The 111842-nt window shown below is 29.9% G+C and overlaps 4 protein-coding genes and 1 long non-coding RNA gene across 7 annotated transcripts; 3 read left to right on the top strand and 2 right to left on the bottom strand.

The window, feature by feature from the left end:
* Nucleotides 1-26091: 26091 nt before the first annotated feature.
* Nucleotides 26092-87203, bottom strand: LOC122502223 (spermine synthase). Of its 2 annotated transcripts, none has more exons than XM_043612165.1 (8): nucleotides 87059-87203; nucleotides 78375-78668; nucleotides 77806-77917; nucleotides 70514-70636; nucleotides 68445-68599; nucleotides 27755-27844; nucleotides 27049-27240; nucleotides 26092-26737 (listed from the first exon to the last, which is right to left on the bottom strand). In XM_043612165.1, the coding sequence occupies exons 2-8, from the start codon at nucleotides 78654-78656 to the stop codon at nucleotides 26591-26593; spliced, it is 1101 nt and encodes a 366-aa protein (XP_043468100.1). In that variant the 5' UTR covers nucleotides 78657-78668; nucleotides 87059-87203; the 3' UTR covers nucleotides 26092-26590. The 2 variants fall into 2 exon arrangements, with proteins under 2 accessions (XP_043468100.1, XP_043468099.1); XM_043612164.1 differs by lacking the exon at nucleotides 77806-77917 and adding an exon at nucleotides 75211-75322 and having other exon boundaries at nucleotides 26094-26737.
* LOC122502224 lies at nucleotides 32237-37006 on the top strand. Its single transcript, XM_043612167.1, has one exon. It carries the CDS (start codon nucleotides 34457-34459, stop codon nucleotides 35510-35512), a length of 1056 nt encoding a protein of 351 aa, XP_043468102.1. The 5' UTR covers nucleotides 32237-34456; the 3' UTR covers nucleotides 35513-37006.
* On the top strand, nucleotides 39587-46169 carry LOC122502220. The gene is made up of 3 exons (XM_043612161.1): nucleotides 39587-40767; nucleotides 43346-43522; nucleotides 43603-46169. Exons 1-3 carry the CDS (start codon nucleotides 40644-40646, stop codon nucleotides 45570-45572), a joined length of 2271 nt encoding a protein of 756 aa, XP_043468096.1. The 5' UTR covers nucleotides 39587-40643; the 3' UTR covers nucleotides 45573-46169.
* Nucleotides 47960-56223, top strand: LOC122502221. Of its 2 annotated transcripts, XM_043612163.1 has the most exons (7): nucleotides 47960-48058; nucleotides 48729-48982; nucleotides 51370-51561; nucleotides 51644-51769; nucleotides 55175-55416; nucleotides 55494-55662; nucleotides 55990-56223. In XM_043612163.1, exons 2-7 carry the CDS (start codon nucleotides 48733-48735, stop codon nucleotides 56142-56144), a joined length of 1134 nt encoding a protein of 377 aa, XP_043468098.1. In that variant the 5' UTR covers nucleotides 47960-48058; nucleotides 48729-48732; the 3' UTR covers nucleotides 56145-56223. The 2 variants fall into 2 exon arrangements, with proteins under 2 accessions (XP_043468098.1, XP_043468097.1); XM_043612162.1 differs by lacking the exon at nucleotides 47960-48058 and having other exon boundaries at nucleotides 48650-48982.
* A 15485-nt stretch (nucleotides 87204-102688) lies between the features above and the next one.
* LOC122502225 lies at nucleotides 102689-105176 on the bottom strand. Its single transcript, XR_006301622.1, has 3 exons — nucleotides 104816-105176; nucleotides 103834-104475; nucleotides 102689-103737 (listed from the first exon to the last, which is right to left on the bottom strand). It is a non-coding gene; the product is annotated as an uncharacterized LOC122502225 (long non-coding RNA).
* Between the last annotated feature and the right edge of the window lie 6666 nt (nucleotides 105177-111842).

Consider the following 111842-nt stretch of genomic DNA (forward strand, 5'->3'; position numbering starts at 1 on the left):
ATTTCAAAACGTCGAATGCTCATTACATCGAATTTTCAAAACTTGGAATGCTCATTTCATCGAATTTTCAAATCTTCGAATGTTCATTTGATCGAATTTTCAAAACGTCGAATGCTCAGTTCATCGAATTTTTAAAACATCGAATGCTCATTTCATCGAATTTTCAAAACTTCGAATGTTGATTTGATCGAATTTTCAAAACTTCGAATGCTTATTACATCGAATTTTCAAAACATCGAATGCTCATTTCATCGAATTTTCAAAACGTCGAATGCTCATTAGATCGAATTTTCAAAACTTCGAATGCTTATTTCATCGAATTTTCAAAACGTCGAATGCTCATTTCATCGAATTTCCAGAACTTCGAATGCTCATTTCATCGAATTTCCAAAACTTCGAATGCTCATTTCATCGAATTTTCAAAACGTCGAATGCTCATTTCATCGAATTTCCAGAACTTGGAATGCTCATTTCATCGAATTTTGTAAAACATCGAATGTTAATTAGATCGAATTTTTAAAAAGTCGAATGTTCATGTCATCGAATTTTCAAAACTTCGAATGCTCATTTCATCGAATTTCCAAAACTTCGAATGCTCATTTCATCGAATTTTCAAAACGTCGAATGCTCATTTCATCGAATTTCCAGAACTTGGAATGCTCATTTCATCGAATTTTTAAAACATCGAATGCTCATTTCATCGAATTTTCAAAACTTCGAATGTTAATTTGATCGAATTTTCAAAACTTCGAATGCTTATTACATCGAATTTTCAAAACTTCGAATGCTCATTTCATCGAATTTCCAAAACTTCGAATGCTCATTACATCGAATTTTCAAAACTTCGAATTCTCATTAGATCGAATTTTCAAAACTTCGAATTCTCATTTTATCGATTTTTCAAAACATCGAATGCTCATTACATCGAATTTTTAAAACTTCGAATGCTCATTAGATCGAATTTTCAAAACTTCGAATGTTAATTTGATCGAATTTTTAAAACGTCGAAAGCTCATTTCATCGAATTTTCAAATCTTCGAATGTTCGTTTGATCGAAATTTCAAATCTTCGAATGTTCATTTGATCGAATTTTCAAAACGTCGAATGCTCATTAGATCGAATTTCCAAAACTTCGAATGCTCATTTCATCGAATTTCCAAAACTTCGAATGCTCATTTCATCGAATTTTCAAATCTTCTAATGCTCATTTCATCGAATTTTCAAATCTTCGAATGTTTATTTGATCGAATTTTTAAATCTTCGAATGTTTATTTGATCGAATTTTCAAAACGTCTAATGCTCATTAGATCGAATTTTCAAAACTTCGAATGCTCATTACATCGAATTTTCAAAACTTCGAATGTTAATTTGATAGAATTTTTAAAACTTCGAATGTTAATTTGATCGAATTTTTAAAACTTCTAATGTTCATTTTATCGAAGAGAATTTAACATCTGAGTTTACTATCTATGTAATATGTTCTTCCTAGGGAATTTTGAAAGTGCGCGAGATTTGAAATCGTTATGGTAAGTGACAATTTTTTTTATTGAGTAAAATTTTTTTGTTTGTTTACTAATTACTTGTCAGTAAATGTTTATTTTTTTGTTATATAAGTATCACTATTATTATGATTATTTTAATTTATATTATAGTTTTTATTATAAGGTAATTAAATTAAATTGTGGTTATCTACACGGAAAAAAAAAGTACGTGAATCCTTCCTTGAAAGTGCTTGACTTTTGGATAGGACACAAAATACAAGGCTGTATCATATACTTTTTATTAGAAAATATAGAAAAGTCCTAGAGTTATTCTAGTACTAGTGTGGGCAACAGTGTTTTTTAAATTTTAACGAAAAGTCATTTGTTCAGTTTTATAAAGTACGTGAAAGATTAGTTGACTGCGCTTGAAAATTCTGTAGAGCATGCGCAGTGTGCGTTGCGCATTTCTACCCAAGGTAAATGCCAGCTGATCGTCTGTTTCCATTTGTGTTAATTTCAGATGTGAATATACTATTATTTTATGAAAAACAAATAGTGTTAATATATATTTGTCTTCAAGAATTGACTTTCAAACAAATATTTTTTATTTTGTGTTTCTCACAAAACAGAATGTTATGTAAGTCTCAGTTTTCAGTGAAATAGCATGTCTCAGAAGTCGTGAAAAATTTCACCATGTGGTATATAAGAACAATTCGATACGTACTTTTAAGTGTTAAGTGTGTGTTTATATTTAAGTTATACGCGAATATATGTGTGTGTGTTATAGGTTAGTTCATAAGTGTTGACGAACGTCGAAAAGTGATACAATAATTGTTCTTTGTTTGTGTGATTAATTATCCAAATATGTGAATGAATGAGTGAATTTCAGAAAAACTGTGTGAACAAGTGGAAATTATTTTTTTTATTTTACAATTTTTTTGAAAGTCAATGAAATTCTCAAGCAAGGTACTAGAAATTTTCATTGACTGCTTTTGAAACTCTCATGCAAAAGTACAAGACTGTTTTCAGTATTTTGTGTCGTATCCAAAAGTCAAGTACCGAGTCAATGAAAATTTCACGTACTTTTTTTTTCCGTGTATTACAATCAAAGATGGCTCTAGTAATATGAATATGTGTTTTACAAATTTTTATAAATATTAATCTATTTATAGTATAATTATTAATATTGTTATTCTTATTTTTGTGTAATTGTGAATTTATTATGTATATTTAATGTAATATTGATTTATTTAGAAGTCAGTAAGATGATCGTTAAAAAAAAGTAGTGAATATTTCTTATTTGTCTAAATATTTCGCTTCTAAATGAAGAGTTTAAGTTTCTTTTATCTATTTATAATGAATGATTGAATGAATTAATTAATTAATTAATTAATTAATTAATTAATTAATTAATGTGCATAAATTAAAATTATTTTCAAATTAAATAAAATATTGTGTATTGTTATTATTTTGTTATTTCTTTATATAGTGAATATTAAATTGCATTACTCTCTACTTTAAATAAGAAATAGATTCTATATGTATAAGTAATACTTAAATTTTTATTGTAAATAAATAACAGGATTCCTACAGAAATCCGAAATTAAAATTCCATACCTTTTCCATGATTTATAGGTCAAACTTTTACGACATTCCAGTGCAATTTTAAATATAATTTCATGGGACGCATGATTATTCCTCAAATGTAATTTTTCCGAACTGCACTTTTGCGAATAGTCATTTTTGCGATAAGCCATTTTTACGAATTGTCAATTTTCCGAAAAGTCATTTTAGCGAATCGCCATTTTTACGAATTGTCAATTTTCCGAAAAGTCATTTTAGCGAATCGCCATTTTTACGAATTGTCAATTTTTCGAAAAGTCATTTTTGCGAATTGTCACTTTTCCGAAAAGTCATTTTTACGAATAGTCATTTTTGCGAAAAGCTATTTTTGCGAAAAGTCATTTTTACGAATTTTTATTTTTGCGAATGGCCATTTTTACGAATTGTCACTTTTGCTAATAGCCATTTTTGCGAGAAGTAATTTTTACGAATTGTCGTTTTTGCGAAAAGATATTTTTGCGAATTGTCATTTTTGCGAAATTACATTTTTGAGAAATGTCATTTATGCGAATTGTCACTTTTTCGAATCGCCAATTTTACGAATAATTGTCACTTTTCCGAAAAGTCATTTTTGCGAAAAATACAATAGTGTATCTATATATACTTGCAAGTTTACTATTGTATTTTTCGCAAAAATGACAATTCGCAAAAATGACTTTTCGGAAAAGTGACAATTCGCAAAAATGACTTTTCGAAAAATTGACAATTCGTAAAAATGGCGATTCGCTAAAATGACTTTTCGGAAAATTGACAATTCGTAAAAATGGCTTATCGCAAAAATGACTATTCGCAAAAGTGCAGTTCGGAAAAATTACATTTGAAGAATAATCATGCGTCCCATGAAATTATATTTAAAATTGCACTGGAATGTCGTAAAAGTTTGACCTATAAATCATGGAAAAGGTATGGAATTTTAATTTCGGATTTCTGTAGGAATCCTGTTATTTATTTACAATAAAATTTAAGTATTACTTATACATATAGAATCTATTTCTTATTTAAAGTAGAGAGTAATGCAATTTAATATTCACTATATAAAGAAATAACAAAATAATAACAATACACAATATTTTATTTAATTTGAAAATAATTTTAATTTATGCACATTAATTAATTAATTAATTAATTCATTCATTCAATCATTCATTATAAATAGATAAAAGAAACTTGAACTCTTCATTTAGAAGCGAAATATTTAGACAAATAAGAAATATTCACTACTTTTTTTTAACGATCATCTTACTGACTTCTAAATAAATCAATATTACATTAAATATACATAATAAATTCACAATTACACAAAAATAAGAATAACAATATTAATAATTATACTATAAATAGATTAATATTTATAAAAATTTGTAAAACACATATTCATATTACTAGAGCCATCTATGATTGTAATAGATAACCACAATTTAATTTAATTACCTTATAATAAAAACTATAATATAAATTAAAATAATCATAATAATAGTGATACTTATATAACAAAAAAATAAACATTTACTGACAAGTAATTAGTAAACAAACAAAAAAATTTTACTCAATAAAAAAAATTGTCACTTACCATAACGATTTCAAATCTCGCGCACTTTCAAAATTCCCTAGGAAGAACATATTACATAGGGTGTTTTCGACGTTGACACTCTGAGCGCTCTGAAAGTACGAAACGTGGTTGGTTGGGCTAGGGGAATTCTGAATGTTGATTGGCTGAACTTCAAAATTCATAGTTTTATGCTCTGGTTTCCACACTCTGTATCGCTCGGTATCAAAGGTCCGAGCGATACAGAGTGTGGAAACCAGAGCATAAAACTATGAATTTTGAAGTTCAGCCAATCAACATTCAGAATTCCCCTAGCCCAACCAACCACGTTTCGTACTTTCAGAGCGCTCAGAGTGTCAACGTCGAAAACACCCATAGATAGTAAACTCAGATGCAAGAAGACTATATACAGGAGAACCAACTCGCCTGCTTGTTCATAGAGAGCAGTGGTCCCGTTTTTAACGGACGACTGGGCGTACTACCCCGAGGCGCACTAGTCTTCTGCACATCGCAACACATGCATAACTGTATAAACTCTATCTGTGTATCTTTAAATAATGTGTGTTTGTTTTGTTTACAATTTTCTTGGTTATGTGCAAGTTCTGTGACAGTTGATTTTGAAAACACTAAATGAAATGCCATAAAAGAGTTTGTATCTTCTGAAATATTTTTGCTTGATTTCATCTTTATTAGTTTTTATAATTTATAAATCTCTTTTAAAATCTTTGAAATATCGTAGAGCGTTAAATCCGAAAACTTAGTTCAGTTGGAAAAATTCCTCTTTGGAGGTTATGGTTAACCTCAAATACAATGCTATAACAGAAATAAATATAATTGCAGCAATAATAAATATATAATAAATTATATATTACAATAGGATAGATAATAATTTATAATATAACATACCCTTTTTTTATTGTAAGATAAAAAATGGTTATGAAAATCCCATTACAACTTTTATTATTTAAATTAAGGGGATTTGAACCTTGATGACGTCACAGTTTGTGCAAAGCATTAGTTTTAAATCTGTGACGTCATCATGGTTCAAATGCCCTTAACACTCTTCATCAATACGAATCATAATTAAAAACACTAGTGTTAAATACACTTCTCACTTTTATTAGAAATTTCTGTATTAAAAATATTAAGTTCACTTAATATTAACACTTATTATTCAATATGAGGGGATAATAAAAACTTGCAGCTGTTACAGCTGTCAGATGGAATATGTATAAAATATACACAGTTATGCATGTGTTGAGGTGTGCAGAAGACTAGTGCGCCTCGGGGTAGTACACCCAATCGTCCGTTAAAATCGGGACCATCGGAAATACTCGAGTTGTTCCTCCTGTATATAGTCTTCTTGCTCAGATGTTAAATTCTCTTCGATAAAATGAACATTCGAAGTTTTAAAAATTCGATAAAATTAACATTCGAAGTTTTAAAAATTCTATCAAATTAACATTCGAAGTTTTGAAAATTCGATCTAATGAGCATTAGACGTTTTGAGAATTCGATCAAATAAACATTCGAAGATTTAAAAATTCGATCAAATAAACATTTGAAGATTTGAAAATTCGATGAAATGAGCATTCGAAGTTTTGGAAATTCGATGAAATGAGCATTCGAAGTTTTGGAAATTCGATGAAATGAGCATTCGAAGTTTTGGAAATTCGATCTAATGAGCATTCGACGTTTTGAAAATACGATCAAATGAACATTCGAAGATTTGAAAATTCGATCAAATGAACATTCGAAGATTTGAAAATTCGATCAAATGAACATTCGAAGATTTGAAAATTCGATGAAATGAGCTTTCGACGTTTTAAAAATTCGATGTAATGTGCATTCGAAGTTTTGAAAATTTGATCTAATGGGCATTCGACGTTTTGAAAATTCGATCAAATTAACATTCGAAGTTTTGAAAATTCGATCTAATGAGCATTCGAAGTTTTGAAAATTCGATGTAATGAGCATTCGATGTTTTGAAAAATCGATAAAATGAGCATTCGAAGTTTTGAAAATTCGATCTAATGAGAATTCGAAGTTTTGAAAATTCGATGTAATGAGCATTCGAAGTTTTGGAAATTCGATGAAATGAGCATTCGACGTTTTGAAAATTCGATGAAATGAGCATTCGAAGTTTTGGAAATTCGATGAAATGAGCATTCGAAGTTCTGGAAATTCGATGAAATGAGCATTCGATGTTTTCAAAATTCGATGTAATAAGCATTCGAAGTTTTGAAAATTCGATCAAATCAACATTCGAAGTTTTGAAAATTCGATGAAATGAGCATTCGATGTTTTAAAAATTCGATGTAATAAGCATTCGAAGTTTTGAAAATTCGATCAAATCAACATTCGAAGTTTTGAAAATTCGATGAAATGAGCATTCGATGTTTTAAAAATTCGATAAACTGAGCATTCGACGTTTTGAAAATTCGATCAAATGAACATTCGAAGATTTGAAAATTCGATGAAATGAGCATTCCAAGTTTTGAAAATTCGATGTAATGAGCATTCGACGTTTTGAAAAATCGATCAAATTATCATTCGATGTTTTAAAAATTCGATGTATTGAGCATTCGAAGTTTTTAAAATTCGATGTAATAAGCATTCGATGTTTTAAAAATTCGATGAAATGAGCATTCGAAGTTTTGGAAATTCGATGAATTGAGCATTCGAAGTTTTGGAAATTCGACGAAATGAGCATTCGACGTTTTGAAAATTCGATGAAATAAGCATTCGAAGTTTTGAAAATTCGATCTAATGAGCATTCGATGTTTTAAAAATTCGATGAACTGAGCATTCGACGTTTTGAAAATTCGATCAAATTAACATTCGACGTTTTAAAAATTCGATCAAATTAACATTCGATGATTTAAAAATTTGATGAAATGAACATTCGACGTTTTGAAAATTCGATGAAATAAGCATTCGAAGTTTTAAAAATTCGATCTAATGAGCATTCGACGTTTTGAAAATTCGATGTAATAAGCATTCGGAGTTTTGAAAATTCGATGTAATAAGCATTCGAAGTTTTGAAAATTCGATCAAATCAACATTCGAAGTTTTGAAAATTCGATGAAATGAGCATTCGATGTTTTAAAAATTCGATGAACTGAGCATTCGACGTTTTGAAAATTCGATCAAATTAACATTCGATGATTTAAAAATTCGATGTAATGAGCATTCGAAGTTTAGAAAATTCGATCAATTTAACATTCGACGTTTTGAAAATTCGATGTAATAAGCATTTAGAGTTTTGAAAATTCGATAAAATGAGCATTCGATGTTTTGAAAATTCGATGAAATGAGCATTCGAAGTTTTGAAAATTCGATCAATTTAACATTCGAAGTTTTAAAAATTTGATCTAATGAACATTCGAAGTTTTGAAAATTCGATGAAATGCGCATTCGACGTTTTGAAAATTCGATCTAATGAACATTCGAAGTTTTGAAAATTCGATGAAATGAGCATTCGACGTTTTGAAAATTCGATCAAATGAACATTCGAAGATTTGAAAATTCGATCAAATGAACATTCGAAGTTTTGAAAATTCGATGAAATGAGCATTCGAAGTTTTGAAAATTCGATCAAATTAACATTCGACGTTTTGAAAATTCGATGTAATAAGCATACAGAGTTTTGAAAATTCGATAAAATGAGCATTCGATGTTTTGAAAATTCGATGAAATGAGCATTCGAAGTTTTGAAAATTCGATGTGTTGAGCAATCGACGTTTTGAACATTCGATATATTGAGCATTCGATGTTTTGAAAATTCGATGTATTGTGCATTCGATGTTTTGAAATTCGATGTAATGGATATTCGATCGATTTGATTTTTGGGAGATTTCATACGACCGGATAAAACCACATGCTCAGAGCGAAACTGGACGTCATGTGACTCGAGACGGACATCAACAAGTACATTTTCGGCCATATTGGGAGAATTGGCTGCGCACCCTGCGCACATGCGCATCGGTGAGACCGCGAATATTAAAAAATTATAAAGTCAAATATTTTTCTGCCTTTATTATCAACTTTAGATAAATAAATGAAAATAACGTTCTACATTAAAGTTTTATTTTTTTAAGTAAAAATTTTTTGTAGTAATTTATTATTATTTAAACTAAATTATAAATTACAATCTATAATAAATATTATATATATGAGTCATTCCATTATATTTCGACTAAGGGGCCGTCCATAAACCACGTGGACAATTTTTCACCAGTTTTTGACCCCCCCGCCCCCCGTTGTGGACAGTCGTGAACATTTGTCAAACCCCCTCCCCCCTATACAATTGTCCACGTGGATATTGCAAATTAAAAAAATAAGTTTTTTTTACTCCTGTATGTTAAAAAATAAAAAAGATTATTTTTGAACATATTTTAAAGCAAGAATGTCAGTAAAGTAAGGGAAATGTCAGGAAAAAATTTTGTCGGGGAAATTAAGAAAATTGTGACTTTTTTCGACTCATTTAAAATAATTGCGACAAAATACCACAATTTTTAGTAAAAAAAAAGTACAAGTTATTTTGATTTTTATAATGTGAAAAATAACTATAAATTATAGCTGGACCGGGAAACCGGGATTTGACAATGAATTTTGAACTTGACCGGGATTTTGGATTTTTTTTTAAAAACACACATTATTTTGTGAGAAAAAATAAAAATATTTATTTTAAGACTTAGGTATTAACTATATTTCATTAAAAAAGATTGAACGATCTTCTATAAAATCTATTTATATTTTGTCAGAGAATTTTATAAAAAGTACTATAAAAATATTCAATTTCTAGAATTTATAAGAAAATTATGAATTTTGCTGTCCAACGTAACAGATTTAGAAAAAGAAAATATTAAATTTAATTTTAAATTCTTTCTATTTCTAACAATAATTAAACAAAATATAATTTTAATTAAACTTGTCAAAAAAATTTCAATGAGAAAAAATTTCACATCGTATAGAATAGTGAAAAATAAATCAATTTAAAAATTTGTTTGCAATAATATTATAACAAAACAAATAAGAATTATTAAAAATTTGAACTAATTAGAACAAAAGTGATACGAAATTTATAAAAATTAATTTTAGAATAATAAATAATGTATATAAAAATAAATAAAATTTCTTTCTTTAGAAAATACATTTTTAAAAAATCGTATTTTGCATTAATATCAATTAGTTTTTTTTGCAATTATTGATAAGCAAACTTTTCTGTATTTTAGAATGTTAAATTAATAATTATTATAGATTGAATTTTAAAAAATTTCAAATTTAAGTTTTAGAAAAGTTGAATTTTAAAAGATTTTAATTAAAAATTCTGAATAAGTCAGTTTTTAAAAATATTTTTATTCACATTTTTTTCAAATTAGTTATGTTTTTAAATATGTACCTAATATTTAATTGAAAAATTTTTAAATTATTCAAAATTTCATGAAATTGTCTTGTAAACAAGTGGATTTTAGAAATATTTTAGTTATTTCTAGAATATAATTGAATTGAAATTTTGAAAATAATTGTTAATAAGTTACAGTAGCAATTCTTAAAAATTATTCAAATTTAAAGGATTTAAAATTTGAATTTTTTTAAAATTTGAATACCTACTATATGGAAAAATAATGGATAATAATTAAATATTTATTTCAAAAAATCTATTTAAGTTCAAAATTATTTTTAGAGTAAACTAAAATATTTTTAGGTTTTAGGAAAAATTCAAAGTTTTGTCTAAAAATCAGGAAATTCTTTCAATCTGTCGTCCAACTGTACGGAAGAGTCCCTCTTCTGCAAGGTTTGACGACGAAGTGAAATTGTAAACAGTTGTTTAATTTAATTTTTAATTAAATAATCATTTAAGATGCACTTTCCATCCCATTTTTCTCGAGTAAGGAAAATCATAACTTTATTGAGAATTATAACCATAACTGTGTATTAATTGTATAATATAAATTAATATATATCTCTATATATTAATATATAATAAACTATAATTAATAGTTATATATAATTCTTAATATAAGGAATTTATATTGATTACTATTTTTATTATTATAAGTTAGAATCAGAATCAGCAAGCACTACAATTTCTCCATTTTCCTTTCACTTTTCCGTGCCCAGCGCACAGCCCATTTTCTTTCATCCACGCTCCCCTTTCTCTCTTACTCTTCTCTCTCCGTCTTACCCATACGTCCGTCTCACTCGCACCTTGACACGCACAGGCCCATTTCCCTCGCTCATTCGTCGTTTCGCCGGCGGACGTCCGGCCCATTTTCTTTCACCCTCCACTCTCTCCATTTCCTTCCGTGCCTTTCACTCTCTCTACTCTCGAATACCTCCGTGCTGGTTCTGTTTTCCTAATACTTCTCACGCTTAGAATTTAAGAAAATTGTTTAAATAAATGAGTATTACATAATTTTAAGATCGCGGATCGATACCGAACGTATGTACATATACGTTGGTATCATATGAGTATATGTTTATAGACGTATATATGTACCCATATATATACCTATATACGTATATATATATGCATACTTGTAGGCATATACTCGCATAACAGCCAACCCTATATGATTCTTACGTGAAGAATCGACGCCGAGAATTAATATTAAGGTATGATTGAAACTTGTATGCAAATTTATGTGTGTTTTATATAAATAATTTGAATACTATAAAATTATGTTAACTTTAACTCTTTCGTTCGGTATGCAAATTGTATGTACGAGTGAGAGAGAAAGAGCATGTTTGAACGTAGTCCGAAAGGATTAGTGTCAACTTTTGACGCTACGAGCGTTATTTTAAGAAATTCTATGTAAGATTGAGTTCTCTCGCATCCGACATGCTTCATTACCCCTATAAAAGGCGGGGGTGCGAGACCACCCAGTCAGTCGATCACTCACTTGCACTCGATGTTGATCCTCTCCTCTAACGAATAAAGTTCTTTGCAACTCAATTCACCAGAGTCTTTTTATCATTTTTGCCGAGCCTGAAGTGTTCCTCACCTCACTCGACGTTTTTGGGTCTTACTGTGTTCACAGTAAGTACTGTTTTACCCTTCTCCGGTATTACCGATACGGAAGAGTCCCTCTTCTGAAAATCGTAATCCGAGAAGACGCTGATAGGTGTCTCGCCTTGTCGTCCAACTGTACGGAAGAGTCCCTCTTCTGCAAGGTTTGACGACGAAGTGATACTCGTACGGTACGTACCCGTAGAGACGCGCTATACGGAAGAGCCACTCTTCCGAAAATAGTCGCCCCTGCGTGTGCACTCCAGAGCGAGTCGTCTCCCTGCGGTCCGCCGAATTAACGGAAGAGTCTCTCTTCCGCGATTCCGTACTACGGGAGACCACCTATCTAACCTCGTTTCGTCGTTCGTTACGGTACGGAAGAGCCTCTCTTCCGATCCGCCGAGTGCATTTTTAGCCCCAAATAAAAACAACAAACTATTAGACCGCGCAGTCGCTAAGGGCGAAATTCGCTCGAGAAGTCTCTGCGTTGCGCGTAAATTACGGAAGAGTCCCTCTTCTGCGCTTACGCAACAACGTATGACCGGCCCTCGAGACGTGCCCGATCGCCGGTAATATACAGAAGAGTCCCTCTTCTGCGTTGTTACCCGGTCACTAACTACTTTTTCCATAACTATTTTTTCTTTCTACCCAAGTCGAATCGGTTTTTCCTCGTTTCGCACCCTTTGACCGTGTCATCCACACCGTGACCGGTATCAAATTGGCGCCCAACGTGGGGCCACAACTTTCTTTTGGATCCTGATGGATGTCAGGATGGACCCCTCTACAACAGAACGTTTCTCATGCCTCACCGAGCTAACCACGCACCTTTACAACATTCTGTACACTACGGTTGCATTCTCAACCTCGAGGCACCTCCGAATCCGTACCTTTCGCTTCGAGGGCCATTTGCCTGTCACGGTTGGCCCACGCCTGTAAACCTCTCTTTCTCCTCCACTTCCGGGAGTGGACATCAAAACCCGGTGGCGCTCAACAATTTTTCTGCACATTCAGCCATACACAATTCTCTACTCTCACCTAGCCCAAGCCAGGGCCACACCATCTCTTCAATCAGGGGCCATTTCTTTAAACCGAAATGGGCCATGTATTATATCGACATGCCACTCAATCTCCACTAAAAAAGGTGGCACTGTCTGTCACATATTCTTTTCTGCTTCACCCATGTTTCAATCACGAACTTTCAATCCTCAACTTTTCATTTCGCCAGAACTATCACAATGACGAACTCATTGTCTTCTCTCGCAAACGAGAAATTCGTGCTCCGTCCTGGCCTGTGCCAGGGCCACGCAGTTTCTCCTGCCAGGGGCCATTTCTTGAAACAGAAATGGGCCAAGAATTCTTTCGTCATGCATAAAAAAAAAAATCGTGCATGACAAACGCGTCAACTTACCGTACGTCTTTCATTACTAGGGAAGACGCTGACAGTAATCATCTCTCTATTCCGTTTCTCTTTTAAATTTAGTATATCACTTCTCTTCAAGCTTGGTTACGAACCTGGCATGTTCATCATCTCCTACTACTTTGCCCCGACAAGGGCCACTACAGACACGTTCGTCAAAATATTTCGGATGAAATATTTTCGTTAGTACGGTATGCGACTGAACAAGTTCATACTGACCCTTCCATCTAGTCCTCACAACAGACAAAATGTCGGACGACATTGAGTTTTGAAAAAAAAAGAGAGATTTCCTGCTTACGACGGCATTCACAAGAGCCACGTCCCAACGGGGACCCGCTTTTCCCACACACGCCTACAACAGCGGACCTTTTTTTTCTTTCTTCTAATCGATCCCAGCAGGGACGATTCACAAGGACCGTCATCGGAGACTGAAAAAGACCCCATGACCTACAAAACAACGATGTCTAACCCAGAATCAAAAATCACGTTCAAACATCTACCAAAATAATTTCCTCCCCTTTCTCGCCTGTGGACAATAAAAAAAATTCTCTTATGTCTTGTCCTGAATAAGGAAACAATTAGAGAGGAAAAATTTTCCTATCAACATCACATTATTAATGAAGAAAGAAGACGGAAAGCATAAAGTCCATCAGAGTCAGTTAGTACGAGCACTTTTTAGCTCGGCCGGAAAGGAACTTAGGACATCCGGATGGAGTTCAACAACAAGTCGTCCTACCGACCGACGATCCTCTGCCACTCGAGCCCATTCTCGAAACAGAGGACGATCTCTCAAATCATCTCACACCCTCAGGTCCGGATGATTACAGATCAAACCACGTTGCTCAGACAGATCAACAACTGACTGATACCCCAGTAGCGGTATCCACAGTAGAACGTTACGCAGCTGAACAAGCTCCGCTCGGTTCTACACAACAACAAGATGGAGGTGTTCCGGAGGGAGTACCAATTTTGGAGCAGCATGAGGCTGAACAAGCCCCAGCTACAACAGCTGCAGCTGAACAAGCTACAGCGAACCACGAAGCAGACATCGAACCAACATCTGACGTCACACAACAGCGATATCCTTCTCGACGTCGTACCGATGCTTTATATCGGGATGCGCGTTGGTATGCGCCCCGAACTAAGAAAAATTAAATGATAACTACTACTCGATCAATGATAGGATGAAAAGATCCCCTTAAATGGGGCCAATTGTAAACAGTTGTTTAATTTAATTTTTAATTAAATAATCATTTAAGATGCACTTTCCATCCCATTTTTCTCGAGTAAGGAAAATCATAACTTTATTGAGAATTATAACCATAACTGTGTATTAATTGTATAATATAAATTAATATATATCTCTATATATTAATATATAATAAACTATAATTAATAGTTATATATAATTCTTAATATAAGGAATTTATATTGATTACTATTTTTATTATTATAAGTTAGAATCAGAATCAGCAAGCACTACAATTTCTCCATTTTCCTTTCACTTTTCCGTGCCCAGCGCACAGCCCATTTTCTTTCATCCACGCTCCCCTTTCTCTCTTACTCTTCTCTCTCCGTCTTACCCATACGTCCGTCTCACTCGCACCTTGACACGCACAGGCCCATTTCCCTCGCTCATTCGTCGTTTCGCCGGCGGACGTCCGGCCCATTTTCTTTCACCCTCCACTCTCTCCATTTCCTTCCGTGCCTTTCACTCTCTCTACTCTCGAATACCTCCGTGCTGGTTCTGTTTTCCTAATACTTCTCACGCTTAGAATTTAAGAAAATTGTTTAAATAAATGAGTATTACATAATTTTAAGATCGCGGATCGATACCGAACGTATGTACATATACGTTGGTATCATATGAGTATATGTTTATAGACGTATATATGTACCCATATATATACCTATATACGTATATATATATGCATACTTGTAGGCATATACTCGCATAACAGCCAACCCTATATGATTCTTACGTGAAGAATCGACGCCGAGAATTAATATTAAGGTATGATTGAAACTTGTATGCAAATTTATGTGTGTTTTATATAAATAATTTGAATACTATAAAATTATGTTAACTTTAACTCTTTCGTTCGGTATGCAAATTGTATGTACGAGTGAGAGAGAAAGAGCATGTTTGAACGTAGTCCGAAAGGATTAGTGTCAACTTTTGACGCTACGAGCGTTATTTTAAGAAATTCTATGTAAGATTGAGTTCTCTCGCATCCGACATGCTTCATTACCCCTATAAAAGGCGGGGGTGCGAGACCACCCAGTCAGTCGATCACTCACTTGCACTCGATGTTGATCCTCTCCTCTAACGAATAAAGTTCTTTGCAACTCAATTCACCAGAGTCTTTTTATCATTTTTGCCGAGCCTGAAGTGTTCCTCACCTCACTCGACGTTTTTGGGTCTTACTGTGTTCACAGTAAGTACTGTTTTACCCTTCTCCGGTATTACCGATACGGAAGAGTCCCTCTTCTGAAAATCGTAATCCGAGAAGACGCTGATAGGTGTCTCGCCTTGTCGTCCAACTGTACGGAAGAGTCCCTCTTCTGCAAGGTTTGACGACGAAGTGATACTCGTACGGTACGTACCCGTAGAGACGCGCTATACGGAAGAGCCACTCTTCCGAAAATAGTCGCCCCTGCGTGTGCACTCCAGAGCGAGTCGTCTCCCTGCGGTCCGCCGAATTAACGGAAGAGTCTCTCTTCCGCGATTCCGTACTACGGGAGACCACCTATCTAACCTCGTTTCGTCGTTCGTTACGGTACGGAAGAGCCTCTCTTCCGATCCGCCGAGTGCATTTTTAGCCCCAAATAAAAACAACAAACTATTAGACCGCGCAGTCGCTAAGGGCGAAATTCGCTCGAGAAGTCTCTGCGTTGCGCGTAAATTACGGAAGAGTCCCTCTTCTGCGCTTACGCAACAACGTATGACCGGCCCTCGAGACGTGCCCGATCGCCGGTAATATACAGAAGAGTCCCTCTTCTGCGTTGTTACCCGGTCACTAACTACTTTTTCCATAACTATTTTTTCTTTCTACCCAAGTCGAATCGGTTTTTCCTCGTTTCGCACCCTTTGACCGTGTCATCCACACCGTGACCGGTATCAAATCTTTCATGGAATAATTTATTTTCAGAGTTATTATTTATGACCGGGAAAATAATTTATGACCGGGAAATGACCGTGAATTTTTTTTTACAAAAAAATGGCCACCCTGTATAAACAAATCTTTTTGAATAGTTGAAATTTTGTAAAATTTAATTGAAAATAATTAATTTATTTTAAGTCTTTCGTTACAATTTTTGTAGAATAAAAAATCTTTAAAGGTAAATTTAAAAATGAAAATTAATGAAAATTAGCTTCTAATTTTTTAAAATTCAATATTCTCAATTACATATTTTCAAAAATTCAAATATATACAAAAAAATAACATTTTAAAATTATTTTTAACATTTTAGAGGAAACAATCATGTTAAAAATTTTTAATTAAAATTTATCAATCAAATTCAAAAATAATTTTAAAATATAACAGAATTTTAGAAGAACTTTCGGAAAATTATTTAAATTAATTGATTCAAAGACGAAGGTTTAGTTGCCCATTAAAAAAAAGTATTGGAAGAGAGCGAATAGTATTGGCGGTGAGTTTCTGCCAATATGTTTTCGCGTGAAAACCGTATTGGCAGAAACTCACCGACAATACTATTCGCTCTCTTCCAATACTTTTTTTTTACTGGGTGGGAATTGTAGAAAATAATTGAATTCAGGAAGGGTTATAATTGTCATTTTAAAAAATAATTAAAATTATAAATTTTACTCATTTTCCGTAAACATTCATATTTTCCTGTAAAAAGAATTTTGTCAGGGAAATTGATTAACTGAAACTTATGATCATTCTGATTAAGCTTAAGATATCTTTTTTGGAAATATCTTTGATTATATGTCCACGTTGACATTTGCTTTAACACCCCCCCTCCCCTTCGTGGACAAACGTGGACTTTTGATTCACCCCCCCGCCCCCCCAAATGTGTCCACGTGGTTTATGGACGGCCCCTAAAGTCTTTGCCGACTAATTTTAAAAAATTATAATATTTTGCAGGAATGATTTTAAAGATATTAGGATGATCGAACAAAAAGAATTTTTTAAATATTTTTTATATTTATTGTAAAATAAGCATCTAAAGTATATAAAGTCGTAAAAACTGTCTATTAGAAAATATTAAAGAAAACACATAATTTACTATGAAAACGTAAAAAAATTATTAGAATTTATTATTAATGAATTATTTTATTATTATAAATTGATAGAAACAATTATTATTAAAAAATATTAAATAAAAAATTATTTTAAAGTTCACCTGGCAAATAACCTATTTTTGCAAATTTCATTCGCTAAATGTGAGAAAGAGAAATCATTAAATTGAATAAAACCTTATGAAATATAAAGAAACTTTTAATAACTTTTAGTTTTTCTTATCACTTTCTTCCTTTTTTCTTCACAAATGTTAAAAAAAGAAGCAATTAAAACTGGCACTTTGCTTATTTTCACGATTTTAAAATGTAAATAACTTCTGCCCAGAAAAATGAAAAATTACGAAAATTGGGCAATAATAATATGCTTATTTTACAATAAATATAAAAAATATTTAAAAAATTCTTTTTGTTCGATGATCCTAATATCTTTAAAATCATTCCTGCAAAATTTTATAATTTTTTTAAATTAGTCGGCAACGACTTTAGTCGAAATATAATGGAATGGTTCATATGCATATTATATAAATTAATAAAATATAAATTTTATATTAAATTGTAAATTATTAAATAATTCAATTTTAAAAATTTCTACAAGTTAAAGTAATTTTCATAAATTCATAAATTTTATTGATTTAATGTAATATAAGATTATTTGAGGGGCTGATATAAAGTGGTTTAAAAAAACATTGGGAGAAAAAGTGGGATAAGTGACTTGGTAGCAAAAATGGTTTAAAACAATTAAAATATTTATCAATAAGTTTATTACACGAATGACTTGCAAAATATTAAAGTTTTTCTTTACTATTTTAAATATTTTTTGATCATTAATTATAAATAATTTATCCATAAATTACAAAATCATTTTAGCTCGTATTTGCGCCCAAGTCACTCATCCCACTTTTGCTCCTAATTACCACTTTTACTATCAACCCCTCATTTCAAAGTATTACGTTTATGCCCTCACGCATGCTACAAAATCAGCCCGGTGACACTCTCTCTTTAACATGGTAAATATGTCGTTATTCACCACTACGTGGCGCCACGTATGCAAGAGGCTTATGTTTATTTTCATTACTATAGTTCCTATATTACTTGACATTGACAATGTATTGAATTTTTATTTAATAATTAATAATTAAATAATTAGTTAGATAAACATATTTCATAAAGAATTTTCATAAATTCATTTATCGTCTTATATTTTTATTAAATTATTATAATATATTATAGTTATTTGTAGTAAATTAAATTTAAAAAAACGTGCGCTTACACGAGGAAGCAAAATTAAACAAAAATATTTATTTTGGGAAAATATTACATTTGTTTGAATGTTCAGAAATGTTGAACAATAAATATATTATTATTATTATTTATATAATAATAAATTTTCTGTACTCAAGTGAAATTAGGACTTTCTGATTCCAAATTGTTTGTCAGAGGTGAAATCGTCATGTCAAAAGTCAAAATTTGTCATATCAAAGTTTGTAAATGTGATTAGTGTTTTCATAAAATTAATTCCTCCAGAATTTGACAATTACAGATTTTTACAGGATTTATTTTAGTATTTAAATAATTTAATTTTTGTAGAACCTTTAGATAAGAATTGATTTCTAAAAGAATTCCATTTAAAACTTCAGAAAATATTTGAAGATTTAGAAGAATTGCATAATTTTAATGTTTAGAAATAATTAAATTTCAAAATGTTTTAAAATTCAAAGTATTTTGAAATTTTAATTCCTGACAGACAAGTTAATAACAATAATCATTTAAATTTTAAAAAATTAAAAAATAAGAAATTTTTTCCAATTTCTTTCAAATAAATATTATATTTCAAATAATTTTATTTTTTTATGTTTAAAAATTATTTTTAAATATATAAAAATTAATTTTATAAAGAATTTCAATAAAAATTTTTTAAAATAATTGAATATGAGAAGCGTTACAATAAGAATTTAAAGGAATTATTAAGTTTTTAAAGGTTGTTAAATTGAAAACATTTTAACATTTTAATTGCCGTAAAAATGTAATAATATTTAAATATTCATTTAAAAAAATTTTTAATATAGTATTTTTCTTTAAAACTTATTAATAAAGCATCTGAATAACTTTATTAAATATATTCTAAAGAAATTGTAGTTGTAATTGTAGTTCTAGAAACAATTAAATTTTAAAAGATTTTATATTGAAATTATTTGACATTTCAATTAAAATAAATAACAATAAGTTTTTAAATATTTGTTTAATATAAATTATTGAATTTTTAAATGATTGATTTTATTTTATTATACATTTACCAATTATTATTTTAAAACAAATAATATATTTTGTACATTTATACGTACATATAATTTAGCTAAGATTTGATAAATACATTATTAAAAATATTAAAAGTATTTAATAATGTTTTATTATTATTTTAGTCATTAATCTTAATGGAAAAAATATATATTTAATTAAAAAAATAATTTTTTCCTTTTTTTCCCATGTGTTTTTCAAAACCGTCAGCCTCTTGCATACGTGGCGCCATCTGGTGTCACATAACAGTTCTCTTGACACTATTTTCTACATCCCAGTAAACGAAAACTAATTGAAATGAATTAAAAAGAATTCACAAAGAGCTTTCGTGAATCCCGCTTTGTGACAAATACGAATTGGAGCCATGATGCAATTTTCCTGAATTCGTGAAACTGTATTGAACTTCCGAACCTTCTATCCGTACCAATTCACTGGACAAGTTTTGAGCCTTTAATTTTTTTTCAATTCGTTAGCACGAATTCAATGCATTCCTTGGCCATTTCTTTCGAATGCGAATTCGTTTGGACAGATTGGTACATATTGAATTAAATTCAATTGAATATACAAAGAGCTTGAGTGAATCCCGCTTTGTGACAAATACGAATTGGAGCCTACCAAAAATGTTAATTCGTTTTAATTCATTTTAATTAGTTTTTTTTTACTGGGATGCTAAGCCAGAAGAGTCACCGGGCTGTACAAAATAGCACGAGCGACAGCAAAATGTGTCTCATTGAGCAAGCACGGTGTGACTCGCACGTCATGTGCCTAAAGTGCAACAAAATCAGAACGAGTGACTGCTAAATGCGTCTCATTATGCACGCACCGCGTGACTCACATGTCCTGCGCCCGAAGTGCGACAAAGTGCGAAGCATGATTGTTATCTGGGGCTATTCGCTTGAAATTTGTTACTCGGGGGTTTTCGGGGTCGCTGATTACGATTCTAAAGTTAGATTTAAAAAATTCAAAATGGCGGACGACAATATTAAAACTTCATATATTGGCTTCAAATTTATTGTTACTCTGGGGTTTTCGGGCTTGCTGATTACGCATCTAAAGACAGATTTTAAAAATTTAAAATCCGACGATATTTTTTATGAGGCAGATCATGATTTTTATTCCTTTTTAAGGGGGTATGAGCAGTTGTAAAATCCTATTAAAATATGCCTATTTTTAGGTTCCATTTTCTTATCTCCAAATAACTATTTTTTTATCACACTTTTTTTCCTGATACAAAGGACTAAAATCTGAATATTCGATAAAGCCAAATATTTATTTTTGAATTTTCTGTGCGATTTAGAAAGAACAATTACCCGTTTTCTACGTTTCTTCTGTTAAATAATCAAATAACTTTAAAGAAATTTATTTATTTGTAAAATCTAACGATCAGATTACAGTTTATTAATGTACAAGTATTTTAAAAAAAGAACCATATCCGTTAAGTTGTTTTTGAGAAAATGGTACCTAAGTGTGGAAAAATGTGATTTTTTTCAAAATCGCACAGAAAATTCATAAATAAAAATTTTGCTCCATCGGACTATCTGATTTTAGTCCCTTGTATATAAAATCAGCAGAAAAAAACGTACGATAACGTCTTTGTGGCCAATACAATGAAGTTTTAATTTTATCGTCCGCTATATTAAATCCGCCATTTTGAATTTTTAAAATCTGATTTCAGATTCGTAATCAGCGACCCCAAAAACCGCCGACTAACAAATTATATCGAATACGATGCATATTTTTCATTTTGTCGTCCGCCATATTGGATCCGCCATTTTGAATTTTTAAAATCTGACTTCAGGTTCGTAATCAGCGAACCTAAAAACCCCCGAGTAAATTTTTTTTTTATTTAAATTTTCTTCTGAATATGGGTAAGAATTCCTGAAGTGGGCCCCTATTTTTCATTAGGTCGGTGGATTTTTCTCATTCTTATATGTTTCGATAGCCTATGATGGTATAATAAAAACCTGTAAATAGTTTTCCGAAATTCGAATATTTACCAAAGTTATTCAAGGTCAAAGTAATTTGTAGCGTTTTAGTAAATAGCTAATTACTCGCGATCGGATAAACCGATTTTAATAAAAATTGGAGGAGAGTTTACCTAAAGAATTGTACTTTAGATAAATGATCAAAATTTTAATTAAAAAATATAATTTGTTTAAATAAATTAACTTTTTAATTTTTGGGGTTAAAAAAAAATTAGTTCTCCATATTTTTTTTTGATTTTTTTTTAATAATCAAATAGAGAATACTTTTAAGATTTTATTTCAACAATAAAAAAGTGGGATTCTCTATCACTTTAGAAAATATAATATTTTTAGTTACAAAATTTTTTGAAAAGTTAAAAAAATTTGAAGCAAAACAAATGAACGAATTAAACTCGACAATTTTAACCAACCAAGTTTAATTCGTTCATTTGTTTTGCTTCAAATTTCTTTAACTTTTCAAAAAATTTTGTAACTAAAAATATTATATTTTCTAAAGTGATAGAGAATCCCACTTTTTTATTGTTGAAATAAAATCTTAAAAGTATTCTCTATTTGATTATTAAAAAAAAATCAAAAAAAAATATGGAGAACTAATTTTTTTTTAACCCCAAAAATTAAAAAGTTAATTTATTTAAACAAATTATATTTTTTAATTAAAATTTTGATCATTTATCTAAAGTACAATTCTTTAGGTAAACTCTCCTCCAATTTTTATTAAAATCGGTTTATCCGATCGCGAGTAATTAGCTATTTACTAAAACGCTACAAATTACTTTGACCTTGAATAACTTTGGTAAATATTCGAATTTCGGAAAACTATTTACAGGTTTTTATTATACCATCATAGGCTATCGAAACATATAAGAATGAGAAAAATCCACCGACCTAATGAAAAATAGGGGCCCACTTCAGGAATTCTTACCCATATGTTCCCTTACATGTAAAAAAATTTTAGTTAATAAAAATATATTATATCTTTAGAAAAAACACTTTGGAAAAAACCCTCGATTTGACCAGACTCCCTCCTTAAGGGGAGGTTCTCATTGCGGAGGCCAAAATAAACACAAACTTTGACAATTTTTTGCGAGGAACGGCTATGACTTAGCGATGTAGTTTCTTTCTAAATAAAGATACATCCTTGAACTTTCAAAACATATATTTCATTTTCAAAAAAATGCAAAATGGCGGTCAATATGGCGCATCTAGAAAACAATGTCTTTTTAAATAGGGAAAACGTTGGGCATTCTACACTGCGCAATTTTTAGTCTAGAACAAAAACTCAAAAATTTTTATAAAGATGACATCCTAAAGAATAGGTTATACCTATTAAATAGTTAAAAAGTTAACAAAATGGCGGATATATTTTTAAAAAACTGCGTTTTTGCATTATTTTTCCATATTTGACCTCTTGTAAAAATCTCTATTGTTAACAATTTTATCATATTATAGGTATAACCCCAGTAGATTTTAGTTACCTTTAATTAGCCGCAAACCCGAAGTTGATTGACGTTGAGTTGTTTAGACGCTACGATGCCCACCAGTTTGAAAAATCTTGTTTCGAGAAAAACGCGTCTAAAATTTGAGAAACATTTTTATGCAATAATTGTATTCTTTGCAATTCTTTGTTTAATTTGCGTATATGATAAATATCTATATGTATTTAGGGTCGATCTTTACGATTCGGAGGTCAGATTTGCAAAATTATTAAAAATCGATTCGATTTGCCTGACATTTGTTACTCAGTGCTCGGGACGCCGGTGAGTTCAAAATTCCATAAAAACGAAAATATTTTTCGGATCAAAAATTCGCTATACACACATATTCTACATATATATAGCTTTCAAAAAATACAATAAAAAAAATAAATTTTTTGACTCCCGCAATTGGAACCTTCCCTTAAAATAATATTCAGGTAAAATTAAAATGATTTCATATTTTATGAAAAAAATATTTCACTAGGTGGGAAACGAACCCCGAATGTTGGGCATAGGAAGCAAGAGTCTTACAAACAAATCAAACTTACTTGTAGTGCATTAAGATTTTTGATAAAATATAAAGAACTATAGAAAAACTTACAAAGCTTCAGTTCCGTCGAAATTTTAATACACTACAAGTGTGGCTTGTTGATAAGATTCTTGATTAATTTGCACAAGGTTCAGGGTTCAATTCCAACCTTGTGAAACTATTTTACTCAAATATAAAATCATTTTAATTTATCTGAATATTAATACCTTTAAGTTACAGTGTTATATTCATTTGTTTGGTCGGTAGAGCAATAAGTGCTTAAGGAAACTACTGCAAAGCTTTTAAAATTTCACAAAAAATTTGTTTCAGGCAAAGAAATCTGTTAGGTTTAAGAAAATGTTTATGTACAAGTTCCATAATGTAAAAATTTTTCACACGTGATATGTACCTACGGTCTCACGTACATTTTCACTATTTCAATTTCCGCACTTGGTCATGTACCAAGATCTAGTACAAGAATTCATTTTTAAATTTTCGTCTATTTATTTAAAAATACCATTAACAACAGTGAAAGGTTAAAAGCTATAGTAGTTTTAATGTTCGTTACAAAATTGGTGAATGATATTTATTTTTTTTATTTTTTTAATAATGAAACATATTTCAGCAAAAATAGGTATAATATATTTATATTAGAAGAAAAGTGTATTTTTCGATCCATGGCGATGGTGCAATGTAATTATTGTTTCGTCATTACAATAAAATTCTACATCTCTTGTGGTCGGATTCAAATTTGGAACAAAGTAATAAGTAGATTTCGCTTTTAACGAGAGCGGTTATAAGAATATTTGTATGAACAAATAAACAGTATTTTTGAATGATAATATTGATCTCTTTCAAATAGATAAACTCAAATCACTAATGACCACCCAGTGGAAAAAAAGTATTCAGCATAGCAAAATTGTTCTGGTGGTAACTTATGGTAAATACTTCTCCCGCGAGTAGATACCCGCGTAAATTAATGTACTCAAATTAAATCTCATCAGGGCAGTTACGAGATTAACAATGTACATACAATCAACTGCTTGTCAGATTTAATTTTTTTTAATTTTAACAAAACTTCATATTTTCTTCTTCAATATGTATTCTCAAATTTGCTTTGAAATCTATAACTCTTACTGTGATATCGAAATGTCCGCCTCTTATTACGTTGTAATATTAAGGTAATATTAAGATAATATTCCGCGCTGCTTAGAAAGTATTCACGGTAAGCAAAAATTATTCAGCGTAACGTCCCAATCCTGTTTTCATGACAAACCGTATTCATCGTAAGTTACTACCATTACAATATTGCTCTGCTGTTAATTTCTAGGGTCCTGTAGTGATGAGGCTTAACAGTTGTATATTTTGTACTGTAAAGTTCAATTTTAAGCGAAATTAAATATAATCCGTATAAATTAACTTCCATTCATCTCATTATAAGCGAAATCGACTGTATCACCAACTTTTTATATTTCTATTGAATGTAAATGTAAAATAATAATATATACCTACGTAGATGTAATAGAAGCGATAAAAGTTATACAATACAATAAAATTCAAAGAAAATAATAAATCTTTGGATGTCTCTCTGTTTGCTTATTGCGCAAAAATATTATACTGATGAGCTCTAAATGAAAGCTTATTCTTGAGAGCAAATAGTCGAAATCACACGGAACTTTTGCAAATCTCGCATACATGAAATGTGGTTTTCAGAAACAATTATAATTTCTCACTTTTTCACCATTTATAATTATAGCCTTTTGTGTTTACTTTTAATGAAACGAAGTCATTAACAACTTTGTATTCACAAATTGATGATATGAGTTATAATTCGACAATTATTATACTTTCTATATTTGATAAGTTTGTAATATCAAATGTTAAAATAAAGTATTTTAATGATACAAAAGTTAATTTGTTCACATTTAACAGATAAATAGCATTAAAAAAGTTCCATTTTTTGAGTAAATATATATTTGCTATTTACGCGCGTAAATAATTATAATAAGTAATTTTACTCTCAAAATTAATAAGTTTTCATTTAATTATATTTCATTTTAACGATATGGGGGAATTATATTAGTATCATATACTATATTTATTCTCAAGGGAATCTTACGAAATTCAAATCACTTGTTCACAACCTAATTCTCTCAATATTCATACAATGTAACTTAACATTATGAAAACATGACGGTTCTTTTGAGTTCATAATAACATAACTCAAAACTACAAGAAACAACATTACTAAAATAATGTAAATCGCAAGGCAAAATGCTTTCGCATTTAACAACTACAATTGAGCTCCCGCGGGCAATAACTCGATCTGCGCTCGGACGCACTCTCTAATACCAGTCGGGTGGCAGTGAGTGGCGCAGAGGCGCTCACTGCTCCCCGACTGGTACTAGCGCTTGCGTCCGAGCGCAGATCGAGTTATTGCCCGCGGGAGCTCAATTATACTACAAAATACTGTTACAAATGCTATTGATTTAAATACAATGCAAGCTTTTTAATCACAGATGAAAGGGAACTTTCTCAATTCCATTACAGTTAGTTTAGAGCGTTCGTTAGATATTTTTGGTAAAAATTAAAAAAATTACCATAAAAATGTCTATTCTAAAGTTAGATTAAATTTAAACAAATTATTTAAAATAACAGAACGTACAACACTTAATATTTCACTTTTTGATTGTCATAAATAAATATGAAATTATCTTATGACAAATTTATCGAAACCTAATATCTATTTATATTTACAAAGGCTTTTTATGCAACCGTAATAGTTCCAACTCGAGTAACATTGGACCAAGGTTTTAAAGGTTTCAAGAGTAACTAATAGACAGATCCATTCATTGAAATATACTAACGCTAAGTAGAAGTTCAGGTCATAAAGAACTAGAAACAATGTGAATGAATTTCGCTAGATACTTCGACATGCTAGTCGCACTTTTAATCCATCATTTCAACGAAACTTGATAGAACACCCAGTCTTCAAAGAAAGAAGGAATAAACGCGCTACTTTTTGTGTATTTAACTGGCACTGTTAGTTGACTTAATACTTCTTCGAACATTTTTAAAGATTCTGGACATGATGCGCCATTACCCTATAAAAAAGTTAAATTTTAAAAGTTAAGGTAATTATTAACATCACATTAATTCTCAACAACACAAATTAATATTTTCTAAAATTCAGAATTTCAAATTTTTAAGTTCAAAAACACATGTAATTCGAATGAACATTTAAGTTAACTAGATTTTTAAAGCATTTTAGAACTCAACGATTTCAATTTTTCGCCAAAAGAAAATAAATTAAAACAAACGTTTAGATTTTGAATGTGCAAATTAATGTAAATATTTTGAATTTCAGAGAATATTTAGATGAGCACTCTTTTCTCAATGAAATACAGTTACTAACATGGGTCATGTACTTTCCCGTTGGCTTCAGCACTTTAAATGACGAATTTAAAATCAATCTGATAAAATCCCAGGCATCACCATGTGGTGTTGAACTGATCGGTATGTCTGTTAAGTCACCGAAGACATAATCAAATTGGCGTCCTTCGTCTATCATGTGTGATAAAGTTTTCACGCAGTCACCAACAATAATCTAAATAAAAATTAAAAATTCTTAAAATAAAGGCTCACTTAACTACGTATATTATTTCATTTTTATTTTATTAATAAATAAAATTTAGTTCATAAATTTTAATTTCATTCAAATAAAGTTTTCTAAAATAAAAGCTATTTCAATGGAATTCAATCGGGTTCTCTACATTTTTCGTGTAATCTTCACATTAAAGTACTTGTTTGTATGAAATTTCAACCCTCTATGTAAAAATGAATAAGTCTAAAAGTGGAAAAGGGAAGAATTCATGAATGAAATAAAAATTCTTTTACAATCAATTTGCGAACGAAACCCTAAAATGTGCAAAATAAAATTTGAAAATAAAACTCACCCACAGTTAAAATTAGGAATATGCAAATCTACTATCTCCGTATTATATAATAAAGGTATTTTAAAAATTAAATGCAAATTCTATCAATTGATAATTATTAATCACATATATTAAATAGTAATCAAGTAATAACTTGGAGAAAATAATAAATTTAATTAAACTTACTTCATAATTATCAGTCTTTCTTTTATCCAAACAATCGCCACATATACTTCTCATGTATTGACTGCAGGCTTTCATGACGATGTCATCAATCTAAAAAGTAATATTCTAAAAAGTAATATAAATGTATACAAATATAAAGACAGATAAATATATACCAAAAATCATTTGAACTTAAATTATTTTTCTATAAGGCTGGAGTCCCATGGCAGCGTTTTGCGTTGCGTTGTGATAAGAGAAAATGCAGCAAACGTATATTTGCGTCTTTTTCTCTCCCATTACGACGCAACGCAAAACACTGTCATAGGACTCCAGCCTAATGTCTAAATTCTACCAAAGTGCCGTTTTTACAGCACTATTGCGAGAAAGAAGGGGACATCAAACTTTTATGCATACTTTACCCCACGTTTCTATGCTACTGAAGAACTATGACCAACTATTACTAACCTAACACAAATATTCGTTTGCTAGAGAATCAAAAGAGACACCACTCTAAACTGAAAAAGCAAAAACATGCAGGGCCTCTGTTTTCCGCATAATCAAGGTTCCAGTGTACTTAAAATTGAAAACTTTTGCGCCTAAAATTCGAAGTAATTCACGAACTTATGGACTGTAACGTATGTATCAGTCGTGTAAGTTGTGAATATACAGTGCAATACCAACCAAACTTAACCTGCAAGGAAGTTTGATTTTCTGGACATCTTTGTATAGAGAGGAGCGGGACGAGGCAGCCAACTTGTCACATTTCAGCTTGAAAGTCAGTAATTTAGACATTCATCTTTAGATAAAAGGTGTCTTCTTAAAACCTGGTTCCTTAGCTACAAAGTTGATTTGCAAACTTTCCTTATAGGATTCAATTTATAATTTTTACAGCAGTTTTCCCGTAAAGGCGCTCGCACAGCTCTACTGCCTGCCTGTCTGCAGGTCGTCATGGTAACACATAAGAGTAAGAGAGTCAGAAAATTCAAATTAAATGTTTTTTCTCCCTTACTCTCATTGCGCCTGCCTGCCCAGGCAAGCAATAGAGGCGAGAGTACGGAAGCGCCTACCCGCCACCTCGAGGCACTGAGGCATAAACTAGTGGTAAAGCAGTTTTAGCGAGGCATACACGCATATAGGCCTGTAGGCCTACTTGCCTTTGTGCTTTGTTCATGTTTTGTTAGTGGACTGACAATTTTGACAAAGTTAAAATTATAAATATTCAATACTTTTCAAACAAAAATTTTAAATAGTTTTAACCTATTCGACACATTATAAGTGATATATGTAAAAAAATAAATATATTTTGTGAAATTTATTTGATTTCCTTTGCGACAAGGTAAGTTACATTATGCATAATTTTAAGGTTATGGTTGTGTTTGTTACATGTGATGAATTTTATTAATAATAATAATAATAATAATATTTATCATTATTTACATTTTCTATGTGATTCAATGTTTATATAAAAAAATTTAATTTGTTTACTCGACAAATGGTACGCCCTCGACAATTGATGCATTTATCCTACTTTTAAGTTTCTCTATTTCCAAAATGTATTTTAAAAATTTGTTGGTCAAATTAAAATTTTTTTCCTATTAAAAGTTTCACTTCTCAACAGAACACAACTTCATGTTATTGTTATATTGGAAAATTTTAATAATAAATTCCACATTCTACATACACTTTTTTCAATGAAAATGTAATTTTTCATAGTACATTAAAATAATAATAATAATAATTTAATCAATAATAAATAAAATTCATCACATGTAACAAACACAACCATAACCTTAAAATTATGCATAATGTAACTTACCTTGTCGCAAAGGAAATCAAATAAATTTCACAAAATATATTTATTTTTTTACATATATCACTTATAATGTGTCGAATAGGTTAAAACTATTTAAAATTTTTGTTTGAAAAGTATTGAATATTTATAATTTTAACTTTGTCAAAATTGTCAGTCCACTAACAAAACATGAACAAAGCACAAAGGCAAGTAGGCCTACAGGCCTATATGCGTGTATGCCTCGCTAAAACTGCTTTACCACTAGTTTATGCCTCAGTGCCTCGAGGTGGCGGGTAGGCGCTTCCGTACGAGAGAGTACCTTTATGCAACAGTTTTGGTCATTTGAAAAAATGTGGAGTGAAATAGTCAACTGTTTGAAAACTCATTCGGCGGCACTTGAAACTTAAATTTACACATTAAATAAAAGCACTTTAATAATATTAATTAAGATTATTTTAACAGTAAAACACACATTAAACATATAACTCTCCAGTTCCACAACTGTAATATAACTGTAATTTTCGTCGGCTAAAATTGAAATTGACAGTAAGTTTTCGTGCTATCATTTGATGCTTGGTTTCAAATGACTGATTGTGAGCGTGAGAACTGAGCACGAAAACTGTCAATTCAGAGTTTTAGACAATAAAAATTCACTGATCAAACAACCACGTTTGTCATTTTTAGAGCACTGCCAGCGTGAACCGTGGAAAACATAACAATTGTTACAATGTTAATTTTTATAGAAATAAGGGCCAAAAGATTGCGATTTTAATGTTTGGTTTGTTTACATTTTCGTTTGTATACATTTCACAACTTGGACATGCTCTTAATTATTTGAAATAAAATCCAACAAAATGCCGAAGTTGTTGCAAAGTGTATTTTTCGTGAGTGAAAAGTATGGCTTGGTAAAAATAATTAACGATTTTGAGGAATTCGTGAGTTCTGTGATAATTTTGCCAATTCATGAGACTATAAATATAAACAGTTTTTTTTAAAGAACTGTAAGTGCCAAGTTAAAGATTTTACATTTTTATTAATTGGAAAACAAGAGATTTATTTATTTTTATATTAAATACAACTATTTAGCTTTAAGATACAGTAAGACATATTTGTATATATATTTATACATATTTATATGACTCTCGAATTTAATTTTTTTTAAATAAATAAATGAAAGATACACCCCGTGTATAGGGGAGACCGAGGTGAGTTGTAACACAGGTAAGTTGTAAAAAAGCCGATTTCTCAAAAGCTATGACCTTTTAAAAATTTTGAAAAGCGTGAATTTATTACATTTTTGATTCACTATTTGATGCAAATTTACTTGACCACCTGAGAAAAGTTTTTGAGATGTATTTAATATGTGCTCAAAAAATTGCTAAAAGTAAGTTTTCGGCCGAAATTTTGATACTTTATTATTCGACACATATTAAATTTTTGTTATTCTAATATTTACTTTAATAACTGCTGGATATCCTAGTTTCATGAAATGGTTTTGTTTTTTTGTGTCAGTCTCGAAATTTAAAATAAATAGTAGGGGAGGTGGGGGCGAAGCGACGCAGTCAACATTTCTCGAGTACAATAACGTTTAATTTTTTAAAAAATATATTATTAATTGCACCTTTTTAACCTTCATAATTGGTGGCAAAACAAATTTTATTTTATTAACTTATAAGCGTTTGACAATAAATAATGTGTTTTTGACCTCTGGGCATTTAGTTTTTCGAGATAACAGATATCAAATTTTTTGCCACTTATTCTTGCTACTTGGAATTAAAAGTATGTGCTTTGGAAAGTTTAATACCAGTATTTTTAAGAACTATAAACAATTTTTGGACTTTACGTTTAGAAATGAAGATATAATATTTTGAAATAAAAAATGTACCTTGGGGCGAAGCGACGCATTCTTGAGGGGGCTAAGTGACAGCGGTACCAAGACGCATCAAGAGCCGACGAATGGCGGTTTTTTAAAAAAGTTATGAAGAATTAACGACATACTCTGAATAAAGCTAAAAAACATTTTTCTCATGTTTAAAAAATATTTTATATTTTTATTATTTAATTTGATTTGAAAATTATAATTTAAAAATTATTAAACTTTTATTTAATTAACAAATATTTAAATAAACAATAAATTTACAATAATCTTCTTTGTTTATTTACTTTTAGATAAGATAATTCGTTTAAAATGCAGGTAATTTTGAGTGCGTCGCTTCGCCCCACTATTTTCGTGGTTAGAAAATTGTCTATAACTTTTTTCAGGTTTAGCCTATCAACAAACTATACATTAACAAAAGTTGCGTTACGTCTTGACACATCGTATGGTACAACGCACAATTCGATATTTAATCGGAATTAGAAAATATTTTAAAATGAAGAAAAGTGCGTCGCTTCGCCCCCACCTCCCCTATATTAAGCAACAAGGGTATAAAGGCAGCCATTTGTTTACGGTGATTTTTGTGACACGAGTGTCACAAAAATCACCGTAAACAAATGGCTGCCTTTATACCCTTGTTGCTTACGATATTTTTTATTCCTAATGCACAAAAGCGGCGATTTCAGAAAGCAGACGACAGGGAGTAAAAGTCATTCACTTGTTCGACTTGTATGAAAATGGCGGCCTTTTTTCCCATGGGCAAAAATAACGCATGGGACCAGCTGTTTTTTTTTTTGCCCATGGGGAAAAAAGGTCGCCATTTTCATACGGTCGAACAAATGAGTGACTCTACTCCCTATCGTCAGCTATCTGAAAGCGCCATGTTTGTGCATGTGGGATAAAAAATTAATTTTTTCCATTAAAATCAGAAAATTTGCAACTGTTACAACTAACGTCGACATGTGTTACAACTCACCTTGGTACTGGGTGAGTTGTAACACAGGGAACTGTTTTGGATTTTGCAATTTTTCCGTAAAACCTTACAACTGTTTACATTTTTTATTTTTTATTCACATACTACACAAAACTACCTATCCAAAAATACAAAGCTCGTAAAAATAGGACAATTTTTGGCTGAGTCAACCTGGATAATGTAAAAATCGTTTCAACTCACCTCGGTCTCCCCTACTTGGGATTAACCGTAGGGAGGTTAATGAAAAGCGAGGAACCGAATTTGTCATACAGCTTCTCTTTTTCAGGTAAAAAGGTATCAAATGTTTCAGGGATGGATATCAAATCTGAAGAAATAAAATTACAGTTCATAAAGTGATCATAAGGTAAAAAGTATAAAGATAAATTTATAAAATCGTATTTGGTGGGTAAATCAAGATTATTGGCAAAAATTGATTTCGAGCAAAATTCATATTAGCCAGTGAGTGGAGCCAGTCGCCTGAGGAGAAGTTTCATTCCTAACCAAATTTCTACTTTTATCTATATCTATTAAAATATATAAAATTATGATTGCATATTTTTAGTATTTGTTACAATATACTCTTCTTTTATATGTATATTAAAATTGTTTTTGTTGTTTTATATTTTTATTTTCATGATATTGTTTTTCAAAGCCGGACGTAAGAATGTCGGGGATTTTCGACGCAAAGTGAGGAAACTTCTCACCATGTAACTGACCGCGAATACTTGATTTGATTTGTTATTAATTTTTTATTTTAATAAGTCACAGAAAATAGAAGGTAATTTTACTTAGAGTGGTCTGTTTTTAAATTTTATTAAACATTTAAAATATAATTTATAAAATTTGCTATTGTTTAAAACAATTTTAGACTATTTTATGATGGTGCAATTATTGTATTTTATTTGAAACAGAACTCCTGTTATTGTTGATATTTTAAGAAAATATTATTGTGGCCAGCATACTGTAACATTATTATGATTATTTAGTAAATCTTAACCATGTTATAATCATTTGTAACGAAGTGCTTCGTTATTTACTCTGCTTAATTTGCAATGTGTAGGAAAAGCATTTTCAGAGTTTAGAAAGTCGTTTCCGAGAAGTCGTGACGCGCTTTTCGACGAGTGTCATAATTTAGAAAAGTTTTATTTAGAAAGTTTTTATTAATAAATAGTTGTTCTTCGTTAATTGTATGTTTTAATGTGTTTTGCGTTCATTGAGGACCGGAGGAGAGTGCCAGAGAGTAGTTAGTGATGCATTTGAGCGAGATATACGAGAAATGAGAAGGAATGAGGAAATATCCCATTGTTTTGTTTTAAATCTTATCTCATCTCATACAATCGAGATTCTCAAAAGATTATTAGCACCAGAAATGTGTGAAGTTGATGATTACTGATGAATAAAATTAATATATTTAAATATTCAATCCGAAACATTTGCATCGAATACTCGCAACTACAGCTTTCTCGAAAAACACAAAATCTCATCGGGGAATTCTTCCAAGACGATGCCGTTATGCAAAACGGTCAACGATTCGATGTTCCGTAGTACTTACAAAAAATTTTCAAATGCAACCAGTTAAAACGATTTTAGCAGGATTTGGTAGTACTGAGGTAAATTCACCGGTGGAATAGTATTGTGTGTGTGATGTCGTTTTAAATGTAGTGTAACTTGTAAACGATGGGGAACCGAGATTCCCAGAAAATATGACGAGTGATAAGAAATGAGAGAAAACCGACAGTGCGCTGCCGGTCGTATAATCGTCAACAACCTTTTTGTATTTCTTCTAATTAAAACCTGAATTAATTAAATATATTGTTCGTTCGTTTTAAACTTCTGGTTTTTAGTGTTTTATTTTATTCCCTGACAAAATATAAAACTATACGCTTTGTTTCGCCCTTTATATATTACAGTTTTACTGTAACGTTTTTACTGAACGTATAGTAACGCTAGAGTGTGAAAACGTGGTTTACGATCAAGATGGCGCCAAATTTGCAGTAATTATCTGTAAGTGAACTAAAAGAGATTTTAAGGAAGTTGGGACTGACGATTACGGGCAACAAGGCAGAATTGATTGCGCGTATTATGGAAGTAGATCCTGACTGGTCTTTGCTCCAATTGACGAATGAGAAAAATACTCAGAAAACTGGTACTAGGAGCAAGGCCGACCATCAAACAGAAATAATTGATAACGAAGCTCTTATGCCAGAATTGGAAGCAGCGCGGGAACAAATTGAAGAATTGAGAAATATTAATCAAAGGCAAAAACAACTGGAACGAGATGAGCAGCTTAGATTGATAAGGAATGAAAGATTGGAGTTGGCTCGGCAGTTGGAATTGGCCAAAATGGAGTTTGCCAATCTTTCTGGAAGTAAAGAAAATTCAGTTGCGGACATATTGGATGTTGAAAGACGAGAACGTGACGCAGAAGCCAACGAGTTGGGGGAAATTCGTTCCCGAATTGAGACGATTCGAGGCAGCCAGAGGGGATCACCAGCACTGGTGGGAAACTCAGCTGTGATACCAAAAGTGGGGATAGCAGCTATTGGCGAGCTTCTGAGTACCTTCGAAGGAAACAGCGGCACATTCGACAGTTGGGAGAGGCAGGTGAAAATGCTGAAGTCGACGTACAACTTGGAAGACGATGCGACTAGAGTCCTAATTTGTTCAAGGCTGAAATCTAAAGCATTATCATGGTTCCATTCAAGACCTGAACACATTGAAATGTCTACAGATCAACTGTTGAGCGAAATTAGGAAAATGTTTCACCATCAGAATAACAGAATCCTATTAAAAAAAGAGTTCGAAGAGCGAATGTGGAAAAAGGGGGAGACTTTTAGCGAGTACATCCACGAGAAGACGATTTTAGCCAACAGGGTGTCGGTTCCAGACGACGAGAGAATCGAATACTACGTGGAAGGGATTCCTGATATGAATTTGCGTAATCAAGCACGCATACAGAGATTCAGGGATCTTGAAAATTTGCTCGCAGCATTTAAAAAAGTCACTATAAACTCGAAGCAAAGCAGTGAAGGCGACAAACCTCTTAAAACTAGTAAAGAGGAGACGAAGACTGGTGGGAAGGAGGTTCATGGGCGTTGCTATAATTGTAGTAAGTGGGGTCACATGGCATCAGACTGAACACAAGAGCTCAGGAAGAAGGGGTCATGTTTTTCGTGCGGATCAAGTGAACACATTATTAAAGATTGTCCCAAGCGGGGCAATAAGATTTAAGGAAGCAGCAAGGAAATAGCATCTATCGACGATGGAGATGAAGAAGACGACTTCATGATGACAGCGAGCTACGAGTTTGACATCAACGATGATGTATTTTGTATGGATCTTGTTACGAGGCTTGATAGTGGACGCCCAATAAGCTTTATAAAGGGAAAATTTGTAAATTCTTTTGTAAAGTTAAATAAAGATATAGAAAATTTTAGTTTCGCCGGGATAAATGATTCTAAATTGGGGATTTTAATTTTTTTTTATTTATTTATTTTTTTTAATGGGGATTTTAAATGCTAGAGCGAATCTTAGTGGGAAAGTTAGAGATTTAAAATTGTATGTAGTAGATGATAACACTATGACGGCATCAGTGGTAATGGGCCGAGATGCATTGAGAAAATTCGGTTTAAAATTAACAGAGAGTGATAATTGTATTGAGACTGTAACTAGAGAAATTTTAAGCATTGAAATTGATACTCAAGAAACTTCAAGTGTTGATCGTCTTATTATTGGCAAAGATATCTCAGAAAAAGATCGCGAGCGTGTAAAATCTATTTTCTTAGAATATTATGAAAAACCCGAAAGGCCGGAAAAGCCCAATGTCGACGCGGAACTTAAAATTATTCTTAGAGACGAAAAACCATTTCAATTTCGTCCAATTCGTTTGTCATATGAAGAGAAAATTAAATTGAGAAAAATTTTAGATACATTGTTAGCTCAAAAACGAATTCGTCCGAGTGATGCTGAATTTGCGTCTAGAATCGTGCTAGTTAAAAAGAAAAATGGAGAGATAAGGATGTGTACAGATTATCGCGCGTTAAATAAAAATATTATTAAAGACAACTATCCATTGCCTCTAATGGAGGATTTGCTCAATGTGCTTAGTGGTAAAATAATATTTAGTCGAATAAATTTGAAAGACGCGTTTTATCATATATCGATAGCGGAAGAATCTCGAAAGTACACATCGTTTGTCACTCCATTTGGACAATTTGAATATTTATGTATGCCTTTTGGTCTGAAGACAGCACCATCTCGATTCCAAAAATTTGTCAATACAGTTTTGAAAGATCTTATCGCGGCTGGCGACATTGTAGTGTATATGGATGACATTTTGATCGCGACAGTAGATATTGAACACCATTTTTCAGTATTGAAAAAGTTATTTAAATTGTTTGTTGGAAATAAAATGGAGATACGGTTGGATAAATGCGAGTTTCTTATAAAAGAAGTTGAATTTTTGGGGTACGTTATCTGTGAGGAGGGGATAAAACACACAAAAAGTGGAATCGCGGCAGTTTCTGAATTTCCAATACCCAAAGACGTTAAAGATGTCCGAAGCTTTCTGGGCATTGCGCAATACTTTCGTAAATATATCCCAGTAAAAAAAATTCGATACACGGACCCCGGAGTTCGTATACGAGCTCGGTAGCTCGTATGAGAAATATGAGAAAACTCTCATACGAGCCTTTTCCGTAATGAGAAGTGTATAGATGCTTGTATACGAGGTGACTTTTAAAGCATTTTTCTTAATATAACACTATTTAAAGTAAATGTAGATAATAGAAATGAATTTTCAAAGTAAAACAAAGCTAAATTTATAAGGGAAATGAAGTTTTAAGAAAAAAAAGATAATTTTATTCAAAAAATTTATTCACACTGAAAAAAGGTTAGAATTTGATAATTCCTTGTTACTCTAACTAACCGACATTAGATATTTCTCGTATACGGTAAGCAGATTTTGTATTAAATTTAATTATTTTATATAAGAACATTTATATAATAAATAAATAATAATATATTATTAATTAGTAATGAAAAAAACTTATTTATTCTACCGCCAATACAAAATCGTGCTTACCGCATCCGAGAAATATCTAATGTCGGTAAGTTAGAGTAACAAGGAATTATCAAATTCTATAACCTTTTTTCAGTGTGAATAAATTTTTTGAACAAAATTATTCTTTTTTTCTTAAAACTTCATTTCCTTTATAAATTTAGCTTTGTTTTACTTTGAAAATTCTTTTCTATTATCTACATTTACTTTAAAATAGTGTTATATTAAGAAAAATGCTTTAAAAGTCACCTCGTATACAAGCATCTATACACTTCTCATTACGGAAAAGGCTCGTATGAGAGTTTTCTCATATTTCTCATACGAGCTACCGAGCTCGTATACGAACTCCGCGGTCCGTGTATCGAATTTTTTTACTGGGATCGAGAGGTTTTTAATAATAGCGAAACCACTGAGCGATCTTTTGCAAAAGGGGGTTAAATTTGAGTTTGGGGAGGGGGAAATGTCGTCATTTGAATTATTAAAGAGGAAGCTAACCGAATCTCCAGTTCTCGCTCTTTATGATCATCGACATGAGACTGAATTGCATTGTGATGCAAGTGCGCATGGTTTCGGTGGGGTATTGATGCAGAAAAAGAAAGATAAAAAGTTTCACCCGGTATTTTATTTTTCAAAACGTACGACAGAAGTTGAAAGTCGTTATCATAGTTTTGAACTTGAAATGCTGGCAATCATTTATTCTTTAAGACGACTTCGGATTTATCTCGGGGGAATTCCTTTTAAAATCATAACCGATTGCAACTCACTTGCATTGGCATTGAAGAAGAAGGATATCAATCCGAGAATTTCTCGATGGGTCTTGGAATTACAAAACTATGAATATACCACCGAGCATCGCCCAGGAATTAGAATGTCTCATGTCGACGGTCTGAGTCGTTGTAATGAAATTTGTGTTATCGAAGACAATTCATTCGAAACAAATTTAATGTTAGCTCAAAATAGAGATGAAAAAATTGTTGACTTAAAGAATAAAATTTCGAAGCAAGAAAATAAAATGTTTGAAATGAGAAATGGCGTTCTTTATCGAAAAATTGCCAAAGGTGACACACTTTTATTTTATGTTCCATCCTCTATGGAAAAAAATGTGTTGTTTAAGTACCATGACGACCTTGGTCACCAAGGAATAAGTAAGATGTATGGAATATCCCGAGTAAAAATTTGACGCGGCCTATATGTAACCTATATAGTATTTGAGTAGGTTAAAAGTCGTCCTCCTATATGGGTCATGTAATATACATTGCAGGTAAATTCTACGTAGGTCTTTCTATGAAGGCCACTTAGTTGTAGCATTTATGTAGAATGCATGTAGACATTTGTACATCAAATTAATCAAGGATAGTTGAGATAGTGGCGACATATTTTTTAAGTACGCCTGTCTATGTCAGCATTCTCATTTAAAATCTACGTAAAATCTACAATGTAATCCTATATCAAATTGACATAGACCACCCAATGTAGAAGCAATGTAGATATTTGCTAGGCCTTTTTACGTAGGCCTGAAGTTATAAAATCTATATAGAATGTACTTCAAAATTCTTACTTCGAAATGACATAAGCAACCCAATGTAGATGGAATATAGATTTTTAATAGGCCTTTCTACGTAGGCCTGAAGTTATGAAATTTATGTAGCATTTACATCAAAATTCTTACTTCGAAATGACATAAGCCACCCAATGTAGATGGAATATAGATTTTTAATAGGCCTTTCTACGTAGGCCTGAAGTTATGAAATTTATGTAGCATTTACATCAAAATTCTTACTTCGAAATGACATAAGTTACCCAATGTAGATGCAATATAGATTTTTAATAGGCCTTTCTACGTAGGCCTGAAGTTATGAAATTTATGTAGCATTTACATCAAAATTCTTACTTCGAAATGACATAAGCCACCCAATGTAGATGCAATATAGATTTTTAATAGGCCTTTCTACGTAGGCCTGAAGTTATGAAATTTATGTAGCATTTACATCAAAATTCTTACTTCGAAATGACATAAGCCACCCAATGTAGATGCAATATAGATTTTTAATAGGCCTTTCTACGTAGGCCTGAAGTTATGAAATTTATGTAGCATTTACATCAAAATTTTTAAATCAAAATGACATAAGCCACCCAATGTAGATGGAATATAAATTTTTAATAGGCCTTTCTACGTAGGCCTAAAGTTATGAAATTTATGTAGCATTTACATCAAAATTTTTAAATCAAAATGACATAAGCCACCCAATGTAGATGGAATATAAATTTTTAATAGGCCTTTCTACGTAGGCCTGAAGTTATGAAATTTATGTAGCATTTACATCAAAATTTTTAAATCAAAATGACATAAGCCACCCAATGTAGATGGAATATAGATTTTTAATAGGCCTTTCTACGTAGGCCTGAAGTTATGAAATTTATGTAGCATTTACATCAAAATTTTTAAATCAAAATGACATAAGCCACCCAATGTAGATGGAATATAGATTTTTAATAGGCCTTTCTACGTAGGCCTGAAGTTATGAAATTTATGTAGCATTTACATCAAAATTCTTACTTCGAAATGACATAAGCCACCCAATGTAGATGGAATATAGATTTTTAATAGGCCTTTCTACGTAGGTCTGAAGTTATGAAATCTATACAAAAGTTATATTATCATTCTTACATTTAAATGACATAGGCTGCTCGATGTAGAAGCTATATTAATTTTTGATATGTCTTTCTACGTAGACCTTAAGAAGCGATTGTTTATAAGAAATATAGGTAAGTATCAACTTATTTTGGCATTTACTTGCTAATTTAATATTCAAAAATGGTTATTTTGCAATTTAAATGGAGCGCAAAAGCGGGTACGTAAGGTAATTAATTAATATATATTCAAATACATTATGCATATTAATATTTCCTTAAAAGTAAGATGTTTACAAGAAATGCTGTCGTTCCAAAAATCTTATTACACCCTGTATAAATTGTACCGAGGACCCTAGTTATGAGGGTTTGGTGGTTGAGGGGGTTGAGAGGGAAGAACGTTTGCATTCATAACTTCAGGTAAGAAAATCACCAATTCACCTGACGATGTACCTGATCTTAGTCAGTGCTATCTTAGTCAGTGATGCAGTCGTAGTTTGTCGGTTTTTATGAAAAGTATATCTCTGTACGAACGAATATTTTCTCTGTTATTATTCGTATCAGATTTTGAGTTTTAAAATGGAAGAACAACGTCGATTATTAACAAAACTGCGCGTTCAAAAACATCGACGACTGAAGAAAGAAATAGATAAGTGGCAATCTTTGGTAGATGAAAGGACAAGTGATGTTGTAAGAGAACCTAGTAAGTTTATATTATCATATTTGTTTTATGTTAAATAAACTAAAGATTCTAATTACTGCCCCCGAAAGCTTTTATCAATTAAAATTTTTATTTCGCTAGACTACCATATCACATTATAGTAGAATTTATATTTAAGCAAAGTTTATATGTAAGCTTTAAGTTATTAAAATCATAGAAAAGCAATAATTGGGTTAGAATTCGTGAAATTTTCACAGAAAATAAAAAGTATTTATTTTAAATCGAAATGATGAAAAAACATTTCTATTTGGCCTTAAGAATGTGTCCACCAAAAAACAGAAAAAAATATTTTTTATAAAAGTTATTGCAAAATTAATTTTTTTGCAACTTTTCAAACAAAATTTGATTTCTTCTAAATGAATCAACCGATTTAAATGAACCAAGCGGAAATATAAAGGGGACAAATACTTTCGTTCAGAATTAAAAATTTTTTAAAAACTTTTTTTTTTAATAATTTAATAAATTTTTTATAAAAAATTAATTTTTTAAAATGTTCTACGCCTTTTAAAAATTTTTTTAAAATATTAACATACACTTAAAACTGTAAGAAATCAAAATCCGTTGAGAAAATTTTGGAGCAACATTTATTTTAAAAGTTGTAATGAAAATTATATTGGCGCAGTGTAGTGCATCAACGCTGAAATTAGTTTTTGATCATTTTTATCAATTTTTATGGTTATATAATTAAATTAAAATGTTAATTTCACAGTGTTTTGTTCATTTCGGATTTAAAAATAATGTTTTTATTCAGAAAATCATCAAAATAGCATCTTTGTTCAATATAATTTCCATTATAACTTTTAATAATTTTTTAATAACTTAAGCTTGCTGCAATCTTGCCTCAAGCTTGAAATGTCCCACCTTGCACAAGGTTACACTGTAAGGTTGCTGTAAGCTTGCCTCAATGTTGCTCGGTAAGATTGCCGTAAAGTTGCAATTTTCAAAATTTTTATGTTTTATATATATGCCCGTATAAGCAATAAAAAATATAAAAAACTTAGAAATTTTTCGACTTTAAAATTAAGAGAAATTTTTTTTGTAATCTTACGGAAACCTTGCAGTAACCTTATGTTAATTTTGCAATAACCTTATGGCAATCTTACCGAGCAACATTGAGGCAAGCTTACAGCAACCTTACAGTGTAACCTTGTGCATGGTGGGACATTTCAAGCTTGAGGCAAGATTGCAGCAAGCTTGACGTGCAAGGTTGGCAATATTGCGCGGCAAGCTTGCCGCAAGGTTTTTGCAAGCTTACGTGCTGTCTGGGTATGTTAATATTTTTTTACAATTTTTAAAAGGCGTAGAACATTAAAAAAATTAATTGTTTATAAAAAATTTATTAAATAATTATTAAAAAATAAAGTTTTAAAAAAATTTGTAATTCTGAACGAAAGTATATTTTATCCCCTTTATATTCCCGCTTGGTTCATTTAGATCGGTTGATTCATTTAGGAGAAATCAAATTTTGTTTGAAAAGTTGCAAAAAAATAAATTTTGCAATAACTTTTATAAAAAATAATTTTTTTTCTGCTTTTTGGTGGACACATTCTTAAGGCCAAATAGAAATGTTTTTCAACATTTCCATTTTAAAAAAATACATATTATTTTCTGTGAATATTTCACGAATTCTGCGACCCAATTACAAAAAATTTTCTTTTAAGATACTTTTTTGACTTTATTTTATTTGTATAAGGGGTATACATTTTTAAGATAACTTTTAAGGTCGCTCGCCGCGGCTAATTATCGTGGCGTTTGTGGATTGATTACAATCGCCTGTCAAGAATATTTTACAAACTCCATAAGTATCAATCTGAATATATACTTTCTCTTTTTTCTGGCTACGCAGGCAGCCAGCAATTTTTTCAATACTTCTTCTACGGCTTCCTTAGAGGAAAAAGTTTATTTAAATAATTACTGTTATAGGAGTGATTCTCCAAACGAAGAATGATTTCGAGAAAAACCCTAAGAGCATCCGGATCCTACAGACGTCCTATGGATATCCGACAGTTAGGATATCCATAGAATCTCCTAGGGATATCCATAGATATTCTATGGACACACTAGGCATATCCTAATTTCCGGATATTTAGGAGATCCGACGGACGCCCTAGTCGTATCCGGAAATTAGGATATCCTTTGGATGTCCATAGGATATCAATGGATATCCCTAGGAGATCCTATCCCTCACAGCACCGGGATATTCAGGATATCCCAGAGACGTTCTGGGGATATTGATTTGATTTAGGAAGTTTGGATATCCATGGAATATCCTCTGGATATCCATGGACGTCCCTAGGATATCCCAGAGATATCCAAACTTCCGAAAACAAATCGATATCCCCAGGACGTCTCTGGGATATCCTGAATATCCCGGTGCTGTGAGGGGTGGATATCCGGATGCTCTTAGGGTAGTTTTAATGTTATCATTAATAGATAACTGCGAAAGTGTAGCTGTATAACAATCCAGATAAACGTAGCTTATTAAAAATGTTAAAATTCTTTATTTTTTATAAATTTAAATTTAATGTAATTAAAAAATTTTTAATATTAAATTTTACAGATAATGAACCTTCAAGCAGTGCAGTAAATAATGAAAATAACGATGAACGTTATAATCAACATTGTAATCATGCTACAGATTCCGAGGAGATAGAAAATGATAAAGAGATAAAATCGAAAAACGACGAAAATAAACATAAAAAATTAAAAATGCAAGACAATATAATTTTTGACCATGGTAAAATTTTTATTTTTACATTATTTGTTTAAATTTGTTAACCAATTTTGTAATGTTACTATTTATTTACTATTACATAGAAAAGGATTTAAGTGAAGTAGCTGTAGATGAAGAAAACAAAGGTGACGAGATAGAGGTTAGAAATTTAAAGGAAATAGCTCATCAAGATGAAGATCAAAAAGCTGAGGAGTTAGAAATAGATGAAGAATTTTCTGATTGTGAAGATGAAGAATCCTATTACAGTTACGACGAAAGAGACGAATATCAATCTAGCGACTTAGAAGACTTGCTGCAAAATTCGGAAGATGATGAGGAAGAGCAAATAAGAGAGTGGGCAATTAAGGGTAACATTTCTTGGGTTCTCATATCTCAATTGCTGCTTATTTTACGACGCCGATTAATGCCGGAACTTCCAAAGACTGCGTCAACATTTTTAAATGTAAAGTCAAAATTCAATATTAAATCTATGAAAAGTTCTTTGTATAACACTGCCGAATTTGTGTATTTTGGACTGGCAAAAGGTCTTGCTTCATGTTTTAATCCTTTGCTTCATCCAGATGGAACTATCTTTTTAGATATTAATATCGACGGAGCTCCTCTTTATAAATCAAGTTCAAAAGAATTTTGGCCTATACTGTGTCGAATTCATTACCCCGATGACAATGTTTATGCTCCTTTTCCAGTTGCAATTTATTTGGGTACCGGAAAACCTCAAGATTTAGATTTGTTTTTAGATGAGTTTATTGATGAATTAAATAATTATCAAAAAACTGGAATTGTACTAGGAGATAAATTGTACAAAATAAGGATTAAAAGTTTCATTTTGGACACTCCCGCGAGAGCCCTTGTAAAATGCGCAAAAGGCCATGCAGGTTATTTCTCTTGTGAGAGATGTCAGATAAAAGGCGAAAGGTTTGAAAAACGTACAATTTTTGTAGACACAAATGCAAAGGAAAGAACAGATAAAAGTTTTCGTGATCAAACACAGCCTGAACACCACAAAGGCATATCTCCGTTATTGAAATTGTCGGGTTTGAATATGGTTACAATGTTTGTTTTAGATTTTATGCACTTAGGCTTTTTAGGAATAATGAAAAAGTTGCTTTCTTTGTGGTTAAATAGCACAATTCGTAAGTTTAAATTTTCATCATCGCAAAAAGAAAAAGTCAATTTTATGTTACATGAGTTAAAAACTCAAGTGCCTTGTGAATTTCAACGTAAAACTGAGTCCTTAAACGAAATCTCATTATGGAAAGCTACCCAATTTAGTTTTTTTCTTTTGTATGCCGGTATAGTAATACTTAAAAAAATTTTAACACCTCAGTATTACAATCATTTTTTGCTCCTCTTTACTAGTTGCAGAATTTTGTGTTCTAAGGAATTAGCAAAAATATATTATGCCGATGCTAAATTATATTTGACAAGATTTGCTTCAATTATGGTAAAGTTGTATGGAAAATCTACAATGTCAATTAATTTGCATAACCTTATTCACATAGCAGATGACGTAAAAAACATGAATTGCCATTTAAGTTTAATTAACAGTTATGCGTTTGAAAATTTATTAGGTAAAATGAAAAGAACTTTGCGATCAGGGAACAAACCTCTACAACAGCTGTGTAATCGCATGCATGAAATATTTTTTAGAAGAAATAAAGTTACTCCGACTCCGAAGATATTATCAATAATAAAAGAAAATGAATCCCAGGTTTCAAAAATAAAGTATCAACAAGCCGTGCTTACTACAAAAAGTCCTGACAACATGGTACTTCTTGAAAATGGCAAATGCGTTGAAATAAAAAAAATTTATAGGGATAGTCAAAATATTGATGACATTAATATACAAGGTGTAGAATGGATTAAAGAAAAACCATTTTTTACATATCCAACAAGTTCTGAAACTTTCGGAATTTGGAAACTAAATGAAAAGCCAAGTAATAAAAAGGAGAATATTTCTATTTACAAAATTAAAAAAAAACTTGTGAAGTTAACTGTAAGATCAGCTCCAGATGAACCGAAAACCGTCGTTGTTATACCACTACTTCATTGAAAATGATTGAGGGGGGGATGCTGTAAGGAGATACAAACGATTTTTGTTGACCTTTTGCGAATAGCCGAATTTTTGTTGTGCGCGGGTAATTCTACAACTAATCATATGATTATAGCTTTATAGCTTATAGCTTTATTTAAGCTTATAGCTTTCACCCTCACAGCATTGGATATCTTGGGATATCCTATGTGGATATCTGTAGGATATCATGTGGATGTTTGAAAGAAATTCTAATATCCTACAGAGGTGAAATAGAGATGTCTATAAGATATCCTCTGGATGTCACAGGATATCTCTAAGATATCTTCAGAATATCCCTAAAATATGTAAATTATACTTTTCGGATATCCTGGAGATGTCTTCCAGATGTCCTACCTATGTCCTTTGGATATCTCTTGCATAACAACAGATTAATTATAAAATATTTTTTAATTATTTTAAGGATATCCACCAGATGTCCTTAAGATAACCTTTAAATACTTAATAAATATCTCATTTAAATATTTAATAATAACACGGAATCTGCAGGATATCCGTAGGATATCCACAAGAAGTTTATTAAATATTAGAATAATAATGTGAAATCCCAACAAAAACATCTTTGGCGCAAAAAGTTCCGCCAAGTAAAAGTTTTTGTAATTGTCGAAACAATTATTGAAATGAAACTTTACCAAGTAAATTTTATAACTAAAATTTTAATATTAATTGATTTTATTAATATTACTAATTACATTTTCGAATAGAGTCAATGTTTCGCGTTATAATTTGGATTATTTTTCAAGTATGAAATTGAATTTCATGATTAACATAAGCAAAAAATAAAATCTAATTATTCGCCTTAATAAAAATTTCTATTTTAGTCAATTTTAAAATCTTGACGTCAATATTTTTCTAACTTAATCGATGAAAGTATTGACGCCAAGATTTTAAAATTGACTAAAATAGAAATTTTTATTAAGACGAATAATTAGATTTTTTATTGCTTATGTTAATCATGAAATTCAATTTCATATTTGAAATAATTCAAATTAAAACGCGAAAAATTGACTCCATTCGGAAATGTAATCAGTAATATTAATAAAATCAATTAATATTAAAATTTTAATTATAAAATTTACTTGGTAAAGTTTCAATTCACTAATTGTTTCTACAATTACAAAAACTTTTACTTATGGCGGAACTTTTTGCATCAAAGATGTTTTTGTTGGGATTTCAAAACTTTTTGTGTCATCTTAACTATTTAATAAATTATTATTAAATTATAATATAATCTATTATATAGATAATAATATAATAATTATTTGAATTTTTCCCGTCAATTTTTTCAACAATAATTAAAAATTTGAAAAACATGAATTGTATTAAAGTTTTGTGAAATAAATTTTAAGATGTCTACCCAATTAATAATATTCCAGAGTAAACTACAAATTCATTTATTAGTTTGTGCTCTACATTTGTCTAAATTTAAAAAAATCCAACTTTTTTGAGAAAAATCAAAATATTTCCAAAAATACGAAATGAATTAAAATTTTCTGAAATGTAAACCGAGTTTTTAACACAATTAATAAAATTGTGGAATTTTTTACAAATCCGTTTAGGAGTTTAGGCTCTACGTTTGTCTAAATTTAAAAAAATCCAACTTTTTTAAGAAAAATCCAAAACATCCTATGGATATTTTTTTTGTTATTTATTTTATGGGCAGGCCCTCAATCATAAATTGCATTGATTAATAATAAAACAATAAATTAAATTGTAATATATAAATATTTTTAAAATATTTAGAACCAACAAAATTTATATTTATTTGAATAAATAAATATAAATAATGCTACAGACATTGATGAAAAATGTAATATTTATTTAACTTTAATTTTTCTAATTTCTTTTATAATGATCCATTTATTAATTATAAATTGTTTAAATAGAATTTTAAAAAATTTTTATTGTTTTAATGAAATATTAATTAAAATCATTTCATTCAACAGAAAAATGGTTTAAAAAATTTTCACTTTATTTTATGTGAATTCCTTAAAAAAATATAAATAATAACAAGTTTTACATATTTTATGATTAATTAATTATAGAGAAATATTTATGTAAATAAAAATGTTCGATTTAAATAAAAAACAAATCATGATTTATAATAGCATTGAATGTAATATTTTACGATATATTTGAAAAACTAGAGTATTCTGAAGTAGAAATACTTTTAACGCCTCCAGTACTATGTGGTCCCTTCGGTCCATTTTCTTTATCAATTAGTCAGTCTTGGATTTTCTTTCACCCAAATAACAGCTCAAGTGACTGCGCTTATAACCATCAATTCGTGTTAAATTTTTTGTTTCATTTAGTTATTATTATTATCATTATTATTAAATAATAGTTTTAAATTTCTTTCGGATATAATTAAATTTTTATTATTCTTATTGTTATTTTATTATTATTATTTTATTGTCTGTAAGTGTAAAGTGTACTGTTAGCAATTGGTAAGTAACATTTTTAAATTAAATTATATACAGATACATTAATTGCATACATAATTACTTTATTTTCTTCAAGATAAAAAATCACTTTTTTTACACTCTTTATTTTTTTTTCGTAATACGTATTGTTATTCTATTTAAAAATTAAAAATAGTATTTTCAAATAAAATTTTGAAGCTTTTTAAAAAACCTTATTGTTGCCTTTAAGCGAAAAGTTATGTTTTTACAAAATATACATCAAGAAAGAACGAATAAATTATTTTTATTAGACTACACTTACAGATTCCATACTATAATTCTATACTATAACTATGTACTAATACAATTTTTCATAATTCTCTTAATTTGCATAATTACATAATGAAAAATAATTAAATTACTTTGATTTAATAAAGTGGCAACGAAATCTCATTTTAAAAATTCTTTGACTTTTATCTGACTTTTCCCTGACCAATTTTTCTTTTTCCCAGACTTAAAAAATTTTAAATTATGCAAAAATTTCCATTTCTATGTTTTATTTCTTTTCCTTTATTATGTAACAAATTTATTAAATTTCCTTTTTTCGTGGAAGGAAAATGTCCAGTTTTTCTCTGACATTCGCCTACATTGATTTATTAATTAAGTAATTATTATATAATAATATATAATACAAAGTTTTGATTTGCATATTTAGCTAAATGGAGGAAAAAACAAAATTGTTTAGAGTAGTTGAGTTTATCAACTACTCTACGAAGGAAAAAAGAAGTGCCGACATCGTTTGCACAACCCACATTAGGTCGGATCCAGATCGGGGTTTGGTGGCGAAATTCATGGATGGACCATCATATAGTCAAGAAGATTCCAGGCTAATTCGTGACATAGTCAAAAATAAGATGACTGCACCAGAAAGTTGGCCTGAGTTCGAAATCAAAATTCTCGCGAAGACAGGTTTGTTTTACATATACTTCAGTGAAATAATAAAAATAAATTATAAATGTTACATTTTTGCGTAAATTTGTAAAACTCATAGCTATATTTTTTGCATAGAGAACATTTGAACATTTTGTATGCACATTTAATTAACATTTTATAAAAACAGGGTTGCCACAGATCAGGGAATTCAGGGAAAAGTCAGGGAAAGTAAAATTGGTCAGGGAAGTAGGGGAAAAGTCAGGGATTTTTATTTAAGTAACTGGAAAAAATTGCATTTTAGAGAAGTTACAAATGATTGCAGAAATTCAATTGAGGAGCTGAATTCTATAACTGGCTCTTCGCTCGAAATGCACGCGCTAATATCAGTCGGGTGGCAGTGACAGGCCCAGAGGCGCTCACTGCCACCCGACTGATATTAGCGCGTGCATTCCGAGCGAAGAGCCGGTTATAGAATCCAGCTCTTCAATTATTTTTAAAAGTAATAAAATTCTTCGCAGAAATTCAATTATGTTAAAAACTTTTAAAAGATTCAATTATCTTTAAAAATAATAAAATTCTTCTTCAAATTTAAATTATTTTCAAAAATTTTAATAAAATTCTTTGCACAATTTCAATTATTTTCAAAAAATTTTTCTCAATTCAATAATTTCCAATATCTACAGTTTTAATAAAATTTTTCAAAAGAATTCAATTATTTAAAAAAAAATTTTGATAAAATTGTAAACAAACTTTGCAATAATTCAATTATTTTCATAAATTAAATAATAACATTTTTTACAAAAATTCAATTATTTTCAGAAATAATAAAATTCATTATAGAATTTCAATTATTTTTAATACAATTTTAATGGAATTTCTCGAAAAATTTAATTATTCTTGAAAATTTTATTAAAATTTCTCGAGAAAATTCAAATTTGTTGATAAAATTCTTTATGATAATTTAGTTTCGAAAGACATTCATTTATTCAATAAATTATTTATTTTTGTATTTAAAAAATAATTGAATTCTTGTAGAATTTTCCAATAAAAATTGATTTTAAAATGAATATTAGTTAAAATTTTAGATAATAATTAAATATTAAAATCATTATAGCATGAATTTTTAAAAATACATAATTGAATGCTTTCGAAGAATTTTAACAAAATTTTTGAAAATAGTTACATTTTTCGAAGAATTTACTTAAAATTGTATGAATAATGAAAGTAATTGAATTCTTGCAATGGAGTTTTTCAAATTTTTTGTTAAATAATTAAAATAATGTAAAGAATTTTATTATTTATGAAAATAATTGAATTCTTGCAACGAATTTCATTATAATTTTTGTAAATAATTTCATTTTTCTTTTTTTGAAAAATTTTATGGAAATTAAAATTTTTATAAAACATGAAGATATCAATCACACCGAGTCGAAGACTCGGAGTAATATTGATATCTTCATGTTTTATAATAATAATCTTATAAGTTGTTAAATTTTAAAAACGTTTGAATTTGAATGTTTTGAAGAATTTTAATTTCTATGGAAAAATAATAATTAAATACTTATTTAAAAATTTAGTTAATGATGTTTGCGAATAATTTTACAATTTAAGAAATTCGTAAGTAAGTGTAGTAGAATGTTTTTTTGAGTATGTAATAATTATAAGAGTGAATCAAAATAATATTTTTTATGGTCAGGGAAAAAGTGAAAATTTTGTCTGGAAATCAGGGAAAAGTCAGGGAAAAATAAAATTAAATATTTGTGGCAACCCAGAAAATTTAAAAAGCTTTTCTGGTACATTTTAAATGTAAAAATTTTTGGTGGAATTGAATTTATTTGAAGTGAAGTAAATTGAATGTAATGTTAAATTTAATTTAATAATAATTCAATTTTAAATTAACTTAAAATAAGAACCTTTATTTGAAGAGAAATTAAATTTAAGAATAAAATTTTTCATTTATTTTCTATTGCTTTTATATCGGTTCGCTCACTACGTGACTCACGCCGGTTCAAATTTCTAAACAAAAATGCTTGTACGCCTAAAATATATCTGAAAGGAAAAGGTTCTTTTCCTTATATGTATGTTTTGTTGCCAAGTCAATGATGATCTTATTTCAAACCACTTCGTCTTCGGTTTTTATTGCAAGATTTATATCTTCACAGAAAAAAATTTTTACTGTGGGGAACAGCTAATTTCGAAAATAAATAACATAAAGAATCTATTCAACTAATTCAGTGAATGATTTCCAATGCAGAGTCAAACTGTTTCTCTGATCTAGAGAAAATGAATTTCACTGGTCAGCCATATTGGAAATATTTGACAGTTTAATTTTTTTAATTTTAAAAATTTTTAATTTTTTTTTTTAAATTTTTTTAAACTACATTTTTAAAATATTATGATTATAATTTATGTCTTCTTTTTAGAAACTTATAAAGAAGCTCTAAAGGAGCTTAATAATTTAGACAAAAAGGAATTTGTATGCACGACTGACTCAGAAGAAATGCTTGTGGAAAATACAATCCAAGCAACAAACGATGAACCAAATCATGATAATGATATTAACGATTTATTTCAAGTACCAGGATTAAATTTGGATGACATTAATAAGTCCTCGGGTATATATTTTTATCATAAATAATTTAAATTTTTTACTAATGTACTTAAATAATAAGAAATATTATGAATTTTTTTTCTTAGACACAAATGCACACATTAATGCATCTGGATCAGCTACTATTGATAATAGTAGGAATCATAAGCGAAAGCAAATAGCAGCCGACGATTTATCCTTTCACGAAGCAAAAAAAAAGTATAAGGCTGCTGGTAAGTTTTTCGTTTTTTATTATCAAGTAAATATGTATTTAATATTTATATAGGGTCATAATTTCTCAAACGGATCACCAAAAACTAAAAAATTTTCTTTTTGAACCAAAATAGTTTTTTTTACTCTTTATGGTTAAGAAGAATCCCTAAAAATATTAAGCAAAAAAAAAAATTTTTGTAAAAGTTATTAACAATTGAATTTTTTAGTACTGCTAAGTTAACAAATTTTTTTCTCTAGTTTTAGCTAACGGATTTTAAAATTAAAATATGAGTTTTTTTCATCTTGAATAGCACTATTTGAATATATTTTTTGTTTTTAAATGTTTTTATTTTTTATAATTTTTAATATAATTTGTTTATAAAATGTTAATAAACAAATATATTCTTCACGTCTTAACAAAAAAATTAAAATTGTATTCTATTCCTTAAATGTCTCCGAGTGTAAAACCGTTTCGAAAAAAAATGAGCCTCAATTAGAAAAAAGTTATTAATTAAAAACTGCAGTTGTGTAGAGCTTTTATGACGTTAAACTCGCCCCGCGCACATTGGCATTTTTTACAACTTACTGTTCAAACTTGTCTGGAACCTACAAATTTCATCAGACTTTTAGAGGATTGGTCTTAAATTAAAGGAGATAAAATTTCTAAGAGATCCCTCTAAACCAATTTTTGAATTTTAAATTGTTTATATTTTTTTGTTACTCAAAGTTAACAATTTACATTATATTGAGAAAAAATCATGATAATTTTTTTATTTTTCCATTGTAGATGATTGAAATCAAGTGAAATTAGTCCAGCATGACTACCAGACAAATAATAATGTATAATACAATTTATTTAAATTGTTGCAATCAATGTTAATTAACAAATAGATGAATATGGTTCTTTTTTATAGAAAAATTTTTTTTGCAGACAAATTTATGTTTATTTAAGTAATTTATGTTGATTTTAGTAAATATTGATTTTAAATTTGAAAATTATTATTGTTATTAACAATTATTATGAACAATAATCAAGTTTCTTTGACATTTGTAAACATTTTAGGCATTTTTTAAACATAAAATGTTTATATAATATGTACATACTTTCAAAAACTTTAAAAATTCATTAGCACAAACAATTACATTTGTTATAAACAAATTATTTACTTTTTAAACAAATGAATGGCTTACTTCTGCAAAAAAAAATTAATTTTCTTATTTTAACGAGTTTAAAGTCATGTAAAGCTCTACTTGATTATTGATAACTAGATTATTGTTCATATGATTGTTAATAATAATGGTAATTATTAAATTCAAAATAATTTTTTACCAAAATCGACATAGATTACTTAAGGGTGTTCGATCAAGAAAGGTATTTAAAAATGGCGGTCAGAAATTATACTTTTTTCGATTCGAATGTTTATCGCAATTGACACATTGATAGTAATTAGAAAAGAATCAGCTGGAATTTTGAACATTTTTGCTTTAATTTGAGTCTAAGATATTAGATTTTTTAACATATGCAACAGTAGGAAGTAAACTATGAATTTCTATGTACCCGGTGGGTGCTACCCTCTGAAGATATTTTTTAATAGCACTAATTTGATTATATTTCGCTTGTGTGGTTCTAGTTTACTTCCTATCATTCTATTTATGTATAAATGTTCAATTTATTGAAAGAAAATGAAATTACAACCATTCACGATTCCGGCTGATTTTTTAAAAATTGCGACAAATGTCTCAATTGTGATAATAATCCATTTCAGATGAAGCATAAGTTCTGACAGGCATTTTTAAAGGTTTTTCTTGTTCGAACACCCTTAAATAAACATAAATTTGTTCTGCAAAAAAAAAATTTTTTTATAAAAAAGAACCAAAATTATCTATTTGTTAATTAACATTGTTTGCAACAATTTTAAAAAACTGTATTATGCATTATTATTTGTTTGCTCGTCATGCTAGACTAAAATAAAATTGATTTCAATCATCTGCAATGAAAAAATAAAAAAATAAGCATAATTTTTTCTCAAAATATTGTAAATTGTTAACTTTGAGTAACAAAAAAATATAAACAATTTAAAATTCAAAAATTTATTAAAAGGGATCTCTTAGAAATTTTATCCCCTTTAATTTAAGACCAATTCCATGAAAATCCAATAAAATTTGTAGGTTCTAGACAATTTTGAACAGTAAATTGTAAAAAATGCCAATGTGCGCGGGGCGAGTTTAACGTCTTATAAAGCTCTACACAGCTGCAGTTTTTAATTAAAACTTTTTTTCTAATTGAGGCTCATTTTTTTCGAAACGGTTTTACATTCGGAGACATTTAAGGAATATAACAGGATTTTAATTTTTTTGTTAGGACGTGAAGAACATATTTGTTTATTAACATTTTATAAACAAATTATACAAAAAATTATAAAAAATAAAAACATTTGAAAACAAAAAAAAACAAAAACTAAAAAATTCAATTGTTAATAACTTTTACAAAAAAAACTTTTTTGGCTTAATATTTTTAGGGATACTTCTTAACCATATTAAGAGTCAACAAAAAAATTTTAGTTCAAAAAAAAATTTTTTAGTTTTAGGTGAACCGTTTGAGAAATTCTGACTCTATATCTTCCATCATAGCATTGGATATCTTGGGATATCCCATGTGGATATCATAGGATATCCTGTGGATGTTTGAAAGAAATTATCACAATATCCTATAGAGGGGAAATAGAGATGTCCATAAGATAACCTCTGGATGTCACAGGATATCTCTAAGATATCTTTACACTGAGAAAAATAATTATTTGATTCAAACAAATTTTGTTTAAATCAAACTTAAATTATCTTTGCTATTAGTAAAACATATTTCAGTTTAATTCAAACATATTTTCTGGTTTAATTTAAGAGTAGATTATATATTAAAATCAAACATAAATTGTGATTGATTTTAAATTATCTGTAGTCAACTTTTAAGATTGATTCAAACCTAAAATTTTTAAACATAATTTTTGTTTAAACCGTAACAGAAAATATGTTTGAATTTAATATAAATATTCAAACAAATAATACTTTTGAATCAATGCAGTAATATTTTCTACATATTGAGATTAAACTTACAAACAAATTTGAATTAAACAATATCGTCTAACATTATTTTTGTGTTTCATTTAAGTATAATGTTTTCCCAGTGTAGGATATCCCTATAATATGTAAATTATACTTTTCGGATATCCTGGAGATGTCTTTAAGATATCCCACCAATGTCCTTTGGATATCTCTTGGATAACCACAGATTAATCATAAAATATTTTTTAATTATTTTAAGGATGTCCACTAGATGTCCTTAAGATAACCTTTAATCCATAAGATATCCTATGGATATTTTTTTGTTATAAGGGTTATGTCATTTTATATATATTTATTTCTTATAGTTAACCTTGAGGAGAAAGTTGACATGCTGTTTGAACGTTTGCTTGAATTGAGGGAGGATTTACATTATTTGAAAAATGATATCAAAGATATCAAAAAAAATAATGTTCAAACTGCTCTTTGCCAAGAAACAATGGCGGAAAATTTAGCCGAATTTGGTGTAAATCTCCCATTGACAAAAATGAAGCATTTCGACAAATTAGAGTCCCTTCTACCTGATAATGTACAGTTGCAACACTCTCTAGTAAGCACTCAAATAAAAAATAATATAAACATAATCACAGCAATTCATATTAATTATCCTTTCACACATTGTTTCAGAAATCGGCCCTGCTATTCAGCGTACATTTAACAGGAGATTTGAAAAAAATGGTCCGGCAAATTCTATCAGCTTTGCTTAGTCGCAGGGTGGCGATGAAATTCACCGCTATGAAACCAAAGCCGAATAAAAGAGTACTTCAGGGAACGAATTGCTACAAGATCATTGAAGGTAATTTTTTCTTAGAACTATATAATTTATCAAAAAATTTAATTACAAATTTAGCATAATATATACTTGAAACTTAAAGCAAATAATATTTATTTGAATTAAATAAACTATATATAAACCCATAATTTCTATTTATAAAAGAGAATTTATATTTCCATGTAATGTGAAATGTTAGAAATTGAAATATATTTAATTCGGAAATTTATTCCAAATTTTGTGGTTTTAATTTAAATATTAATGTCAACATAGAAATCTTACTTATTTAACTCGTATTTAAAATGTTATTGGAATACATATATTATTTTATTCACTTTTTTATATTTTCAGGCCTCATTCCTTTCAAATCAACGGCAGGAAAAGAAAAGTATTCAAAGCCAGAAATATTGAATGCGGTGGGATACGTACTGACCCGTTCCTACGATTGGGGCAACGGCAGGAACGAGAGGAGAAAAAAAAAGGAAAATGCTGCCCCTGAGGAATGACAACATTATTCTTTTTTTTTGTTTGCGTATTTTTATTAATCATTTTTATTCTTATTAAGTAATTAAATTTTTTTATTACTATTAGTATTAGTATTAGTAATATTAGTATTATTAAAAAAACATTTTCAGGAAATTTAATTTAAATTTTAAATTTAATTTTGAATTTATTAGTATAAACAATATTATTAGTAAAAAAGTTTTAAATAAAACATTTTTTATAAGTAAATCGATTATTATTATTTTTGCACACCTTGAGATTATATAAATCCTATATAGATCTTATATTGCTTGGCCTATGTAGAATTTACTTACCAACCTTATATAGATCTTGCATTACTGCATCTACATAGAATGAACATAAATATAATTTATAGATCCTACATTATGCGGCCTATGTAGAATTATTTACAAACCCTATATAGATTTTATATCATTTGACCTACATAAGGAGGAAACAAAAATTCTTTATAAATCCTACTTTATTGAGCCTATGTAGAGATTATGTACAAACCGTATGTAGATCCGATAACATTTGGCCTACATAGAATGTATTTAAAATTACTATATATATGCTACAATATTAGGTCTAGGTAGATATTATATACAAACCCAAAATCAATCCTATATAATTTGGCCGATGTATATATTATATAAAAAATCTACTTACATTTTACATAAAGCGTCTGACATAGTGATTATATATGTCTTCTACATGGGTCCTACATATCTTGGCATGCATAGAATAGATATAGCCCAGTGTTACATTTGTATGTACATTGTACAACGGTTGGCCTACGTAAAACGTAAAGCATAACTCCTATATAAGTCCTATCACCTTCGTTTTACGTAAAATGTATGTAGCCGACCGTTACATTTGTATGTAGAATATACATAGGTTGGCCTATGTACAACTTACAGTACAACTTCTGCATAGGTCCTACAACGTTGATTTTACGTACAGTTTACATAGCCGAGCGTTACATTCGTATGTCTTCAGTATGTCAGTTTTGAGTCAAAGGCCTATGTCGCCAGATAGGCCACTTCAGGTACAATCTATGTACAGGCGACTTTAAATTTTATTCGGGATTGCATACAAGTTATTGGTTTCCGGATATGCAAAAGAAAATCGCAGAACATGTACATAATTGTTATAAATGTATAGCATTTGCGCCGTCGTCTGGAAAAGTGGAAGGATTGATTTCTGCAATTCCTAAAGGCAATAGGCCATTTGAATGCATACATATCGATCACATTGATTTCTTTGATTCACGAGAGAAATCGAAGAAGCACATATTGGTCGTTATAGATGCATTTACGAAATTTGTGAAATTATATTCTACAAAGTCCACGACGACGTCGGAAGCGATCAATTGTTTAAACAAATATTTTGATAATTTTAGTAAACCTAAAGTTTTAGTGTCAAATCGAGGTACGGCGTTTACCTCTCAAGAATTTTAGGATTTTTTGAAAGAAAATGATATTGTATTTAAAAGAGTAGCCACCGCGTCTCCGCAAGCAAACGGACAAGTCGAAATTGTAAATAAATCTCTTGCTCCAATGCTTAGTAAATTGTCTGATTTTTCGGCAGGGTTACAATGGCCAAAAGTAATTACAGAGGTAGAATACGCACTTAATAATATTGTGCATAGCTCGACGAATGAGTCACCAAGCATATGGTTATTTGGTGTAGCTCAAAGAGGTAAGATCAGTGATTACGTAAAGGAATTTGTCGACTCTGTTGTGAATGAGAGATAAAGAAATTTGATTGAGATTAGGAATAAAGCTGACGAGTGCTTGCAGAAAGCGCAAGAAAATTATGTAAATAATGCAAATAAAAAGCGTAAAGCTGCTACTGAATACAAGGTGGGTGATTATATTATGGTGCGGAATTTTAACTCGACGAAGGGAGTATCCCTGAAACTTGTACCGCGTTTTAAAGGTCCGTATGTCGTCACTAAGGTTTTAAGAAATCAGAGGTACATAGTGGCCGATATCGAAGGTTTCCAGTTAACACAGAGAAAATATGAGGGTGTATGGGAACCGCGGAACATGCGTATGTGGTCACCAATAACGTAAAGAAAAAAAAATATATAAGTTGCTATTGTCGGTAAAGTACTTCTCTTATTGACGTCAGAGGGAAGGAAAATTTGTATTAAAAAAAAATTATTTTTTTTGACATCTCCGAGGTCGGAGATATATCAGGAAAGGCCGAACTGGAATAGTATTGTGTGTGTGTGATGTCGATTAATATGTAGTGTAACTTGTAAACGATGGGGAACCGAGATTCCCAGAAAATATGACGAGTGATAAGAAATGAGAGAAAACCGACAGTGCGTTGCCGGTCGTATAATCGTCAACAACCTTTTTGTATTTCTTCTAATTAAAACCTGAATTAATTAAATATATTATTCGTTCGTTTTAAACTGCTGGTTTTTAGTGTTTTATTTTATTCCCTGACAAAATATAAAACTATCCGCTTTGTTTCGCCCTTTATATATTACACCGGTAATTATTAAAGAAAGGGATTGTTTTGACTATTTATTACCAAGAGAAATTGCTTTTTAAGATGTGCCGGACACTGCATAGAATTATGATATAATTTCCACATAGGTAGAGTACTGTAAAACAGGCTAATTTCGCTCAAGAGATACCTATCTTTTAAAATTCGATTACCATACTTTTTAGACAGAAATATATAAGATTTACAATTATTTTCGTTAATACAAATGTCAAACTTTAGTTTAAAATTTATTTATAGCAGATTCATTTGTAACTTTCAATAAAAATTATATTTAAAATGATGTACACGGACTTCAAACACAACAAGTTTCAGAAAAGCTAAAAGTTTTAAACTTTAAGAATCAGATGCACAATACTTGAAGTTTGGTATTATTTTTACAAATTAAAACGAAATTTAAAAAGTTTAGCAGTTGACATTTCTCATGAATCAGGAACCGACCTTTAACCCCTTAACTGCCGGCTGAAAAATACTAAATATGCCCAGAATGCCAAAAATAAAAAAAAACATTTAATTTGTCTGAAACTTGTTACTCGGGGGTTTTCGGGATCGCAGATTACGAACCTTATGTCGGTTTTTCAAAATTCAAAATGGCGTATCCAAAATGGCGGACGACTTTTTTAAAAATCGATCCAATTTACCTGAAATTTGTTACCCTCAGGTTTTCGGGGTCGCTGATTACGAATCTAATGTCGGTTTTTCAACATTCAAAATGGCGCATACAATATGGCAGACGAGTTTTTTAAAAATTGATCTAATGTACCTAAAATTTGTTACTCAGGGGTTTTCGAGGTCTCTGACTACGAAACCGATGCCAGATTTAAAAAAATTTTATAATTTAAAATGGTGGATCTAAAATGGCGGACGACTTTTTTAAAAATTGATCCAATTTACCTGAAATTTGTTCGAGGTCGTTTTCGAGGTCGCTGACTACGAATCTGATGTTGGTTTTTCAAAATTAAAATAGCGGATCCAATATGGCGGACGGATTTTTTAAAAATTTATTAAATGTAACTGAAATTTGTTACTCGGGGGGTTTTCATTGTTGCTGAATACGAATCTGATATCAGTTTTTCGAAATAAAATGTTGAAAAACCCAAATCAGATTCGTAATAAGCGACCCCAAAAACCCCTAAGTAACAAATTTAGGCGAATTGCGTCGATTTTTAAAAAAGTCGACTGCCATATTAGATCCGTCATTTTGAATTTTGAATAATCGGCATCAGATTCGTAATCAGCAACCCCAAAAACCCCTGAGTAACAGATTTTAGGTAAATTAAATCGATTTTTAAAAAAGTTGTCCGCCATATTGGATCCTACATTTTGAATTTTAAAAAACTGTCATCAGATTTGTAATCAGCAACCCCGAAAACCCCCGAGTAACAAATTTCAGGTAAATTGGATCGATTTTTAAAAAAGTCGTCCGCCATATTGGATCCGCCATTTTGAATTTTGAAAAACCGACATTAGATTTGTAATCAGTAACCCCGAAAACCCCCGAGTAACAAATTTTAGGTAAATTGGATCGATTTTTAAAAAGTCGTCCGCCATATTAGATCCGCCATTTTGAATTTTGAAAAACCGACATTAGATTCGTAATCAGCGACCCCAAAAACCCCCGAGTAACAAATTTTAAGCGATTTTAGACATTTTAAAAATAAAAATGCATTGTATTGTCCATGGAAAAGATCTTGAAAAATTTGCTAAAAGTGTTGTTTTTAACAATTTTTAACTTTTTAATTATTTATTTAATTTAAAAACAGGAATGTGCGTCGCATTCAGCATAGCTTTGACTTTTTAGAAACCTTTTTGTTTTTAATTTTCAGTCATTTTTGACATTTTTACTTTAATTTTTATCATGGCAAAGATTGTCAGTTTTCCGGCAGTCAGCAAAGTCCGAAATGGCAAAGATCTTTGCCATCGGCAGTCAAGGGGTTAAAATGGTGTATCGAAAAATATTGAAAATTTAAAAATAAACAAAAATTACCATGGACGTAAGAATTATTGGCATATAGATGCGGGGAGAGTCAGCCAACGTAGCGTTTTCCCTTCCGATCTGCCAACATACCCCCCTCGCCCATATTTTTACTTTTGAGGCCTGTCCCTATATTTCTTATGTTAATGAAAATTACAGATGATTATTTAATAAAAAAACATAAATCCTGAAGCATTGACCCAACGAAACTGAAATACTCATAACAGACACAATTTCTTCATAGCAGGGACATGTTCTTAAGTATCGAAACTCTAAATTTTTAGAAAATTTATGGTATCAAATGCTGATTAACTTTATAATTAAAAAAAATTATTTGAAATTTTTCCGGATAATCGATAATTCAGATAATAGGGGTTCGAATAATGAGGTCCCTACTGTATTTATTTATAATTTTTTTAAAATTTGAAACACAAATTTCTTATTTTTAAAAATTAAAATATTGCTGCACAACATTCAGGGTCAAGTCCCATGGCACCGTTTTGCGTTGCGTTTTGTAACTAGGCCATGAGTGCAAGTACAGCGAACGTATATCTCCATCTCTCTCATTCACATGGACTACTTACAAAACGCAACGCAAAACGCTGCCATGGGACTCCAGCCTCATATAGAGGGCATTTACAATTGCGAAGAACGCATCTAAAGGGTCCACTTGTAGTTGCAGGAAACTAACATGCAAGTTATTTTAACTATTTGTATTCAGCCATATTAACTGCTTCATTTATAGTAAATAGTAACTAGTTTACATAGTTCCGAGAGGCGCCAGTAACAAATTGTAGTTGAAGCAACTGTAAAAAAAGTTAAATTAACTATTTAAAAAAATAAAATTATTTACTCAATTTTTAGTATTTATTAAGGTCCATTTTTTGTTTTCTCCTACCTGATTCTGTTTTTTATATACTTTACACGTTATAATTGTAAATGAGTCATCAATAATGCAATAGTAAAAAATTACTGTTAAAAATAGTTATTTTCGGAATTTCTGTAGTAAAAATATCCACTTTTTGGTAGTTGCAAAGTAAGTTAGACTTACTATTTTACGATCAAGAATTGATTCTCTTTTATTTAATTTCCTTGACTCGGAGTGATCGTTAAATTCCACTTACTATTATTTCTTACCTAGTTGTCGATATTTTTTTTCTCTGTCGGTAAAAAACAGTTATTTTGACAACAAGCTTCTGTTACGGCCGAACTCCGTAACTTTTTATATTGTTAATACCTTTTTTAATTATATTTAAACTAAAATTACATGCAACCATTACAAGCAACATGAGATTTTGTTAAACATCACAAACACATCTACACAAAAACAACCCTTTGTAATTACACAAAAGGGACATTTTTCTTTTCGAATATTTTAATCCAAAATATTTCAATCGGATAAAAATCTAGTTCTATTTAAATAATAGATTTAATGAAATTTAACATTCCTTTGAGTTTCACAATTTCGAGGTGAAAAACCTAAGAATATAACAGGGTATTTCTTAATGAATTCCTTTCTTGGGCAAACAGTTTATTGACCCTTTTGAGGAATAGTTAGAAAATATGAAAAGTAAATTGCTCAATATAAGGAGTGGTGCATCTAAGTCACTGAACTCGGATCACGCCACTACCTAAATCTGCAAGCTTGCAGAATTGGCTTGGCAACAGTCAAGTGCAATAAACTTAATATACGATTTCCCCAATAAATCGTCTTTCAATAAAATTGATTGACACTGGGATAACTGGGCAGTTTAAGCCAGGCCGTGGTAGCCGGCAGTTAACCCGGGCAGTTTATGCCCGTAGTTTAGTCCAGGTCGTAGTCACCTGTAGTTGTAGCCGGCAGTTTTTGGCCAGGCAATTCTAAGTCCGGCAATTGGCCGTGTTGATCGTGAAGATCAGTATTAAAGTTGGAATCCCTGAGCAAGGGATTTTCTCAGAAAGTTTTAAGGGTTTGATAAAAAGTTTATTCAGTAAAGTGAATTATAATTGAGAATAATATAAAATAATTTAAAAAAGTAAAGAAAGGTTGAATTTAAAAGTTATATTGAATATAAATAATTAATAAAAGTGACAAGTGAAAAATAATTAAAGAATTGAAAAAGAATATTAAAAATAAAGTAAATAAAGAATATATATAAAGAATTCATGAAAGAGATATAAAAAAGTAAAAGAATTAAAAGAGAATATTGAAAAAGTCTAGTATCAGAAAGAATAAAATAAAAAGTAATTTTATTAAAAGAATATCAATTTAAATATATTTTTAAAGACAGCCTTTATTTACGGGGTTTAGGTCTTAATTTTGTGCAATAAAAGGAATATTAAAGTTCAAAGCGAAATATCAATCTACCCAGTAAAAAAGGATTTTTTAATATAGCATTTTGGACGATTGAGCAAGCCGTCTGCTCAATTGTCCAAACGGCATTTGGACAATTGGACTGGTTGCTCAATTATCCGATGCATTAGATCCAATCATCCCAAATGTTTTTCGTGGCTAAAAAACTGCTGAATTAAGAAAAAAAGTACTGAAATGTTACAGAAACTTTAGAGAATTGTTAATTCCAGACAAATACAGAAAAATTAGGTATAAAAATAGGGTAACTGTACCAATTGTCGAGGGTTTTAGGCAACATGTGACTTTGACATTTTTTTTCTCGGAAGTAAATGCACTTTAAAATTTGATTTTTGTATATTTGGACGAAGGATCTAATAATGTTTAATATTCATATTTATTTTTTTAATATAAACTAAATTGTTAAGCAAAAAATATATTTAAAAGTCAATCGAGCAAAAGCACCATTTGTCCATGGTCTTGTGCTAATTTCTCGAGGGTCTGTTCCAATATTGTCGAGGGTATGACATTTTTAAACATATAACCCAATATAACCTAACAATTAACCTGTACAGATATTAGAAAATCGAGTAGATATTTATTTTTTCGATAAAAATATTATAGAACATTACCAGAAAACAAATATATTTATTTAACTATAATTGAATAATTTATAATATCGATATAAAACATTTTTATAGTAGATGATACAGGACAGAAAATTATTTAACTGTTTTTTAAACTTTTATAAATATAAGTTAATTAAATTTAATCAATTTTGTTAATCAGACATTAATTGAAAAAATAAATTAATTTAAGTCACATTAAATTTGTAAACGAATAAAATAAACTTTTATTACGAACTGTAAATATAATGGTTAATTATAATTAAACTATAGTACAAAATTTTTTAGTTTTAAATAATGCATTTTTTTATTAATTTTTTTTCGGTCTTCCTCGTTTTTTTGGTTGATTATTTTCTGTTGGTTGTAAATTTTTGGAGCATTTTTTTTCTTTTTCTCTGTACCTATAAATGTTTGGCATTTATGTTTGACGTTTAGTAAATAAACACTTAACCATCGATAAATGGTGCATCAGCGAAAAAAGTGACTACACCAATTTTCGAGTCATTACCTCGAAAAATGGAACTGTCAAAAAAAAGGAACCAAATACTGATGATTTGCTTTTAAAAAATATTAAATATTTTTTTTAACAAAAAAACATGCATACAAAATTAATTTAGTTCGTGTACAAAATTATAATAATAATTTTGTACACAAAAAGTCATTATAAATACGTTTAATTTGCATTTCTAAAAATCTGTTTTAATCAACCTGAAGTATTAAGAAAATGGAGATTCGTGTAAATTTCACAGCAGTGAATTATAATATTAATTAAATAATTATTTTAGTAGAATCGCTACGAAATTTGTATATATAAATATACAGTTGAAAATACAAAGATTATTTAGAAATTTTTTTTGTTCTTAAATATTATATATTATACTATTTATCTAAAAAAGAAAATTATTATCCTCGACAATTGGAGCACCCTCGGCAATTGGTGCAGTTACCCTACCTCGAGTGAGGAAAAAGAACAAGATTTCTAAAATATCACTTTTTAACTGACAGTGCAATGCTGTACTTGGAATTTAGTTGGCAAAGAAGTGAGGATTCTGATAAAGAGAAACACTTCATTATCCACTCTCAATACTCCTCATGTGGTAATATATTGTAGATTCCGGTTTCTCATTTTTAAAAAAGAGATAGTTCAGCAAAATAAAATATTATTGTTAATACACTATTATTGAAAATCTACAATTATATATTACCACATGAGGAGTATTGAGAGTGTATAATGTAGTGTTTCTCTTTATCAGAATCCTCACTTCTTTGCTAACTAAATTCCAAGTACAGCATTGCACTGTCAGTTAAAAAGTGATATTTTAGAAATCTTGTTCTTTTTCCTCACTCGAGGTATTTTTATACCTAATTTTTCTGTATTTGTCTGGAATTAAGAATTATCTAAAGTTTCTGTAACATTTCAGTACTTTTTTCTTAATTCAGCAGTTTTTTAGCCACGAAAAACATTTGGGATGATTGGACCTAATGCATCGGATAATTGAGCAACCAGTCCAATTGTCCAAATGCCGTTTGGACAATTGAGCAGACGGCTTGCTCAATCGTCCAAAATGCTACATTACAAAATCCTTTTTTACTGGGTAGTGAACCTAGATTGGGTATTTCTTTAGTTTTCCGGAAAAACAACATAAAATTTACGAAGTCAGAACGTGTCATTGGATTACTATTTCAAGGAGATTGAATTACTGAGTAGTGAGTATAAAAGTCTTACACCACATAACACACACTACAATTTCATTCACACGTATACAAAGTACTCTCTTTTACACACATGAAAATTAGATTATTTGTATTAGGGACTTTTGGGCAAAATATACAATTAATTGTTTTCATCTTAATATTGCATTTTAATTTAAACATCCTAGTAATTTTCCTATCTTCTCTTTTTTCACAGGAGTAGGGTTCTCAACCTCTTAGTTGAATCAATAACTAAGTAGAGGGGGAATCCGCTACCTTTACAATTTCTTTTGTCCGAAGGACACGTAAGTTAAAGTTTTAAAAATTAATCTTTAAAATTAAATTTCTAAATCCTACTTTAACAGCTTCCAATCAAAAGTTATTTGATTTTGTCACCTTTCTTCCAGTCCGTTCTGGGAGGTGTAATGATCTTAAAGAGGGGTTTAAATTTCACCCTCTTGATCATTCTATCTTGCACCATACTTAATTCTGGGATTGATAGAATTGAGCGTGGAAGCTTGGTGTGTTTACCACCAAACTTCCACCTTCCCTGCGCGGTTAACCTGCTCATAGTAAGAGCAGCCTTTTTCACCGCAGCAATATGAAGAGGTACTTCGGCTAGTATGAATTCCAATGCAGCTGTTGGCGTGGTCCTCATAGCCCCTGTAATACACCTGAAAATCATTGCTTGCAGTTGGTCCAGTTTCTCTTTAACCGTTATCAGTTGAGTCCTAGACCACCGAACAACCACCGCGTGAAGAAACCTGGGTTTTAAAATCATCTGATAGAGCCAGTTGACCATATTAGACCTAACTCCCCTCGATGACCCTATCGCCCTTCTACACGCCCAAAAAGCAGTACAGAACCTGTAATTCGAAATATTCCTTCTAAATCAGCTTTTTATCCAGGATTACTCCCAGGGACTTAGCCGATTCAGAAAAAGAAATTTCTTTTCCATAAAATATCGGTTTCTTCAAACTCGGTACCTTATATTTTCTTGTGAAAACTACTATATTCGTTTTCTCTGGGTTTACAGAAAGTCCAGTTAGATTGCACCAATCATTGACAATCTTAATTGCACGTTCCGTAAGTTCTAAGAGGGTCTCAATTGAGTGCCCTCTTATAATTATAAGGAAATCATCCGCATAACTTTGCGTATAATATCCCTGGCTATTGAGGTTTCTAATTAACTCATCTGCCACTAAGCACCACAATAAAGGAGAGACCATACTCCGCTTCAAGGGCCCTTTCGCGAAGCATGCTGTCGATCCACTTAATTAGCGGCTCGGGCACACCTCGCTTCCTGGCTGCCCTGCAGATAACTTTGCTAGAGGTGTTAGGGAAGGCACCTTCAATATCAAGAAAGGTACCAACCGCATAGCCACCACTGCTAATTTGTCCCTCTATTCTACCTACTGTAGAATGGAGGGCTGTTTCTACTGAGAAACCTGCTCTATAAGCATGTTGTCTTTGGTGTAGAGGATAATCCCTAACATAATCCCTAATTTGGAATATTTTTCCTTCTTTACATCCTGGCACACAACAAGACATTTTTTAAATAAAATAAAAAAATATTTATTAAAACGTAATGTATGGCATATTTCTCTGAGATTTTTAAAGCGCTTTCTACACAGAGTTCGGTCTCCTTACTCTTCCTTCCTGTGCCGACTGAAACGTCTGAAAAAGGTGGAGGCCCTAGTTCTGACGGAAGGATTGTAGTGTTGCCAACTGTTAAAAGTCTATATACTCGTTCATCTTTTAAATATTCGACGTTTTGTGAAGATTAATTAAAAATTTGTTTAAAAATATTATTCAGTTGTAAATTCATTGTTTGATCAGCTTCCGCTACAGAACATTTACAAAATTTATAATTAGTTAATTACTCTCTAAATTTTAATTAGTTGGCAACACTATATTCCTTGCGTCAGAACCAACACACGCGTTAGCCTTGAGTCTATCCATTCTGGAAACGACGAATCGACAACAATTTCGACGTCTATGTAGATCTCGATTTAGACTCCATATAGATAGATGTTTTAGACGTCGATTAGATCATTCATTTCTGACTGAGACATGTGTTCTTCTTGTTTCTTAATTGCTTATTTCTATACCGAACATTAAATAAAAGTTTTTATAGTTGTTTCCATGTAAATAATCAGTCATGGTCTTAGTTACCGATGCCTCCTGGAACTATGTAAACAATAGTTACTACTTACTACATCTGAATAAAGCAGTTAATATGGCTGATTACAAATAGTTAAAATATTTTGTTAACTTATTAATTTTACTGCAAAAAATGGTATTTATTTCTACATTGTACATTTAGACTAACTATTCTATTATAATTCTTTTTACAAAATTTTCCTTTTTTACTAAATCCTGTAACTATAAGAAATTGGAAAAATGTCCAATTTATCAGGTTTTTTTGTGTGCATTGTTGTTTTCTACAACTACAAGTGGACCCATTAAATCATTTAGAGTGAAAATTTTGCGTTCCTTTGTGTACCTTTCAATTCTTCTATATGTTACGGTCATTGTCGACAATGCCCACAGTCTCTGGGCATTGACATTGCCCGGGTATTTTTAACAAAATTCCGTGAAATGTGAAAGTGCCCGGGCAATGTCAACATTGCCCACTCACTTTTGGGCAATGCTATTTACTCCACTTTATTTCTTTTTTTAAATCACTTTTTCGCTAAATTATTGTCAAAATGCCATGGAACGCCCCTTCTAATTTCTTATAGATTACAATTCACTTAAAAATCAATGCATCATTAAAATTTCAAAACAAACAATAATTACCTAGGGTAAACCAGACAATAGTCTGACACCGGCCTAATTAAAAATAATTTTTTTCTTCGAGGTGTCCGACTACTGTACCTTTTACCCTATAATTGAAAATATTTTAAGTTCAAATAAATAAAAATTAGAAATTCAGGAGCTGAATCGTAGAACCGACTCAATAGTACTCCAGAGGCGCTCATTACTACTCGGCCGGTATTAATGCGTGCGTCCATGCGAAGAGTCAGTTGTACGATTCAGCTCCTCAATTGAGAAATTATAAACGATAAGAATTACCACCAATAATTTTCTGGTATATTTATGAGCTCTTAAGAATATTAATTACATAATATTTACAACTGAAATATTTTTGACTAACCTCCAACATTGTCACGTGCTTTGGTTTTTCTTTTAGTAACTCCCAGAGTAACCCTCCATCTCCGCCTCCTAAAATAACTATTTCTTTCCCCGCATAATTTTCTTTTCCTCGTTGCATAAGCGTTTCGGTATAAATTAAATCTGCCTCGGACATATCTATAGAAAATTAAACATTAATATTCAAATCAAAGTAAAATATCGTTAGTAATTTGATTATTTACATAACTGGTTTCTAATTTAAATTTCCAGTATATTTCATGAGTTCATAAAACTGACTCTGATTTATTGAAATTTATTATAATGTTATATTATACTTATTCGATCTAAAATGGAAATATAAATTAAAAGGTCATACAAAATACCTGTGTCTGACCGTTTTGTAAGATCAAGTCGAATGCAATTTTTCGGGGTGAAAACAACTCTTGAATAATAGATGACAAGGTTTCTTTTAAAAATTATCAATTTTTATGAAATTTGGTATCTTGGAGATTTCAAGGTCGCTGATTGGGAATCTGGTACCAGAATTTTAGAATTCATAATGTGGTATCCAATATGGCGGTCAAAATTTAAAAATATTGATTCAGTCTGCAAAAGAAAGCTCTGATTTAACTCCTCCAGATATACCTGAGTTAGCTGAGAATACAAGGAATAATCTGTTACCAACCTATATAATTTATAAATCAAATATAATCAGATCTACAATTTCGAATTAAAAAAATTTGACCAGAGATTCGTAATCAGCGACCTCGAAACCCCCAGATACCAAATATCATAAAAAATTAATAATTTTTAAATAATATCTTGTCACCTTTCATTCAAGATCAAGAGTTATTTTCATCCCTAAAAACAACATACATCCAAAGTAAAAAAACCAATGCGAAAAGTCCGAAAACTTAGAAGATCCAGAGGGCAAAAAATAATCCAAGACTTAGAAGGTCCAAAAGGACGAAAAATCCAACACTTAAAAAGTCTAAAATGGGCAAAATGTCCAATGTGTAAGTTCCAATAACTTAAAAAGTCCAGAGAAAATTATTAATAGAAAATAATAAATTTGAAAATAATCGAATGAATTGTTTTATTGTCGTTTCTTTGGTTTGAAATTGTTGCATGCCAGTTTGTACGCTTTCCTAACAGAATTGCAGCAAGAGCAAGGTGACGTGGAATGTATGCAAAGTCAACTTACATTAGGGCAAAAAATACGAAATTTGCCTTCAAATCATTTTCAACGCATTGAAGAAAAAATGTTGAGTATCGTGACTCGCTACGAAACATTTGTTGAGGACAACCGACGCGACAGATGGAATACATTAAATTACTTGGATACCATTTACATTTTTAAAATCACATATTTTATATAACCTTTTTTTATACATTGGTTTTGGAATAAATTTTTTTACTTTGGATATTTTTAAATTTTGGACTTTTTGTACTTCTGGATATTCTGACTATTGGACCTTTCAAAATTTTGGATATTTTGTATTGGACCTTTCAAATTGGACTTTCTGTCTTGGACCTTTTGTACTATACCGTTCATCTTCTTCTTCTTCTTAAATGACTTGTGGCCTTGCCGAGTGTCAGAACTATACCGTTCATCTAGCAAAACGGCCAGATAATGAAATACAATGAGTTCTCGAGAGTCGTTCAACTCAAGGTGCACTCCCATGAAAGCATGAAACGGAAAATGTTCAGCCAATAAGAATTCCCTATTAGAATGATTTCCATTGAATCGGAAGTTCCTTTTGGTTAAACGTTTTCCGTTTTTACGCTGACATGAGACTGTACCTTCATGAGTCGTTCAACAGGTGATCCGTGACCGATTCACTAGTTCAATTTCTAGTATGCGCGCCAGTGTTCAGTGCTGTACAATTTAAACGGACCAAAGCCATTTAATATTATGACATATGTTAAAATATGTATAATTAATACAATAACACGTGTATTTTTGCAATAGGGTGGCTTTTAACATAGATCAATAATATCGAAATTATGTGACCTTGAAATAAGACAAGTTCTATTGTAATTAATTAGGAAATATGAATAAGAAAAAATGTATGGAAGATTTAAACCTACTTTGTAATTCGTCCAAAACTAGAAGATTTCCTAGAGACTTGGAGTGAACAATTTGTACTTTCTGGTATGGCGATCTTGCTTCGAATACCAAATGATCAATATCATATTCCAGCAATCTCTCATCTGAAAAATTATCCAAAAAGACAGTTGTACACAAATATTTATTTTTCCACCTCTTCTTGAAACATTGATATATTCAGACAGAACGTAATAATAATTTTTATAATAATAACAACAGTATTAATAAACAGAACAAAAAGCTAACAAATGCATGCCACAAGTGTACATTATTATCCCTTAAAGTACACACTTATTATAAATGGCCCACAAGTTTTTTAAAATTTTGTACTGGAAAATAATTTTAAATATTAAACACGTGCATTTAGTGTCCGTAAATAAATTTCGCAAAGGTATGGTTGTGACCTTAACATTGTAAGGTAAAGTCTGCTGCCAGTCTGCTGGCAACTCATATTTATAAAGTCTATTGGAGACTCACCCTTTGCGGAAAGTTTTTCGATAATTTGTCTAGAGTACACATTAAGCTCAAATGGGTTATTAATCTGGTTATTTAATTATTTCATTGTACATAAAAACGTAAATGCGCCTCAGGACAAACATTTAAACTTTAAAACTGAACCCTCACAGCCGATGAACCCGGCCGCGTGAGCTGAAGAATCTTTTTTGAATCATTTTAATTAATTTTATTCAACTCAAACAGGTATTCTATTGCGCGTCGTAAAAGGCGACTAAAGAGGTGTTTGATGAGATGACAACGCATTATGCTATGTACTGAGGTACTAAGGTTGGGTGAGACTTAGTTTTGGAAGCTTCCGAATTCGTATCTGTCAATCAGAAGGGGTCGAAGCCTGAGATTGTCAGGGCAGGATGACAGAGACAAACTGCTTCTCCATTTCAATGGGCACCTGTCTTCTTTGGGTGGAAATTTTCACAAAAGTGAAATGATTTTCCATTTCCTTTTTTGGTAGTGGTTGAAACCTATTGGCGCTTTGGCGATCTGGACATGGTGAGTTAGTGACTTAAATTTATCGTTTTCGACCGACAAGAAACCGTTTACCCTAACACCACACAACGCAATTGGAAATCCGGTAAAACTTAACGCCAATCAGGTAAATATTGCAAAACCAGACAATTCTATTGATAAATATATTAAAGAGATAACAGTAGATGAAATCAATCTTTCAGCCGTGTTCAATCCTAGCGCAGCAGAGTGTACGATAAATGCCTTAACAGTTATAAAACACGGATTCAACGTTATTCGAGAAGATGTTGCATTAGAGAGCTTTGGACCTGAAGATTTTACCAACCTTTGGCCTTGATTTGTTAAGTGTAATTACACAATTGTTGGAGTTGTAGTGCCATAGGTGAGACTCAATAGTTCATGACAATTTTTATTCATTAGATGTTTTAGTAGGATGATCATTCACCAATTTATCCTATGTAGATTAACACAAAGTCAGTGACAGTCTCCTTTTTTTCAAGTTCCAGTTATGAATTTCAACGCCGAACCAAAATCAATCGCCAAAGGAACAGTGATCGAACGTGCAGAAGTTATTTCTCTGACAAACCTTCACACTCCGAATATCATCCAAGAACCAATTAGGAAAGAAGGTATTATTTTTTATTCTTTTCGCGAGTCGATAAGCCAATTAACTTCGGATTCGATTTTATAACCATTTTGCCACGATCGTGAAACAAAACTCCACACTGATGCGGGTGCCTTAAGTCTGGAAGCAATGTTGATGTTTCCATTCAGTGATGGAAAATTGCATCTTGTTTACTCAATCAGTCGACGAATTAGCGATCCGGAACGAAATTACCATTCAAGCAAACTCGACCTTAGCGTTATATGTAGTTCGGGCAGTCACTCGTTTAAGAAATTGGTTGATTAACATCCCGATTAAGATTGTGACCAACTGCAGTGCGTTATTGTATTTAGACACCCATACCCAGTGAGAAATGAAAGGTCTATTCGACATCCATTCGACATCTAAATAGGTGTTTTTAGATCGCTTAGACGTCGATGAGACATTTCATTTCTCACTGGGTAAGACGAAAAATTCCCAGATTGTAAGATGGTGTCTAGCGTTTTTAAGGGCCTGCGCGAGTACAATTGCGCCTAAAATGTTTAAAAACAATCAAACTGTTTTTTGTTCATCACGTATCTTTTTATATAATTTGAAATCAAGTCTTTTGTGTGAACAATAAATAATTGAAGATTACAAGAATTGTTCAAACATTGTATCATATTATATCATTCCTATTAACTTTCTTAAACAAACCCCCAAACATTATTTTACATTATTCATTTATTATTCTCTGCGATTATATTGTCAATCTAAATTTCTTTTATTTTGTTATTTTTATTTTACATATTTTTTCGAAGGTTTAATTATTACTTCAATAATGACTACACCTCTATTCCAAATCACAGTACACTACGTAAGAAGATTAGAAACAGGAGGTGTAACTTGACTGGATTGCCACGGGGAGTAGTGAAGCCAAATTCCGTTCAATGTGAAGGCATGTCATAAAAAATTACTTTCCTTAGAAGGCTACTGTGCATCCAACTTCCTCTACATTACTATGCAAACAGGAAAGTCAAAGTAGTTTCCGGCTATTTTCTAAACAGTAAGTAAGGTTTTGACGCAATTTTTTTAGAACCTAAGAAATATTTCCTACATTGGCACAATTTACAGTTTTTAAATCAATCAAAATTAAGAGCTTACCAAATTAATCAATTACAACGTATTACCGAAATAATGACAGATACCATATTTAAGTTGCTCACACCAGAATACGTTGTGTGAAATAAAAAAAGGACACAATCAATAATATATAGATATATTATTGATATCTATATATTATCTATTATCTGCCCTCTTTTAACCCATATGATGAGAGTATCCTTAAAATTAATTTGAACACCACTTAAGTAATGTTGAGCATAATCTGAGCACTTGCCAAAAACATTATATCTTTTTGTGTACATCAAATAAACAAAAAACATATTCTTAAACAAAATCTAAATTTTATTCAAAAATTTTTGTAAGCACCACTCAAAATTATTAAGTGGCCGACTACTGTACGGTTTACCCTATTCATAAATTATTATATTTTATTATATACTTATTATATACTTATTTTGAAAAAATAACGATCTTTTTAGAAAATAGCAAAACATTAATTGAATTTAATCAATTTGAGCATAAGACATAAGCTTTCCAAACATCTCAGTACAAATTGTACAGTGCAACTTCCCGTCTATCAAAAGTAAGTTTTTTAAGCTTGTACTTTAAGGGTTAATAGTAACAATTACAATTTGGTGGAAGACTATTAATGTAATTTGAAATTAGTGACAATGAATTAAATTTACAGAAGGAGATACGAATACGTTTTCGTTTTATGGACAGAGAAATTATTCAGTTCAGAAAGACTTATTTTTTAATCAAAAATCAAATTTTGAATAACACTAATCTTTGAGACAAATTTCTCATCATTTTAATATCGATATTACAAGGAGGTACACTGTCCTGTTCTTCAAAATTACTGATAATTACTCTATCCAAAGTTTGTGAAATTAAATTAAAAAATGTCTACCACAATGATTTTAAAATTCTTGGTATGAAAAATTTGTTCGTGCAATTATGAGGCAAGCCTTTGACGATTCCAAGTTTGCAAAAATTTATATCTAAATCTTCAAATGATTTTAATAAAATTAATGTTTCAAGATATGTACCAATTTTACAAAAGAAATTGTATGTACAACAAGAACAAAAAGAATCGGGAAATAAAGGAACAAAACAGAAAGATGGTATAAAAAATATGTTTCTAATAAAGCGAAAAATATAAAAATAAGCCTTATGCTAAACAAAATTATCGTACATGAAATTGTTTGCAAAATATAAAAAAAATCATTTCCGTAAACGTGCAATCGTTTCATGACGAAAGCATTGTTTTATCAACGGATTATCGAAGCACAATAAAACAAATAAACATTCTAGTTTGTAAAACAAGAGATCTTAACTGTTATGCGCATACATGGCAGCAACAGAGTGCGATTTATCATCCAGTTGCAAGAAAATCTAGCAGAGCGTCAAGAAGAATTAATTTTCAAATTGAAAAAGGTCATTTGACGAAATTTAAAATCTGTTAATTACATTCAAAATTTCATCTCTTTTTCTCTTTAGTACAGTAAAAATTTAGAAGCACTTTTTTCAACGTCTTTTTAAAATTTATACCTAAGCAGCACGTAATTTTGCCTTGATATCACTGAAATATCACTTTGGATATTTGTAATATTATCTGTAATATTATAGTGATCTTACTGATAACAAAATGTCTGCTATGTGTAATATGTATTAACTTAATATTAAACGTGATATTAACGTAATGTTACACATAATTTTACTTCTTGAACTGAGAAATATTTTTCCAAATTAAACAAGAGAAAATAGAAATACAAACCCACCAAGTTTTTGTTTTAAGAACACAAAGTATCTCAGTTCAATATGTAATATTACTTTGTAGAGGACATTTTGATATTACAGTAAGATCACTGTAATATTACAGTGACATCATTACATGCTGCTGGGGCTTAGACAATTTTAATAGCAAAAGAACGATGATTCGCAGAGTGTGATTAGTCTCCGCGTAAACATAAATATAAAAAAACTCACCGGAGGTAGGAAAGTATCTGTCAAACTTGCCACCGCGTTTAATAGCAGTTATTGTGTGAGACCGTGTAGCCGTTGTCACTGCCTGTATCGCCACCTCCAATTCTCTGGCTGACTACCAAAAGCCGTCAAGCGAACCAATCAATAAATAGAATAAATAAAAAGGTACTAAACTATTTGAAGGAATTTCTTCTACTCAAAGAACACTATAAAGAATTTCCGCATTTATGATTCAAAAATCTGAGTGTGATAAAATGACCGGCCTCGATATAATTTACAAATGACAAGCTCTGGAATCGAGATGAGAAAATGTTAAAATAATGATAAAATAAGATAAACTGAGATTCAATAGTTCAGGAGGGCGACAGTGAAGTGCGACGTGCACTGCATTAGTTTCATTAAAGTTTATTTTATTTCTTTAAGAAAAAGTAACCCAAGAATTCAATTAATATTGAGTGTACACATTTTTTCTCAGTAAACACGCCATCGCATTCAGTTCTTTCTAGAATAATTTCTATTAAAGAATTGACTTCAATAACATACTTTTAGCTCCTCTCAGTTTATTAGTCAATTAATTTTCAAGCATTAAGAAAACAGATATTTTTTACATTTTATTAAATTTTTCTATTTTTTTAAAATTAGTAAAGTGCCTCCATTTAAAGAATCGATCAAAGTCCGTAACCATTTTAGGGGATGCATGATAGTTCCCTAAAATTATTAATTCTTATTCTTCAGACAGAATTTCAAATATAAAAACTTTCCATTATTGGAATGTTCGTTTCTTCTAAGTAGTACGTATCAGAATTCTTATGTTTTATGAAACTCAATAAATTTCAAATTTTTAAAAAGTCAATTTGGTTGCAGTAATAAAAATATTGACAGGATTCACATGTACTCTATTGAATTTAAATCCAGTTGCACGCCTATAAAATAAGTTAATCTATGACATGGATCCTCCACTACTCACCATTCAAGGAATTAAATTAGTGGCTCCCATTGCAAATTTTCTGTAGCTTGAATGTTACACATAGCAAAATTGAAATGTATAATATTTATTTTTTAAGATTTGGAGATTATTTCTAAAAAATAATTATCGTTGTACTACTTTACTATATAATTATCATAATTTAAAATTAATTTTCATTTTATTAAAAACATTATTACTATTAAATGGCCTGTTCTTCTGCATATACGGAAGAAATCTTGGGCGACTTTTAACTTTCAGACAATTGAAATTCCATTGCATTCAACATTTTTTCAATGCAGCTCATTTTGTTCATATTCTAAAATTTATTCTGGCCGGCGACCTAAAACATTCAAACTTTTGCAAAATAAGATCCACCTTAATGTACATGATCATGTATGACAATTTTTCCATTATGAAACTTGTACACGTTCAGGTACATTTTTTAGTACCAGTTTTTCTTCACCTGAAATAAAATTCTTCCATTATGGAAATTGTACGTGTTTATGAATATTTTCTTGTACCAGTTTTCTTCACCTGAAACAAATTTTGTTTAAACTTTAAGGTTACGCAATAGTTTTCTTAAGCATTTTCTGCTGCGCAGTTGATTTTGCAATGCAAAGACGATAAGATGTAACATTTAAATATTCAGGAAAGTTTCACGCTAAATTTTCAGTAAAGTTTGACGCAAAACATTTATTCAAGTGGGACACTTAAATCTTTAAAAAATTGTTACCTAACTTTGCAAGTAAATACTTCAAAGATTGCAAGTAAATCTTTAATAAATTTTTAGGAAAGTTTCGGTGTTGTATGAGTTGTGATACACGGAAATTTGATTGAAGAAAAATTTAACATATCAAGTTTTTGATACATAAATTGTCTGCAAAACTATAATTCTCCTAAACGAATATTTCTGTTAAATGAAAATTTATATTCCAGAAAATTCTTTCAATTATATCTCTCCTTTAGTAATTAGCATTACTGAAGTTTTTAATTAGGATAATTTGTTCATAAAACAGTTTTTCCATAATTATAAGCATTTTGATATGTACCAATTAGAAGAAAGAAAAATTCCGACAAAGAAAAGTTTTTACATGAAATTCAGTCTGAAGTATATTCTATATAATTAACTTTAAGCAACAAAACTTTCGATATAGAAAATTTGACATGAAATTCTGTCTGAAGAATATTCTATACAATTAAACTTGGAGAACTTCCCATTTTTAGTACTGAAAGATAAAATTTATTTTAATAGGTAAATTTAATTTAATAGTTTAATGTTTTAAAAGTCTTGACTAAAAATTATCATTTTTGAAACGATAAACAAATTCAACAAAATCGATGTCTTTAACTATGTGCAATGATTCAATTGATAATGAAATTTACAATCGAAAAACATTCGCCTAAATAATAAAAATAAATAAATATAAAAAGAGTGCTAGATTTTTCTATATCAGCATTCATGACAAGCGGCCTACCTAAAAATCTAGAAGAATATTTGGTAAAGATCAATAGGTAAAAAAATAGATATCTAGAAAATGCTTCATATCAAAACGTAAAAAAAAAAAATATGTATATATATTGTGGATATTGAAAATGAAAATAATATGTCATGTGGGGAAAACTGTTTCTACCTGAGAGCGTCAGGTAAAGATCATATATTGTTCCTCGTCTTACAGGCGGTAAACGTTTACTGCGTTGGCTGTTCAAAGCCAGAGCAACATCGACTTCCAAGTATCGCCATTGCTACAATATTCTCTCAGTTATAAATTGCTTGATTTTATATTTGAATAGTTTACTTTTTTCAAACAAAATATTTAATCTTTCATCCCAGATTTTTGACTTCAGAAACAAGAAGACTTTTGTTACACGGAGAGAAAGTTATATTAAATTTTGTAAAAGAATTTCCCAATTTGGGGAAAAAGTGCCACAAACCGAAATTTTGACATAGAAAATACTAAATAGTGAAAGAAATAATATGAAATTTAGTAAAGTTATATCAAATATAAGAATTTTAGTTAAATTTTAATATAACTTTACTAAATTTCATATTATTTCTTTCACTATTTAGTATTTTCTATGTCAAAATTTCGGTTTGTGGCACTTTTTCCCCAAATTGGGAAATTCTTTTACAAAATTTAATATAACTTTCTCTCCGTGTATTCGTAATTAATTTTAGATTTTCTCTTATTTTAATAGTTACCTCGAATGTTAAGAGAGCATTCTCGTCGTCGCGTTTGTAATATTCGATGTTGATGGTGATGAGACCCTCAGGATATCCTCTGATAGTGATTAAACTGCTTCTTGGTCCAGTGTATAGAACAAGTAAACTTCCGTCGATATAAGATTCCGTCAAAAGTTTCAATCCAACAAAATGTTCTTTCAAAACATTAGCAATAGTTGATTTCAAATTGGAACGCTTTTCGGAATCTACGATTGCGTTTGATGAGACTGTGAAGTCCAAAAGAACTGTGTGAGCCACCATTGTGTATGCAATCTAAAAAAAAACATTTATAATAGATAAGAAAAATATGTGAACAAAGTTTTAAATGTAAATTGATTTTGAGAATTTCTTAATTAATTTTTAAAAATGTCTTTAACATTGAATCTGCCCTATTGGATTTGAAAATTTTTGAAAATTGACTTCAAATTCGTGATTAACAACAGTGAAAAAAATGTTATGTGTTTGAAATCAGCTTGACTGTCCAAAGTAGAATTAAACCCCACACTGAGAAAACTGGATAGTCAAACTTAGAGGGTTAGGTTTTGAGTGTTAAGCCTGATTCTCTGGATAGTTAACTTTTCCCTCCGAGTTAGTCAAATTAATCATCGGAGTGTCTATTTATCCCTCCGAGATGGTTACGAAAAACTTAACCTCAAATATAGTCTGTTTGTCCCTCCAGATAGTAAGTTGAATACTCCAGTTTTCTCCGTGCAATTGATGAAAATTATACAAATCAATTGAAAAGTAATTTAACATGCAACCTTAAAAATTTATATTAGCGACGATTTCTTTCCATAAAACAGCTTGTAATGATAGTTATGATTAAAAAATACAGAAAAATATTATCAATTGATTATTTTAGAAGTAAATAGCTGCTAAATTAAAATGTAGTACAATAAATAAAAGTACATTATATAATTTGCCCACATATAATGTGAGACTTGTAGTGCACGATTTAAGCTTTAATTTAAGCCTAACTAGAAGTCTCTAGCACGTCAGTTTTAAGATAAAAAATGTTGAAAGCCCTGAAAAACACGGTTACAAATTATTTATTTGTATTCAATGAGAAACGTATAACACTGCCTTGAATCAAATTCAAAAGTCAAATAATTCTGCAGGACATAATTTTTCATTACTTTATAAATAATTTCTGTAATGAATTTTTAAATTATTGTAAAATAAATTATAATAATTTTTTTGTACTTATTCGAAAGTTAAAAAATTATATTTTTGGACAAAAATCGTAGATTCTGGCCCACTGTTTGATGATGTAACTTTGTGCCAAATGATTTCCGCTTACCTTGAATTATCTTTTCTTGAAACGATCGAGTTAAAAATTTTTGAGCAAAGTTTACAATATTAAAGAGAAGTATACTTATACTGTAAAAATGTAAAAATGACGATTGCGAAAAGAAAATTGTAGCTAATTGTGGCCCCATTTTATACACTTCTCGATAAATGCCTGATAAGTTTATCGCATAATATTTCTTTTGTCTATCCTACAGCTAAAGTTAACTGAAAGTTGGATTGGGGCTAAGAATCGAAAAATTTTAATTGCGGGAACAATATTTTGCCACGTGTGAGTTATCGAACCCTTGAAGACATTACAGAAATATATGTCTGAAGATGTATGTGTAATAACTGAAACTGCGGTACAATAATATTAAAAAAATATTATGTATTATTTTTTTTATGGGGACACAACTAACATAAAGTGCTCGACAAAATGCTACTTTCTTTCGGCTGCCAACCGTACAAATGATAGATGTGATAGAATGTTGTAATGTTTTTTCTCTAAGTCTCTATAAACAAGACTCTTATTATAAACGCTAAGTAAAGCAATTTCAAAAATTTTTTTATTTTGACACAAATTTTGAAAAAATAAAAATAAATTTTCACTTTTCGCATCTTTGGGTCCATTTTTTCTTTTTCCTTTTATTTTAAAAAGAAAGCTGAGCTTTTTTCTGATGAAATACTTATTTTCCAAAAACCGTTTTTTTTTGTTTTCGAGAAATGAATTTTTGAATATAGCGCATCACGTCGTTGCGCCGCAATTTAATGTATAAAACGTTCCTTTTAACTATTTTCTGCATTTTACAGAGTTGAGACTGACATTAGAACAATATAATGCCTGCATTATATTTTTTTTTATTAAAAAAAAATTTAATTTTTTTAGACTTATTTCTAATTTAATGCCTACAATTTATTTATTTTCATTTCTTCCCATTTTTTTTATTTTTTTATGTTGAAATATTTCCTCCGATTTTTAAATATTTCAAAATACTCATGTCGTTACATGCTCAAAACAGGTATTTTATTTTTTATTTTTGTTGGCTTTTTTACTTTAGCTGTTCTCGACTTTGTCTCTGTACTTTTTGTTTTAGTGCCCTTATTTTTCTAATCTTTTGACTCGACAGGATATTCCTACAAATGACGAAAAATTGTTCCTTAAAATAACTTCGTTGGGTTTAAATTATGTGGAGTTTCCAGCATCAAAAGATTCAAAAAGTAAGGGCACTAAAACAAAAAATGCAGCGACAAAGTTGAGAACAGCTAAAGTAAAAAAAAGCCAACAAAAAAATAAAATACACGCATTAAATTAAAAATAAAATTGCAAAAAAATTTTGTTAAAAATTTAAAAAAATTAAATATTTTTTTTTAATTTAAAAAAATAAAAAAAACTATAATGCAGGCATTATATTGTTCTAATGTCAGTCTCAACCCTGTAAAATGCAGAAAATAGTTCAATGGAACGTTTTATAAATTAAATTGCAGCGCGACGACGTGATACGCTATATTCAAAAAATCATTTCTCGAAAACAAAAAAAAACGGTTTTTTGGAAAACAAGTATTTCATCAGAAAAAAGCTCAGCTTTCATTTAAAAATAAAAGGAAAAAGAAAAAATGGACCCAAAAATGCGAAAGGTGAAAAATTTTTTTTTTCAAAATTTGTGTCAAAATAAAAAAATTTTTGAAAATAGACTGTGCCATTCGAAAGCCCATGAAAAAATCTAAAAAAACCCATATCCTAATTTTTTTAAAAATTTTTTCCTCTAATTATAAGAAATAATCGAAGTGGAGCGTGTCACGCAAAAGTTCAGAGCTTCTACCCCCTGCCCTTCGGACAATTTTTTATAAAATTTAAAAATATTTATCCGACAAATTACTAACCTATAGGGCATATCATAAAAAAAATTTGGGAATAATTGGACAACATTTTTTTTTTTGGGTGGACTTTTGACGTGATATCCACCATGTATATATGAACTAGTATTCCAGATTTTCAGGCAGGACATGAGAATGCTATTTTAATTTTAATCACCCATTTTTGTCTGATATCCAAATAGAAAATTGTTTGTTTGAAATAAATTTTATTCGGTTAAAATAAAAAAATGATTTAGGAAATATAAACCATTTGTATGAAACTAGTAAAATAGTTTGTATAGTCTGTGGAACAAATATTCATTTAACAAAAAACATGTTATATTACGTTGAAACGAAATTTTTCTGAGTCTATTAACTTCAATTATTCACCAATTACCCTTGCGTGCCATCATACCAATCAAATATTCAACTCAAACAACCTTGACCTATTACTCTTGACACAATTGTCATAAAAGTGATTGGGGTCGAAAAAGTACGTTCTTGCATATTTTTTAATTGGAACCTTAATAATACATCTTTTCATGGAAATCTTAAAATATAACTTTTCTTCAACAATATATGTAAAAAAATATTTTCTTTACGATTTTGATTTTGATATATTGAAAATGTAAGAAAAAACTGTAAAAACCGTAAAAAAATATGTTTCTTAACATAAATGATTCGAAGTAAAAAAAGTCGTTTATTTTATTCAAAGTTAGTCACAAATAGTATATTAAGCAACAAGGGTATAAAGGCAGCCATTTGTTTACGGTGTTTACGTTTAGGTCTCGGGGCGCCTATGGCGCCCTCGACCTCCACTTGTGTCACAAAAATCATCGTAAACAAATTGGCTGCCTTTATTCCCGTGTTACTTACGATATTTTTTATTCCTAATGCACAAAAGTGGCGATTTCAGATAGCAGACGACAGGGAGTAAAAGTCATTCACTTGTTCGACTTATATGAAAATGGCGGCCGTTTTCTCCCAAGGGCAAAAATAACGCATGGGATCAGCTGTTATGTTTGCCTCTTGGGAGAAAATGGACGCCATTTTCATATGGTCGAACAAATGACTGACTTTACTCTCTGTCGTCAGCTATCTAAAAGCGCCATTTTTGTGCATGTGGGATAAAAAATTAGATATTTTTTGTTTCTGTGACTTTTCCCTGATTTACAGAAAAATTTTTAACATTTGTTTACGATTATTATCAATTTTGAAAACTAGCTATAAAAATTTTCTTTTAATATTAAGACAAACGAAGTCATTCAGACAAAGATTCTTTAATGTTACTCCAGCGTTTCGAAATTCACAGATTTTCTCTTCAGGGATAGTCAAATTAGTAACAGTCAGAATAAAATAAAAATTTGTCATAAAATAAAAATTGCTACAACCACTCGGACTTTTCTTATAAAAACCATTCGGACGTTAAAGACTTTATTATAATTCTTTTAATATATTTTTCATTATCCTTATTAATAAAATCAGATGTCTGTCTGTACATTGCTTAAAACTTTAAAATGTTAACATGATTAGTTATTATGGACATCAGGGATTCCAAAAATATTCTTAAAAAATTTAATGTATGTACGTATGTATGTACGTATGTATGTACGTATGTATGTACGTATGTCTGTCACAAAAACTTTGTACCCCAATCACACAAAAACATGTAAATCGATTTAAGTCCAACTTGGTAGGTTATTAGGTATTGACCCAAGGAAGGTTTATAAATTTACAGATTTAAAAAATATTAATTAGAACGGGAGATATTCAATTTCTTCAAAAAATTCAAAAAATCGAAAATTTCAAAATTTTTAATTTTTTCATGGATTGCTTTTAAAGTTTCTATACTTGAGTATCACATGTTATTTAGTCACATTTTAGCATAATTTTGCAAAAAATAAAGTCCTATAACTAATATGTAAGTATACAAATGTTTTCAAAAAATCAAAAATTTCAAAATTTTACATTTTTCATGGATTGCTTTTAATCTTTCTATATTTGAGTATTACATGTTATTCAGTCACATTTTAGAATAATTTTGCAAAAAATACTATCCTATAACTAAGATGTAAATATAAAAATATTTTCAAAAACTTCAAAAAATGGAAAATTTCCAAATTTCACATTTTTAATGGATAGCTTTTAAACTTTCTAAAATTCAATATTATATGTTATTTAGTCAGATTTTAGCATAATTTTGCAAAAAATACTATCCTATAAGTAAATATAAAAATATTTTCAAATCAAAAAATCGATACTAATTACTATGAAGTTTAATTCAGTAGTATTTTTGGAGTCTCTGATTATTATTTTGACGTAAAAATAGTGTAATTGAGAATTATTTATCAAATTAATCTAATATTTTCAAGAATTTCAGAAATATTGAAAATGCAAATTTTTTATGATTAAAATGATATTGCAGGATGTCAAGAAATTGTAAGTCACCTCTGATACAATACAAGCATATTATATGCCACTAGGCAAAAACTTATATGTTAAAACGTTTTTTTTATTTTAACTCTAGATTTAACTTTAAGAGATGTTTTGAGCAATGTAAAGACAAAAGTTAACACGGTGTCTATTTTATTTAACAAAATTTCCTGCTTTGTCCTTTTTCACGGTTTATCTTTTTTTTGTTAAATTTAAATTTACTTGATTTTATCCATAAATAAATCTACAAATGGCTATAAAAATTTACTTATTTTTATGAAAATACTCTTTCTTAAGTTCATATAAAATATAGATTATATTACTAGCTGTCGTACCCGTCTACGACAGTTTTTTGTTTCTACTAATACATTTAACAGGGTAACTACCAAACGGGGAAAACTGGAAAAAGCTGGGAATTTTCCAATCAAATTAAGAAAAAGTTTCATTATATTAATTCGCTTTTAAAAAATTGCTTTTTACTTTAATTTTTATTGATGTATAATATTTATGAAAACAGACCCGGGTCAAAATTTAAGCCCTACTTTCAGTCTAAAATATAGGTCTTATGTTAGGTTTTAGCAGTCGTAACCTTTGCGATACAATTAGTTCCAATTAGACTCTACTATAACTCCAAAAACTGGGTGGGAAATTTGATAAATTTTTAATGCATTAATTAAAGTACTACAAATTGACAAATATTGTTCTCTGCATTTGAATTGGTTAAAATAACTAATTTGATAATAAAAAGTCAATCACTGATTCAAATAGTAATATTTTCCTACTGAAATAGCTATAATGGTACCTAACTAATTATTATTTTTTTCCGGTCAAATTAAATTCCTGAGCTATTTCCTTATTTTCCAAATTGGTAGACACACTGTTAAATGTATTGGTAGAAACTAAAACCCGTCGAAGACGGGTACGACAGCTAGTAATATAATATAAAAACCAAATGAAAAATATTGCTTCTAAAATAGCATTAAGTTAACAACTTATTCTTGTGGTCTATTTAAAAAATGTTTAATTGGAAAAAGTCTATTTACTTTATCGTTTTTCCTTAAAAATGTAGAGTGCACAATTACAGATAACAGTAAATTATACAATACTTGGGTTTGAGGCTTCGCACTCATCTACTAAAACCTACTATTTACTACCTTTTTTCAGATTAGCTACTATTTGGATACTTTTTTAAATTTTTGACACTAAAAACTACTTTTTTTTTATTTTTTTCAACATTTGCACTATAGTTGAAATACAAATATTAATCTCAAAAAATTTAATAAAATTCTTCACGAAAATGCAATTAGAATAAAAAAATTTTCACAGAAATTTAATTATTTGAAATACCTACAATTTTCAAGAAACTTTTTCGAAAGATTTTTATTTCTTATACAATTTTAATTAAATTATTCGAAATAATTGAATTATTCTTTTATATTTTTATAAAATTCTACAAAAAATTCAATTATCTAAAATATTTTAATAAAATAGTTTAAAATAAATTATTTTTTTAAATTTTGATAATATTTGTTTATAAAAATTTAATTATTTTCATAAATAATAGAATTCATCGCAAGAATTCAATTATTTTTAATACTATTTTAATTAATTTATTCGAAATAATTGAATTATGTTTTCAAATTTTCATAAAATTCAATTATTTTTACAAATAACAAAATTTTTCATAGAATTCAATTATTTTCATAAATAATAAAATCCTATAGAGGATTTTTATTATTTTTAATACAACATTAAATAAATTTCTCAAAAAATGTAATTATTTTCTAAATTTTTATTTAAATTCTTTGAAAGAAATCAATTATTTTCAAAAATTTTCATAAAATTCTTTAAAAGAATTAAATTTTAAGAAATAATTAATTATTCTATAAATTATTTATTTTTGTATTTGAATAATTGAATTCTTGTTGAACTTTCTAATAAGAATTGATTTAAAAATGAATATCAGTTAAAATTTTAGATTATAATTGAATATTAAACGCGTTATATTATAAATTTTAAGAGGCAGTTAAATTTTAAAAAGATGGTACATTAAAAATATTAATTCCGTTGGAAAAATAAATAAGTATTTATATTATATTTATTGAACAAAAATTATTGTAGATAATTTAATTTAGAAATTATGAAGAAAAATTAGTCTTTTAAAAAATTTTAGCTAAAATGTTTTGAATATATTTAAATTCTCGTAATAATTAAAAATATTTATTTAAATTTCCAATTAGGTATTTGTAAATTTTATCAAATATAAATTATATAAATTTTATTATTTAAAGAATTTTATTATTTTACTTTCAAAAATTATTTTTAAGTAAATAAGCATATTTTTGAAGAGATTTAATTTATAATTTAGAAAATAATAATTGAATTTTGCAAAAATTTAGAATTGAAATTATTAGCGGGATAAGAAAAAATTCACAAAATTTAATTTTCTTGTAGCTACGTTTTTGCTTCTTTTTGCAATCCTAAAACTATATACTAATTTTTTAAAATTGTTTATTGAGTGCGAAGTCTGAGTTCTAGGAAAACAATATTTTCAAAAACGAAAAACAAAAGCCATTAAAATTATAAAATTTATTATGTCAAAAAAATAAATAAATTTTTAATAAATAAAATTCTAAAATACTTAATTTTTTAAATTATATTTTGAAACTATAATTATAGTGAAATTATCAAAAATAATTTATACTAAGAGGTTAGCAGACTCATTTAGCACTAAAAAGAGTTATTATTTGAATTTTTAACTAAAATGTTATCTTCAAACATTATATCTCCTTTAAATACTTAAAAAGCACAAAAATAATAAAGTGAAATAATGTAATTAAGTGAAAAACTAGTAAATAAATATTTGGTAGAAATAAAAAATGCAGAAACTGCATAGGAAGTACAGTACACAATTTATCTTCTTGTATTACATAATTGATTAACATGTGAATATGTGCCAAGGTTGTAATTTCGTCTGATATCTTCAATTCAAAACAAATATGACAACAATTTAAGTATTTTACTTGTAAAGAAGTGAAAGATAATGTTTTATGTATAAGATGAGATTTTGATTAATCTTTACTTACCAGGGTAACTGAAAAACTTTTCAATTATGTATGTATATATATTTTTTTCTTTTTATTAATTCTATTAGACCTTGATAAGTGGATCAAATAATCTTGAATATGAGAATCAGAGAAAATTCAGAGAACAAATGTGAACATAATTACATGCGCTATTTTACCGACTACTGGTAATCAATGAAAATTTCAAAAGTAAATAAAGTACAAACGGTGCAAACTTTCTATTTTAAAAATATTCCAATAAAAAATCTTTTAATTAATTAAGCATCAAAAACTGTAGTATTTAATTAATGGTAATAAATTATAAATTAATTTTAAATTTAGGGTGGAGTCCCATGGCAGCGTTTTGCGTTGCGTTTTGTAACTAGGCAATGAGTGTGAGAGAGATGGAGATATATGTTTGCTATATTTGCACTCATGGGCTAGTTACAAAACGCAACGCAAAACGCTGCCATGGGACTTCAGCCTTAATAAAGCATGTTTCTCCGAATAAGGTTAAGGCTGCGGTTTGGGCCAACGCAGAATAGATCTGTAACCGGAACCGCAATCGTAACCGTAAGCGTAAGAATGAGTTAGAGAAGGATAAACAATATACCTATCCTTCTCTAACTCATTCTTACGGTTACGCTTACGATTGCGGTTCCGGTTACAGATCTATTCTGCGTTGGCCTTTACACCTCTGCAGGCAGCCTGCCTGCCTGCAGGTTGTCATGGTAACGTACAAGAGTAAGAGAGTCAGTGACTTTAAACTTCTCCCTTACTCTCGTTGCTCCTGCCTGCGCAGACAAGCAGCCCGCAGAGGTGTAACCGCAGCCTAAGGTTACACATTTCGCACAATGTAAGATAAAGGTATAAGCACAACTGCACATAGAATTTAAATCGAATTTAAATCGAAAATAATCGAATGTACTCTCGCAGTTATAGCAATGAAAATGAAACATAGAAGGGCACACTCACATTTCCAAATCTAAAGAAATATAGTACCTTAAAAACTCATACATAGTTAGAAGATGGAGCTATACAGTCGCTTTTTTCAATATCATTATGAAGTGGCAATTTTTATTTTAATTAACTTAACTTTAGAGAAACTAAATGAAAATTTACGTAATTTTAAATGAGTCACAATAAACAATTTAATATTAAATAAGAGGAACAATTTGAATAGAAAAAAAGAAGAAAGCAAAAAAGTCGACCGCGAAGCGGTCGACGAAGCGAGACGCATGATTTTCCCCTAAACGCCAAGTGGTCGAATGTTCAAATGGTCGAATACCAAGTAGTCGAATCGTTAACTGGTCGAATGCTAGAAACATCGAATAGTCAAAACGTCGAATGTTCAAAACATCGACTCATCAATTGATCGAATGTTCAAAACGTCGAATCGTCATTTGGTCGAATGCTAAAAACGTCGAATCGTCAAATGGTCGAATGCTCAATACGTCGAATGCTCAAATGGTCGAATGCTCAAAAGGTCGAATGCTCAAATGGTCGAATGCTAAAAACATCGAATTCTCAAATAGTCGAATGTTCAAAACGTCGAATCGTCAAATGGTCGAATGCTAAAAACATCGAATTCTCAAATGGTCGAATGTTCAAAACGTCGAATCGTCATTTGGTCGAATGCTAAAAACGTCGAATCTTCAAATGGTCGAATGCTAAAAACAGCGAATCGTCAAATGGTCGAATGCTCAAAAGGTCGAATGCTCAAATGGTCGAATGCTAAAAACGTCGAATCGTCAAATGGTCGAATGCTCAAAACGTCGAATCGTCAAAAATTCGAAAAATTTGCTTGGTTTAAGTTAATGTTGACTTAAACCAAGCAAATTTTTCGAATTTTTGATGATTCGACGTTTTGAGCATTCGACCATTTGAGAATTCGACGTTTTGAGCATTCGACCATTTGAGGATTCGACGTTTTGAGCATTCGACCATTTGAGAATTCGACGTTTTGAACATTCGACCATTTGAGAATTCGACGCTTTTAGCATTCGACTATTTGACGATTCGACCTTTTGAGTATTCGACCATTTGACGATTCGACCTTTTGAACATTCGACTATTTGACGATTCGACGTTTTTAGCATTCGACTAAATGACGATTCGACGTTTTGAACATTCGACCATTTGAGAATTCGATGTTTTTAGCATTCGACCATTTGACGATTCGACCTTTTGAGCATTCGACCATTTGACGATTCGATGTTTTTAGCATTCGACCATTTGAGAATTCGACGTTTTGATCATTCGACAAATTGACGATTCGATATTTTGAACATTCGACGTTTTTAGCATTCGATGTTTTTAGCATTCGACCAGTTAACGATTCGACTACTTGGTATTCGACCATTTGAACATTCGACCATTTGTCGTTTAGGGGAAAATCATGCGTCTCAGCAAAAGTGCATGTTGCAGATGGAGCTGCGGTTGTCCGACTGTTGGCGCTAACTTTTAAATATGCTGATTACCTTTTTTGAAATTTATTTAATGTAATAGTTTAACATCATATTTAGCATTTTTCTTAATAAACAGGTTATAATTTTTTTAATACCTGAATTAAATTGAATTTTTAATGATTGAATTAAATTAAATTAATTTATTTCGTAAAGAAAATTATTATTATAGAATATATAATATAAGTAATGCAATTATTTTATAATATAATAATAATATAAATAATGTAATTTTTTATGGTAAATTTGATTAAAATTAAAAAGGAATTTGTAAAAATTTGAAAAAAAGGGACAGAAAATTTAAGCAAGAAATGACAAAAGAATTAAAAATAAGGATTTAATAGAAAGTTTATAAGAGAAGAGTAGCAGAAAATTTGAAAGAGAAAATTGAAATGACTCTTGAGTAAAAAGTGTCAAAAGTTTTGACTAAAAATATAGGTGGTGCTAGTTGGTATCTAGACCGAGATTCGAATTATGGAGCGTTTACACCTTCTGTAAAAATTTTCCGTTCTGAAAATTTTTACCGAAGGTGTAAATCCTCCCTTAGGGTACATTTATACGACGGTCGGTAGAAAAAAAATTTACCGAAAAAGACAAAATCGCGTTCACACTTCGCTTTTCCGATATAATGGAACAACTGTTTCTAGCGGGAATTTAAAAATTTATATTTTATTAAAATGAATTAACACTGTTTTAAGTAAGAAAAATCAAGTTTTAATTATATTAATATTGTTTTTGAATGATTTACAATAGGAAGATGAATTTTCTTCTTTTCTTTCTCATGCTCTGTTCCCGTATCCGTATTCATTCTGCGTTGGCCTATTGGGTACAGTCGTGTTCAGGAATGCCTTCAGGAACTTTACGAAGGTAATGCATGTGTTAGAAAAGGGCAGAGATATAGCTGTGTCCTCTTCTAACTCATGCATCTTGTTCGCGAACGACCATCGCGAACCAATTGTGCGTTGGACTTTATGCGTTGATCTTTTCTACGGAAGCGCCTACGCGCCACGAGGCAAAGAGGGGAAACTTGTTTCTGCTAATGTCGTTTTAGCTTGTGAAACATAGGAACACGTTCGATAGTTCGCTGGTTCGGTGGTTCGATGATGTGATTGTTGCTAAATAAAAAATTTAAAATAAGAAATAAAAATGAACCAAATTAATTTAAATTGACAATTTTAATGAAATAAAATATTTTTTAGGTATTATTTATAACAGATATTAATTACGAGGTAAATTAGGTGCTTTAAAAAAAATCATATATTTTGAGGTTATAAAATGTTATCACATTTAAGGCCTAATGTTAACCTTTTTCCATTATACTTTTTCATAACACATTTTATAACCTCAAAATATATGATTTTTTTAAAGCACCTAATTTACCTCGTAATTAATATCTGTTATAAATAATACCTAAAAAATATTTTACACTGTAAAAAAGGACATTGCTTTATAACACACGTCGTGTAATTTTACTCAGCAAAACTACAACGTCTGATGTGATAAATTTACGTTGCTACACGTAGTGATATAACCTACAAGTGCAATTCTACACAACTTTGTGTAACTTTATGAGCTTTATGACGTCCTATAATGTTATTTAACTCAGATCTTGTAATTTTACCAAGTGGGACATTGGAAATAATTTGCTTCACGTCCGACGTAGTAAATTTACATTTTTATGTAAATGTATTGTAAGATTGCAATAGTACATCGTTTGTGTTATTTTACAATCGGGTGATTATTTAACCTGTCGTGCGTGTAAAGAAACATGTCGCTTATTGTAAATTCACATTTCACATAACAGACGCACAGCATATATTGCAACTGTTCACAAGTTTACAATAAAGTGTGGTGATTATTTTTGTTCAAACAGCAAGGTAAGCCAATTTTAATTTTTTTGCCAATAATGTAAACCTATGCAGTGAAATATATATTAAGCAATGTTTCCTATGTTATATACAAATTAGAAATAACTTTAGAATAATAGAAAATAATGCATAATGAATTCGATAACATTATAGAAATCAACATATATCATTTCACTGTATATTAATAACTGTAACATGAAAGTTTTGAAAATTAAAAAGTAATATTAGATATATTTAATAATAAATTAAACGAAAAAGAAATATAAATAAATTTGTAATAAAAGAGATATATTTGTTTCAGTGTTCAATATTTGAAACGCGACACACACTGGAGCTGCTATATGTATATATATTTTATTTTGTGTAATAAATAATATGTTTAAAAAAACTTTTATAAAATAAAAAATATGTTTAATTTAATTCAGTTTGAAATTTTCCTGTGTTTTTTCAGTGATAGAAATTAATTTCTATAAATTTTGAGAAAAATACGCGAACTGCTTACATAACCTTATTTATAGTAATACAACCCAATTTTTTGATATATTTACACACGGCATGTTTCATAACGCAAAAATTGTAATTTTACTTTGAGGTGGTGCAATAACACGCGGATTGTTTAATTACATTTAGGTCGTGTTTTACTACTAGCAGCTTGTAAGCTTACTACGTTGGACGTGAAGCAAATAATTTCCAACGTCCGACGTTGTAAATTAACAACGGAATTTTTTAGAGTGTATTACATTAAAATTGTACTTTTCGCTTTCTGCTCACATAAAGGCCTTTCTCCAATAGGATCCCAAAACTCTGCGTTTGTCTGCGAATGACTGCGTTGCGTTGATTTTAAGGCGAGAACAGAATAGCCTACGTGAACGTGTAACGTGCTGACGTCACAATGTTAACTTAAGTCGGTTCTACAATGAGCACGGTTGTTCGTGTTCGCTATCGTGAACGTGTACGTGCTCCACGCTAAACTATATGGAACGCGTACACGTTCACGACAGTGAACACGAACAACCGTGCTCATTGTAGAACCGACTTGATAGGCGAGAACAGAATGCCTATGAAAACGTGTACGTTAACGTGAACGTGGTCACGTGACCCATTTGAAGGCGAGAACAGAATAGCCTACGTGAACGTATAACGTGCTGACGTCACAATGTTATTCAAATGGGTCACGTGATCACGTTCACGTTAACGTACACGTTCACGTAGGCTATTCTGTTCTCGCCTTGAATAACATTGTGACGTCAGCACGTTACACGTTCACGTAGGCTATTCTGTTCTCGCCTAAATGGGTGACGTCATACGTTTACGTTAACGTCGCTCGCGTACCCATGGATTGTGTTCTCGCCTTTAGAATATGTTGCCATAGCAACCGACGTAACGCAGAGTTTAGGGAACCTATGGTTGGTTCCAGAATGGACTTGACGCGACGCATGCTGGTTGTGACGTCACGCCTAGTGTCGTCTTTGGTAATTTAGTAAATTTAAAGAAATACAAAAGTCACTATAATTCACTAGCATAGGGAATTTCGTTTTAAGTAATTTCTTACACCTAAGTCACTAAATATTTAAATTAAGAATAAATAAATAACAACTTAAACCCTTAGACAAATAAGAATAAATTAATATGTGGCGCTCCACGAGAAAAGGGACCTTATGACAAGAGTAAATAAGGTCCCTTTTCTCGTGGAGCGTCACATATTAATAATTATTAATATAATAATGCATTTCCTCTCTATTCTATTGAGGGAAAGAAGAAGTTGTAAAATCCCATTGAAATACGCCTTTTTTTAGATATCATTTTATTGTCAGCTCCAAATGATTATTTTTCATCAAACTTTTTTTCTGATGATTTTATTTACAAAGGACTAAAATCTGATTATTTGATAAAGCCAAATTTTTATTTTTTAATTTTCTGTGCCATTTTGAAAAAATAATTACCGCCCTCCTGGAAAATCTCATTTTTCCCCACTTATAGGTAGGGGAAGTGCGCCGGTTGTGGGCACCCCTACGTAAACTTCGACGGCAAGAAGACTTTAAAGACTTTAAATCCAATAGGTTTTAAAAAGTGTGCGAATGACTGCGTTGCGTTGATTTTAGCATGTGTTGCTATAGCAACCGATGCAGACGCAGTCATTCGCACACTTTTTAAAACCTATTGAGGCCTTTCTCCAATAGGATCCAAAAACTCTGCGTTTGTCTGCGAATGACTGCGTTGCGATGATTTTAGCATGTGTTGCTATAGCAACCGACGCAGACACAGAGTTTTGGGAACCTATTGGAGAAAGGCCTTTAGGAGAGTCCAGAATAGAGTCGAACGCGCTCGTCCATATGGAATACATAGGAGGAGCGCGTTATAGCGAATTCGGTTATCTGCACCGGAGCACTCTCGGAGTGCTCCAGAGCAGGAGTAGCATGTTCGGTTTGACAAATGTGCTCTAGTGCAGATCGTTTGGAGTATTCGCTTTAGCAGCACTGCTCCGGCGCAGATCGTTTCGAGTATTCGTTTTGGCAGCACTGCTCCGGCGCAGATCGTTATTTGTGTTCGAATTAAGAAGTGTGCACTCTCAAGGATCGAAAGGTGCAACAAAATTTGCTCCCACAATTTTGTTAGTGCAGTTTAAAAAAATGTCAAGAGAAGCGGCAAATTTAAAAATTTCACTTCTAACAGATTTAATTGACACCTCTAGCGATAGTAGTGAAGACGAATTATGTTTTTTATAATGAATTTTGTATTTAGAGAAAGACTAACATTCAATATTTTAATATTTAATAAAAACAGTAAATAATTTTCAATATTTTTAATATTTAAATAAAAATACTCATTATAAAGTAATTATTTGGTCTCAAAGAAATAACCTTTTCACTTATTTTATTATTGTTGTTGTTAGTAGTTCAAAATGTCAAATAATGTAAACAAAATTTATATCAGAAATATTATTCGATAATTTTGTGATTAACAATTCTGCTATATCAAAACATTGACCGAATAAGATTTTAAAATTCTAATAAAAATATCAAATTTTTTGCTTTTAAAAATATTATTTATGTATACATCATAAAATATTTAATTTTAAGTAAAATAATTTTACATTTAAGAAGAAAATATATTGCATAATATAATGTATAATAATATATATAATATAATAAATATAATATTATATTACATTATATTATATAAGTTTAATTAAATTTAAACTTCGCGCCAAACGAGCAGTGTATGCTTTACACCATAGCAGTTCATGTTGTGCTCCTGCTCCAAAAACAGTCAAACTTTGCCAGTGTTCATGACGTCATAGATTGCCTCAGAGTAGAGCACAGCTTTTTGAGAGCAGAGTAAAGGCCAACGCAGAATAGATCTGTAACCGGAACCGCAATCGTAAGCGTAACCGTAAGAATGAGTTAAAGAAGGATAGGTATATTGTTTATCCTTCTCTAACTCATTCTTACGCTTACGGTTACGATTGCGGTTCCGGTTACAGATCTATTCTGCGTTGGCCTATAGTAAGGCTGAAGTCCCATGGCAGCGTTTTGCGTTGCGTTGTAATGAGAGAGAATGCAACAAACGTATATTTGCGTCTTTTTCTCTCCCATTAAGGCCTTTCTCCAATAGGTTTTAAAAAGTGTGCGAATGACTGCGTCTGCGTCGGTTGCTATAGCAACACATGCTAAAATCAACGCAACGCAGTCATTCGCACACTTTTTAAAACCTATTGGAGAAAGGCCTTTACGACGCAACGCAAAACGCTGCCATGGGACTGCGGCCTAACTCTGAGGGTGCGATCCCATATGAGCAGAATACGTCGACCGAAAGCAGAAAATCATGAGAGTGGAAAGAACAACAATATCTACCTATCTCTTTTGCACTCATGATTTTCTGATTTCGGTCGACGTATTCTGCTCACATGGGATCGCACCCTGATCCCCCAAAATGATGCTGATTTTTGCCACTATAACTATTGGCGTTGGGTCTCCTTAAGGCCTAAGCACAATAGGTTCGCGAACGCAAAGCATGAGTTAGAAAAGGACAGAGATATATTTGTGTCCTTGTCTATCTCATGTGTCTCGTTCGCGAACGACTTTCGCGAACCTATTGTGCGTTGGACTTTATACTACTTTATAGGTTTGTTCTCGCTAGCTACACTTTCTACACTTTGTACAAAAGTGTACACTACGGCGTTCTCGTTACCAGAAGTGACGCAATAGTGTACACCTAACTCCCTAGAAGCCCGTGCACTTTTCCCTATTTTATTACACCCGATTGCGAGCGAGTGTAATTGAGTGTTCTGATTAAAATGGCGGTAAATGGACATTTTATTTAAAATGCATTAATTATTTTATGAACATAAAATTATAATATATTTCTTAGTGACTTTTAATTTGTAAAATTATTAGTAAGCAATTCTTATTTTGTTAATATTTATATAAAGTACCACATTATAAACAATTAACATTGTAAAGCAATTTTTAAATAATTATTTTCCCATTTATTTTAAAACCAAACTTTATTTAGGGTAAACGTACCAATTGTCGAGGATGGTTCCTGTTGTCGAGTAAACAAACTTTGAATTTTATTTAAACAGTGTAGCACATTGTAAATGAAAAAAAGTAATAAATATTAATTTTTTTATTTATAAATGTGAAAAAAATATATTAATATTATATAAACAAACAAATCAGACATTTTAGACAATATTTTTTGGTTATTACCATGGTAACATCGACAAATGGAACACCCTCAGCAATTGGTACACTTACCCTACATAGAATTTAAAAAAAATTTCTTAATTTTATGATGGTAAACATATTTTTTAAAAAATAATAGAATTTATGAAAAAAATTAAGTTTGAAAGATAACCTTTAGAATATTTCAAAACATGTCGCTTCCGTTTTTCTTGAAACCTATGTGAAAATGAAGCTTAAAAATTCTAGTTTTATTCTCTGTAAACATTATAATGAGAAAATCGGTTGAAATTAAGAAATTAATTAAATTTTACAAAGATGTCAGAGTTTAAACTGTGTAAAAATTTGAAAAAATTAAATTCTGCTCGGTACATACATTTAACCTTCGAAATTCTTGTAAAATTTAATTAATATCTCAAATTTCCATGAATTGCCCATTATAAAGTTTACAGGGAATAATAGGAATAAATCCTATTATTAAAAAAAAAAATTTTAACATCATAAAACTGATAAATTTTTCTCTTAAAATCACTAATAGTAAATAAATTTTGGCTTTAATAAATGTGAGAAATAATTATTTAAAAAATTGCTTCACAATGGCAATTGTTTATAAGGTGGTTTGTTTTAAATAAAATGACCCATATATTTATTTATAAAACCTAACTATATTACAGATTGTATGCAGTTTACAATTAAGATAGCGTTAATTTTTTTTTCATTTTTTCGTGCACTTTCTCTACACTTTTGCGTTCTCGCTACCCAGTAAACGAAAACTAATTGAAATGAATTAAAAAGAATTTACAAAGAGCTTTCGTGAATCCCGCTTTGTGACAAATACAAATTGGAGCCATGATGCAATTTTCCTGAATTCGTGAAACTGTATTGAACTTCCGAACCTTCTATCCGTACCAATTCACTGGACAAGTTTTGAGCCTTTAATTTTTTTCAATTCGTTAGCACGAATTCAATGCATTCCTTGGCCATTTCTTTCGAATGCGAATTCGTTTGGACAAATTGGTACATATTGAATTAAATTCAATTAAATATACAAAGAGCTTGAGTGAATCCCGCTTTGTGACAAATACGAATTGGAGCCTACCAAAAATGTTAATTCGTTTCAATTCATTTGAATTAGTTTTTTTTTACTGGGTAGATTTTGTACTTTGTTTAAGTGCGCATGCTCCGTTTTACACTCTTGTTACACTCGAGTGTAGCGGTGTAGCTAGCGAGAACAAACCTCATGATTTTGAGTATTATTGAAGGGTGGGTAGTGTAGTGTTAGAGATAACAAAGGAAAGAGTAGTGGTGAAAGTAAAAAGAGTGTATGTGTACGAGTGGGTGAGAGTGAGTGACAAAAAAGGTAAAAAAGAGAAGTGGATATTGTGAGGTTAGGTTGCTTGAAGTGAGAGAGAGATAGTGGGAAAATTGTGTGATAAGGTAGATTTCTGGAATGGCTGAGTCTGATTCAAGTAGTGTAAGGTAGTTCAAGTTGGGTGGGGGAAATCCAATATGGCTGACATCAGCTGATTTACCGGAGGACAAACAATGCATTGAATTCAATGGGACAAATCAGTTTTTTAACCATAACTTTTTAAATATTCATTTTTGAACCATAGTGTAATGGAAAATTATTCTTTATTTATCGAAATCTATTTTTTAAAACAATAAAACCAAAAAATTAAATTTTATTGTTTTAAAAAATAGATTTCGATAAATAAAGAATAATTTTCCATTACACTATGGTTCAAAAATGAATATTTAAAAAGTTATGGTTAAAAAACTGATTTGTCCCATTGAATTCAATGCATTGTTTGTCCTCCGCAAGAAGACTAGAAACAGGAGCACTGTGGGGGCACTTCCACTAAATAAAGGGAGACTATAACTATAGTTCTAGGTAAAAGGTGCAGATGTCGCTGTCATAGAAGCTGAACAAATTTGCGGTTAAGCGCATGCGTTTACTTTGAATTTTAAAACATGATTTTTTATTCTCATGAATTAATAATAATTGATTCTGCTTCTTTTACCTTTATAAAGTATAACAATGTTTTTGTGTCTAAATAATCTTTTTATTTTTGCTTAATTCGAAAAAACAGTAAATTGCACAGTCATTTAAATTGTGTTAATATACAAATGAATAATGTAAGTTACCCATATTAAATTGATACAGTTTTTTAAACATAGTGGTGTCTGGATAACAAATGTATATTACATATAAACAAAATATATAAAAAAGTCAACATTAATGTACAATAATAGGTTTAAAATTATTTTAAAGATCAAAAATTGAATAATTTTACTTTTTTAATACCCACAAAGGCAATGTATTTTTATAGAAATTGTTGTAAATATGTAGCTTTTAATAAAAAGCTTGTATTTTATAAAAATTAATAAGTTGTGAAAAATATCACAGCCAAATCTTTAAATTTTTCTTAAATTAAATATGTAGCTTTTAATTAAAAAAGCTTGTACTTTATAAAAAACAATAAGTTATTAAAAATATCACAGGTAAATCTTTGGTATCGTTAATTAAATATGTAGCTTTTAATAAAAAGCTTGTATTTTATAATAAATTAAATATGTAGCTTTTAATTAAAAAAGCTTGTACTTTATAAAAATATCACAGGCAAATCTTTGGTATCGTTAATATTTGCTATTAAACCTGATAGCCCCTTCTGAAAAGTTAAAAATTTATCATTATTATACCATCAGTAACATCTCACTGATTCAAATTTAGAGCCCTGGCGGATCAGATGGACCAAAAGTGGACTTAACTTTTTTCATTATTTTGTGAGAAAAATAGAAATATTTGTTTTAAGACTTATTAATTATATATCATTAAATTCGTTTTTTACAATTAATCATAAACAACTATTTCTATATTTTAGAATGTTAAATTAATATTAATAATATTAATATTGATTGAATTTTAAAAACTTTCAAATTAAAGTTTTTAAAAAATTTGATTTGTAAAAAAATATTAATAAAAAATTCTGAATAAGTTATTTTTTTCAAAAATTTTTGTTTACATTTTTTTCAAATTAGTTATATTTCTAAATATATAATATTTTATTAAAAAACTTTCAAATTATTAAAAATTTAATTAAATTGTATTGTGAACAAATACAATAATTTATGACCTGAAATGGACCGGGAAATGACCGTGAATTTTTCTATGAAAAAAGTGGCTACCCTGAAAAAGAACTTATGAAATTAACAGAATTTTATGAAAAAACTGTTGGGATAGAAAAATGAATATTTTATTCAATGAAATATTGAAAATGGTGAAAATATGATAATAATTATTTAATAAATAATTATTGATAATGTTTTTCAATATTGCACAAATTGCTTGTTGAAATGTTTATTTATCCATCCCAAAAGTTTTTTCATGAAATTCAGTCAATTTTATAAGTTCTTTTTACAGGAATCGAAAATATACACAGTTAAGTCAACTTTTAGTCGATCAAATTCGCAAAGGAGTGTAAATAATATACACTTACTGCTTATTTGTACCGGCAATTCTCGACGAATATTTTAAATATTCTTCACGGGCATGGGTCTCTATGATGCTCCCACCGTGATAAATAATGTCTCCTCTTAAAATTTTGTTGAAGTGAACGCACCACTTATTAATGCAGTTAATAATGAGCATTTCTAAAAACTTTTGTCGAATACATTCCTTGTGGCGTGAACATGTTATCCACTCAAAATCCATTTTTAATAATAGAAATTGCAATAAAATGCTGCACAAATTTCTTCGGAAACAATTTTGAGGCAATTTGCGAAAAATAAATGTCGTGGCTCTAAGATATCCTCTTTCGAAGAAATCCATCGCACGTTCATTTATAGTTTTCACAAAATTGTTGTCCTCAGTCCCAAGAAATATTGTGTAGCATTCTTTACAAGTCGGACAGTACTAGTAGTCGGACACTTTCGTGTTTTTTCGCAAATAAATAATAATGCATTGTGATAATTACTTTAAAAAGTATACTAGACGAATGTGTGAAGTTTATATTTTATTAAAATAGTGTTATTTTCGAAAATAATTAAACAAGAAATATTTTATTTAATGCTTTAAAAATCATGGTGTCCGACTATAGATACAACCATTTTCGAGTAGCGCGATGAGTGGCACAAAGTTTTGTTGATAATTAATCATAAATTTTAAAACTTATACGATTTAAATATTATATTAATAACTTCTAATATGGTTTAATTCCATTTTCCAGCCGATAGCAATTAAAAAATTATCTGTTTTACTTTATAAATCCAAAATATCTGACAGATGTCCGACTATAGAAACAAAGGGAAAAAGTGTCCGACTACTAAAGCATTCGTAATTTTTCATTAAAATGTTTATATTTTATTAAATACTCAAGTATTTGTAACAAATTTACACGATTTTTAATCCTGAAGAACTCATTTAATTGATAATGTGCTTATAAACACAGTAGATATTTGCTATTTCAAGAAAAAAAGCATAATTTAAGATTGTATCCTTAAGTGTCCGACTACTAGTGCATTTACCCTATACAAAATAGTAATAATTATTATACATTGTATATAATAAATTATATATATATATATATATATTATTAAAATTCAATTCTACAAATAGTTATATTATAATCCTGAAAATAAAAAATCATGTTTTAAAATTCAAAGTAAACGCATGCGCTTAACCGCAAATTTGTTTAGCTTCTATGACAGCGACATCTGCACCTTTTACCTAGAACTATAGTTATAGTCTCCCTCTCATATAATTGTACACTGTAAAAAAATCTGGTGTAAAATAACACGAAACTTGTAATTTCACACATCAAAATTATAGGTTGTACGTAGTAAATTTATTTCGTTCCAAAAGTAGTTTTACTATTTTTAATAATTTTACATTATACGACTATGTAATTTAATAGTTTTGTGTAAATTTACTACGTCCGACGTAGGAAAATTTGATCACTATGTCCGACGTGGTATTTTTACATTGCGTGTATTTCTACACTTTGACGTAATATTACGTCGCACGATCTGTACAATTACATGGCGAATGTAATTTTCTTATTCCTTTAAGATTTTCAAAAAATTTTCAAGTTTTTATAAATAACTCTAAAAAAGTGTATATAATGTACATTTATAGAAAGTATATGCTAATTTATAAGTAAATAATAATATAACAGAAAGTTTTGGGCTATATTTCATAAATACAAAAAGTTACGACTGAAAATATTATTTCAAAAAATATTTGCAGGTTATGTAGATTACAGTCGGCGTGTAAAAATACCACGTCGGACATAGTGACCAAACTTTCCAACGTCGGACATAGTAAATTTACAGCAGATTTTTTTACAGTGTACATCCTCCACTGTGAACAGGAGGTCCAACTCCGGTAGTGGGGGTACGTGATAATTTGGTTTCCGGCAATAGGCCGAGAAACTGAATACCCTAAGAGGCGCGGTAGCCTTCTGCGCATACCCAACACATGCTTACAGTCTTGTATATGTAAGTTTCCATGTTCTTGTCGTGTGTCAAGTCGTGTGTTTTTGTTGACATCGGTTTTGACATTTTAAATTAAATTGTGTTATGTGTTGTGATTAGTATTGTTAAATTTCCGAAATGTGATTACATTATTATAATACAGTTTTTTAAACAATGAGTGGAAAGTGTGCAATTAAAAGTTGCAAAGAAGACAAGGAAAACAGAAATTGTCATATTTTTAGGTTACCGGACTATGAGGTAGTACATGAATAGCATTCATATAACTTTTTTATTTTTCTTGCTTAAATAATAACTAGATTACTGAATATACATATGAGAAATTAAATATTAAAATATTAAATATTAAATATTAAAAAGAAAATTAAAGTGATATGTATTTTCAAAATATAAAACATGTGCATTTTATAAACAATATATTTATCGTTTTGTTACATTAAATAGATTCGCATGGGTAGTGCAAAATCTACTATATTTATATCAAACAAAAAATATATATTTATTGTTTTGTTTATAAAATTTAAATATTGTAAGGTCATAAAAATAAATTACTTTTATTCAGTTGATTTGTAAAACTTTATTTCTATACAAATTAAACAATACATACACATAAATAAGCCATGATTCGATTAAATAATTGTAGCTTATAGAATTCATACAGAAATTGTTCAAATTTCAACTTCTCATACACAATTTCATTTATAATCAAAAGTATGACTATTATAAATTTTCAATTTAATAAAACAGTTGAGTATAAAGAATTAATTAATTTAGCCCTCTCTTTAACATTTGTCAATGTGAAGCGATTTTTACATGATAATTTGGTAAAATAATGTATCGACTACTAATATTAAACACTTTGATTTTATTCAAAAGAAGGGACAAATCGCCTTGTATTGACAATTATTTATGAGGATGGTCATTTTTAAATATAATCAAAATATTATGCAAATAGATGTAAATAAACCCTAATTCCATTAAATAATTGTAGAAAAAGTAAAAAGTTCCTGACTATTATAAGTCAAATTTTACAGAAATAAATCATTCAATATAAAAAAATAATTGATCAATGTATATAAATAAATAAAACTTTTGAATTTAAAGTATAAAAAATAAATATATACAATTACAACACTTTCAAATGTACAAATTAAATTTTAACCAGGGACCGATACTGAAAGGAAAATTAAATTTAAAAATATTTATTATTTAATTTAATTTAAAAAAATTAAATTAAAATATTCATATTTTTAATGCAGTTTCGGATCAACGCGAAAGTGAATTAACAAAATGAATTTAGATTCGTGTCGATTTAAAATTTATTTTGTTAATTTACTTTTGTATTTAATCTGATACTAAGACAAAACTAGACTTTCATGATGGTCCTTGATTTTAACAAAATTATAGTGCTCCTAACTTTTAGAAAACTTTTTGTAAAAATTTCATAATTCTACCTAATGTACAGTATGACATTTCAATTCCAATATCTTTCATTTCGCCGAGTAAGAGTAAATTTTTATATTTTGTAATAAAATTCGCTAAAAAGTTTAAAAATATTACGAGGTAATTCAACATTTACTAATATTCATACCAGAGCAGAGAAAAATTTAAATTAAACGTTTGCATCATGAAAATCCCCACACTACCTATATTATAACAATATTTTATGTAATTTTATATTTACTCAGCATCTAAGCAAAACATTAAATTAGAAGTAAAACTATTATTTATTATTTCTAAAATATTTTCAATGACAATTTGCGTTTGAGGTTTATCAAATGTCATCCAATTAACTAATTTTCTATTATAAATTATTTTAATATTCAAGTTTGTTTCTAAAATTACTGATAAATAATTATTTAAATCGTTTTCAATTCTCAGGAATTGTATATTTTTACCTTTTTCTATTGCGTACATCCATTTTTTATTTGGCAGTTTAAAACTATCCATTTTTTGTTCCAGAAGACTGTAGAGAGGTTCTGAATATTTTTCCATACTTCGATTAATTGTTGATAGATTTTCTTCAGTTTTTCCTTTTTTTTTACTAATTCCTGGTCAGCGGAATGATAAACTTTTCTCGTTTGCAATTTTTTGGAATTTTATAAATGCACATTTTCCATTTTCATAAACTTTTCCCTTACATTTAAAGGTTATGTTCATTCTGCTTCCTCCATTCCTCTTCTCATTTTCTACATACAACACAGGCAACATTTGATTAAATATATTTAAAGAATTATTTTACGTTTAAACTATTATACTTTTAAAGTATCTTAAATATTACATACCTTGTGTATAGGAATTGCAACAAAAAATTTATAATATATAAAACCACTCTGTTTTGGAGCTTGTCATTGTTCGACGTTCTAATACTAATGCGAAGCAGACACACATGGAATTATAGAAACTTGTAATAGTGTTGGGTGCGCAGAAGGCTACCGCGCCTCTTAGGGTATTCAGTTTCTCGGCCTATTGCCGAAAACCACAATCATACGTATTTGTCCTGTACCCCCCACTACCGAAGTTGAATCTCCTGTTTCTAGTCTTCTTGGCAGGGATGGGTACGTATTATACATGATGTATTATACCTGGTTTTCTACACGTATAATACGTGGTATTATACATCTTTAGTTTTCTACGTATGTCATGTATTTTACATACATTGCGTGACGCGCGGGATTTTTAAATTTTAGACAAGAAACATGTGATTTTAATAGTATATTAAATAAATTTTAAACATAATTTCAATTTAAAAATTTATTAATTAACATTGAAAAGTTTTTTTAAAATTTATGTTTTAAAGAAATAGCACACAAACAAAGTTCTAACTGTTCGTGGTCAGGTCAGGTTGTCTGCTGCCGCCAGACCCATTTATAGGTTATACATCTCCATGTGCCAGGCCATGTGTCAGTGATTGTTGTACAATATTGCTTTTTTTAAAATAAAAAAAAATTAACAAAAGAGGTGGAAGGCCGAAACACAATTCCTGGGAGGAATTGTGTTTTATTCCCAAAAATAATAAAGGGAAAAATGTTGCCCTGTGTCCTATTTGCAACAAAACATTGCAAAATACAGCTATAATAATAATTTAGTACTTTTGTATGAAAAAGTTTATTTGAAACCCGTTTATTTTCAAATAAATAATAAATTAACGTGTCTTTTTAAAATTGTTCTATATAAATATATAATACAAGTTATGAAAAAATGTGTGTAAAAAACCATATGAAAAATCAATAAATATATATTATACGCATTTTTTTGTAAACTTACCTTATATGTAACCTTTTTTGGTTTTTTCTTGGTATTTTTAGCAACAATTTAGTAATGAAAACCAGGAAACAAATAAAAAATAATCAAACATATGATTTTTATTATTATTGTGAGGTTTGTACGCATGCGCAGAACTGGACATGTATAATACCAGGTTTTCTACAATTTTCTACGTATTATACGTCATTTATGTATTATACGTAGAAAACTCCGAAAAAAACACTTTTACCCATCCCTGCTTCTTGGTCCTCCGGTAAATCAGCTGATGGCAGCCATATTGGATTTCCCCCACCCAACTTGAACTACCTTGTTCGAGAGAGTGAGAAAAAGGCGCGAATATTTAAAAGAGGGATAGGTAAGAATGGAAAGGTTATGACGTGCGAAGACTGTATGGATTAATGGAGCTAGTGCACGGAGAGAAAAATCAAGCGTTTGTAGTATGGACAGTTAAGCTTATTTCGTAAAAGAATGCACATGCGCAATATGCGTAAAACTTCTGCTGTATTTGTATAAATTTCTACGTTATCAGCATAAAAGTTCTACCTGTAACGCATGGGACGTCAGTATACTACGATTGCAAGAGATCCATGCTTTTTTAGTATATGTTTCATGCAACTGAGGTATAAAAACATGCCTCTTCAGCAGGACGTTCATACAAAATTAGCATAGGAAGTCTCCATACTACAAACGCTTGATTTTTCTCTCCGTGTGGAAATATTGAAGGAAGGAATGGAAGAGCGTTTTGTGAGAGTGAAAAAGAATTTTGTAACGATTTGCGAAGAAGGTGATGAGAAGGGTAAAGAGTTGGATGAAATATATGAGGAAATGGAAAGGATGCAGGAAAAATGGAAAAGGTGGGCAAGTGAGATGGAAGGTATGAGAGAAAGAGTGGATGAATTGGAAAAATTTATAGTAGAGAAGAAGGAAGAGGATAGAAAAATAGAGGTTATTTTAAAAAAGGGGGTAAAAATGAGTAGTGAGGGGAGTGAAAGTGTTCATTATGAACGAAAGGTGAATGATTTGGAAAGAAGAGTGGAATGGATGGAAAAGGATAAAAGAAAAAGCAATATAGTGATTAGGGGTATGAATGCAGGATTAAGTGAAGGAAGAAAAGAGGTGGGGAGACTGGATGAAAGGATAGGGGTGAAAATTAATATTAGACAAATGAAAGTGATGAGTATGGATGCGAATGGGATGCCGAAGATATGGTTAGTAGAACTGGGAAGTGAGGAGGAGAAAGAGGAGGTGATGAGGTTGAAAGGATGTGTTGAGAGAATTGATGAGGACAGAACGTGGAAGGAGAGGAGAATAAGATGGTTGCTGGGGGAGAAGGCAAGGTTGGAAAGAATGAATGGAAATGAAGTAAGAATGGGTAGGGAATGTGTGTGGGTGGATAGGGTAAAATGGTGCGTGAAAGAAGGTAATGGACGAGTGTTTGAGGTTGGAATGAATGATCGGGTGAATAGAGAGAATTGAAGGATATTGTGATTGTAAGTTGGTTGGGATAAATGGAAAATCGTGAGACGGAATGGTTGGAGAATGAAGATTGTGGTTAAGGATTTAAGAAATTTAAAGGGGTGGGACGATAATGGGGAATCAGTCAGTATGGACAAAGGGAACTGGAAACGGAAGCCCTGGCACTGGCAAATTTTGAGAGGACCCAGGCGCGAAAGACCAGTGCTGACGATGGGTTGAAACTTGACTGAGTCTTGAACGCCCAGCGTGGGTAACCCAGAGTTGAAGCAGTCTTTATATCATTGTCACTCAATATTGGTTCAGCATGGGACACCAATGTTCGTCCCATGCTCGATTTAACACTCGGTCAATCTTCGTGAGTGGAGCTTCAACATCCAGTCTTTATTCAAGCTTGAATCAATCTTGATAGTTTATTTATTATACCGTGTGCACTTAACAATATTAGATATAAATATTTATAAATTATTTAATATTAAAATATTATTTCTGATAATTTTTAGTAATTTTTTATACTATTTAAAAATTATTATTATTAATTATTATTAAATAATATAATAAGTATTATTATTATTGTTATTAAGATATCAATTGGTAAATAAATATTAATATTTATTTAGTGTATAATATTTATATTAATTATATAAGACTCATATCAATAAAGTTAAATTATTATATATATTTTTTTTTCTTGCACAGTGTCAAATTATTATTTCAAAGTTCAAGAGTTTCGTTTATCTGAAAAATTTTCAGTGAAAAAAATGTTCATTAGGTAGTAATAAATATTTATGCCTAGTAGTTTTACACTAGGATTAACCGTTTACTGAATATTATCAAAAATATATTTTTCGTCAAACGCGCGCGACTAAACACAAATAACCTTGAGACGTTGCGATTGTCGTGCTCCCACCATCCCATCTACTCAATGCTTTCCCCTCATGACGTCACAGGCGGGGAGTGCATTGAGTAGATGGGATGGTAGGAGCACGACAATCGCAACGTCTCAAGGTTATTTGTGTTTAGTCGCGCGCGTTTGACGAAAAATATATTTTTGATAATATTCAGTAAACGGTTAATCCTAGTGTAAAACTACTAGGCATAAATATTTATTACTACCTAATGAACATTTTTTTCACTGAAAATTTTTCAGATAAATGAAACTTTTGAACTTTGAAATAATAATTTGACACTGTGCGAGAAAAAAATAATATATAATTTAACTTATAAAATTATCAGAAAAAATATTTTAATATTAAATAATTTATAAATATTTATATTTAATATTGTACAGTGCACACGGCAATAAAGGAACTGAATATTGTAACAAGATTACTGAGACTTGAAACGAGTATGGGACGAACATTGGTATCCCATGTTGAGTGACGGCACTGGCATTGATATAGTAGATTAGGCGAGAAGCCTTCCAGCCTTCTGTGGCCGAGCGGTTTAAATGCGTGCGTTGAGAACTTCCGGTATGCGTTAGGGGCAAAGTGCGTGAGTTTCGATCCCACATGCGAGCGAATATTTTTCATTCTTTGTTATAAGCGTTTATATAAAACAATAAAATTGTGTGTTGTGTTGTGAATAAAAAATGTGAACATGTTTATAAATAATGTTAAAAGTCTGTTAAAAATCAAGAAAAATATGTAACGATTAACAGAAAAATTGTCTTTTTTTACTAAAATTATTTTTTTAGTATTACTATTTCAAATGATATTTATTGTTAGTAAAATATTCTTATTTATATGAAAATAATATAATTATTACAAATAATAACTTATTGTCATTAAATGTATATATACACACATACATGAATTAAAATAATAACAATAATATTTATTATTATTATTAATAATTCATATATTCACATTATATTGAATAAACGTGAGAAACGAGTAAATTTGGGAACAGTGGAAGCAGTCTTGTTTCAGTCCTGCGTTAGGCGTCCGCAGCATTGATTGAGCATTGATGTCCAATGCTGAATCAAGGCTCGCGCTGCAGTCTGGAATCGGTGTTACATTAAAGCTTCGATCATTCCTGCTCCCGCTGATTCACTCATGCTCAATCAATGTTGACCAATGCTCGGCCAATCTTTATAAAGCCTGAACTCGGCGTCACTTCGCGCCTGGGGATGAGTGAGATGCGAATAGGTTTAAGTTGCGATTAGGTTAAGTTTTGTTGATGTGGGATATATATGAGAGGCGTTTTAGTTTAAGGAATTTTGTATTTAGAATAAGCTGACTTTGTATGTACTTGGGAGTCTCGAACCCTGCCTATTGCAGGGAGAGTAAATAAACATATATAACAAATAAATATTTTTGGCCTTTTTTATCCTGATAATAAATTGAATAACTGCAACGAATTTCATTATTCATGAAAGAATTTAAATATTTATAAAAATAATTTAATTCCAGCGAAGAATTTTATAAAAATTTTAAAATAATCGTTTTCTTTCGACTAATGTTATGCAAATTCTAATTTAAATAATTAAATTCCTGACAAATTTTTACTATTCATGAATATAATTGAATTTTGCAAAGAATGTTATTAAAATGCCTCAGAATTATTAAATTTTCGGGAATAATTTTGTTATTTATCGACATAATTGAATTCTTTGGAAGAATTTTATTAAAATCTAAAAGAATAATTTAATTATTTCAAAAGAATTTAATTAAAATTGTTTTTAAAATAATTGATGTCTTTCGAACAATTTTATTAAAATATTTGAAAATAATTGAATTCATGTGAAAAGTTCTAACATTTTTGTAAATAACTGAATTCTTCCGAATAATTTAAAAAAAACATTTTTTTAAATAATTGGTTCTTTCCAGAAATTTTATTGAAATTGAATTTTTAAGAATAATTACATCTTTTGCGCAATTCCTGTAAAATTGTATTAAAAATAATTAAAAGCCTACAATGAATTTTATTATTTATGAAAATAATTAAAATCCTACGATGAATTTTAGGTATTATTTATAAAAATAATTGAATAGGTAGTTGCAAAGAAGTTGATTAAAATTTCCAAAAATAATTGAATTCCTGAAAATTATTGACAAAAAATTTTATTCAAATGTTTTTAAAAGAATTTAATTGCTGTGAAAAATTTTGTTATTTTTGAAAATAATTGAATTCTTCATGATAATTGTATAAACATTGTTTTAAATAATTTAATTAATTGTTTCGAAATAAATAAAAATATTTGAATTTTAGATGAATTTTATAAATTTTTAAAAAAAATAATTGAATTCTTTTGCGAAATTTTATGAAAATACTAGTTATTGAAAATAATTTAACCGTTTTAAACAATTTGATTATAATTTTTGAAAATAGTCTAGTGTTAGCAAATTTAAAGTAGTGGAAATTCTAAGAAAAAACAGAAATAGTAGCTTTTAGTGGCTAAAATTTTAAAAAAGTACCCAAATAGTAGCATAAAGTAAAAAAGTAGTAAATAGTAGGTTTTAATAGATGAGTGCGAAGCCTGGATTCTACATTATTTAAACATTTTAAATGTAAGGTAAAAGTCCCAATTATGGGACGCTGTTTAAGCTAAACTCAATTTCTATGATAAATTTCTTGGAATCAGGAGTGTTAATATGAATAATTAGGGTATAGATTGAAAGATTGATATGTTGTGAATAATATTTAGACCCTAAAATGGTTATCTTTCATAAAATAAAATTAATATTAATTAAATTATGAAACTGTGCACTGCACTAATTATGGGACACGATGATTTCTGTATGTAAGGGTGTCCCAAAATGAATGTTCCTATTATGAGACATTTATTTAATTCAATAAGTAATTAGAATTCTATTGACTTATCTTAATAATTTGAATATTAATTATAAAGAATAAAATACAATAAACAAATTCTGGTTTAACAAATAATTATAAAACTAATTTTTCTGGTAGAAAATTAATGCGAAAAAACTGAAAATATTTGAGGTTATGTTTGCTGTATATTTCCTGTGTGTCTCACACGAAGTAGGATAAGGAGACCTCACGCGGTTTAACCCTGCTGGAAGTAAAGAGATACAAAGAGATTAAAAAAAGGGGATAAAAAAAGATTAAAAGGTATAATAGTTTGGAGATGCAAAATGGATACTTAAAAGAGATACAAATTGTTTATCTCTTTCTATAACCTTATATTTATATATCTTTTTATCCCTTCTAATCTCTTTATATACAGTTTCAGATATAGAAATATATAGAAAAAAATATATAAAAAGAGATAAGAAATTGGGGATGCAAAGTGGTGAATTAAAGAAGATAGAACTTTTCTATCTCTTTCTATTCACACATTGCTATCTTTCTCTATCCATTTTCACATCCTTTCTAATCCACAGGAAAGTAAAAACAGAGATATCCCTTATAGAAGAAATCGATTAATTTCAATTAAAAACTTTCTCTATTGTTGTTAATTGAGTTTCTTAATCGTGTTGTTCTAATTCATTACTATTAACTATAAAAAATTTGCAAGTAAATCTTTAATATATTTTTAGAAAAGTTTCGGTGCTGTGTGAGTTTAAAACTAATTTTGGTTGTCTATTACTGATAAGCATTTATTGGTTAAATATATTTACAATAAACTACAAAAATATGAAAGTTAAACTCAAACAAAAACGTAAAATCGCACAGTGCATAACACACGCTTTCTGATCTACGGATCTACTGACCCGACGCCATGACACATAACAGCTGGGAAAATCGACGCATGCGCGTATATCTTTATGAGTATGTATATAGAAAGGGATATACTATAGTAGATTAGAAGAGATAACTTATTATATCTCCTCAAATCCCCATATTCTTGTCTATCCCTATATATCTCTTCTAAATGAAGTAAGGAGATAGAATATGGGATTGGAAAAAGATAAAAAGAATACCATTCGGAAAAAAGAATGATAAAAAGGAATAGAAAAAGTTTAAAGTTTTGCAGTCTCGCATTTCTATCTTAATAATGGGAATAAATAAGTGTTAATAAGATCCTACATAAAAAGCGATGGAAGGGTATAAATATGATATCAATAGTTATTAAGAAAAGGTTATAAATGTGGACAAAGAAGATTATATCAAGAACTTCTGTCATAAAAAGATATAAAAGTTTATAGACAGGTTATTAAAAGGTATTGAGAATAGGTTATTAATAGGTATAAAGAATAGTGTCTATAAGGTCTAACATTGAAAGAGATACAAGGAAATAGACAGGATTTTAAAAGTAATAGAGAAAAGGTGATTGAAAGGGATAACAAAAAGTTGCAATAAGATTGTATATAAAAAGAGATAGAAGGGTTTAAAAAGGCTATTAAAAGTTATTCAAAAAAGGTGATTAAAAGAAATAGCGAACAAGTTGATAAAGGTAGGAATAGAAAGGCATAAAGAAGTATAGGTAAGAGATTAAAAGTTATACAATATTCATATCTCTTTCTATATTAGCAATAGAAAGGGATTAAAAGAGAAAAGGTTTCTATCTATTTACTTCCAGCAGGGAAAAGTCAGCCCACGATTAGGGGGATACAGATCTAATGTATTCTTGGCGAAAGTCTCCTTT

This window comes from Leptopilina heterotoma, unplaced genomic scaffold (genome assembly GCF_015476425.1).
Source record: "Leptopilina heterotoma isolate Lh14 unplaced genomic scaffold, ASM1547642v1 Lhet_223, whole genome shotgun sequence".
Lineage (NCBI taxonomy): Eukaryota > Metazoa > Arthropoda > Insecta > Hymenoptera > Figitidae > Leptopilina > Leptopilina heterotoma.

Bases quoted from the DNA above. Each gene is read 5' to 3' on its own strand.
- LOC122502224 (XM_043612167.1), top strand. From the start codon at position 34,457: ATGGAAGTAGATCCTGACTGGTCTTTGCTCCAATTGACGAATGAGAAA.
- LOC122502220 (XM_043612161.1), top strand. From the start codon at position 40,644: ATGGAAGAACAACGTCGATTATTAACAAAACTGCGCGTTCAAAAACAT. The intron at 40,768-43,345 runs GTAAGTTTATAT...TAAATTTTACAG, and splicing joins TGATGTTGTAAGAGAACCTA to ATAATGAACCTTCAAGCAGT. The intron at 43,523-43,602 runs GTAAAATTTTTA...ACTATTACATAG, and splicing joins CAATATAATTTTTGACCATG to AAAAGGATTTAAGTGAAGTA.
- LOC122502221 (XM_043612163.1), top strand. From the start codon at position 48,733: ATGGAGGAAAAAACAAAATTGTTTAGAGTAGTTGAGTTTATCAACTAC. The intron at 51,562-51,643 runs GTATATATTTTT...TTTTTTTCTTAG, and splicing joins TGACATTAATAAGTCCTCGG to ACACAAATGCACACATTAAT. The intron at 55,417-55,493 runs GTAAGCACTCAA...ACATTGTTTCAG, and splicing joins TACAGTTGCAACACTCTCTA to AAATCGGCCCTGCTATTCAG.
- LOC122502223 (XM_043612165.1), bottom strand. From the start codon at position 78,656: ATGGTGGCTCACACAGTTCTTTTGGACTTCACAGTCTCATCAAACGCA. The intron at 77,918-78,374 runs GTAACTATTAAA...AGAATATTGTAG, and splicing joins ATGCTCTCTTAACATTCGAG to CAATGGCGATACTTGGAAGT. The intron at 26,738-27,048 runs GTTAGTAACTGT...ACTTTTTTATAG, and splicing joins CGGGAAAGTACATGACCCAT to GGTAATGGCGCATCATGTCC.